This window comes from Cyanistes caeruleus, chromosome 20 (assembly GCF_971803275.1).
Source record: "Cyanistes caeruleus chromosome 20, bCyaCae1.hap1.1, whole genome shotgun sequence".
NCBI classification, from domain to species: domain Eukaryota; kingdom Metazoa; phylum Chordata; class Aves; order Passeriformes; family Paridae; genus Cyanistes; species Cyanistes caeruleus.
The window spans coordinates 9,996,284-10,139,978 of record NC_141720.1 but is presented as its reverse complement, the minus strand read 5'-3'; the positions used below and the strand labels follow the sequence as shown (position 1 = coordinate 10,139,978).

The 143,695-nt window shown below is 50.2% G+C and overlaps 1 protein-coding gene and 1 long non-coding RNA gene across 12 annotated transcripts; one reads left to right on the top strand and one right to left on the bottom strand.

The window, feature by feature from the left end:
* Window positions 1-31,765: 31,765 nt before the first annotated feature.
* On the bottom strand, window positions 31,766-90,229 carry MVB12B (multivesicular body subunit 12B). Of its 11 annotated transcripts, none has more exons than XR_015278263.1 (12): window positions 89,948-90,003; window positions 85,325-85,410; window positions 84,163-84,285; window positions 78,967-79,074; window positions 75,858-75,954; window positions 73,360-73,489; window positions 72,957-73,079; window positions 60,053-60,150; window positions 42,111-42,166; window positions 40,715-40,774; window positions 36,112-36,384; window positions 31,766-35,640 (listed from the first exon to the last, which is right to left on the bottom strand). XR_015278263.1 is itself a non-coding variant. In XM_086858525.1 (12 exons), exons 4-12 carry the CDS (start codon window positions 84,271-84,273, stop codon window positions 36,298-36,300), a joined length of 870 nt encoding a protein of 289 aa, XP_086714651.1. In that variant the 5' UTR covers window positions 84,274-84,285; window positions 85,325-85,410; window positions 89,603-89,723; window positions 89,772-89,845; the 3' UTR covers window positions 31,766-36,297. The 11 variants fall into 11 exon arrangements, 10 of the variants coding, with proteins under 10 accessions (XP_086714651.1, XP_086714657.1, XP_086714656.1 ...); XM_086858525.1 differs by lacking the exon at window positions 89,948-90,003 and adding exons at window positions 89,603-89,723; window positions 89,772-89,845 and having other exon boundaries at window positions 31,766-36,384; XM_086858531.1 differs by having other exon boundaries at window positions 31,766-36,384; window positions 89,948-90,117.
* On the top strand, window positions 36,890-43,305 carry LOC147649744 (uncharacterized). Its single transcript, XR_015278264.1, has 2 exons — window positions 36,890-37,290; window positions 39,108-43,305. It is a non-coding gene; the product is annotated as an uncharacterized LOC147649744 (long non-coding RNA).
* Window positions 90,230-143,695: the final 53,466 nt, after the last annotated feature.

Below are 143,695 nucleotides of genomic sequence, written 5' to 3'. Positions count from 1 at the left end.
TGATGGCACTTCTCGTTTGGCTGGACTGAACAAAGGATTGGAATCGTTTGATTGGCATTTTTTGGTCTGTGCTGGAGGACATCGTAAGATTGATTTTAGCAAAGGAAAAAAAAAAAAGGAGTGGCAGATTGGAAAAACCTGTCATCATATAAATTTCAACAAGCATTTTTGGGCAAAATTCTTATTCAGAAAAAAGCTTCAAACCAGGTTCTTAAAATCCACTCAGAGGGCTTAAAACCATTAATGTCAATAAATAAACCTTGAGTTCCTACTGCCTTTAGAGCAGCACAAGGGGCACTGTCAGCTCTAGCTGTGAGTGCAAGGACTGGAATCTCAGTGCAGGGAATCTCACTGAGGGTTCCTGGTGGCAATTCTAAAGGTTAGATTGAATACCATGATGTCTGTGATAAAACCCCAGGAGTGTATATAGGGGGGTCATAGTCACATTTAAGAAAAGGCTGAGTAAAAGTGCCATGAGACAAAAAGCTGTGTTTTGCCTTTTTTATTTTCACTTTAGAAAGAACTTTGAGGCTCATATTTTGGAGAATTCAGTTAAAAACCTTTGAAGTGAAGCAGCCAGTGCCAATCAGTTCCCTCCACTATGGTCCCCTCCTCCCAGCATGGGGCAGATACTCCAAGGTAAAACTTGCTCTACTTATGTTAAACTGATAGTGCAAGTAGAGAAGTCTTTTCCCTTTTGGTTTAAATGAATCCTTGCCACTTAAGTTCATGTTTATTTTTATAATGTGGACTCCCTGTCATTTATTGCTCCCAAAGCGACTCCAAATACCATGCTGGTTATGAGTGAACCTGGGAATATATTCCTGAATTGCTTGTGATTTATCCTGGTTCTGATGCACGTAATAGCACAGCTCTTCTGAAGCCTCTTCAAGGCTATTAATTATTAATTTCTGTACTTTGTGCTGCACCACGTGACAGTTATTGGGGCTGTGGGTAGGAATTACTGTCTGTGCTCCCCGGTAACGGCACTGTCATTGGGAATTTCATATTTCAGGCTAACTGCTGAATGGCTTTGGAAGAACTTTAACCTGTCCCCAGCAAGTGGATCCATGCCATTCAAAACAAGATCCTTTTGGAGGATCAGGATGCTGGGAAATGCAGAGCCCAAGAGGGAAGGTGAGACCCACAGCAGCTGTGAGGACATGCAGCAGAAGCAGATGCAACATGCTCTGCACACTTTCACCTTCCCAGGGGGCTTAGACCTCACTGTACCTCTTGCTAAGGACACTACAAGAAGAGGAAACCCTACATACAAGCCATTTTTTACTCCTTAGTGCCAGTTGCCAACAGCTTTAACCTCATGTACCTCCTTGGAGAAGCCAAGAGGTCCAAACAATCTGAGCGTGTTCGTGCACCCAGCTGTGCTGGTGAGATCTCCCCCAGCACCGGACAAGCAGTGCCACCAGACAGCCCTGGTCCTCCCCAGCAGCACAGAGCCCTTGCTGTGGCAGTCTGCATTTCCCCACGTGTTAAAATGGGTCTGTGGCTCTGTCCTGCTCTGCCTCATGCAGCCAGGTTCCCTTGGGAGAGCCAGAGATTTTCCCACCTTGGATGTGCATTCTGCCAAGGATGCTGCAGAAGTGTGTCCATGCACAGGACCCTCAGCAGTGACCAGAGGAGAGCCTTCCCTCCCCCCTTCCTCCTCAGTTACTAAATCTGTTTAAACTAGGGGAGAAGGGTGAGGAAGTGAGACCTTTTGGAGAAGTCACATAGAGTTTGTTTTCCTTGGGGGTTTATATCAACACCGGTCTTGACATTTTGCCTCTTATTATGTGTGGCTCTTTAAAAGGTGAAATAATATTTTCTTTTGCTTGAGAAAAGGACAAAGTTCAGACAAGGCTCTCAACCCCAAATAATTTTCTTCTTTCCCAACAGTTTACACATTGTCTATGCTATGGTTCTGCATAAAGCCCTGCACTGCCAGCAGGAGAGTGGCAGGGAGACCCAGCTGCTGAGGTCCACCCAGCCCACTTGTACCTGGCCCCTACACTGCTCCATGGGTAGGGGGCACAGCTCAAGCCTAGCTCAGAGAGCAGGTGACTGACTCCAGCAGGTCTCAGGGTGCCTGCCCATGGAACCTGGCCTCAGCGGGCAGAGGTGCCAGCCCAGAGCACCAGCTGTGCACCTCGCCCAGCCAGAGCCCCCTCTGCCTTTCTGGGCCCCCAGCAGGGCAGCAGCAGCAAAGACAGAGTCAGGCATGAAATTACCACTCCTGAAAAGGAGTCCTGGGATCAGGAAGAAGCCTATCTCACCCATACTGATGTTTAATCAGGGTCAATCTAATTCACATGGGTCTTTCTGGGTTTCTAGTGGATTGCATCTCCTAAACCCACTGGAAACTCATCAGTGCTGGTGCTTGGAAAAACAACGTGGTTTCTACTTGGAAAATTTGGGTTGATTCTTAGTAGTGCAAAGTTGTAGTTCGTTTTTGGATTAGACAAAGTTTGCCACTTCTACTGCCCTTTGCAGTATTTCTACGTATATTTAATGAAAGATGAGAGGATTTGGGATTGGTTACATTCAGTAGAAATTAAATATAATACTTAAGTTGTAACATAGTAATTGCTATAGACACAGTTTAAGCACAGTAAATCACTCATTTGCAGAATTATTTTACCCTAATATTTAACTGTAACCTAATAAATCTGCAACGTGTAAAATCAAATGAAAACAGACCTAAATAATAATCTGCAAACTTTTGGTAGTTAAATGGGATGCTTCTGTAACACATGCATTTCTATTTTAGAGAGGTTTTTTCAGTGTTCTCTTTAGAAATACATTTTACAGGCAATATTCAAGCAATATTAGCACATGAAACACGTATCAACAAAAAGTTTGCAAATGTCTTCTGGAGTCACACAAGTGTTGGTGATAAGGAATCAACACTGAGCCACACTGAGCTCTTGAGGTGGGCTGGAGAGGTCGCCCACAGAGCTGTAACCTGCCCAGGCAGCTCTGAGGCACTGACGCACTACCATTACCTCAAACCAGCTGTTCAAATGCTGTAGGACATGCCATGGACCTCTGACCCACAGGTGAAGAGGGAATGAATGCAAATCACAATTCCTCGATTATTTGGAGGTGAAATGTGACACTGGAGTTAGTGCTCACCAATCAGGTTAACAAGTTAGCTGAAACTTTATCTTTCTGAACTTAAATTACTGGGAAATGATCTTGCTGCCCTGATGGAGGAGACACGGATCATGCCCTGCTCTCCCAAGGGCTGCAGGGCTGGGCACTGGCCAGGACAGAGAGTGGCCAGGAACAGACAGTGGCCAGGACAGACAGACAGTGGCCAGGACAGACAGACAGTGGCCAGGAGCAGACAGTGGCCAGGACAGACAGACAGTGGCCAGGACAGACAGACAGTGACCAGGAACAGACAGTGGCCAGGACAGACAGACAGTGGCCAGGACAGACAGACAGTGGCCAGGACAGACAGAGAGTGGCCAGGAGCAGACAGTGGCCAGGACAGACAGACAGTGACCAGGAACAGACAGTGGCCAGGACAGACAGACAGTGGCCAGGACAGACAGACAGTGGCCAGGAGCAGACAGTGGCCAGGACAGACAGACAGTGACCAGGAACAGACAGTGGCCAGGACAGACAGACAGTGGCCAGGAGCAGACAGTGGCCAGGACAGACAGACAGTGGCCAGGACAGACAGACAGTGGCCAGGAGCAGACAGACAGTGGCCAGGACAGACAGACAGTGGCCAGGAACAGACAGTGGCCAGGAGCAGACAGTGGCCAGGAGCAGACAGTGGCCAGGACAGACAGACAGTGGCCAGGACAGACAGACAGTGGCCAGGAGCAGACAGTGACCAGGACAGACAGACAGTGACCAGGAACAGACAGTGGCCAGGACAGACAGACAGTGGCCAGGACAGACAGACAGTGGCCAGGAGCAGACAGACAGTGGCCAGGACAGACAGACAGTGGCCAGGACAGACAGAGAGTGGCCAGGACAGACAGAGAGTGGCCAGGAGCAGACAGTGGCCAGGACAGACAGACAGTGACCAGGAACAGACAGTGGCCAGGACAGACAGACAGTGGCCAGGACAGACAGAGAGTGGCCAGGAGCAGACAGTGGCCAGGACAGACAGACAGTGACCAGGAACAGACAGTGGCCAGGACAGACAGACAGTGGCCAGGAGCAGACAGTGGCCAGGACAGACAGACAGTGGCCAGGACAGACAGACAGTGGCCAGGAGCAGACAGACAGTGGCCAGGACAGACAGACAGTGGCCAGGAACAGACAGTGGCCAGGAACAGACAGACAGTGGCCAGGACAGACAGACAGTGGCCAGGACAGACAGACAGTGACCAGGACAGACACTGCAGCTGTGGCTGCACGGTCCTGGCTGCCCTCAGCCCCCAGCCCTGGCACACTCGAGCCTGGCAGCTCCTACCTCACTGGCCTGGGGCTGCAGCAAGCAGCACCCCTCTGCTCTCCAAGCCACCTAAGCCATTGTGTCTGCCACACGTCTGCTACACACAGCACGTAGCTTGCTGCCAAGGGAGAGGCTGATGAGAAATCTGGAGCTCTCCACCTTCCCAGCGCCCCCGGGCTGCTGGTGCAGCAGGGCCAGCAGCGCTCAGGAAGGGCCAGCAGTGCTCAGGAAGGGCCAGCAGCGCTCAGGAAGGGCCAGCAGCGCTCAGGAAGGGCCAGCAGTGCTCAGGAAGGGCCAGCAGCGCTCAGGAAGGGCAAGTGAGACCTGGGTGCTGCCCCGGAGTGTCCAGCAGTAGCTGCAGCTCTGCTGGGGCCCAGAGCTGACGCAGACCCCTGCCCACCCACCCACCTGGCGGGCACAGCACAGGCCTGGGCAGAGCTGCACTGGCACACCACGGTGCTCCCAGCACCTGCAGAGATTGCTCTGCCCCAGAAGCTGCTCAGGAACTCGGGGCCCTGCTACAGCACTGATGGTATTCCTGTGGAAGGCTGATATCTCTCTGAGTTTAACAGCTTATGCTGTCAGGGCGAGATTTATCCTTTCCTTTCATTCTACCAGCTGTCAAACATGTTTGATTTTTCTCAAGCTTTGAGTGTTGCAGGAATTTAGCCAATAAGTACAACTGATGATGATTTTCACTTTAGTTTCAAGCATCTGTCATTCATAATGAATGATTAAAAATGTAAGAAGAGTATTTTTAGTTTTAAAATGTGTCTGTCAGTCTTGCTGCAAAAGATGGTGTAAGGCACGAGTAATTAACTTTTTTAAAAATCAAGGTATATCAAACTCCATAAAGCAAATGTGGGAATCCTCCCCAGAGCTCTGCCTTGGCTGTGATGTATCCAGTGTGCAGAGCACAGTGTCACAGCTGTGCTGCCTGTGGGACAGCCAAGTCCTTGGCTCTCACTGAACTTCTGTGCCTTTATTGTGTGTTACTGGCAAGTGAGTTAAAAGTAAGTGACTCCCTGCCCTGTGAATGACTTCAGAATAGGGTCAGAGCCTACATATCCTTCAGAAAGCAATGGGCAAAATGCAGGAGTAGCTCTCCAGGTGGTGGCAGGAGTAGACAGGACTGTTGAAATTCAGTTTTCTCTCTCTCCATGAGGTTTGGTGGCTGTGTGTGTGGAGAGTGGCTGCCATCCCTGCTCAGATGGGGCTGTGGAGATGCAGCTTTTGCATGGCATAACACCTGTCAGCATCACACACACATACAGCCCGTGTGCTCCCAGGGGGAACCTTCCCTGAACCCTGCTGGCATCTCCCTGCAGCAATAGTGGGGCCCACAGATGTGTCCTCCCAGCTCCACATGCACAGGGTAGGTGTTAAAAAGGGCTTTTCCTAGAAGCTACAGCAGGTAGGAAGCTGTGTCATGGAGCAGGGACTGACTCTCTAATTTGCCATCTGTGCCAGAAGCCAGTGGGCAGCCCTGTGCAGTGGGCATCCCATGAGGGGACACAGGAGATGCTGGGACACGACAGAGGGAGGTGACAGAACTGCAGGCCTGAAGCTGGTGGTGACTGCTCTTGTGCCTGTCTTACTGTTAGCTCCTGAGCATTCAGTGTATGGAGATGCAGACAAGGAGGGTCAGTAGTTTTAGGAATTCACTTGCTTTTACGCACATTAACCACTTCTAATCTCTTGGAGGGAATTGACATAGACACGACTGAATTATCTGTTAATAAATTTATCAAGATATTAATGATCATCAGCTCCTCTGTGTACTACTTGGCAATATCACTGTAGGTCTTCCTATTAGTTGGAGCTGCTATCCATTTAGAGCTTGCTTTGAAATTTTATCTTTCCATCTTGTTTTCTGTTTCCTCCTTTTTTTCCCCCCCTTTTTTTCAGAGACCTCATCTGTTTGCCAGCATTCTCTGATCAACATCTCTCATGTGTTTCCCATTAGGGCTATGATGTGTCTAGCCATTTTACTTCTCCTGCCCTTTTAAGTGGTGTCAGTCTTTATGCTTTGCTACTAGTTGCCTTTTATCTCTGCAGTCTCCAATTCTCAGTGCACATCATTACCTAACTCTTGAGCTATCTTTTTCTTACTTGCATGACAAATCTTGGAGGCCAGTGGCAAGCCCTTGCAGGATGTAGACAACGATGTCTGACCGGCTGTCAGGAGAGGTGGCTTTCCATGAAAAAATGAAATACCTGGTTTTGTGGCCTCCTGGAAGGGGCTGCAGTTATGGCTCCCACACACCTGTGCTGTCACTGCCATTCCCAGCTTCAAGAGACCCAAGAAACCTCCTCTGCAAGCATCTGGAACACCCCACCCACTTGCCATCTCACCTCCCTGCCCACATCCCCCTCAGGGGCTCACCAGGCTCATGCTTTAGGATGCACAAACCCTAAAGTGGCAGCTGGAGTGAAGGCACAGAGCTGCTCTTTCTCTGGCTGGGAGAAAATTTACTCACCAATCCTCGACAAAAGCCAAAGCTTTCTGTTTTTGTAAGAACAAGAGTAAGTGAAGCAGAAGGCAGCAGACAGTCTCTTTGCATGGCTGTCCTTAGTGGGCAAGTGCTCCTGAGTGTCCATGCCTCTGGCATTCCTCACAAAATACCATGGGAAGGGCTGCACAGTGACACTAACAACACAAGAAATCACAAGACAGTCCTCATTTTTCAAGTGCAAAGTGAGTGATAACTGTTTAAGAATTCAGCCTCGTATGCTGAACCAGAAAGGTGTTCCAGCTTAGTTTTCCAGGGGGTATGAAAAGGATTTCCTGCAGTGTGGTTCATTCAACTCACTTTTCATAAGCTAGTTTTCAACAACATCATCCAAAAGCCATTAGTTTCATTGTATGTATCATGCAGGGTTATTTAGTAGGTCAGGAGGAAAATTTAAATGGACAGGTGCTTTAAATTACAAGATGGTGGAGGTGGTTAATAAAAAAATACTAGAAAACATTGGTAACCTTATTTCAGGCTTGAAGTGGGTTCTGTAACTGATGGGAAAATGGCTTGTAGAAACACTGAGACCTGTCAGAAGTGGTAGTTTCAAAATGCATTCAGGAAATCAATCTGCTCCCCAGAGATCAGCGCACGCTTCCCAGACATTATGCACCTTTAAAACTATCTATTTCCTCTTGGATATTTGCACTGCGGGTGCAATTAATTATATCGTGCAAATGTCCTATATGTGTGACACAGAGAAACCTCAGAACACTTGTATTTGTTGTCACAGCCTGAAAGGTGTGAGAACCACGATGGGCTGACTCCAGGTAGGCTGCAACAGGCCTGGGGAGGGGCTGAGCCCTCCTGCACCTCTGTGCCTTGGGCTGCACAGACAAAAAGAGGGAGGGGGAGAATGTCCGGGGCTTGGGGTACTTTGGCTGTAGCCCGAAGCCCACCTCTGCACTGCTTGGAGTGCCCACCTTGTACCGAGGCTGTGGAATGGGTCCCTCTGTGCAGGACCAAGCAAGAGGCTTCTGGCAGCTGGGCACCTGCGGTGTGTGCTGGCCACAGCGTCACCCAGACCCTGGGGACCCTCAGCAGCTGCTGAGCACCCTGCTGCCACCCTTGTGGCTTCATGGGCAGGTACAGCTGGGATACAGCACTCAGGGTACAGAGTGCCCAGGGAACAGACAGAGTGCCCAGGGAACAGATACAGTGCCCAGGGTACAGGCACAGTGCTCAGGGTACAGACAGAGTGCCCAGGGAGCAGATACAGTGCCCAGGGTACAGACACAGCATCCAGGGTACAGATACAGTGCCCAGGGTACAGACACAGCATCCAGGGTACAGATACAGTGCCCAGGGTACAGGCACAGCATCCAGGGTACAGATACAGTGCCCAGGGAACAGACAGGGTGCCCAGGGAACAGATACAGTGCCCAGGGTACAGGCACAGTGCTCAGGGTACAGACAGAGTGCCCAGGGAGCAGATACAGATCTTAGAGCACAGCCTGGGCTCTCCCAGGACTCCGGGGTCACAGCTGGTACTGCTGCCCACCAGCCCCTGGCCTAGAGACACCCAGCACTGTGCAAAGGCTGAGGAGAATGATGATACAGCCCAGGGGACATGGGCACACCCACTCCCACCACACATAGGAAGAATTACCATCACTCGGAAGTTCTGCCGGTGTCAGCAAGAGAGCTCAGAAGGAAAAGAACAGCACAATGGAGAAAAAACACAAGGATTTAACAGGGAGATGAGGAGGATTTAATTATTTTATACATTAGAGGCTATTTATCGAGATGTCTGCTGAAAGATGAGTGCTGTAATGGATTCATGGATGCAGCATGTGAGAATGGTGAGTCTGGTTTGTATAAACATTCCCCAACATCACCACATCTTATCTGATTTCTTTGACTTGGAGATCAGGCAGGAAATCTAATGGGAGTCAACTGCTTTCCAAAATGCTTGATACTTCTTAATTATTCCAGGTTGGAAACATGTCAGCAGCTAGAGCAGAGAAGCTTTGCTATCTATTAATTTCTGGCCAAGATCAGACTCTTCCTCTGTTCCTGAAGCTCAGGGCACAGGAGGAAGAAGGAAGGCAATGAAGCTGCAGGAAAAAGCTTCTCGGTGCAGTGGGCAGTAACAGGGAACAGGCAGACATCGAGGGCATGACTGGCAGCCAGAACAGCAAAGGCTTTGGCTGCCTCTCCTTCCCAGCCTGCCCAGGACAGCACAGGGCCATGGCAGCGCTTGTGCTGGGGGCAGGAGCTCCCAAGCTGTTCCCAGGCCTCAGAGGTGACTCCCTCCTGGAAGTTTATCTCTGCCTAAAATTTGCTTTACCATACCACAGGGAGGGGAGCATTTGTAACTGGTTTGATTAATGCTGCTCCAGCACAACTGAATTGGGCCCTTTGGCCACCTGAGACCTGTTAGGACCTGTTAGGATCCAAACACGAGACTGGGGAAAGACAAAATGCACAAGGTCACAGAGAAGGGAACAACAGGAAATAGAAGGAGCAAATCCCCCAAGTTTATCTGCTGTGGATGCCCTGCTGATGCAGCCTCAGGTGATGTTGTGCAGCCAATAATTGGACAAGAGGATGGGGTGACTGGGAGCCCCAGAAAAGGTTGCCTGCTCTGTGCTTCATTAGATCACTCATCCTCTGAGACTGCTTTGGGCGACATTACTTGCAGCCCGTGGAAATTCCAAGCTTTCTTCTTTTTCCTCAGCATCTTTCCCCATGTGAATAGTTTGCATGCCAGGGGATGAGCAGCTCTACCCAGATGCTTTCCTGATGGTTTGGCTCCCGGACACGAAGAGATTGAACAGTATGTACCAGCGCACAATGAGATCCCAAGGACAAACTACTGAAAGAACAGGTGATGCTTTGGACCTTGGCCAGCAAAATACACGTCTGTATGTTTTGCTCTGGAACAGCACATCTAGTGTGCTTTCCTTTCAGCAAGGAATGATGGAAGAATCTGTGGGGTACCTTTGTTCCCTGCAGTGCACACTCATGCCATGATGCAGCAGCATGTAAGTTGGAAACTGATATTATACACTATCAAAATAGTGTGTAAAATACACCTTTTGTATCCAGGAAAGAAACACTTAAGTCAATTATGGTGGGCCAGATCCCTCTATTGCCTGGTCATTTGAGGCCTGGAATCTGTTTGAAATCTGAACATGCAGTCAAGTTTGAGAAGTGCTGTGATAGGATGAGTGGGAGATAACTGCCATTGAGGGATGTATGATTTGTATAGTAAAACACACTTTAGAAACCAAATTTTGCTTATTTTATCCATAATAGAAACCCACTGAGAAAGCTGTGATATTAAATAGTTGAGATTGGCTGACTTTGGCCTGGAATCTGGATTTTATATCAGAGGTATTTAAGGCTGGAGGCACAGATGCAATTCCAGCCTTAGGCCACCCCCTGAGTGCCAGCTGCAGGGCACATGCTGGCCACCACCCCCAGAGCCTGGGTTGCGTGAGAACACGAGGGGTGTGGAACGCCAGCAGCCCCTTCCCTGGCCATGGAGTGTGGCTACCAGGACCTCAACATTTCCTTGAAGCTGAGTGTCCAGGAGTAAAACCCATGGGCACAGCAAGTGCCCTGAGCAGCATCCTGATGTACTTCAACTGAGACTAAACTAACACGGGGTCATACATGTGTTTTGAATGCTTTTGGCACTTCTTTAGCATGCTTACACTGTTTGTACTACTAAACCACAGCTTCCTTCTCTGAGGAAAATAAGAATATCAGATATTTCTCTGACTGAACATAAGCACAAAGAAATCCATGTTCTCCTTTTCCACTCTAGTAACGTAGCCTAAAATAGGAGAAAAGACATGAAACAGCAGCTGCTATTTACCTGATTGTTTAAAGCAAACAATCAACAGAAAATTACTTTTTTTACCACACATTTTTCATTATGAAAAGAGGAAAGACACAAGAAAGAGTCCTCCTTACATTTTCTCTTTGTCTCCAGAGCCCCTTGGCCTGGGAAAGTGTCTTTCTGCACAGGGTGCAGGGGCAGGTGCCTTTGAAGAGCAAGAAGGAAGGCCAGCAGCCAGACCAGGCAAACAGGCACCTGTTCAGCTGAGAGTACTTCGTTGCCCAAGAAAGCAGCTTTTGTACAAGACACCACCTTGTCCCTCTTATTCCAGAAGTTAAAAATCATGCCTATGAAATGTCACATTAAACGGATTAAGAGGAATTTACTTCAGTAAAACCTGATGAGAGCAAATCTTGCAGTGTTGTGGTGTTTAGGTATGAATTTCCTGTTTTCTTGATGACTTTTTCTTGTTTGCAACCAGAACTCAGGCCTGTGCTGAGCTGATACAGGACAGTGAAGAAATGTCACCTGCCTGGTGTGACTGGCTGCAGAAGCCAGCTTGAGGCTCGAACCAGCAGAAAACATCACAAATCCTCCAGGGAGAAACAGCCTAATCCTCAAATCTGGCTCTCAATCTACCATCTTCAAGACAGCCCCACACAGAAAAATTGAGGGCCCTTGGGTTTGGTTTTGTGTTTCAAATAAAAAACCTCCAAAATTACAAAGAAGGGTCAGGTGAGATCAGCAAATTTTGCCTGTTTCTCATCCAAAACCTCCCAGCCACTTGGGTCATACCAAACCTCACACAGGTTCACCAAGAGCTCACCTGGCTTCCAGTTTCATTGGCAATGTTCTGCATAGCTTTACAGGAATCCCAATTAAATCCAGAGGGAATGCCTTGTGAAGCCCAAGGTATAATACTTCTACATTCTGCCTTTTTTATGCTTATACCCAAACAACTGCCAAATGGAGGCATCTATGAGTATTGGAACCACTTCAATTATTTAAGGGTACACACACAGTGGAGAGTCAATTAAAATCACTGACATGTTTTTTTTTGGAGCTGTGTTTCCATTTGGAAATAATTCAGCCCAAATTCTAGCAAAGCCCTTCAGAACATATTGAACTAATTTAAGGAGTTTGCATCCAAAAAAATTTGAAATTTAAACAATAAAAAAAAGAGGTTAAAAGGTGCATTAAGGGTTGTTTATAAATCATGCCCTCAAATGTTAAGCAAACATGCTGCCTTCCTTGTTGGCAGGAGGGGAGGAAAGGGCCAGCAGGGATGGGCGTGGGCAGGGACCAGGTGAGCATTCCCTGGTGCTGTGGCAAAGTTCCCCAGCCAGAGCTGGTGGTCTGCTGGGACAGGGAGGGGCTGGCAACTCAGCATGGGCAGCAGCTCCCAGTGAGCCAGTGCTGGGCACTCACTGCCCACCAGAGGGGCCAGACCTTGCCATGGTCACCACTGCCCCCCCAGGACAGCCCAAAGCCCTGCTGTGCCCTCAGCCTGCAGGGACCCATTCACAGGGGATACTTCTTTAAAAACAAAACGTTTCTGCTATTCTTTAACATTTCATTTCCAGACTAGCTCCAAGCCAGCTCCACGGAGACCAAGCCTGGACCCAAGGGATAACATCAGCACACCTGAGCAGCACTTTGTTCCTTGTGTGCACTAACGAAAAATTAAAGGGATCTGCTTTCATCTGTCTGAAAGCAACAATTTCCTATGAAACATCTTTAGCCCTGAGGGTGCTGTGTGTCTATGTCCCTCCCCATCAATATTCTTTTGCCTACACAAATGGAAAAAATTGAGGCAGCCCCTAGGCAAGTAATACTTCTCCAAAGGTTTCTCTCAAAATAAAACAAAAAACAAAACTATAAAATAATCCCTAGTGACTGCTGCAGACTATATGCAAAATCCATGGACTTCCCAGAATTACTTCAAATTCAAAATTCCCTGGGGAAATGGGCCTTGTTTCGTAACAAGTGTAGGAGCTGGTGACTCCAAAGGGGTGGAGGCACAGAAGGGAGCTGGTGTTGGGGGAATTCACCCACAGGCTGAGGTGGGGGGAGGAAAGCTGTAACAGACCTGCTCTAGAACCTATGCCCATGGTCATACCACTCCTCCTCCCCACAGATACCATCCCTGCAGCTCCCAGGGCTGTGCCAACACGTGAGCAGAGGGGCTGAGCAGGTTTGGGGGCAGAGTCCACTCTGAGGGATTTTTGTGATGGATTTCCAGGGAAAAAGCCATACTGTTGGAACACGAGATGCCTGAGCCAAGCACCAAAGCCCTGTGACAGCTGTGACCACAGTGCTGGGGACACTTCTGCCCAGGGGCCAGGACCATCCCTGCCATGTGGGAGCAGCCTGTGCTGCCTGTCCCCACTCTAACCCATCTCAGCACTCAGCCCTTTAATCTGCTCCCTCACTCCTCACTGTTATTTACAGCTGCTTAAAGCACCTATTGAGCCTTGCCTGTAAAAGGCCTGGGTGCTTTTTGATCATGCCATGAATCTTTTCCTCACAGACTTCTGAACCTACACAGTTTTCCTGAAGAGCCTCTCACACTCCTGTTCCTTTCAGAGGAGGAATGAGGATTACGGAGCTATAAAAGCGGAAGGAGGCTGCTTGGCAGAGCATTCCCTGAGATTTGCCAGCCTAAGCACACAGATGTTTCTCAGATGGGTGAATTTGGAGATGAAGATCTACGTGGCATCTGTCAAAGGGCTGTTGTTTCTGATCTGTGACAAACACTGTGCAGGATCCTGCCTGTTCTGCCAGGCGAAGGCTGCACACAGCAGATCTACCCATCACTGATGCTAATCCCCAGTAATTTATGAACTTTCTTGTGCACACTCGTTTGTACCTCATAATTCTCTTGTCCATAATGAAAAATTGTCTCTGGTTGCAGTTGTCCTTTCAGAGCCAAGGAGAGCTGCAACTGCACCCAAATGCTTTTTGGATGGAGCACCACTCTTTAGCCACGTTTGCCCAGCAGCCCCCAGACATACTGACAAACCCTGTGGACAGAGGCCTTCCTATAGCTGCAAGAGCTTTCTTTCCAATTATTTTCTTCCAGGAGCTGATGGGAGCAGCAATGAGCAGCTGCTCCATCTGACACCAGCATGAGGCAGGATGCTGGCATCATGCCCTGGTGCAGCTGCTACGGAGGAGGGAGCTTTTTAGTCTCCAACCAATCCCAAAATGCATTCCTCATGAGGCCTTTTAGCGAGGCTCACACTTGAGACTCACACCTACCCCTGCTCAGGGCTGCCTAGGCACTCAGGCTCTTCATTCCATCACTGCCACGAGATCACAGAATTGTTTAGGTTGGAAAAGCCCTCTAAGACCATCGCGTCTAATTGTTCCCACAGCACTGCCAAGGCCACAGCACACCCATGTCCCCAGTGCCACATCTATATGGCCTTTAAATCCCTCCAGGGATGGGGATTCCACCACTGCCCTGGGCAGCTTGTGCCTGATGATCCACCCTTTCTGTGAAGACATTTTTCCTCTTATCTAACCCAAGTCTCGGCCGGAAGGTCCCGCAAGCCCAGCTGCCTGCTTGGTGCAGTGTGCAAGGGGCTCCCAGCCGTGCCTGGGTGTACCCAGAGCCTGGCCCCACACAGCCCAGCCCAGCTGCCAGCCCAGCACTCATCCCTGCAGATACAGGGGCTTCCTGCTCTGAGCAGGGCCAGGCTGGGCACACGCGAGATGAAAAGGCTTTTCCCATTGTGCATCCCAAACCATAACTCTTCACTTTGGAGTCTCCGATAAAAATCCAACTGCAAAGTGCTTACAGTCTGTGTAAAAATCTGTCAATCACAAAAGAAAGAGAAAAGAACTGGGCTAGGTTTCTAAGGAGCCATGAGTAATGGATTGTCAGCCTCAGTTCAGACCAGTGCTAAAAATCTTTTTATCTAATGCATTAACTCTTTCACTGCTTCCTGCAGATAAAAGCATTGGGGTCACAAGATGTTATAATTTCAACATCCTGCTCCAATTCATCCAGAAATACTGTAGGTGCTTGTAGGACCCTTTCTGCAGAGTGAGATTTTACATTCAAAGTTGCTGAGAATGTTAATTGTTAGAGTGTTGAAGAAGACACAGATAACTCACGTGCCTATGTAAAAAAGACATGAAATAAAGAAGGCAATGATCAAGGGAAAGGAATTACTTGTAATTTCTCATAACAAAACTCACAGCCTGGCAAAATGCAGCACTTGCACAGAGGCTAAAAAAAAAGTCATTTATGACAACAATTCAATGCTTTTTGCTTAAACGGTGATGTCACAGGACTCCTCGAGCTCCTGCAGTACTCTCCAAGGTGTCTTTAAATGTGTTACTGGGATAAATGACCACAAGTGAGAGAATCCTAAGTGCTGCCCCCGCTTCCACAGCCTGCAGAACCAAGCACTAATTGTGGCCCCCCACAATGGAGCTGAGCCACAGCCAGAACAGAGCTCACCTCGAGCTCTGAGTGTTCTTCAGGCTGCAGCAGGACAGAGAGCACCCCATGAATGCCCCAACAGCGCTCCTCTGCCCCGCTGCTCGCCCAGATTCATCTCATGGGCTTCTGGTGGGAATCAGAGTTGTCTATCTGTCCCTAGTGCTAATTCTTTTATAATTTGTACTTCTGAAGAGCACTGGTGCTGCTGTTGTACAGATAGGTGTGTGTACAGATAGCAGCTGCTCAGGGCCAGCCCATGAGGGCAGGGTAACTCCTCACCTGCCACCCGCACCCTGCAGTGCCACAGGCCTGGCACACAGCGTTCTGAAAGGGAACAGAACGACCCCATCCCTCCCGCTGCCAGCAACAGCTATCCCGGCACGGATCTGTTTCGGTACCGGGCGGGTGTAGCGGCTGTATCCCGGCACGGATCTGTTTCTGTTTCGGTACCGGGCGGGTGCAGCGGCTGTATCCCGGCACGGATCTGTTTGGGTACCGGGCGGCTGCAGCGGCTGTATCCCGGCACGGATCTGTTTCTGTTTCGGTACCGGGCGGCTGCAGCGGCTGTATCCCGGCACGGATCTGTTTGGGTACCGGGCGGGTGCAGCGGCTGTATCCCGGCACGGATCTGTTTCGGTACCGGGCGGGTGCAGCGGCTGTATCCCGGCACGGATCTGTTTCTGTTTCGGTACCGGGCGGGTGCAGCGGCTGTATCCCGGCACGGATCTGTTTCTGTTTCGGTACCGGGCGGCTGCAGCGGCTGTATCCCGGCACGGATCTGTTTCTGTTTCGGTACCGGGCGGCTGCAGCGGCTGTATCCCGGCACGGATCTGTTTCGGTACCGGGCGGGTGTCATCGCCCGAGCGCAGCCGCGCGCCCCCGCCCGCCCCCTTGCGACCGCGCTGGGACACGGCACGGAGGGAACGGAGCGGCACAGCTCGGCTCGGCTCGGCTCGGCTCGGCTCGGCTCGGCTCGGCTCGGCACAGACGGACACGGACGGACACGGAGGGACAGCTCGGAGCAGCACGGCTCGGGGCAGCACGGCTCGTGGCAGCACGGCTCGGAGCAGCACGGCTCGGAGCAGCACGGCTCGGGGCAGCACGGCTCGGGGCAGCACGGCTCGGAGCAGCACAGCTCGGAGCAGCACGGCTCGGGGCAGCACGGCTCGGAGCAGCACGGCTCGGAGCAGCACGGCTCGGGGCAGCACGGCTCGGGGCAGCACGGCTCGGAGCAGCACGGCTGGGAGCAGCACGGCTCGGGGCAGCACGGCTCGGAGCAGCACGGCTCGGAGCAGCACTCCGCTCCCCGCGGGGAAGGGCCGGCACAGGGTTTGGCCAGGCAGAACGTGCCCCTCAGCATCACTCGCAAGCGGGCAATGAAGAGAGCCATCAATGGGCAGCAGAGATGGTGAAGATGACGATGAGGATGATGATTAGGTGCACGTGTGCAGCCTTAAAGATAAGTAGAAGGCAACACCTTGACGTGGCAGTTTGCAAGTGTAGAGTTGTAGTGAGAATTCCCACAGCTCCTGCAGAAGTGAGCATGTTATCCCTGCAGCATCGCTGCCATCCTGCTGCAGCTGTGCTACTGATCGCTAGGTACAGAAGCGTTCCAAGCCCTTATTTCCCACAAATCTATCTGCTAGGAGGCACCCAGGAACACATCCCTGAGGTCACCGGAGTTCAGTGGCACTGTGATCCTGAGGTCTGGCCAGGATCACAGTGGGCTGCTCAGGACTGGCTGGTCCAATATCTCATGATGGTCAAGGCCTCCCCCGCTGTTTGTATAAGTTTATCAGAGGTGCTATTTCAGATTGGAAGCCAACAGCTAACACAGGACTCCCAGAACATCAGACATACATATCCAAAGTGATTAAATATTCCAAAATAAACTCTGCAAGTGTCAGGAGCTGCTGGTGTAGAGTCTGACCCACCCTGGTTTTTCCTCTCCCAGTGATGCATTGGTCATTCTGATTTGTTGTGATGTTCATTAGTATCTGGGGAATTCATTGCTAAACACACACAGCTCACCTCCACTGCAGCTACTGGAGGAAGCAGGCACTTCTGTACACAGTCACACGTTTTACAGCTGTAATGACATCAGTAAGAGGTATATTTGGATCAGACTTAAAACTGAAAAGTCCAGGCGAGCTCAGATGCTGCAGTTGTGAGGAACTTCCACAAATACCTTTGGCAGAGCTGGATATTAAAACCTGTGAGCTTGTTTGGTCAGTCAAGTCATAAACCACAATGTTCAATCACATTGGAATGCGAGGGCTGCAGCGAGCGGCAATGCCTCTGCACTGCCGTGCCCCTTCCAACAGCTGCTGCACACAAACCCGCGGCAAAACGGCTGAAGAAAAAGTAAATTCTGATGCAGAGAAAACAAAACAATATTGCAAAGGGCAGCAATGACCAAAAACTAATCATCATGACACTTCAGCCTGTATGACCAAAGAACAAGGGACCTGTTGCTGAGAGGCAAAGGGCAGCTGGGCTAAATTAGCCAAGCAAGTTTGAGTCTGGATAGTGTCATTAGGAGAAAAGCAGAACTATGCCATAAACTCTAATGAATGCATTAATGGATGGCTTGTGCCTCTCAAAAGGGGAAAAAACGGTTTAAATAAAGTTATTAACACAGCCCACCTGTGTTTGGCTCTTGGACTATGTTGCTTAAATAGGCCATTAACTCTTGGAGTAACTAATCTTGAAAGTGAATATGGCCTTTCTGAAGTAGACTTTTAACTACATTCATATAATTCAATTAGATGGAGCATTCTCAGTCCAAAGCAGTGCTCCTGCTTTCATCTCTAATAATGGTAAAGAGGAAACTTCATTAATATGGTGCTAAAAAAAAAAAAAATGGCAACCAAAAATAAATTCCTGGGACTGAATCCTAAAATATAACATGTAATTTCAGCAATATGAGTTAGCGTTATTATAACACAGAATTTTAATATTGCATTTAATACTAAAATCAGTATTGCAAGAAAGATCTGAGTTTTAGGGACCTGCCTTAAACCCACAAAGGAAAATAATTTTTTTTAAAAAATGTTATTCACCTGAAGTTTGTTTTTAGAACACCAGAGCTCACATCATTTCATAGACAATGCCTTCTGCTTGGGTTTTGGGAAGGGATGAGGAAGAAAAAAACCCAAATTGCAGCCTGTATAAGTTCATCCAGTTAATAAATAGTTAAAACAAATTCATTAGGAAACAGGAATTTTATAGATTTAGTTAAAGGTTTCTTCCTATTTATGTCACTGAGAAATGATAAAATTCCTTTTATCACTCTACAACTTGTTAATGTTTTACCCCAGGACCACTTCATCTGTAATAAACATCTTAACAAAATATGCATCCCTAGGGAGGAACCGTTAATTTCCTTAAGGCCTCACACATGTAATAGGGTTTTATTGCATGCAGGTGCTTTGTGAAATTGCATCAACTTGCAATAAACGTCCAGTAAAGAGCAGGTAGCACCTAAAAGGGGGAAGTGTTTGTGCACCTGTCTGAGGAGAGGCTGAGCACACCCTAATCCTCCACGGGCTTCTTCGACGGCGCCCAGACACTGCTCCGAGCCTCCCATCTAGGGCACCGCTGCCTCTAGGCACAGCAAGGTAAATGCTCCTGTTTCTAGTTGTGTTTAACCAGCTTAATCCAAAAATGTGAGATGAATTGAAGATATATATTCAAATCGATTTATTGCTGTTTTGGCTAAAACTGCGGCATGAATTGTAATGAATGAAAAGCCTGTGAAAGGACAGGGAACGGAGCATGGCATCTCCTGTTCCTCAGCAGGGAGTTAGCTGGGTAAGACATTCCATGAAATTAATGTATCTTATTAATCTGTTTAGAATTAAGTAAAAAAAAAAAAAAAAAAGTTTAACTTAATTCTTATCAGTAATAACATACCTTAATTTTTTCAATGAGGATAGCTTTGAAAATTATTTTTTTAAAGCCAGCTGAACAGAGCTGTATCTATGGTTTCCCAAGGATGCTGATTGCAGAGGACTGTTCTGCTCATCACAGCAATTAACACAATTGTGGAGTGAAACCTCCACATCCAGCAGCAGCATCGTGGGTGCTGCAGCTGTTTGTTGCTCCAGAATTGCTTCTGCCAGTTACCTGTGTTGTCTCAGGAGCTGGGAGTTCATGTTCTGTGCTGCTATTCATGGCAATACAACAGAGTTTGTGTCTTTGAGGAATTTCTGAGTTAATTTCAAAATCCAGAACTTACACAAGTTCTTCAGTAAAATCTCTTTGTATTTCCTTCCTTTCCCACACACACTTTTTTTTTTCTTTTTCCTTCCCCCTCCTTTCTAAATGTGATTTTCCAGCAAGAGAGTATCACGGCAAAATTGCAGCCAGAAGCCAAATAAACAGTTCTGGATACCTCAAGCAGCTCAGATTAGAAATCTCCAAAATGAGATTGTATCAAATTGATCTGAAACCTCTCAGTGTGTCTTCTGCAGGCACCAGGAGCAGCTGACACATCCCCTCAATGAGCCTCTGGTTCAAACACTGCATAAACTGTTTAAAAAACTCCATTGTTTTATTGATATATTGATATTTGTTTGATCCATAAAAAACATTTGGAAGTTCAAGTTTAGTTAAATTTTTTACCCAAGTGCATAGGAGACCTCTTGATCTTTATCAAGCCTATCACTAAAACACCCAAGATGCTTTTTCATTTCAAATTTGGACATTTAAAAAAATTTGTAACTTCATGCAAAACTAAGAACTTAAATCTTTTTCCCAGCTCAGATTGAAGGATATGCACACAATCCAGAGCATTAACTGAAATATTTATTAATGGCTGTTGGAATCTGAGATGTATTTTCGTGCATGTTCAGTTAAAAAAACCCCTGTCTTTCCCCCAACACTTTTCTGAGTTGGTTACATAATGTAAAAAAAATCAGCTGTGATGTTATTGAAGTCAAGAATTATAGCAAACTAAATACTGAAATGAATACTGACTTCTTGTGGGGCGAGTCATACACTGATTACGGAGAAAGAAAACTATTCCTATCAAAGTGTGTGAAAGAGAAATTTAGAATCCTATGAGGATAAATAATAAGTATTAGGTGGAAAAAATGAACAAAATGCCAATTTAAGAGCAAAGACTGAAATCGTGAATTCTAAAGAAAATCTCCCCGAATTTTAAAAGCAGAGTTAAAAACCACAATAAGTAACCTCACACCTGAGCTAAGATGGCAAAGAAATAAATAGCCCCGCAAAAGTCAGGAAAGCATTTAAGGACATCAGTCACGCATTAGGCTCAGAGGGCTGCGCTCTCCGCGCTCTGACCCTGCCGGAACAGCGGCCCGGGAGGCTGATGGATGGCACACGGCATCCAGGGGATCATTAGGGGCTTCCACAGGGCTGGGGGCACCGCGACCATCCCGGGCCCTCTGGCCCGCTTCACCGGAGCCAGGAGCTCGCCGAGCGGCCGGGGAAGGGCAGGAGGGACGGGCTGTGGGGCACACGGGGATAACGGGGATGGGCTGTGGGGCACACGGGGATAACGGGGATGGGCTGTGGGGCACACGGGGATAACGGGGATGGGCTGTGGGGCACACGGGGATAACGGGGATGGGGATGGGCTGTGGGGCACACGGGGATAACGGGGATGGGCTGTGGGGCACACGGGGATAACGGGGATGGGGATGGGCTGTGGGGCACACGGGGATAACGGGGATGGGCTGTGGGGCACACGGGGATAACGGGGATGGGGCCGGGCTGTGGGGCACACGGGGATAACGGGGATGGGGATGGGCTGTGGGGCACACGGGGATAACGGGGATGGGGATGGGCTGTGGGGCACACGGGGATAACGGGGATGGGGATGGGCTGTGGGGCACACGGGGATAACGGGGATGGGGATGGGCTGTGGGGCACACGGGGATACCGGGGATGGGCTGTGGGGCACACGGGGATACCGGGGATGGGCTGTGGGGCACACGGGGATAACGGGGATGGGGATGGGCTGTGGGGCACACGGGGATAACGGGGATGGGGACGGGCTGTGGGGCACACGGGGATACCGGGGACGGGCTGTGGGGCACACGGGGATACCGGGGATGGGCTGTGGGGCACACGGGGATACCGGGGATGGGCTGTGGGGCACACGGGGATACCGGGGATGGGGACGGGCTGTGGGGCACACGGGGATACCGGGGACGGGCTGTGGGGCACACGGGGATAACGGGGATGGGCTGTGGGGCACACGGGGATACCGGGGATGGGGACGGGCTGTGGGGCACACGGGGATACCGGGGATGGGGATGGGCTGTGGGGCACACGGGGATACCGGGGATGGGCTGTGGGGCACACGGGGATAACGGGGATGGGGCCGGGCTGTGGGGCACACGGGGATAACGGGGATGGGGCCGGGCTGTGGGGCACACGGGGATACCGGGGATGGGGATGGGCTGTGGGGCACACGGGGATAACGGGGATAACGGGGATGGGCTGTGGGGCACACGGGGATAACGGGGATGGGGATGGGCTGTGGGGCACACGGGGATAACGGGGATGGGCTGTGGGGCACACGGGGATACCGGGGATGGGCTGTGGGGCACACGGGGATACCGGGGATGGGGACGGGCTGTGGGGCACACGGGGATGGGGATGGGCTGTGGGGCACACGGGGATAACGGGGACGGGCTGTGGGGCACACGGGGATACCGGGGATGGGGATGGGCTGTGGGGCACACGGGGATACCGGGGACAGGCTGTGGGGCACACGGGGATACCGGGGATGGGGATGGGCTGTGGGGCACACGGGGATAACGGGGATGGGGAAGGAGGCAGGAGGGATGCCCAGCCCCACCAGGGACCGCAGGGGTGCTGGGGCTGTGCTGGGGACCCTGCCGGCCCCTGTGGGGAGAAGGGAGAGAAGCTGCTGGGGCTGCAATCACGGCCAGCAGGTGCTGGGCACAACGAGACACGGACAGGGACCCCGGGCAGGGGTGGAACACAAGGTGATGAGCGGCAGAGCCCACTGCCCTCCTCTTCCTCGCAGGCTGTGAGGGGCCCAGCTCAGGCCGAGCCGGGAGCTGACACGGGCAGCAGGATTTCATGGACGGGAAAAGCTGATGTTTGTCAGCAGGCAGCATGTGAGCAGCTTGTCCCCCAAAACAGCCACGGGGGTGTCTGTGGTGTGCTGGGGCCCAGGCAGAGACAGTGCAGGCAGGGACATCCTTCTCTTGCTGGTACAACACCCACTGCCTCCCCGAGAGCACTGAACCCAGAGCTGCCGCTGCAAACACACCCTCAGAAAATCTTGATGCAGTTGTGTTGATTTTTCAAAGGCAAGAAACAAACACAAACCAAGACAAACAGCTCCTCTGTGCTGAGGGAAATACAGACGGGAGTCAGAGAGGCAAATGTAATTAGGAAACATATGAGAAGATTCAAAAAAGTTCAAAAGAATATGAGAAATTAAATGTATAAAAAGTAAATAAAACACATTGTTTAAAAATGTTTCATATTAGACTTCCCCTATAAACATTTTACTTTTTATTTTATAGATTTCATGCTATTCTAATCAACTTTATTTTTGTAACTTCACAACTGAAACTGCAAAACTTACAGGCTGTTTTCACATTTCTGGGGTGTCCTGTCAGTCTTTTATATCTCTCTAGATGGGGGAAAAATAAAGTCAATGAAGTGAGCCAAGAAATTCTAATTTCAAAACTTTTATAGAAAATTCTGCTGAAGAAATTCAGGCACCACATCATGGAAAGACCATAAAGGTTTGGTGAAAACAGTTCCAACTCCCAGACAAATCAAAGCCTTAATAGTTTACTGTTGCTTACCAAGAGTTTGTAAACTTGTAAAGGATATTAATGAAGGTGTAAACTCTTACTGCAGAAAACGAAATCTTTGCTGTAGAGGACTGGGGTATTAAAATCAAGCAAACACAACACCTCATCTATCCTAAACCACACCAGAACCTCAGAACTGGAGCAGCCATGTAACCTGAAAAACAATTTTGAGCTGCAAGGCTTTGCTGGCTGCAGTCATCTGGAGGAAGGTCCCATCTCATCTTTACAATCAAAGAGTTAACTATGATGTCCCAGCACACAAATAAGTAAATGTGGGATAATTAGGAAACAAATTCTGCAAACATCTTGAAAGGGGCTGGAGACCTTTGATCTTTATAGAAAAGAAAACATTACAATACAGTCCAGCTTTTGGGGTCTGCACACATTTTATACCAAGGCAGAGGATGGTATCTTTCTTAAAAATCAAGTAACACCTAATTCCATCATACCCTAATTATCTTAACTGATTTCATATGTCTAAAGGTATTTCACCAAAAGATTAGAGTAGAAAGAGGGACTGACAAAATAATTAAATATGCAATTTGCCAAGCTTGGACAATATGGCTTTGAAATCACCTTTTCAGGAAGTTTTACAGCTTGTTCATTGACATATATATTGCAGCCTTCAGATTCTTATTTAAGCTCTTTTGATTACTTTAATGGATTAATACCCGAGTACCATCCATGTAAAGTCTAATACTCAAGCCTGTTTCTAATTTGTCCAAAGCTGCACTACTTTCCTTTTGGTGTTATGCTATGAAAAAATACTCTATCTTGATTTTTTTTTTTATAATAACATTTTTTTCTTCCAAAAGAGTTCTGTAAGCACAGAAATAAAGCCTGTATCTAGTATCCTTTTTGGTTGCTTCCATGTTTTCTAAAGTTTTGGTGACTCAACAAACAAACCTGCACCCCACCAGCACCATGTTAGTCTGGATTTTATCAGAAGAGTGCACAAGGGCTGCTTTAACCCTTTCAGATTTTTTTTTGTGAACATGACTGTGATGAATTAATGCCTGGACCCTTCCCCACTGCCCTGTTTTGGGGGGCATGGCAGCACTTCCCTGGTGCTCCCAGCAGAGGTGTCTGGCCCCAGCTGCCCAGAGCTGCAGGAGCACAGGGACAGCTCTGAGGACAGGCACGGCCTCCCCACGCTCCCAGGGCTGGTGTCCAGGCAGAGGAAGGCTCAGCAGAGAAACGGCAGCCAACTCCTCACGCTGGAGGCAGCAGAGCCAGCTCACCCAACTCACCCACAGATTCTTGCTCTGCCCTGTGCAGAGACTGCCAACTATTCAAAACTCCTCAGGAAACAAACTTCCTCTTCCTAACATTTTTGATAACCCCTCCTGGGCTGCTCAAGCCCTGCTGTGCACATGGTCAGTGCTTGTACAGCCACGGCCACTTCAAACCGGGCTGACCCAGCTTGTGCTTCCACAGCCTGTGGCACCCCTCCAGTTCAGTTCAAGTTTTATGAAAACAAAAGCAAAGACAATCTTTAAATATTTAAATATAAAAGAAACTCAAATTTAGAACTGAACAAGACTCAGAATACTAGAGAGGGGAAGGTCTCAGCCATTCCTCTGGAAACCAGCACACATTCTTTAATGAAGAACAGTTTTTCCTCAAAATTTAACAAAACAATCTAACCCAAACCAGCACAGCCTTTGCCTCTGCCTGGAGAATTCCAACCTAATTATAAACTTCCTCTGAAAGATGAAAAAATATAGCTGATGCTCAGTTTGGGAGAAGAGGCAGGCAGCAGCAGCTCAGAGGCAGACCTGGTGATGGACCCCAGATCTGAGGGTAATGATGAGAAAGGGCCACTGCACAGGTGCTTCCTTTGATCATCAGCTGGGATCTGACCATGCAGCATGACTGCTTCACCTGGTCACACTGGCTTCACTGTGACTCCTAGCACGTTGGGTGTCAGTGCCCTTCATCCTCCCCACAGCAGACCCAGTTCTAGACTGTTGTCTGATCCAGTGGGAGTTGTTTCCCACTGACTTTTTTCAGGTCTATTATTTCTCTGTTCCATGTTATCATTTAAAATTCCCCAGGATTGTGAAAGGGTGCTTGCAGACTACAAACGTGTGAGTGGTCCTGGTCAGAAAGGTTATGGGTTCTCTGGAGGCCTTGAGCAGGGTGTGCTTGAGCACCAGAAGTGCTGGTGGTGCTGGTGGACCTGGGCTCGGCTGCCCTTGGGATGCTGCTCTCCCTGTGGGGAAAGCAGTGGATGCTGACCCGATGTCTCCCCTTCCAGAGCACAGCCCTGCCCCTCACTGCCCGCAGCAGGGGAAGAATGTCCTTCTTTGTTGCTGAGATGTAGTTCAGGGCCTTTTTATGTATTAGTGTCCATAAAGTTTTGCCAAGTGACACACGTTAGGGTTAAAAATATCGGTACTGCTGCAAATGTTCCCTGGAAGCCACAGTCCAGCAGACACCTTTAAAAATAACTAATTGAACCACAACAGAGAGACACCAAACTGACCCCATCCTTCCAGTCTGTTAAACTATGTACATGCACAATATTTCAGGGTCAATTTGTCACAACATGCCCCCTCCTCACTGATGCATAGCAAAAGGGAGAGCATGAACATATTTATAGCAGACACTGCTTATCAGATGGTGTAAATATGTCCATGCTGGAATAAATCATGGCATGGGTGTGAGCTCAGCTATCCACAGTGAGGAGGAAGTGTTGCTGAGTACCCAGGAGTCCCCCTTGGGTATGGGGTAGGCTGCCCACAACCACACAAAGCTGACTCCTGTGGGAGGGACTGCAGGACAGGGGACATGGGGCCTCACCTTTGTGTTCTTCCCACTTGCACCAAGGAGCAGATGGAGAGAATTAAAAGGGCCTTCTCTGTATTCTCCTCTGATCACTCCTTGGCAGCTGTTTGCCTGTTGGCAATTTGGATATAATGAAGCTACTCAAGACAAGGGTTCTTCAGCTTGTTCTTGGACCTATCTCAGGGGAGTGATTAGTGGTGGCACCATTAAGGCATGTCATGCTCCTCTGCTCCTATAGGAATAATAGATGTTTTCTTTCAAACTTTTAGCTAATATCAATACCACTGGTGTCCCAATTCTAAATGTCCCTGCAGGTGGAAAACCCCAAGTAGACTTCCAGATTGTATGGGATTAAGAGAAAAGCCAACAAAGTGAGATCCCTATTAGCCACTGCTACTAGGAGAACAGTATCTAGAGGGTCTGCAGGTACAGGGACAGGCTCAGAGTGAGGGAGGACACAGTAAGGTGCAGGGAGATGTATAATTCAGGATATTTCTGGCTCACTTGTACAACTGGTGTTTCCTGCAGCCTTGGGAAACTTCTAGGATTTAACATTTGCAAAACTGCAAATACAAATATACTGTTAGGAAAATTAGTTTAACTTTCAAACAGTAAAACCTAAGAATTCACAAACGATCAGGAGTCCTGGGGCAGAGCAGTGGGTAATGCTGCACAGATTGTTCACAAAGGAATTGCAGAAGGTGCACGGAAAAGTTAAGGAGACCAAGGGAGCAAAATGCCAGAAAACCCCACCAAGACAGAGCTGCTGTGTTATTGGGGGATCATTTAAGATAATGTCCACTCATGTTCACAGGCAGTTAGGGGCTTCTAAGAATAAACTGATTAAAGAACATTTTGCAACCTATAAACTTGGCGCAGTTTAAATGAAGTCTTTTAACCTAGGAGGTCTTATTTTCCTTATTAAGAAGTAGGGAAAGCCCTTGCCTTCCCCAGTTTGATCAGCTCATTAACAGACTGACAATATCTCAGGAGCTGCTGATGCTCAATACTTTAATAATAACATCTGCTGACTTCCTCAGGGCCCATTTCAGAAGAAATTAGGTACAGGTTTGCATGCCAAAGCGAGCAGGGGTGTCATGAATCTGCATCCAGCTGAGAGAAGCAGACAGGCTGCGGGATGGCTGCTGCCAGCGCCACTGCCCAGCCAACCCCAGCTGAAGGAGGCAGGGTCTATTACCAGCCCCCTCCCCTTCCCAAAGAGCACAAACCCAGCTGCCTGTGCCCCAGCACCCCCCGACCATCGCCCTGCACGGGACTGAGGCAGGCGTGCCACCAGAGGGGCTGGTAACTGCTGTGGGATTTTTTTAATCTAGTTTCGTATGAAAACAAGGTTCCTGTGATCCCTGTGTGCTTGTCTGTCTGCCTGTCCTGCCCAATAACTTTGAACTCTTTTCTTTACTGATTTAAACCAGATTTCACAGAGAGGTAGAAGTCTCAAGGATAATTAAGTTCCTAAGAGGTTCTTATGAGTAGGAATTTGGACAGAAAAAGGAATTTAGAGTTAGAACAGGGAAAATGCTTGCATAAAGGGCTTTGAGTCCATTGACTGGCTTCTGCCACCCATGACAGGTCATTGCTGGGGACTGTGGGAATAGGGTTATGTATTGGTGGGAAAAGCAGAAAGTCTCTGTGTAATTCAGAGCACAGTCAGTCACAGGAAGCCACCTCTGTGGCCTCCAGAGCTCGTGAAACTGATCCTCACGTATCTCCAAGTTTGTACCCCTTGGGTTTTGCCAGCCCTTGGCCCAGTCCATGGACATGACAACTTTCCCCTGACCAGTGGAGAACTTGTTTGTCAGTGCACAATAGTCACCATCATCTCTGGCACAGGGCTATGCTGGTAACTCCTGCTCTCCCTCTCTCCTCACTCTGCTCGCCCCATGCCCTCTGCTCTTGGTCTGATGCATCCCAATCACCCCCTCCCACGCTCCTGGGGGACACCCATAGGGAATAACCACCATGGGCTTCTTGCCTTGTTTTTGAATAAGGACCATGTTCAAACACTCCTGGAGCATTCCCCTGCCAGGGAATTAAACAGAAGTGACCTTAGAGTGTGATGACTTCCTGGGCTCCCAAACAATCCAAATCCCAAGCCTTTGCCGTGACTGTGGGAACAGTCCCTGGTGTGCTCCGTGAGGAAGGGCAAAGCCACAGGACCCACCCCCTGACACTGCTGAGGTTCAGCCTCACCTCCCCCTCCCAACACATATTTGGCAAAGACTGATGGAGACTGTCCAACCTCCCAGGCCTCACCTGCTTCTCCTTTAGGAAGTTTTCTTAATATCCAGTGTGAATTTTCCTTATTACTCTTTAAAGCCTCATTTTGATGCTTCTGTCTTGGTGGGGGACCCGCAGAGGGCCATGGATCCATTGCTGGGGACTGAGTCCCTCCCCAGCGCCTGTCGTGGCCAGAGCCCCCAGACCAGCAATGTGGAACTTGTGCAAACCCACCCAAACCTGGCCCAAGCCCTCTGCTTGGAAACTATTTGCTCAAGATTTTTAAAGCTGAAATTCAGATTTTGTTTCTTTGTCCATTGACAGTGTTGTTCAATTTCGTGAGAAAAATATGTTTGGGACAAATTAGGATTTTTGTTGTTCCACACCAGATTAAATGATAAATTATAAATTACAAAAACTGTAAAATATAAGCAAACCAGTGAGCAGACTTACTTGCTTTTGACATAGGTGTGAAAACTCCCCCGAGAGAAGAGCACAGCCCTCTCCTTTCTCCACCAGTTTCTCCAGTTGAGAAATAACCAGTTTACTGATACTTTCAGTGACAACTGACATTGCCTTTCCCTCCCCAGGGGAGTACCTGCCCTGCTCTGCAGCACCTGGAGTTCTGGGCTTCAGGTGAGGACATCTGCTGTTTGATTTCAGGTTTCTTCACCCAGAGGAATCTCCAAGGATCTGCTTTGATCCTGTTGGACAATGGACATTAAATTTGGACCTTTAAATCTGTAACTGGAGGCAACCTTTTCAAGCAACACTCAGTGGAGCAGAGCGCATTTACAGCCCCAGTCCCAGCAAAGGCCCTCAGAGAGATGCCCTGGGTGCTTGGGCTGTGTTGGCTGGAGCAGCAGCACTCCTTCCCCCTACAGGTACAGCTCAGGAAGCTGCAGCACAGAACGGTCTCCAATGCACGAGCTGCTGAGAAGATTGTGAAATAAATCCTGGCAGATCAGCTGGATGAATACTCAGTTTAATTTAAGATCGAACACTCGCAAGTCCAACTACAAAGTGGCCTCACTTGGGGCATTCTTGTAGCTTTTGCTTTAATCGAGTAAAATTCTGGAGGTCGAATTTCACCCTCAGCAGAAGGATGTGACAAGATTTACAGCATTTCTGGAAGAAAAACCCCAGGTTGGAGCCCCATTTGCTCTGAGAATCGCATGATGGTTCATTCAGGCTTTTTCTCCTCAACATGTTGCCCATTTTATTAACTTCTGCTTTGCTTTTAAAAGAGGCATCTACCATTTTGCTTCCCTAAAGAAGCTCACGTTATAATTCAAGTGTCAGGACAGATTAAGTTAAATGTGCTGTGTGATTCCCAAAGGAAAACAAACTTCCAAACATCCTCTGTTTGCCTTGTTCCATGTCATGGATTGCATTAGAGCCGAACATGTAATTCTGTCGCCTAATGTGTTAAAGTTGGCAGGAATTTTACTCTCTGTGCAAGGTGAGAAATTACTGAGCTAACAAAACATTTCGTTTCCCCCTCCTTGCGTTCCTTCTTTATGAGATTCTGAATGTGACATTTTCACAAAAAATCCCTACACTTATTTGTGAAAAATGTATATTAAAACCAAAACACATCAAATGGAAAGAAATCACAGATGGTTTTATTCACAAGCAGCAGAATTAATGGCCTTCCCTACTCTTTATAAATATTGGAAGCAGATGAGTTCATTACTATTTCACTCTAATAAAGAAAACCTGCTTGATTTTGACAAGACATCTACTTATCTAGTGTTTCTACTGAATAATAAATCTATTTGCTTTGAAAAATAAAAGTTATCAATAAACAAAAACCTGCATGGAAAACCTGCTGATCAAAAAAACCCAAACATCTTCATTTTGGATAGTGCTGAAATGGAATTTGAGGGATTTTGAAAATGTCACTAATTTTCAGAATAGAAAGTTTTGAAATGTTTACTTTGTGGTTGTCTTAAATTTTTACATCTTTCAACAAAGCCAGCAGAAAAGTGAAAACATCTGAAAAGGCTTTTGAAAAGAAAAGAGTCAGCACAAGCTGGATGAAGCTGTGGGCTCCTTTATCTTCCAGAAATCCGCACACATGGAGCAGAGTTTATGAGGGTTTTTTTAATCTGGCATTCAAACACTTCCCAGTTCACAATCCTGGCTCCATCACATTTGCAAGAGCTTCAAAGTGCTGTTGGCAGCTTTTCGTGCACTGGGATAAAGCATCTTACCCAGGGGAAGCAAAAGCTGAGTCATTTTTAACCCCAAACAACATTCACTGATGTGGTCATCTTGTTAGTCATGGAAATCCCGTGTTAGCTCTGTTTGTGCTTCTTTCAACACTTATTAACCAAGGAGTGAGGAGGTTTTATTTTAAACTGCAGAAGATGTTTATCCTCCCTGGGGCCATGACAATCAGTTACATGGCTTATCCATCATTCCAGAGAAAGGAAAGGATTTTGAGAAACTCCCCAGGCAAGTTAATTTTTAAAGCTGTAGGAGGGAGAGGAGAAAAGAAAACAAAACACCACCAAAGCCACAGCACACAAAGCCCAAAAGAACCTCTGATGACACATGGACAGTGCCAGCCGCCTCCAGCCCCTGTGCCTGCTGCTCCCCTCAGGCACTGGGGGGGATCTCCTCAGGGCAGGAATGGTTACAAGACACCTCTCCAGAGAAAAACGCCTGCTCCCACATATCAAAGCACTAAGCAGAGCAGAAGAAATTAGAAATTTTCCTTAAAAACCAAATTCCATGAATGATGGATGTAAGCCAGCTCCAGTCCCAGCCCAGTGCTGGGGGGATGAGGGTTCTTCTGGCCAGGCCTGGAAGCTCAGCTGCACTCCCAGGCACTGGGTGTGCTGTGCCACAGCACGAGCCCACATCCAGTGGCAGCAGGTGACAGAGCTGCCGGCAGGCCCCACCAGCTCCACGCCTGCCTGGGAAGCCGTGGGATGGGCCCACTCTGGTTTATGTCCTCCCCACACCGCCTCCTCTCCAGCCAGGACATTCAATCAGGTGCTGGTGACAGCTCCCACGGCAGCCACAAGATGCTGCTTCTGAGTTTTTTGTGGAACAAGTGGTACTGCTTTCAAAAGGTTATAAAAACATATGCCTGAAGAGAATGTCGGGAACTTGGGTATTAATCTCTCTTAATTCAAAGAGCACTCAAAATAAGCGAGACAGAAATACTGTCTGGGGTGAGAAGATGCCAGAGGTCAGATTGTGCACCATTAGCTTGGGTCAAGTTCAGAAGAATAATAATTTAACACAAAGAAAAACAATTTTCAGTGTGATGCAGTATTAGCCTCCCCCTGGCAGAACAGCCCTGTCCCCTCAGGGCTCACTGCCCCCAGCCCCCAGGTAGTGCCCAAAGCGCTGCCAGGGTGGCCACTGCAGCCTCAGCCTGTGGCCACTGCTGAGCCCAGGTGGCGAGTGCTGCCCCCAGACAGTGCTGCCCCCACTGCTGCCAGCACCAGCGCTGTGCTGACCATCGCTCCTGCCGGCCTTTGCCCCATCCTGCCCGGAAAACACCTCATCTGACTTTGTTTTCACTTTGCAGCAATACCTGTAGAGCAAGACGTTTTGGAGATGTTTACCAAGGCTTTTTAAATCAAATTTCCAAGAAAAAAGCCCACAAACAAGAGCATGTTCCCTATAGGGGATCATGTTGCCACCTCTGTAGTTCACCATTCTGATCCAGGCAGTTGTTTCAGTCAGAAAATTAAAACACAAAAGCACACAGAATTACCTGATTAAAACAAGTTTCATTTAACAAATTATATTAAGAATACAGACTGAGTTATCACACAATGAAACTTCCCTTTGTAAAATACAGGAGGGTCATCTAAAATAAATATAAAACATAGTAACATTCATAAGATTAATGCACAATAAAATCACTTTCAGTAACCCAACCATCTTAGAAAATGACTTTGCAATTGCATAAAAGGTTTCTCTCTGCCATTTGTATGATGACATTGAAATTTGTTGCTGTTAGGAAACAATTTCACAACAAACTACCAGAACATCCAAAGTGTTTGGTTTCCCTGTGGCGAATGAACCAAGCAGCATCTCACTGAGCTTGTTTGTGAGCAGAGGAGCAGCCCGTCCCCCGTCAGTGCCACAGCCGGGGCGATAAGGGGCCCAGGGGGGACTGACACCAGCACACTCGGCTGCTCCGCTGCTGGGGGGATTTCTGCTGCTGGGAGAGATTCCCAGCTGTTGGTCAAGGCTCCAAGGCTGAGGTAATTATCTGGATGTGGCGAGGTGTGCCTGCCCTTTGGGAGGAGCAGGAACAGCTCTCTGGGCTCCTGGGGCTGCCGTGGGAGAGGGCCACGGGCACATCTGGGGAGACAGACCCAGTGTCACCTGGGGAGCAGCGGGCAGGTGAGGGTCAACACGGGACCAGCCAGCTCTGTCCCATTTCCCTTCCTCCCAGGAGACTTCAGGGCCCCACGGAAGAGGAGGTGCCAAGGCCCATGGAGGCATATCCTTGCCACTAGCACCTACCTGGCACGTGCAGTGCCCATGACAGGGGCATGATAGCATGTGGGTTCAGTCTGGAGAGCTCAGGACGCTGAGGAAGCAGTGGTGGGTGTGAAACCAAACAAGCCCAATGCTACAGACTACCAACAACCTCTCACTGCACAGGAGGCTCCCAAGAAACCTCCAAAAAACACGCAGGGACACGCAGGGACACGCAGGGACAGTCACAGGAAACGTCTGACACAGTTTACTCCTATGGAACTACAGATATGAGGTGCTCCCGTAAGGGAAGACACCTGCTATAACTATTCACACTTGAATTTTATCACAAAGTTCACACTCTACATCACTTTCTGGACTAACTTCTTGCCTTTCAAAATCAACACAGCAGACAGCACAGCCTGGCCTGGGTGGCCAGGAGTCACCTCGGCACACGACCAGCTTCTTGCTGTGAGGAATCCAGGAGGCAGCGTGTCACTATGAATTCACATCAGAAGGCGTATTTTACAGTAAGCAAACCCCTCACTGCTGCTTTTCTGTCTCTGTTGCAGATGTATAATAATTTGGCAAACTAACTTCTACATCAGCCACAAGATTAAACTACCTAGAGACCAATCTTGTTCTACAAATTCAGGCAAGGTAGCCAAGAACATCTGGTGAAGCTCTGAAAATTCACTTCTGTTGCTTTCCACTGACTCCTCCCCTCCCCTTATGCTCCAGAAGGCTTCTCCACAGCCAGACAACATCTGCATCAGACTCCCTGAACATTTATTGCCTGGTCCAGTTCTTCCACAGTCGCCTCTTGGGCAGAGTGGAAGATGCAAAGAGATGCTGGTACTGGCCATGGCACATGCCAGCACGGAGGACTCACTGTAAGGATGCAAGGACCAGCCCTGCAACGAGCTGCTGTGAGTGCAAAAGTTATGGAACAGCCAATAAAACCTTCCCCTGGAAATGCTGACCTGACACCCCCGGTCTTGGGAATTCAGCAGTGCAATAAAAAAAGCTTCCTCTGATCAGTGGACTGAGAAGTTGACACAGTCAACCACCCTGCACTGCGTCTTGCTGTGCTTCCAAGCACTGGCTCTGAGCCCTCTCTCTTTTGGAATGGCCTAGTTTTCCAGTCTGTGGTTAGCAGGGCTGAGAGCTCAGCTGGCTCTCAGCAGGTGCAGCTTTTTATTCGAAACACCTTCACTGTGTTTGCCCCACAGGAACTGCATCTGTCCTGCCTGTGCACTTGGAACAGGCTGTCCCCACAGTGCTATGGTGCAGGACCACACCGTGGAGAGCAAACTCATCTCTCAAGGTTCTTTGCAGGTGAGTCCTAAAGCAGCTTTGCTGGCCCAGTGTCAGAGAGGAAGAAGCATACAAATATATCCTGAAGATGTAGATGCATGTCCCAGCCACATTATCCTGCCAGTGTTTCAAGTATCCAGTGTTTCCTGTAGGTCACTGCAGAGCAAGCTTCTCCAAGAAGGGTGAGCAAACCTAGCAGTTGGTATAAATATTAAAGGACTGATTTTGTGTTACATAAGGGACTTGAAGCTCTGCACCCATTTTCCCAGACATAGCCAGGGAGTGTGGCACTGAGCGTGGGGCTTGGCAGCTCTCAGAACCTGCTCCCTGCTGAGCCCGGTCTGCCGTGCAGGCAACCCTGTCCTGCTGGGAAGAGGTGGCTCGAGGAGCGGCTCTCAGTCTCCAAGTGGCAGGCACTGCCCCTGGAGCTCTGCACACTGGGATGCCTGTGCTGTTCCCTGTGCTATACCGCAACCCTCGTTCCTCCAGCATCACCAGGGAGGGTCAGCTCTCATCCCAAAGCTATGAGGAACGCAGTGCTGCAGATGGCCCCTGCCTACCTGCCGTGACCACTGAGCCACAGGAGAAGCTATAAATGGATGTCACAGAAAACTACAGAACAAATTACAAGCAGAAAAATAGAAAGACAAAAGATGGATGAGATGGGCACAGCACTACGGCGTGGACTGGATTTGAACTTGAAGTGAACCTGAGCCGAATGACCAAGCTGCCATGGTATGTTCATTTGTCGATGTCGGCATCATCAATCTGGCCTTTGTGAAGCCTGGCAGTGAGGTCTGGCTTTTCTTTACTGCAGGATAAATAACAACTAAAAATGGTGGTGCAAGCTCCAAGTAAACGAGCACTTCCAGGAGGTCACCAAGGGCTCCAGAGCTGGCGCACAGCTTTAACTCTTTTTCCCAAACACAACATACATGCAACCAAATTGGCTTCTGCTCTCCAACCACATGGCCAGTCTACAGGGGCAGCTCCAGAAAATTATTTACCTGATTGGAAGAAGCTGAAGCAAAGATCTGGACTCAGTTTGTCCCAAATGTCACGATATTTTGTGCTCTTTATCCCAGCAGTACAGTGTGGTGCCTTAAAACCAGAAATGAATCTTTGGACAAGAATTATTTTACTTATGTACAAATAAAAAATATTACCAAACAGTACAAACACTGCTGTTAGTTACCACTCTGTGCAACTAGCAAATGCCAGATGAATCCAAGGGAGTGCAAAGTGCGTCGGGGCACATGTACGACCCAGGCTGGGAGCAACAACACTGTTTACTGTTACCATGGCAATTGCATTTCAGTGGGGTCAGGGAATCATATCTTACAATACAAAAAAATTGTACGTTTTAACTCTTACTCCAAAATTGCCATTTTGCTGCCATGACGTATCTTTGTTCTACAGCAGAGACTTGAAAGAGCAGCACAGAGTCAGATGGGCACTTGTAAATAACTTATTACAGCAATGGACTTCTCCAAGACATGCGTTTGGCTTGGGAGCAAGCCCAGCCAGCGATCACAGGGAGGCAGAGGTCAGGGTTTAACGCATCCCACTCACCCTGTGCCACGCCAGTGTTCAGTGCTCCCCAACAAATGCCCAGGAAACAGGCACATCTCTTGTTTTAGCAGCTAGTGGGGAACGTGTTAGAGAACTGTCTCAATGATGGGCAGGTGATGGCATCCCAGCTGTCAGCAGGTCCATAAGCAGCTTGGCCAGGGTCAGTGGTGCACTGCCAGGGTCTGCCAGGGTGTCACTGCCAGCATCCATCCAGAAAGAAGCACAGGATGCTTGCTGCCCTAGATCCATATGGACAGATGGACACCCTGTGCAAAGCAAAGGTGCTTCATCTCAGGAGCTGCAGTGCACCGTGGGCACCCTGCCTGCCCTACCAGTGCCCATGGAGAGAGAGCCAGTGGCCCTGGCTCCCCCAGTCTACAGCAAATCCAGTGACCACAGTGGATCTGACACTGATCCCAGCCACAGTGGAACTTCCGTGCCCAGGCCTTGGCAGAGGGATTGGCATTCACTCAGCTGAGTTCTGCGCTAGACTGAGTGCCGCAGGAGCCTCCTGCTGCAAGGTGTCGAGAGCCAAGCAGCTCCACAACAGCTCGTGTGGCAGCACCCAGCTGTGCCTTTTATTGTTCCTTTCAGGGCTAAGATCTCTCGATGCTCCGCAAGCTCCCGGCTGTGTTCGCAGAGGTTTGCTACAGCTCTGGATTCTGTGAGTGTCCTGCAGCGGGGTTACAAAGTGGGGATGCGCGAGGGGCTGCGTCAGGCTCCCATCCCGTACTCACGTGGAGAGGGGTCTGCAGCAGCAGGGGAGGGGGAACAGGTCCCGACAGTGGAGCGGTGTATGCAGGGGGTGGCGTGGCGCAGGGCGGTGGCTGGACACGGGGAGGCCTGCCAGGGTGGTTCCATGGCTGTGTCCCATGTCCCTGCTCAGTAGTGTGCACGCACACACGCCCTGGTGCTGTGGCCCCTCAGGACGGCGGGCCCGGTGGGCAGCGGGTGGGGCTGGGCGGCAGGCGAGCCGCTGCGCTCTGCTCCGTCCGGAAGCTGTAGTCATACTGTGGGGAAAAGCAGAGAGAGGGAATCGTGGAGCGCTGAGCCACACACAATGCAGGAGAATGAGAGAAAAATCAGCCCTAACAACAGCTGGCCCAGGCAGAGCCATGCCAGGTGAACCTGCTGGTACCGCCTGACCCCACATCAGTGACCTCCCCAGGTAGGGCTCACCCCCTCCCCAAAAACCCTGCATTAACACAAACATGACCACACTCATCCTGCCCATAAATCAGCTGGTCAGAAACATTCCCCCTAGCAGGTTTACACGAGCCACTACCATCAGAACTAACATTCTTGGTTGGCAAGAGGGTGAAAATCTCTATATACACATCCCTGTGCCCCCACGATGTCAGTGCAGACAAGGGACACCCCTGCAGCTCAGGGACATCCCTCGCAGCCTGGCGTGCACTGTAGCAGTGCCATCTCGTGGCACACTGAGAGCCGCACCGTGTCGGCCCGCGGGACCCTGCCCGCCGCCAGGGCAGCCCAGGACAGGCCGGGGTAGCGGTGGCTTTCCCGTGGCAAGTGGGTGTGAAAGCAACACCGCGTGTGGGGGCTGCCAGGCTGGGAGCCGCCCGCGACCCTGGCACACCCACTGCAACACCCCGTACACGGGCTCTCCTCCCAAGCATCTCCCGGTGTCGCATTTGTGGCTCTTGGAATGTCGCAAACAAATCCCCCGGTGCGCTCCTCGCACCGGACCGGGGCACGGGACGTGCTGCCAGCGAGGCCGCTGCTGGCCCGGGGTTGTGCCGGCTGTGCAGGGGCAGCGGGACCGTGGCCGGTGCTACCAGGGCTGCACCACTTCCACCCAACGCCGACCTCATTTGCTGCCGCTTCGGGAGGAACCGGCGCGACACCGGAGCTGCGAGAGTCCCGCTCCTGCCGAGCGCACAGGGCCGGCCCCGGTGAGTCCATCCCGGGAGATCTCGGCCCCGCTGAGCGCAGCCCCGGCAAGGCGGCGAGGGGCCGGCAGGGGGCGCCGCGGCTTCGTGCCGGGCGGGGCGGGGATTGGGATCCCCGGGCTGTACCGGGGCTGTACCGGGGCTGTACCGGGGCTGTACCGGGGCTGTACCGGGGCTGTACCGGGGCTGTACCGGGGCAGTTACCGGGGCTGTACCGGAGCAGTTACCGGGGCTGTACCGGAGCTGCACCGGGGCAGTTACCGGGGCTGTACCGGGGCAGTTACCGGGGCTGTACCGGGGCAGTTACCGGGGCAGTTACCGGGGCTGTACCGGGGCAGTTACCGGGGCTGTACCGGGGCTGTACCGGGGCAGTTACCGGGGCTGTACCGGGGCAGTTACCGGGGCAGTTACCGGGGCAGTTACCGGGGCTGTACCGGGGCTGCACCGGGGCTGCACCGGGGCTGCACCCGGGCTGTACCCGGGCTGTACCCGGGCTGTACCCGGGCTGCGCCGGGGCTGTACCGGGTTGTACCCGGGTTGTACCCGGGCTGTACCCGGGTTGTACCCGGGCTGCGCCGGGGCTGTACCCGGGCTGCGCCGGGGCTGTACCGGGTTGTACCCGGGCTGTACCCGGGTTGTACCCGGGCTGCGCCGGGGCTGTACCCGGGCTGTACCCGGGCTGTACCGGGGCTGTACCGGGCTGTACCCGGGCTGTACCCGGGCTGCGCCGGGGCTGTACCCGGGCTGTACCGGGGCTGTACCGGGTTGTACCCGGGCTGTACCCGGGCTGCGCCGGGGCTGCGCCGGGGCTGTACCCGGGCTGTACTCAGGCTATATTTGGGCTATACCAGGTTGTACCCAGGCTGTACCAGGCCTTTACTCCCCGCAGCCTCACCTCCCTGTCATGATGCCATAGCCGCCAGCACGCAATAGGTCTCATTTTTCAACACCCAAACGCATAAAGATGTCAGCTCAAACTGTTTACTAATTAACACTTAAAAAGACACAAATTAGATATGCGTGGCTAAGAGCAATTATAATCAAGACGAATCTCTCCAGTCATTGGGGAACTGAGGAAACTCCTAATTGCTGGAACCAATGTTTTAAAATCTGAAATCATGCCAGTTAGCAAATATGTTCATTTAAAGAACATTTCTTGTGACTGCACTCAGGAGAATTGACTACAAACATGCAAACAAGGAAAAATATTTCTGTGTAAAATTAAAATTTTAAGCTCTTCTAGATTTACAAGTTCTTCATTAAATATATTTGGAAAGAGCAGCCCATGAAAACTTGTAGCAATTCAGTGGTTAAATGAACTGCCTTCCTTATCAGTTTAAAAGGAATGATGAATACTGGATATTCCCTTTACTAATTAGACTCTCTCTTGACATTTTACACCACGCCAAGCACAAATGAAGAGAGGGTGCACCCTGCCAGAGGCCAGACCACTGCCCTCACTGCCAGAGAGCTGTGAACAGTGGTAGTGCCGCCACCTTTGCTACCACCTGCACCTGCCCAGGTGCACGCTCAGTGGCTCTACCCTACCCAGGACAGGCAGGGGTAGCAAGGACAAACCCCCAGAGCCCTGCTGGGACACCTGGCAGCAGCACTGTCCGTCCTACACTCTCCTCTCTGTCCTACATCCACCAAATTAGCCATGAAGTGACAGCATGTGCTGCTTACACCTGCACTTCACCACCTCTTCACAGCCCAGCTTCCTGTGCACTCCCCTGGGCACAGCTGTGCCATCCTGGGACACCGAGAGCAGTTCAGGTGCAGTCCAGGATTTGCACCTATTTCCATCATTTTCCTGACAGGGTAGAGTCCTGAAATTCAGCTGCCTGCAGCCTGGAGGATGGGTGCATACATCTGCAAATGTGGTGACAGAGAGCAGTAATTCTTGGAATTCTTTGGGAATATTTTTTGCAAGGCATCTTGCTCCAGGGAGAATGTTCTGGCTGCTTTGGATATCCAGAAGATTTGCTGTAATGGTGCTATTGCTTACAAGGGAAATAAAGCCATGCCGAAATTCACAATATTTATATGTGTAGCTCTCTATGTGCAGACAAGATGCTTCATCAAGGAATATGGGCTGCATAATCATACTTTTCATTACGCTAGAACGCACACAGCCTGCTACACAGCAGAGCTGTGGGAGAGCAGGCAGGTATTGGCCTCTCCTCCCTGGCCCACACAAATGCTTCCAGTGCTGGCGTCCCCACACTCCACAGGCCTGCAAGGGCACAAGGAGGGCTGTGCAGCCCACCCCCTCCAGGCACCCCCGAGATGTCAGACCTCTCCCACAACAGGCAACACACAGCAATGATGCAGAAGCAAATTCAGCACCACGTGGATTTCCCTTTGGCCAAAGGGACCATCTGCTCCCTGGCCAGCTCAGGGCAAGAGTGGGAAAGCAGACAGGCATGCAGAAGGGCTGCCAGCCCTGAGCACCCCTTGCTCCCAGGGTCCCTCCTGACAGACACAGGCAGTCCCAAACAGACATAGCATGTGTGGCATAAGGAAGACTGCGGTGCCTGAGGCTGTGGGTGCATCTGTCAGCCATTGCCCCTGTCAGGCAGCATCTTCACATCCACTACTGCTGCCACTGCAGTCCCACGGGGTGCCTGCAAAAGCCCTGGCAACTGGGCCTGACCATCTCCTTGTACTCAGACAAAACTTTCAGGCAGAAGAGGGTGGATTAGGCAACTGGACTCAACTGGAATAAAAAAGTGGAGAAGTCTTGAAGAACCTGGCAGCTTTGCAATGCCATCTTACTCTCTCCCTTGAACCCAGCTAGATGGCATAGGAGGAAGCCTTTGTGACCAATGGTGCCTGAAGAAGCAGGTGCTGCCAAGACAAGTTTCCTCCCTAATCTGAGGCTTTAGATGTGAAGCGACCCTAGCGGAGCAGCTCCTCAGCACCGTGCCATACACGTTACGCATGTGCCAGAACCACCCTGTTTTGGTGGCTGCCTCCTCCCTGCACTCCTCAAACATTCACTCCCACTGAAGTGCAGCCCAGTTCTCCCAGCAACAACTTCCTAGCATCAGCAAACTAAAAACTGATGAAGGTGTTTACCTGACAGTGCTGAGTCAGGTCCATTTGCCTCCCTAACATGCAAGAGGCACCTGAGAGTGTCCTGCCTGTACCATGTACTGTTAATACACAAGAAAGAAAGGCTAACCAAGGCAGACATCTGGAGATAAACAGAAGCCCCCACACTTTGCCGTTAAATTCACCACCATGAGTGTTGTCACTCATCATGGATCATAGAGGGCATCCCTGACCCTGGGCTTACTGCTTGACTTTATCCATTCTCTGTGACTTGAGAGATACAAGAAAAGTATTTTCCCCAAGGGTAAGGTTCTTAAAAAGAAGTGAACACAGCCCTTGTGATTTGCTCAGTGCCTGGCTGGCTACTTACCTCTTTTTCAATTTCTGCAAGTGTTTTGATTGTGATACCCAAGAGATCAACTGGCTGCATCTGGAAAGAAAGAAACAAAAATTTCAAATTCAGGGTCAGGTAATGGGGGTGTGTTTGTTTGTTATTTTGTTCTGTTTAAAGTCAGCAAACACTCCACCACCAGAGATTTAGAGGTAAACACAGGCATGATCCTGTTCCTCATTCCAGGAGGAGAGTGAAACAGCAGACGGTGGGCTGGGGCTACCAGCTTCACCACTTCTCCCTCAGCGCGACAGCTGACACTCAGCTCGGTGCTGCTCTGCTCAGGGGGATCTGTCACCTCCCCTGTGCAGGACGAGTCTGTAACACCGGATGGAACTCTGTGGCCGCAGCACGAGGTGTGAGCAGCACCAGCTGCGGGAAGCCCTGACCAAACTGACCATATGGTGGCAATGGTGTCTAAAGGATCCGCAGGGAGAATTAGCACAACCTAATCTCTCTGCATTTGTCCTCACAGCAGGGACTTCAGCTTTCTGGGAATAACGGCCCATAAACAACCCTCTCAGAAAGCAAGGGATGTGAAAAACCCCTGTCAGCACGAAAAAGAAAGCACGAAGCTGGACCACTACTGAAAAATCAGACACTGCTGATGGCCCAGTGTTTACCTTAACAGCTTCCTGTAAACTGATTTCTAAAAAGATGCTGCTTTAGGATCAGATGGATTCAGGAACTGTTAGTGGGATACTGAATCTTTGAGCTCTGGATCATCAACTTTAACAGGCATGGCCCAGTGACACACAGAGGTCACACTGAAGCAGTAGCAGTGTTTCTGTTTGGGAGAAGCAGCCGTGCCCTGCCTGTGCTGTCAGCAGCATGCTCCACCAGTGTGGCCCTGCAGTGCCCGGTGTGGAGCAGGCACCACCCAGAGCTCTCTGCAGCTCACCCGCAGCCAGGCAGGACCCTGGTGGCAGCTGGTGGCACTGGAGTGCACTGTGCCATCCCCACTGCCCTGAACTTCTGCAGTGACAACAGGAAGTAGTAAAGCTGCTGGCACTATGCCATCCTCACAGCAAGTAAATCCAGGAGAACTCCGCATCTGCAGCTTCCTTTACAATCTACGCTGAGAAATTAGAAAGGCTTTCAGCACCACGGAGTCCCATTGCCATTCCTATTTTTGACGGTAATAAACCTTGAAATCCCAGGGGAATTCAGTTTTAGAAGCAATCTGGCAAAAGCCTTTCCCACCTAATATGAAGCTATTGTGACATGCAACCTCAGCCTGTCTCAAGCACTGTGTACGTGTTTGGCCCCACAACAGAACAGCTCCCAGAAGCAGGTAATTGGTCTTTATCTTTTGTGATCACTCTCCATGAAACAATGAATTTCAGACACTGGGAGAATAACAAAGGCAACTCACCCCTTCAGGAGCACAGGCAAACTTCTCTGAAATCATAAAAGGCACTCCATCCATTGCTGAAAGGGACAAGACATCATGTGACATTTCCAGCTGGCTTCTGACATGCAACTTCACATATTCCCAGTGACAGATCAAGTATTCACAGCATTGACACATGACTGATTGCTCTTAAACCAGCCTTTTCCTCCCCCAAAACTGCAAGTGGTTTCCTTCCATTTAAGACATAGCTGTGTCAGTCCCTACCAAACCAGGAATCCAACAAATTCTCCTTGCTCTATCCATATACCATTTCATGGCCTCAATTCTGCATTTTCCAATTTCGTGCAGCTGGCAAAGCAGGACAGTATTTGAAACTGGAAGGAGGACACACTTCTGTTTATTACCTCCTCACCAAACCATTTCAGCACACTCGATGGTGTCTGAGCAAGAGAATAAGGAACAGCTGGTTCAGGGGACTTGTAGCCCCCAAAGCAGTCAACACCACCACCTGTGTACCAGGCAGTAAGTTGTCACCACCTGGGCAGGATGATGACAAACACCCGGGGCCAAGCACCCTCCCTGGCCCAGCTGTTGCCAGTGTAAACTCAACAGTGAGAAGTGGAGCTCGAACACTTGCAAACCACATCTGGAGGATGTAAACCAGTGGAATATGAAGACAGACATGAGGACATGACACACACGGCACAGCCTCATGTCACAAGGCTCAGCTTTTTCTGTAGTGTAACCTTAATGGTACTCAGAGCACTGTTTGCCTTTATACCATTTTGTATATTCATCCCAGTGCAATGATGCACTAGGATGTGTTTGTGCCTTGCTATCACCATGTCACAGGAAGCCTCCCACAAGATGTGGTAGTACAAGGGAGACACTTATTTTTAGAACATGTAACTCAGCAATTTGCACACAAGACTGGAAAGGGCATGTTTCTAAGGCAGCACACACCCCAGATACACCCCCTTTATTGCACTTACACCTTTAACATCTGAAGTCTTTAAATTTCAACTCTGAAAGAAACAAAAACTTCAAATTAGAGCAAATTTAAGCCCTGAGAGGCCCTCCAGTGATCCTCAAATAGGGTTTTCTTTCAGAAAGCATCTGCACCCTCAAACCCCGTGCTCCTCTGTATGCTGTTTCTAACTTCTACAGCACCACTGAGTTACCATGTTAGTAATTAAACAAGGGTCATTTAAGAACACTCAGCCTTTTACATTTGCTTTGTCTATTTTAGATTTAAAAACCCCCTCCACAGGAGTAATTTTGTTATCAAAGGTGCTGTGTAGCAGCCACAGTGCAAAAGGAAATAAAAGGAAACAGATGAAAAGCAGCATCACCAAATCCAGGAAGTTTTAAACCTGAAAGACCATCTGCACTTGTTATCCGACAGAAACCCTCTTTGATCAGCCACACGCCAGCTTTTGCAAAGTAATCTAAAGGCTGAGCAAGGCGGAGTGTGCACATTCCCACAGCCCCAGAGCCCCCCCGGCCCTCGGCCACGCGCTCCAGCCCACCCCAGCTCACAACTATGGAGCAAAGCAGCAGATAAAAGCAGGGTGAGCCAAAGGCTCCACAGCGCAATTAGCACTCTCCTAAACAAACGAGCTTCAACAGAGCTGTAATTAAGCAGGCCTGTAATTAAGTATATGCCCTTTATCATAACGATCATGCTTAAAAATGGCATGATGCATGGAAGTGTGTTATTAATGCTGCGCTCCCCAAGCGCGGGCGCATGTGTGGAGCTGCCGTGTCAGGCCCGTCACCAGCCTGCTGCTAAAATGCATTAAAGGCAGAAAGCAGAAAACAAGGTGCTCATTCAGCGTCTCCTTTCACAGCCAGGCACTGGTGTCACGGGGGTTTAAATACCACCAATTCTGGAAACTTTACAGAAACTGAGCTCTGGGCGGCCACTGCCACTGCCTGTCTCAGCACCAGGAGGGCAGCAGTCCCCAGCCTTCGTCCCAGGGCTCAGCTGGGCTCCAGGAGCCCTTTGGCCACCCAAGGGGCTGCAGAGAGGCAGGGGGGACCCCCAAGACAAGATGCATGGGGAGCAGCGCTCCTGGGCTGAGCAAATGGCCTGAATGAAGTGGATGCTCTGGGGGAAGGACCTTCCTGTGCCCCTGTCACCCTGGGGTGCTCTGCTCACAGGGTGAGACACCCACAGCTGCTGCTGCTGCCTAAGGTGGGCTTTTTCACATTCGGGAGAACTTCAAGGGTGAAGCCCCCTCCTCCCAGAGAAGCTCATGGAGACTTGCAATGATCTCCAGGGCCAAGCAAGCTCCAGGAAAGAGCTCCCATGGCTCTGCGGGAGCCTGACAGGTTGTCCAACACTGGGGTGTCCAGTACAAGGGGCTGGGCATGGGGACCATTGCTCCCACCTACACTGTGAGGCAGCACACAACTGCTGCTCACAGTAGCAGCTAATTTCATAAGAAAATTAAATGAAACCACAAGTCCAGGAGGACATTTTAATTCCATGTCCCTTGTTTTGATGTTGTTCTCAACAACATCATGTTGTAATGTAAATGTAAGCTTCAGCAGCAGCCTCTGATTTCTCCCTTTTTCCTTTTTTTTTTTTCCCCTCTTGGCTTTAAAGCATTCCTGGCAGGCTCTGAAGAGTGACTGCTGTGCTGAGATCCTGCCCTGTGTCACCACCTCCATGGGCAGTGTCACACTCACAGACCCTGAGCTGAAGCTCCCATTTTAGTGTGGCCAAAAGCTATACCAGGTTCCTCCTTGTCAATCTGTGCAACATTTGAGATCAGCAGACGGTAACACCAGGGGATAAAGGAACAGTTTTGACAAAGCACAGTTCTCTCCAAAGGTACACATGCTGATTCAAATAAAAATGGGCAAGGTCCCCATTTTATAGCATTACTCATGATATCATAGGAGCAGCTCACACATTGACCCACACAGGCTTCAACTTCTTTAAAGGTTGTGACTTAAAAATATTTCTAGACCTATAAAATGCTTGCACCTTGCAGATTAAAGCCTCCTTGCACAGGCAGGCAAGGCTGCTCTTGCCCCTCCAAGCCTCAGGGGCCCAGCACAGCAGGCTCTCTCCGTGCTACTACATCCACAGCACCTGCGACAGGTCAGGGAGGCACTCGTGCCCTTCTTCCTCAAAATGGAGCTAAATAAAATCAGATTTCAGACAGAAAACTGTTTCCAATGGCTGTTTGCTGCCTCCCAGGATCAGCCCCTTCCTGAGGGTCACAGCTAATTCACTCAGGCACTGCAATTAGTTAAAGGAGTTGAAAGGAGCTTGCAGCTAAAACCAACCTCACAAAGCACAACCCCAAAGGACAGTGTTCCCAAGAAACCCTGACAGCAGGCAGGAAGGGGATGGGTGCCTCAGTGCCCCTTCCTCGGTGCAGGACCACTGAACACACACTACCTGCTGGCTATTTCTCTGTAATTTACCAAGACTTGCTCTCAGGCTCTAGTGGGGGGACACCAAAGCATGCTCTATAATTCATCTTGCTAGCTCACTTAGAAATCCTCTCTTTAATCTGTAAAAGTATTGTCACCCTTCTCTAAGCACTCGAGAGATGCTGCCTTCTGCGCTGCAGACTCCAACTAAATCTCAGTTGTCAAATTAGTAATTCATCTTTCTTGAATAACTGTATTTTTAGCCAAGCTACCAGATTTAAATGATCAGACCTGCCAATGCTACCCTAATTTAAACATGCTGATGAACTTTCACAGGCAGCATCAGCTAACATAATGAGTTTCTGGATGACAACGGTAGTTCAGACGGTAGTTCTCTACACTACCCAGCATAATAAGCACTTGTTCTTTTCTACAATGTGCACATAAAAGAGAAATCTAAATAATAGTTGCTGTAATTATCTTGAAAAATATGTGGTGATTAATGGTGATTATGAAAATCTGTATAATTGTTCACTAAAGCTCCAAAGATCAGATGCTGTCTTGAAGCAACCATCAGTGAAGAACTTGGAAACACAAAAGCTTCCAAGCTGCTCTCTGCTAGAAGCGCGTGAGAGTGGGATCAGCTGTGCGCCAGCTCAGCCTTCACCCTCCCATGACCTCTGCCAGAGGTTCCAGCATGTCCACGATGTGACGCTTGTGTCATTGTGGCTGAAAGCACCAAGTTCAACCTGTTATTTATGCAAATAATTAATTACTCTTGTATCCAACTCACAGTTTGTCATGACACATTAATGACTTGATAGACTTCTATGAACTAGTGAGCACAGGACAGCAGAGCGCTTTTATCGTCATTTAATTTAAAAACGATCCTGTGTGAAATTATCTAGTTGTGAGTGATGGAAGCATAAAGAACAGACTCAGCAAAGCTTCTTTTGGATCATTGCTTTATTAATGGTAACGTCAGGGAAATGAAAAATGCTAACATTGTCATATTTAACTCCTGGGTACAGATGAATCGCTGCCTCAGAGCCTGGCAGGCTCCGTTTGCACACTGCAGTGAGCGCTAATTCCTCACACCACGATTGTGGGGATACACAGCCATGGAAGAGTTTATATGCCTTAACTCCCAAGGAAATAACAGCTGTTTCTGCATTGAATTCTCACCATAAGCTTTTATAGCTTTGCATTTCTTTATTGCTGTTTTTGCATAGCCTTTTACACTTGAATTTTGAATTTCTGATATTAAAAATATTTAAATAAATAAATCCCTTGAAAAACGTTTTCCTGCATGACCAAAAGTGAAGAACTGTTAATCCAAACCAACAAAAAACCCAGCACCGAGTGCACTACTGCCGACTTTAAAATTTAAATGACCTTAGATTTTAGAAAGGGCTTTCTCTAGAGCTGCAGAACTGTTCCCATTTTCCCCAGACCTGAATGCTGATAGAGTGTTCATCCTTTACCAAGAAGAGCATCTCATAAACCAGCCTACAGCAACAGTGTAAAACCAGCAGATCTCCCCTGCTTAGAGAAAACTTGCTTTCCAGCTAAATGGCACCAGAGGAATCTGAAAGCAGATTGAGAACCAGAGGCTGGCACAGAGCTCAGGCACAGTGGTGCTTGGAGGGGAGCCACGGTCAGGCTGGAGGGACGGTGGCTCTCAGAAGAGGCACTGAGCCAGTGGCAGGTGGGCCCCCATGCCACTGAAGCAGGAAAGCGCCACAAGCAGCCTGTGCCCCAGCAGCAGCAGAGCCCTGCATGGGGCAAAGCTGGGGCTCAGCTGCAGTGACCCACAGCAGACAGGACATGCTGTTACCTGGGTGGGCTGAGCAGCCATGGGGAGCTGGAGGCAGTGTGGTGCTGGCCAGGGCAGGCCGGAGCCAGGCCACCTGCCCCTGGTGCCCTCTGGCAGCCCCTGCCAAAGCACACAGCTCTGGTTCCCACCCATGGCCCTCTGCTTCCCACCAAGTGCCCCGGTGTGAGCTCTGCACTTCTGAGCTTCTCCTGCACCCATGCATGGAAGGTAGAGCAGGACACCTGTACAAAGCAGGCATGCTGTGCCCTTGTACAGGGGAAACCATTCAAAATTCAGCTCTCTGTGATGCTGAGCCTCCTCCTCCTGTATTTCTATACACAGAGATTTAAACAGCAGCTTGAACAGTAAATGTGTGTGTGCTTTGTGCTATGGTGCACCAAGGCCCAGATGGAGCCACACCAAATCATTGATGGCAAAACCCTGGGGCCAAAACCAAAAGCAGCCTTTCCTGAAAGCTCCTGCTAAGCTGTCTGCAATGGAGAACCTGCAGCTGCCCCAGCTGTGTTTCCCAGCTGCAGACACCAACCCCAACATGCATACAACTTCTTTGTGTCATACAAAGAAGTACAGAGGTGCAGGCAGGGGCACAGGCAGAGGCACAGGCAGGGGCTCAGGGCTCAGCTCTGCTTGCCCAGGGCACAAGCCCAAGCTCATGAGAGCCCCAGAGCACTTCATGCGGCTCCAGGGGCAGCTGTGTTGCAGGTCCTGTGGCTCCTGGGCAGCAAGAGCTCTCTGCAGGGCTGTTGTGGGGCAGTGAGGCAGCAGGGCCATGGCCAGCTGGGAATGGCCAGCCCTGTGCCCTGTGCATGGGTACGGCCAGGTAGCAGGACAGCAGCAGCACCAAACCACCCAGTGCTGGTGCAGGGAGTGGGAGAGCAGGGGCCTCCTGGGCTGGGGAAGGAACTTCTGCTTTAGGAAAGGTTTACAGATTTCCTGTTTGTCTTAAAATTACTTTGATTAAAAAAACAGTCCTGGACTAAATTGTCATTTTTGCTAATTTGATTGTCAGCCTTGATTTTCTCCGCTTCCTGCATAACTCATGACATGGCACAATTAGTTCTTTACTGCTAAGATCAAGCCACAAAAACACTTGAAAAAATACCCCTGGATTTGATTATTTTCTTTTTTAAATAAAGTGAAGGTTAAGTACTGCATGGTGACGCCTAAGGAGCACCTCAGCACTGTGACTCCATCAGCACCAGAGAACATGGAGAGACTTCAAACAAGCTTTTCAAATTTCAAGTGTTTAGGAGCTCTTGATTTTATTATTTTTTAATAAAATGTCCCCTTTGAAGTCTCTGCACCACACTAAACTTCAAAGATCACACCTTAGCATGTGCTGTTTCCAAACCACAACCCTTAATTAATTAGAGCAGAGCAGATACAAACCAGGGCACTCGCATGGGGCTGAGGCAGAGGCAGGACAGGGCCCGCTTAGCGATGGGGAGGGAAATGCAAAGGCGAAGGCGAAGGCGAAGGCGAAGGCGAAGGCAAAGGCAAAGGCAAAGGCAAAGGCAAAGGCAAAGGCAAAGGCAAAGGCAAAGTAATCCTCCAGCATCCGTTCATGGCTGCGTGCTGAAGAGAAACCCAGACCTTTTCCATTCCCTTCAGCTCTGGCTGTAATGACAGACTCCTTGGAAGTCATTAAACATGTAATGTCTGTCTGCCACGGCAGCCGGGCAGCGCAGGCTGCAGCAGCACTTGCAAAAAGCATCTCGGGCAGCCCCACAATGGCTGCAGTGTTCCCTGGCCGGCAGCTGTAAATTCCTGCTGCTTGATGAGAAAAACATCCACATGGCTTCCACTGCTGCAGGGTAGGAGCAGGGGGTATTAAATCCACACATATTGTTACAGTGTCTGGCCCCGGAAGCTTTTTCCTTAGCTGAGCCACCTATAGTGTGAGGTGGGACTTGCTGCCACTGTGACTGTCCTAGGCTCCCCAGACTCTCTGGACAGCAGCCAGGTTACTGGCCAGGAACAGATGCTCACACTTGCAATGGTGCTGTGATCTGGCCCAGCAGCACCCTCCAGCAGTGCACTGAGTGACCAACATCTGTCCCACAGGACTCCCAGGGGAGACTACGGTGCACGGTCCTCTCTTTACATGGTTTTGATTTAAGGTACTCAAGTTATTTTTAACACACAGCAGCTTTGTGTTTCAAATAAAAGCAAGAGAAAGGAGCTAAATCAGCTGCCCTGACAACACGGTGCTCTCCGTTCTGTAAGCATGCCTGCATGTTAGAGAGAAGAAACTCATCACGAGCATGACTAGGAAGGATGTGGGGATACCCATCTTCTGCCCTGAAGCTCACTGATGCACAGAACATGCTCCCACCATCCCACAAAGCATTCATCCAGCCAGAAGAGCCTCAACAGAGACCCTTCAGGTCTCTGAAGGCTAAGGCCTTCAGTGCTGGAGAGGATGGCACAGGGCACAGGCACGCAGCACTGCCCAGCTGCAGGGGAAGGTCCCTGACACCGTGGGCTGGGGAGCTGAAAGCCAGGGGAGGTGCCCTCCTCATCCTCTTCCTCCTGCCAGGCAAAGAGCCACAGCCCTGCCCAGCCAAAAGTGCTTCTGCAGGAAGAGATCCACTGCACCACGTATGATCCAGATCTTCTAATGGGATTTAATTTTTAAGTGCTCAGAATCATTACAGGAGCCACATAATTCTATCAGGTAAATTTCATTTGCATATGCAAATTATATCTAAACACACTGCACCATTAATATGACCAGTAATTACATAATAATAGTCACCAATCTCCGCACACATCAAACTTACAGTTTTGTAGCTATTGAGGAAACTGTGCTTTGTAATTAAGATAATCCTCATTTCTAGATGCTAATTAACTATATAATAATTAGCTTCTTTTGATAATGCAAATTAAGTATTTTCATCCTTATTGGTAAGAGTTGCTTATCACTTAAAAAAGAGACAACCTAGAAATAATCCCTCCTCCCCCCTAAAGGTGAAAAGGCAACTCCATTTTTATCAGTCTCATTTGTGAATGTAAATTAGCCCTGATTAATCAAATCTCAGATTAATGTGCCCATCTTGTAGCACGGCCAGTGCCTGGTGTGGTCCTGCAGCCCTCAGAGGACGAGGGCTGCTCGTGGCCCCTTGGCTCCTTTCCACTGGTGCTGGCACTGCAGAGCTCCCTGCCCCAGCACAGTGGGGACCAGCCACCAGCCTCCCTTGGGGACACCCTGTGCCACCCAGCCAGGTCGAGGAGCACCCAGAGCCACCCCAGCACGTGGCTGGTGCCACCGAGCCCTGGGCTGGCAGGCAGTGGTGGCAGGTGTGAGGGGCAGCACCGCCAGCCTGCCACGCCACCGCGGCAGGGCTCGGCCTTGGCGCAGCGCATTCATCATCTGCTAAACCAATCCACCCACTCTGCACCACCATTTGTCATTAATTATGCTAATCAGCACACCATTACTCTCCAATGACACCATGGCACTTATTAGCCAGTTATGGTTTTTCAAAAGCACAGCTCATCGTGTATGTGAGTGCTGTGCCTGCATTAGCCTACAGGGAAGAAATGTCCAATTATGAAAAGAAGAAATTTGCTATTATCTCCCTCTAACAAACCAATTTAGTAATTATAAAAGTCTCTGAACTCAGAAGGATTTGTTAAGAAGAGCTGAGTGATGAAACCACAGAATTTTCTTTGCAATAACTTTCTGAGTTGGAACTGAAGTGACAACAGAGAATGAGCAGTTTTTATTATCTTAATTACAACTCTTGCATCTTCATTTTAGATGATCAAAAAGCAGAATTTATCAAATACAGGCCTGTATTTAGCTCTTCCCTTAACCTATCCGATTTATTTTAACAGATGTGCAGCCAAATGTACATAACATGTCACAGACCCTGAGATGGGCCCGGCCAGTTCCCAATGCACAGCTCTGAAGCATGGATGTGATGACACAGCAGCCCCTGCATGGAGCCACCCACACAGAGCCACTGCACAGAGTCACTGCACACCCACTGCACAGAACCACTGCACAGAGTCACTGCACAGAGTCACTGCACAGAGCCACTGCACAGAGCCCCTGCACAGAGCCCTGGAAACATCCCAGGAGCAGGGACACCACCCCAGGAGCAGGGACACCATGCCATACAGACACAGCTAAAGGGATGGAGCCAGGCCCTGGAGAGTCCCTGGAACACTGGCTTTATTGGAGTATCCAACTCCTCCACAATTCCTATTTGATTTGCTCACTGCAAGGAGACACCACTAGTTTTAGAAGCTTAATACGTGTTAAGAGCTCATTAATATCATCAGAGTAAATGGGCCTATTAAAACATCTTTAAGCAATATCTGAACATACATCTCCCTAAACTATATTTAATGACTGTACTTAAGATACATTATATGAAAGTCTTAATGAGACATTAGATAGCATTTTGAAGATTAAAATTAGAGAATCCATATAGTCTGTCCATTTAATTTAGCCTTAAGCTACACTGATGAAATATATTACCACCAAATTATTACTTCATTAGAACAAATATTTTCTAATAATTTCTGATTCATGCCATTAGTTGTCTCCATATACATTGCACATTTGTACCTGTATGTACATATAAAAGTATACGCAAAACAATTTTCTAGTTCAAGAGGAGATGGGAGAAATTCCGAGCTTTCTAACGGCTGAGTTAATTACTTGTCTTTTTTTCTATTGAGTTAAAAATATGCACTCTTCATAAAAGTCCATTTATGGTGCCCCCACTTATCCATTAACCATAAGGTCATTTTTTAAACATTTGCTGTTCTGCTTTTCAAGGATCAGTAAGATGCCTTGGGCTTGGCCCTGAGTGGCCCTCTGGGCCGTCCCCAGAGGGTTGAGGCGTGGTGGCAGTGAAGCCCCCAGGGCAGATTGTGGCCCGGCGAGGGATGGGACCTATCAAAATTACCCAGGACTTCTGGACAAACTGCAAGCATGCCCACACATGGGCACCCACCCTGGGCCCTGCTGCAGCACAGCCCGGACAGTCAGGCCACGGGACACCTCCCCAAACAACTGAGTCACTGCCAAAACAAACTGCAATAAACTTATTAGCAAGAGGGCTTTATGTGTGGTTTATTTTGTATAAACAGCTTTTCATTAGATAAATGAAGCCCAACAACCTTTACAAATGTTTTCAATTATGAAATGATGCCATTAAGATATCCGGATGGTGATAATCAGGGAAAACACCAGTGACATCTCCTGCTCAGAGCTGGAGCGTGCTGCCTGGATGGCTGCTCCTCCCAGTCCCATCCCACCCAGCCACACCAGGCATTTACAAACTCCTGCTTTATTTGATGGAATCTGCAGCAACAAGACTATTTACATTTATTCTGCCCAAGCCTTCTCTACAAAGAGTGAACATCTCATTGTAAGAATTTTGCATTTTTAACTGTGCGAATTAAGCATTCTTCATAAATAACAGCCTGGTTTGCTGCACTGCAACTCCTTTTTATTAGCAGCACAGAAATGCACAATGAGCAACGTGTTCTATTATTCTTTGTCAAATCACAGAATGCTACATTAGAATAACTCTGCCGGTCAATGTAATATAGTAGATTAAATTCAACTTCTGTGCAAAACCCACTGTAAAACAGCATGATAAGAAGGCTATAAAAAATTTAATTTTACTCCAAACTCCATCAAAAAAAAAAAAATGGTGTGAAAAGTAATTTTGCATAATCAGTACACACCATCTGGAACAATTAACTGATTTCTATAGAACTATGAGGATCAGTCATATCTGCTTATTAAAGATCAGAAATTATACAAGTAATAAATCCTTGAAAAAACTAAGCGTACTCCCGCCTGTCAATGCTATTTTAACTTCAAATACTGAAGAACGCCTGATAAGGCTGAAAAGAAGAGATTAATATATGCAAATTACATCCAGCATTTAAAATCCCCAACAACTGTCTCTGGTTTTCTGTCCCTTATTGCTGCCTTTATGTTTTATTCATACACCAACTCACCTGTCACTTCATAAGCTATAATATTATGGGGGGTATTATTAAACAGCATAAAGCCAAGCTTTAATTGGAAAGCTTCATTGCATTTTCCAATTATTTGGAGTAAATTAAAAGCAGATGCACATAGTTTAATAAGGAGTCTAATATCAGTTCCGGGAAATCAAAATTCATTGTCATTACTATGCTGTGATAGTTTTGCAAACTGTACTCAATTTTGGAGGTTTTGAAAAGAAAATCTGTCTCTGCAATCTGTTAATTGTCATTTGGTTAATAACTGCTTAAGTATCCAAACCTCTGAGCAGCTCCCTATTTAAAAAAAATTAAACTCTGGCACTCGGCAAAGCAAAACAAACACAGTGCAGGCCACCCCAAGGTTGTGCTCCACGGGAACGGCGCCAGTCTCACAAGCTCATCGTCCTCCATCAGGCACCGGCCTTCACCCGCTGCTGCTGTCCTGGGGATCCACGTCAGCTCCAAGGGACCACTCTTCCCTCCATCAGGCACTGGCCTTCATCTGCTGCTGCAGTCCCAGAGGTCCACATGAGCTCCAAGGGATCGCCCTTCCCTCCATCAGCCCTGCTGCAGCCTGCGGATGTGGCACCAGGCTGTGCCCAGTACACCTGCTCGTACGTAACTCATGGCTCCAGGGTTACAGCCAGATAATCCTCTCAGCAGAGACTGAGCAGCCTCCTTGGAAGGTGCTGTGTGAGCTGGTGAGAGCTGGTGTGAGCTGAGAAACACGGGTGAAGCCCACATGCCAGAGCAGGAGGGGACACAGCTCCCACGCCCAAGGGAGCTGCGACCACTCGAGCAGGGCAGCACCCAGCCAGGGCCTCCACCTCCCCTACCAGCACATGACTGGAGGAGAGGAAAACAACAAATGGAACTCAGAGTGACGGCAGCTTCATCAAAAAACTGTCTTAAAAATGTAACCCGTGAGAGAACTCATGGCTTCATCATCCCCATTTTGGGCTGCTGCCCCAGCACAGCCTGGGTAACACGTGGGGCAGGCTGACACAGCACACCAAGGGTCTGTACACCATGGATGGGATCATTTAATAAGAAACTTTTGAATCTCATTTAGTATAGTATTAAGCAGCACACTTCCCTCTCTGAAATATGCAGCTGCAGCATTTTACATGAGACTCCAGCCTCCCTGAACTGCTGGATATTAATAGAGCCTTTCATAGCTGGAAGATTATCCAGGTCTCTTAGTCCAAAGACTGGAAATTGCAATAGGGTAAAAAACAGGCTGACTTTAATCTCAGCTTCAAGAAAGAGGTTTCGATGCAGAATAAAGCTTGTGTCACAACTTGTCTGGCTTTTGGACCATCCTGATTAAAATTCAGTGTCACAAAATATATATTTAGTTCCGCTTCTACTCTTAAGAAGCACCAAGAGCATAAGTGAAGGGATGGGGACTGACAGTAACATGCAGCACAGGACCTCCCCTTCCGAGTCTGAGGGTCTCAAAACCCTTGAACATTAGAGGAAATTGCAGGACCACCAGAACTGTGCTAGAAGGTGAAGATAAAAGCATCCTTGTGCATTGATCCAAAAAACAGAATCTCTTTTTTTTTCAAAACTACCTGTTTTAGTAAACACACTGTGACAAGCACATAATTTAATTATCTACAAAAATAATGAACAAAACAATAGTTTGTAAAAATAAATTATTAATCTCTGATTTAAACACCTGCCCTCCTATATAAAGAGCTACTGTGTCTTTTAAAAGGAAACGGACAACTAAGGAAATGGCACATGTGGCCAGATAACCTGGCATTTTGCAACAAGAAGGAAGTTGACATATGGGCACAGAAATATAACAAAATCTAAATCTAGAAAGACCTCTGAAAGAAACTTCTTTTGTTATTACCAAAGAAAAACAGAAAAAACATGGCGGGGGGGTGGGTAGATACCCCAAGGCATTTCCAAGTGGGCCCCTCCTGAACGGGAGGAATCCAGAAACGAACGCTTCCCATGCCACTGCCCCCACGGGTGACACCTGCCCCCACCTGCAGTATGGAAAAGCAACTCAGCTTCCTTTTCAGGAATCCACTGGCTTTGATGTTTTTCCAGACCATTAACATCAGTTTCCACGCTCTCTGCTGCCCCCAGAGAGCTGGATTAGAAATCTGCGCAGAGCGAACGCCAAATGTCGCTGCAGTGCCTGCAGAAACAGCTCATCCTTCTGCAGAGAAAGCCCAGCTCAGCAAGAGCTGGTGCCGTGGCCAGAGCCAGAGCCTGGCTCCCCTTGCCCTGGCCGGGCTGCACCAGGCTGAGACCCTCGGCCCCTCCCCAACCCTGCCCTGGGCTTCCTGCTGGGAACGCTCACCTGTGTGACCCAGCAGCTACAATCTGGACTGGAGCCTCTGCTCACAAATGTTTCCCTCTCCAAACTCTCAGACCACAGTTTCCTCTGACCTTTTACAGAAAGTGTCTTAAAGAGGACAATAAATATTTAAATATCATAAAATTATTTCTATAAAAATATAATAAGTGCCCATATAAGTAAATATTTACTTCCCTAAGGTAATAAATATTGGTGTGTGACTACAAAATAAACAAGCTGTGAAGAAACTGGCACCTGTAAGAGCTGCACACAGAAACCTCCTCCTTCATGGCACACTGGCAACACACTGCAGCCAATGCTGCGCTGGCAGCCGGCCGCACTTCCCTTCGCTGGTGCTCAGCCTAGCTTCTCACACAAAAATATTTCACACAAGTAACTTGATATGGATCAATTAAAGTGTTTAAAGACCACTAAACAGTACCTATAAGGTACAAAATACATGCAAAGGCATTTCAGCATCAAATGACTGCTGGAAAAGCCACCGCTCCTCAGCAAAACAAGCATCAAGTGCTGCGCTCTCAGTCACAGCACGGACATTGCTTTATCAGAAGACAAAGTGTGCTAATTTTTGGGATCTGACATCTAAGCTCCACTCCAGAGGACATGGCTTTTCTCCTCTTCAAGAGAATGAAAACCTTCACCTGCAGCTCACCGAGGTCTTGAACAGAACTGAAATGCCCCAAGTGGTGAGAGATGCTGTGCTGGATCCTGTTTTCTTTCTATGGATTAATATGACTTGAGGATGGATGCCCAAACTTATGGATGACATGTTAGTATGTCCAGCTAACATAATTTCTTAAGGTATTTGCACAAATATTTTGACTGTTTGAGGCTGACAGCTGGCAAGTGTTATTTGAAAATACTACCAACAAATACATATCAAAGTATGTTCTGCTTTTGTTCTACTGCTTTCTCAGCACAGTTTCCATATTTATGTGTTCAAAAGATGAACTTTGGTCCTACCCAAGGGTAACTGATCATCTTGTTATCTCCAAATTTCTGCCAGAATAAATATCCTTGGAAAGGTTCATATGACTGAAGTTGGTTTCTGGCAACACACTGCCAGCTGCAGCAGGATCTGGATGTTCATACAATTGCTTCCTGTACAAAACTGGTGTAAAGAGGCTTTAATTGCTTTATGCACACATTCTGATGGGGCTGTACAGACTGACAGACTCCATATAACACAATTTCTATCCTAATCTGAGAACAGGCCAAGAGAGTGGATGAGATTGTCCCAGAGTCAAATTACACAAACAAGTCTGCTGCTGCCCCAAAACACATCTGTCTGTAATGTAACGCTGAAAATGGCTACAGGGAAATTTCAGGGGGAAGAAAAAGACAGCTCTGTTCAGCAGAATGCACAGATCATCGGCAGCAACCTGGAACCCACTACGTAGTAACTTCACAGTGCTGTGGTGGTGTTACAGCCCATCCAATTAAGTGAGGCCTGCAGAATATTTACACTCCTGCCTTTCTTGGTTCCTGAAAGGGTTAAAGCTTATTATTAGCATATAATTTACAGGTCCCTTCTCCCAGGAAAGAAATAATGCACAGTAAATGCCACATTCATTTTAATAATACATGTTACAGTCTGTGCCCAACATCTGCACAAAGGTAAAGCAGACAGATTTTTTTGACATGTCCCACTCTGCCTTCGAAACACAGGCTTTTTGTTTTGTAAGTGACGGAAGGTTTAATCAAGAAAGCAGGCAATTCATCAATCGAAACAAGGCTGCTCACACTGCCCTGACAGCACACACATGGTTTTATACAGAAGAAACCTGGCCACCTGTCAGCAGCACCTTTTACATCAGGATATACAAATACACTGGGTGATCAATCCTCCAGCTCTTCCCATTCATTTCTTCATTTTCTTATTGTATTTTTCTTTATGCTAGATGTTGCCCTCATTCTCTGCAGGAATAGATGGGAGACAAGGCAGGCTATGGCTGTTTATACACTATCATAAAAATTTATGTACCCTTAGAGTGACTTATTTCCCTTCTATTTGAGTACCATTATTATAAATAATTTTTCACTTCATTGAGGAATTTTCCTTGTATGTTATTATCTATGCCTGCCCGCAAGGGCTGCTTCTCCCTCACTGTGCTTGTGCCTCTGATAAGCCAAAGCAATATGCTGGCAGAAGATGCTTAAGTCTGAAATGAAGGCAGTATGTAGTCACAACATCTTAATTAAACTGAAGGCCACGAGGAAAGACTGCACTGTGAAATACTGAGCCATGTCTGTCAACAGGTCTGTCTGGAGCGAGGCATTCTTCTTCCAGCAGCTGCCTGCCCCAGCATGCACATTAAACCTGTCAGCTCCTCAGCATCCTGCTCCCAGCAGCACCCACAGATGTTCTGCACATCAGCGTAGAACTAATTCTGTGTTTTGGTCTGGGTGCCTGGCATGGGGCAAGGGAGGCTGCTGGGCACGAGGATGATGCCAGCAGTGCCAGTGCTGTGCTGCCGTGGCTCGTGACAGGCTCTGGGCAGTGCTTCCCTATCTGCACCTTGCCAGGGACTCACTTGTTAGTGTGTGCCAAGAGAAGTCTCTTTGACTTTCTGGTCACCCAGGGTGTCACAGCCAAGGCTGGCAATGACAAAAGACTGGTTAAAGATTGCAATTGCTGTTTTCAGGACCAATTTTTCCTTGACTCCAGTTTTGTGCAAACAACAACTACATTACACAGCCCAAGGGGTAACGGGCAGTTCCAGTGAGGATACTGTCATTCCGCCAAAATATATTTGCGATACAAAGTAGGACTGACAGTCAAAATCCATTTAATCTTCCACAAACATGCTGAACCACAGCTGGAAGTGTTGTTTTCAACTGAATACTGAGAAAATCTGGGGTGTCTGCAGACAGCAAAGAGAGACCACACTGCAGCTCTTCATTCTACCCCCATTAGAGCCCTCCCTTCCCAAGCAGCTCCTCCTGTGCCAACGACAGACTGAGGCCATACCAAAACTGGAAGAAACTGCTCCTAATGGCTTTTGTTTCCCTCAGCAGCCCTAAGAACCCCTGTTCTGAGCTGGGAGCCAAGAGAGGGAGCCCACAGGGCTGCCCACACGCAGAGAGGGACGCTGTGTGTGCTGCAGGCCCAGCTCCCCTCGCCACCGCACATCCTCTGTGCACCCACAGCTCGGCACAGCAGCCCTGGCAGCAGCCCAACCGGGGCAGCCTGCTCCTAAATCTCCTGTTGCCATGGCACTGCAGCAGCACTGCAGACAGCCCAGACTGGCTGCGCACGACACCGACGGAACAGGAAACTTGGGAATGGCTTCCAGAGCGTGTCTGGGGGCTAATCTGCCTCGGCAAGGTTTAAGCACACAAAGAGAACTGTCGCAGCACCTCACTGCAGCTGCTGACAAGGCAGCCGTGGTCAGGAGCTGTGCACAAAGTCCTGTCAATGCACAGGATGTGTCATATGACAAGACCCTTTCTTTGGAAAGAGCTCACAGCTGTAATAGCCATTACAACACATGCACAACTCATAACAGTGTTTCTGGAGGAGAGTGTACAATCAGAGGAAAAATAAAGAGTTATATCCTTGAAAATGTGCTGAAGCAGACATGAAGAACTAATGCCCTGTCCGGTTCCACAAGGCCTTGTTTTGTGTTTTGCCTGTAAGGATCTGGTAAAGCGTTCAGGCTCTTTGTAAAGCAGGCACCTCCTCAGGCTGCACCACAAGCAGAGGCCAGCACATCCTGTAGCAAGGGCAGTCCCACTAACACCCACACAGAGCTGCTGCAGTTGGTGTATTTGGTGCTTTCCTAGGAGAGAAAGCACAGCTTTCTACCCCCAGGCAGAATTGTCTCATGCAAACACAGGAACACACCTTCCCTTACATTTCCAAATGTATTAGGGTAGGAGAGTAGCAAGAGAAACAAGGACTGACAAGGATTATGCAATTATTATGTTCTATCTCTTTCGGAACCTGAAACTGCAGTTTCAGGCAGAGATTACCTTTTTAAATAACCCTTTGATTATGGTACATGAATTAATGCCATGTTCCCATGTTACAAGTGTCACTCACTATTAATAGGTGGAACCTGTGAATGGGACATTTATGCCATCTTCTCTTCCCTGATCATGCATAAGCAGTTTCAACTGCACAGCCCACTGAACCCTATGCTGGATTTCCAAACTGTCCTAAAATCTCCTTCAACCAGATGAAGGGACTAGACTTTAACTAGGCTTTGACAGAGTCAGGTTTAAATGCAGTGTTTTTCCTCTTGCATAAACAATGTAATGGAGTGCAACTTGTGCTGTGACTCTACCATGCCTATGACAATATTTGTTCAGGTGCAATAGTACCACACAGAAAACTGTAAGAAAAGGCCCAGCAGTAGCGAGTGAAGCACAGAGCAGGGAAGCGTGGCAGCTCACCTGAGATGGCGTACAGGTTGGAGTGCTGGTGCTCCAAGTCCAGGCGGGTGCTGTGACTCTTCCCCCGAAAGCTGGCTGGCAGTGTCAGCGAGATATGCCTGAGGGAAAGGGAGGACATGGGGAAATGTTACCACAGAGCAGAAGATGCTGCTCTTGTCAGCTCACTCCAGTCAGGTTAAGCAGCAAACATCAATTTTAATATTGCTTCCAAAACTGTCTACCAACTGTCTACACTCGGTGTCAGCCCCCTCCACACCCTGGAGCCCTGGGCTCGGCCAACAACCGAGGACTGCAAGAGTGGCCACCCACCCCCAGCAGGGCACTCACCCCAGCCAGGCACAGAGCCAGCACCCACCAACAGCCAGCATGGCTCTGCCCCTTTAATTTAAATCCTTTCTAAAGCAGATCCCCACTCTGTGTGAATTTCAATAAAATGTCATCATTAATCTTCTGGACCACACTGCCACACGAAAAAAAGATGCTTCTTCTTCACAGAGGGGCTCAGTACAGCATGAGGCAGAGGTAGCAGCTCCCACCCCACCTGAGTGAGAGCTCCTGAGTCTGGGCAGACACTGAGCATCGCCCTCCTGCCAGGAGAACCCAGCAACTTTTGTGCCCTCTTGGGCACCCTATGTGTAAGACAGGGCCCTGAGTATTCTCCAGCAATGCATCAAATCCATGTCCTCAGCCAGCAGGTTTATCTACCACATGAATCATCTGCAAGTTATCAGCCTTCAAAAACAGGACACGTTTTGGGAAGAACAATGTATTTTTAGCCCTTGATGCAGATGATGGTGAACAGCACAAATAAAGTAAGAAAAAGCAAACATCAGTCTGAGTTTGTTTGTGCATTCCAAAGCTATTTTTAACCAAAAAAAGATGGTGTGAAAATATATTTGAATTTGGCTATCGGTTTGCTGTTTAAAACACAATCCACATGAGAGTCTCTGGAGCAGAGGCATGTTTGCTATGAACACACTTTAAAATAGAAGACCACTGCCTGTGGGCATGACACACTTCTTGTTTGATTTTTAAGAGATGTATTCAAAAATATTTTCCAAGGCACCAAAGGCAGCCAGTAGAAAGACTGAATTTCTCTGCCCTCTATGGGGAACTGCTTTCCTCTCAGGAGAAATTATTCCAGAGGTAAATAAACCAGGTGTACTTAAAAGGCCCATTTCTAAGGAGAGTATTTTTCAGAAGTTTGTACAAACTTGTGCTGTAGGAGAGACTGATCCCTGCCCTCCAGCACCACCCACCACCACTGCAGGGAGATGGCACACATGTTTTCAGCCAGGGCACTAAAGGGACCATCCCACAGCTGGCTCAAGGTGGGCACTGCCCGAGTGCCATGCAGCAGACCTCCAGCACAGCTTCACACCATGGCTTGCAGCACAACCCTGTAAGCCGGGCAAGCAGGCAGCTCGGGCGTGCTGGGTGTGCTGCAGGGTGTGCCTGTGCAGGGTGTACGGGGTGTGCCTGTGCCAGGTGTGCCCGTGCCAGGTGTGCCCGTGCCAGGTGTGCAGGGTGTGCCTGTGCCAGGTGTGCAGGGTGTGCCCATGCCAGGTGTGCAGGGTGTGCCTGTGTCAGGTGTGCCTGTGCCAGGTGTGCAGGGAGCGCCTGTGCCAGGTGTGCCCGTGCCAGGTATGCAGGGTGCGCCCGTGCCAGGTGTGCCAGGTGTGCCTGTGCCAGGTGTGCCTGTGCAGGGTGTGCCGGGTGTGCCCGTGCCAGGTGTGCCTGTGCAGGGTGTGCCTGTGCCAGGTGTGCAGGGTCTGCCCGTGCCAGGTGTGCCTGTGCCAGGTGTGCCCGTGCCAGGTGTGCCAGGTGTGCCTGTGCCAGGTGTGCCTGTGCAGGGTGTGCCAGGGGTGCCTGTGCCAGGTGTGCCTGTGCCAGGTGTGCAGGGTGTGCCCGTGCCAGGTGTGCCTGTGCAGGGTGTGCCAGGTGTGCCTGTGCCAGGTGTGCCTGTGCAGGGTGTGCCAGGTGTGCCCGTGCCAGGTGTGCCTGTGCAGGGTGTGCCTGTGCCAGGTGTGCAGGGTCTGCCCGTGCCAGGTGTGCCTGTGCCAGGTGTGCCCGTGCCAGGTGTGCCAGGTGTGCCCGTGCCAGGTGTGCCTGTGCAGGGTGTGCAGGGTGTGCCTGTGCCAGGTGTGCCTGTGCCAGGTGTGCAGGGTGTGCCCGTGCCAGGTGTGCCTGTGCAGGGTGTGCCAGGTGTGCCTGTGCCAGGTGTGCCTGTGCAGGGTGTGCCCATGCCAGGTGTGCCTGTGCAGGGTGTGCCCATGCCAGGTGTGCCTGTGCAGGGTATGCAGGGTGTGCCCATGCCAGGTGTGCCTGTGCCAGGTGTGCAGGGTGTGCCCGTGCCAGGTGTGCCTGTGCCAGGTGTGCAGGGTGTGCCTGTGCCAGGTGGGCCTGTGCCAGGTGTGCAGGGTGTGCCCGTGCCAGGTGGGCCTGTGCCAGGTGTGCAGGGTGTGCCCGTGCCAGGTGTGCAATGAGAACGGAGCACTGCCTGCCAGGCACTGAGCACACACCAAGACCAGGCCAGCCCTCACTGCCCCGCTCCACAGTGATCCCGTCTGCTCTCCCCTTCACACGCATCCAACTGGAGGCAGCACAAGGAATCCTGCCGTGGCAGGGGCTGACAAAAGCCACGTGGAGGTGTACAACACCGACAGAGCCACCCTCCATGGGCACCACTCCCAGCACTGCTTGTGGGGCTGGTGAGGAGCACCAGCCCTGCCCGACACCGGTCTTGGCTGTGGCTGTAACGAGGGCGATTGGAAGGATGGCCTGCCCGCCTGCTCCGGGCACTTGCTATCCCTGACGCAGGACAACTGGCCATTCCATCACTCCAGCTGCTCCAGACAGCCAGAGAGATGTCTCCAGGAAGAACATTAGCTGCACAAGACAGGGCAGTGACTGCTGGATGGAAATCAGCTCTCCCCTTCCCTACTTCTTTTTATAAAAGATGACATTGTAGGGAGGAATGGGAAACAATGCCTAATTTATTTTAAATTAATGTAAACTTTGGCCAGGATCAATATAGCTTATACCTACAAACTTGATTGCATAATGCATTTTCCTTATGTGTTGTGAGAGCCTAATTATTTTGCATTGTAGAAGACAAAAAAAAGAGGCTGCCATTGAAAAGCAAGAAAATCCCAATTACAAAGTCCCCAAGTTCCTAAACACATATCGTGAAAGTATGTGCAGTTCTGCGGCATATGGCAAATCAATTACTAGTTTAAATTTTAAAACAAAAACATGGTAAATGTGTTGCACAAATAATCAAGAACAACGGTTTGGTTTAGATTACAGCGGCCACTAGAGTTTTGAATACAATTAATCATCATTCCAGGCACCAGGAAGCCATATTGACACTTATTCCTAATTTGAATATTTAATTAGGGTGAAGTTCTTCATCAAATTATCACAGAACTGGGAGGAAAGCCTAAAAGATTTAAACAATTACTACTTTAACCCTTACCCAACTGTTCACCTGTGAGCACAACAATCTCTTCCTTCTGCAAAGCTGGAACATGATCAGGTAAACTGACAAGACAGTATGTAAAATGCACTACAAATATCCTGGGAAAGGTGAACAGACACCCTACCCAGCATCCCAAAGGACTTCTCTGGAGAGGCCAGGCTGGCACAGCCTTGTGCTTCTGACTGCTTGTGCTCCTTGACCTTTACCAGAGCAAAGCTTTTGGGCCACATCTCTATTTCAGCATCAAGTGTGATTCCTTCCAGGGCTTTTTTGGTTTGGGCTTGTTGTTGGTTTGGCTATTTTTAATTGAAGAGCCTGCCCAGAACCATCTACCACGCTCTTGCTGCCCACAGCTGACCTGGCACAGCCACTTGCTCCTGCCTGGGAGGTTTTCCAGCCCTGGCCCTGCACCTGGAGCTCCTGGGATGGGGCTGGGCCCCAGTGCTGCTCCAGACCTACTGTACCTCCAGCACACCATGGGCATCCTCCCTCTACGCAGCCCTGCCTCCAATCGCTCAAACACTACTTTATGTGCTGTACTAATCCATATAAGAAAATCTCTTTTAATGAGGAGTGATATACTTATGAACTCTCTAGAGTCATAATTAGAGCAAACTAATTGAAGTTGTGTTTTGACACACTTTCCAAATTCACGGGTACTGCATGACATATTCACAACACTACTGCTGCACACCGTGGTGACAGCAAAATCATTAGGCTAATAACACTTATTTGCATTCCGATCATGCCAGCAGCGGCCGTTAAATGCTGCCTCAACCAGCACTCGTTTACTCAGAAAGTTTCCACTGAAAGATATTAACAGTAATTATTAGTACTTTAGTGAATCTCTGATGTTAAGGAATGGCAACTCACAAAGACTATCCCCATGCCAATTATCTCCCTTTTGAACTGTCAGCAGAAGCAGCTTTCCTCCTCCCCAGCAAAAGCAATGAGGCAGTTTGGCACAGCAGGAGGATGGACGGTCCTGGCAAGGCCAGGCCCAGGGCTCCAGCCTTTCCTTCCACAGCTGGAGTCAAACCCATGCTGTTCCAGCACTGCTCCAATACCAAATGTATTTTTCCCCAGCATACGATAATTCCAAGACAATTTAGAGCAAGTTTAATAACCCTCTTCACTTCAGTTGCTCTTTTATTCAGCAAATCCATAGAACAAGTCAGCATGTGATGAGGAGAACCTTCACGTGCAGGCAAAGGGGATTTGAGGTCTGTGCACATTATGGTCACTTTTTGAACATTTTTGGAGAGAAACTCACATAAAACAGGCCCAGGAATGCCCGACAGTTCCAAACCTGTTATTAAGAACTGTCTGCAGGAAGGTGATGAACTGCTTTTGAAGTGAGGGGGCAAGTAGTCATGAAAAGGAACAGAGGATCACAAGGGAAAGTGCTAGATATCAAAGGATGCTTTATAATTCATATAAAAACATCAACAATGCACAGCAAAAGCCTAATGCTAAGTGGGGCTTTGGACCCAGCAGTGACTGGGTGGTACAAGTGTGACACCCAGAGCAGCATCTGAACCGTCAGGTAGTAAAGTTTGATTTTTTCACAGTGACCTTCAGAACAGAGCTGCAAAACCTGCAGTCTCAAGGGAATATCTTTCAAAAAACAAAAAAATTCAAAAAAACTCCAGATTACTTTCCATAAACAATGATCATGCAAAGATCATTCCTCATGAAAAACTAAGAACAGAACTATTACATTTCAACCTATAGAAAGCTGAAAACATACCTAAAGTGAGTTAATATCAGGCTGCAGCTCTCAAGAAATGTAACCCAACATTAAAGCTTTGGAGACTGGAAAAGGCACATTTTTAAGAAAGAAGCTGCTGGGGTTCTGAGGGAACCACCCCCTCTACCAGGAGGCATCTCCCAGGCTGCAGCTTGCAGCCGCTGCCACAGCAGGTATCTGTGGTTCCAGCAGTGGCTAGATCCCAGCTACAGCATTTATTCACAGCCCTTAACTCTGACTGTGTTGGGGCACTGAGATGCCAGAACACCTACCTCATACTCCAAGGAACTGCAATGAAAACCTAAACTGTGAGGCAAGAATCACCTCGGGTAATGGACTTCATTCCAGACAATCTATTCTAATCGTGTAAACCAAATGTTTAAATACTTTTTAAAACCTTCCTGACCCTTTCCCTAAAACAAGCAACATATGGGCTTTGCACACATTTCATCTCATTCCAAGCTACTAAAATATCCTGTTTCCTCGGGGTCAATGAGAACTGGGGGTGCCAGATTCAGATTTTATAAAAGCCCAATGGCAGGAGAGAATGAAAAAGAGTGAGCGATTCTTTCCACATTCAGATCTGCCCGTTTAGCTTTCCCAGCTGTAGGAGGGGAGGAGGGCAGCACACACTCCACTGGGCCCAGCAGGTACCCCTGCCAGCCCCCTCCCCAGGTGCCTGCAGCATGGGGGAAGCGATGCTGAGCCCCCCTCTCCAACAAGAGCAGCCGGTGATGCTCACGAGGGCATGTGACCTGCTGCAGACCAGCAACCAAAATGTAAGGCCTAATGCAGAATGAATCTCCTGCAGCTTCCTCTACATGGGGACTAATTCAGATCAGAGGACTTGAGTAACTAGGACAGAGCAGCTGCCAAACAACAGGAAAAAACCCAACAAGTTTAATTTACACCACTTGGAAGTATGAGCTGCAGCCCATTAAGTCCTTACAGGCAGAGGCTGCATGAAAGAGCTGAGACCTAAGCATGAAGTGCTTATGAAGTGGCTGTCTCAGCTGAGCAGCGCCGTGTCTCAGGAGGCTGCGGCGGCAAGCATGCGGCTTCCACATCCTTCACGAGCTGCTCTCCAGAGTCAGGAGTTTTCAGATAATGAAGCAGTAGGGGAAAATTGCCAAACAGCAGAAATACTCCAGAAAGATAAATTACACATGGTGTAAGTTTCCTGGGTTAGGATTTTAAATTCTGTCAAATTAATCAGCACAACGAAGCCCAGGCTCCCAGGCCAGATGCAAAGCCCCTCTTAGAGCCGAGCCCCTGTGGGGATGGTGGGGGCTGCTGCCCAGGCAGAGCCCACTGCCCTGGAGTGCTGCAGGCACAGCCCAGCCCACAGGGACATCGACACCGCCCCTGAAAAACCTGTTAAACAAATATTCCACATAAAGACTCATTTGGGAAGAGCACACTGTCAGCACTTTGCCAGTAATAAATAATGACAGTCCAAACACTTTACTAAAAGCAATAAACTCAAGAAGTGTTTTGGAAAATGGTGAAAGTGATTGATTTAAAGGAAATATCTGAACACAACCACATTCACTTCAGGGTGAAAGCACAGATTACAAATCAGCAGTGGCAGAGATCATATTAAATACCAGACAACACACAAGTTTTAGGGAAAAAAAGCTCAGTTTCCCTGCAGGGCTTATTTAACCACCCAGAGCACAGCTTCTCCAAATGGATACCTCCGGTTTGGGCTTAACAACCCCATGCTATGCCCCAAAGAAAACATGCCTCCAGAAATACTGTTATAGCAGGAAGAGGGCTCTCTATAAAGAAAAATTACTCTAAGAAGATTGAAGCCTCTTCACACAGAGCACTCCACAAATTTTTCAATGCATACTCAGAATCGGCCAAATCCATCAGGGTCCTTCTAATTACAGTTCACGGCTTTCCTTCTCGGCTGCTGCAAGACTTGTGCCTGGAAACCAACCATATTGTTTAAACATTTTTTCCTAATAATCATTTTCTACCACTAAAACATACTGGACTGTGACCAATTTTTGCACGTCTTCATCCAGCTGAGCTGGATGCAAGCCGTGTACACGGTCAGTGCCGTTTCATAACAAATCCTTTATGGGAACCAGACTCTGGAGAAACATGTGCCAGCCCCCCTTACCCACCCCAAGCCATCATGTACAGATCTGCACAGCCTATACACATCATGGGCTTTTAACCTTACATTTTGCTCCTTACCACCCTCACCAGAGAGGATCCATGGAAACACTCCCTCCAGGCTTCAACTTACTGTTTCAGCCTCACAGGGCTTTTAATCCATTGCTGCTGAGATGTGACCTCAGCCCTTATGACATCCTTGGCTTCTGGTCAATATGTGAAAACTAGGAATATTGTGCAGTGTTTCACGATGCAAGTGATTTGAACATTCAAGACACATAATATTTTCAAAATATAATAATTAATAACTATTTTTTTTACTTAATCTTATAGGTATTTTCCAATGCAAAAGCTTCTACAATTAGATGCAAGTCAGAGAAGGTGATTTTACCTTTGAGCTGTCCTGATGAAACAGATTAAAAAATGTAACTCCATCAAGAAAGCACCACTTTGCAGAAAGGATAATTTCTCAGAACAGTTTCCAGTCATACCAGCTAGATCTATCTCTAAATACTCCTTCTCTGGCAGCATTTGGTTCAGCTGGGGGATCTAAGACAGACTCCCAGTGCTCTGTGGAGGCATTCGGGCCCTCACACCTCCAGCACTGGCTGCCCCTGGGCGATGGCAACTTTCTCAGGATTTGGTTTCTCTCTACACCAGAGTAGAATAGCACTGAAGCCCTGGAACCTTTTCTCTTATAGATGCTTCATAAAAATCTATTTTAAATTACTTAAAGAAATAAAGTATTATAGCTATTTCTAAGTAATAGGGTAGCTACTTATAAAATAGTAAAGGCAGAAGGCCCTCCTGTCCATTGCCGCACTGCACAGTTAAGCTGCTGTATCCCAGCCACAGCTTGGGTCTCCACACTGGCTTGCTGGTGCTGCTTTATGACCTGCCTCGATTGCACATCATCAGCCTGCAGCAGAAAGGCACAGACTGATCCCTTCCCAAGCTTACACCACCAATTTCAAACACTGTTAATAAATCCATTTGAAAAATCAGACTTCTCTGCCTTGCAAAGGAATTCCTACATTCTTCAACATGAAGCTCCACCGGGAGCAGCGAACAGGAACAAATTGTTTCCTTTTCCTAAGGAGGGGCCAGCTTAACTAGTGAAAAGGTAACTGGGAGCTCAGAAGGAAAATTCACACATCTTGTTCTTATTCCAGGTGCTTAAGTAGGAGCAACCTGTGTATCAAAGCTAGAGCTGCACTTCCCTGGTGTAGTGCTCTGTAGGTGCTGTTTGGAGCCCTGAGCACTTGGTAGCACACACCAACCTGCTCCAAGCAGTACCAGGGCTGAGCTGCAGCAAACACGAGCTGTCCCTGTTGGTTTTCAGACGCACGGGTCAGGCCGGAGCCCCAGCGCAGCAGCCACAAGGCTGGCCCTGGCTCTGGAGTGGTGCAGCTGCTCTGCAGGGCCCAGGATGGGACAGCAGCAGGGACAGGAGCACACCCTGCTCTGTCCTGGCCACCATGCCCGGGCTGGGGCACAGAGGGACCAGCACATCCCCTGGGACCGGCCGGTGATGCCTCCACAGGGCCCTGTGGCCACGCAGGAGCTGCAGTGGGACCGGCCAGCGTGGAATGGAGCACCTACTGTACAGACATCCCGGGAGGGCAGCCAGAGTTCTGCCACTCTGAGCCTGCACATCGACGGCTACACTAACATCACAGCAATGCAAGTGGATTGCAGCCACATCTTTCCTCTCCTGGTAAATCATTAACCTTTTGGATGACAGCCTTACAAACCAAATGACTGAACAATTCCCAGGGTCAGTGAGAACCTATGATTCCAAAACCTCGCATCAACAAGTGAAAGTTGTGACTGAATCCCAGTCTCTCCAAGAGGAAGATTAAATACCTGTGACACATCATCTGCAATCAGAGTGCTCCTTTCCCCAAAGTATCCGTCACAGATTGATAACATCCATGCAAAAAGTTAAGTGCAATTATGCCTGTCACTGTAAAACACACTTCCACAGCACTGACTGACATCTTGTGTGCAGCTGACAAACTCTGAGCGGGCTGCTTGAATGACAGTGGCACAGGCTCCTGCTGCACCTTGGGAAGGGATGCAGAACGTGCTCCCAAGCCGCAGAAGCCACCCATAGAGCACCACAGCGGGGACAGAGCCACCACACAGGCATCTGCAAGGAAAAACGGCTCACAGCTGATTCTGCGCGTACTCACACCAGTCAAGGAGCTGCTCCCAAAAGGCTGGAACCAAACTCCAAGAGGAGAACGTCACCCACAAATCCTGTTGCAGCCTACTCCAACAGTGTGAGGCATGGCAGAGCTGGGCCCTGAGACAGTGCTCAAACATTCATGACATGTGCTGTTCTGCAAGTCCCCAGCCCATGAACTGGCAATGACATGACAGGCTGGGTGAAGCAAGAGTGTGCCAAAGGTCGGGTGAGTTACCTGTAACCACCACCTCCTCTGGGGGAGGATTACCTCCCTGCTCCCCAAAATGATGCTGCCACACAGCACAGGCCTCACGCTCAGAGCAGAGGTACAGAGGGAAGTTACATCAAGTTCCCCATGTAAGTCAGTCCTCCAGCAGCAGGATGGGAACCTGCAAGAGCATTTCTTCAGACTGCCAAGAAGCTGTTGCAAGAGTTGGAGAGAAAAGACAGTAAAGCAGCTTGATGAGCTGCACAAGGGAACGGCCATGCTCCATGGCACAGCATGCCACCCTCACTGGGACATGCCAGGGCTGCTGCTGGAGGCTATTAAGCCAGATGCCTGTAGAAGAAAACACAAAGGAGAAGAAATGGCTGAAAAATACCACTTGTAGTCCAGCACAACTATCAAACAAAGCCTCCTCTTGTGCAGCCCTGACTGTGAGCCGTAATTCTGTGACACGAGTGGCAGAAGCAGCACTGCTGATGTGCACCTACCTGTCGAAGTCACACCTCTGATACATGACAACTGTGTGATGGGCCACCATCCACACAACAGAGCAGAGGGGCTGGTGCAGAAATAAATATATCCCACAGTAAAAAGTCCTTCCATATTAGGTTTAGTTGTACAGAAGTGTTTAGTTTACATCTAGCATTAGCAACTGTTTTGAAGCCCCCTGTTGATTCAGAATTATTCTATAATGCAGACATCAAGTGAAGAGAGCAGCCAGTATCTGACCAGCCCAACACTAGACTCTCCACAGTGCTCATGCAGCAGTTGTCCAATTGTATCACCAATTCTCCCTCACTACAGAGAGAGCTTCAGAAAAACCCACTGCTATTTCTGTCAGGACATATCCACATGGAATAAAACAGCAAACTGGGTGCCAGTGCAATCTCCTCTCCCTATGGTGATGTGAAAATAAGAGATTACTGGTGGCTACAATCTTCCACAAACACTGTGTTGAGTAACTCACGACACTGCTGAGTGTGTTAGAAGAGGCCTTCAGGTTGTCTGTGTTCCCTGTAATAATTAAATATTTGCAGGATGCACCTTTATATACATTTCTATTTCTTAAAAAAATATATTGGATAATAAATAACCAGAGTAAAAAAACAGACATGAAAGATGCTTTGAATGATCAGGCTGGTGGTGTAAAAGTTACCTGTAAATCACACATGGGGTGGGAGAGTGGAGCTGGCTACAGACAGGTGGGTTTTACTACAAGGCATTAATGTAACATTCAATTATTCCACTGCATACTGGCTGGTTTAACTCAGCCAAATTAGAATACATTTTATATTGACTATTTTGACATTTGCTTTATTTGGCAAGTAAAACAAAACTGATCCAATTTCCTTGCAGCCATTGTAAACCATAAACTGCACAACAAGAGGTTATAAAATATATAAGCCTTGTAAACACTTCTTTTCAGACTGTCACTGATGCTTTGAGCTCTAATTCTGGCCCTGTTCCAAACAGCTCTGACATGGCTCTGCAGCCTTCTCTGGTCAGCTATAAAGTGATCCTTCCACATTCAGTGATTAAGCACTGCCACTGACATTCTCTTGCTATGATAATTTTCTTTTTCTTTATTGTGGAAATCTGCCCAGACAGAATTTCTTGCAGAAAGAAAATGAAGATCTGTGCTCTAAAATCAAGACATCTTTCTCTCTGATCTCACATGGCCTGAGCTGGCATCTAGCTTATGTCCAGCAGAGCTTCAGAATAACATCTCAGGTCCTACTAGGACAGGCTTGAATCTCCAGAAAACAGCTGGCTTTTCATCTCTTCTGCCTCCATCTCTGAGAAGACGACAGCACATCTGCCTGCAGCACACCTGACAGTACAGGACAGCATGCACTGTGCCAGGGCACGGCAGCTGACCAAGCAAAACTCAGAGAAAGAAACACCCAAATGCTTTGGAGAGCTCAAAGAGCCACACCAGGACAGTGGATTTCAGTTTGGATCATGGGTGAAGGCTCAAATGTACATACCTGCCTTAAGGAGGTGCCTGATAGCTTTTTGAGGAATATGTTGCAGCAATTTAAAAGCCTAACCCTGAAATGACGTGTAAATCAAGACTCTACAGATGTAAGCAATTTCCACCCATATGATATAATGACCTTTGTACACAACCTGGACCTTGTAATTCCTCTCTGCTGTCTCCTTCGAAATTCTAGCTCTCACTAGTTATTGCAATACTGTAAAGGTATCTGCAGTGTAGAAAATGCCTAGAGCAAAAATACACATACACTTATATAGGCAAAAGGACAAAGGGTCCTGAGGAGAGTGTGCTGTCCCTTGGCAATGGCCTGGCCCAGTCTATGAGCCTCAGCAGCAGGAGCACAATTCACACCGAATGGCAGGAGTGCAAAGTTCTCGCTTAATCACTGTCTGGGCTGGTTTGTTGCTTAACAACACCTGTTTTTGTCCAAAGAAATCCAGCAAGTAAGCTGTCAGTACAGCACTACTGGTATATGAAAGTGTACACACCAGAACATCTGTTGATACACACACAGAAATATTGCCTGCAACACAGGGAGAACAGCCTGGACCGACACCACTGCCCAGCAGTGCTGCTCCTATCAGTCACCACAAGATGAGCAGGTTGCTGTGCATGCTCATGTTAGCTGCATAACTGGAGCTCAGCAACTAGCTTCAAGAAAATAAAAACCAAGGACTAGCACTTCAAACCATGAATGGACTGGTCCTGGAGATGAGCAAAACCTGTTTTCTTTCTGAAGTATGTAGAGACACTTCTCCCTCCCTCTGGTCAAGGAGAACAGCTGGCTGGGCTGCAGCTCTGGCTCACCCTTCTGAGCCGACCCACACAAATGTGTTGGAAGCCACAATGTCCTGCATAGTTTGAAGCAAAGGAAAGGTACAGTTTACTGTTTCCCTTCCTCTGCAGGCTTTTCCTTTCTTCTGGCTTCTTCAACCATTTTTCTTTACACAGCAACAGGCAAAGGAACTTCCAGCAGGCAAATACTTCAACAAGCAGCACATTTCCCTTATCAGACTGTGACACAATCATTCCATACAGATTCAGCACCCTAGTCTTGGTTTCCCAGGCAAGGTTAGTAACCACAAGACATGCAGCATCAAGCAGAAGGAGCTGGAATGCAGAAAACCTACCTTGGCAGGTTGGGAGCGGGTGTTGAAGCTGGTGCTTGGGCGGGAGGAGCCGCAGGCTGCGCGGAGTCGTGATTGCGCGGCACTCTGCCCATCCGATACCAGATACCCATGCTGTTCAGCTCCCTGGGGAACCAACACACAGCATCAATGCTAGTACTGAACACAGGCACGAGCAGCAGGCACTGACGTGTTCCAGGAACACCTTGCTCAGTGAGAACAAGTGTAATTAAAAAAAAACAGGAGGGGTGAGTTAATTCCTGCATCAAACTCAGTAACACTTGTACTTACTTGGACTTTTCTAATCGCCTCTTACAAGCTACTGCTTGGTAATTATGGGAGCATAGGGCCCTTGCTTTGGTATAACTGCATCCATGACAACAACTTTGCAGTCAAGGGTACTTACCCTATGAATGTGTACTGAGGAGGGGCTTGCTTAGATCTCCCCAGGATTCGGATATCGCAGATCGCTGCCTCTGTAGAATCTCGAGGGATGAATTTAATGCACAGCCTCTTCTTTCTGAAAGCTACTTCTTCTGCAAAAACAACCCAGAATACAGGGTGGGTTTCATGCAAGATTAGAGTATGAATGTTATTTATAGTCTCTCCAGATGTAAGGCAGGTAATTATGGCAGAACTGGTGCCAAAGAACAGACATATGTCAACAAACTAGTCAGTGAAGTGCCATTCAGAGAGGAATGTTCTATCAGATGTGTTATTCGCACTGCAATAACCAATCTCCTCCTGCCTGCTGCAGAGATCAGCTCCCACATGTGCCCTGGTGCTGCCCCACAGCACAAAACAGCAGGTGACTCTGCCAGTTCCACATGCCACTCACACTCCCTTGCTCTTTCCCAGGTAGCAGTCGCCTCACTGGCCTGGACAGCCGTATCTAAACATTCCTCCCACAAGCACTGCCTCTAGGAATGTACCTGAAAGCTTCTGACACAACCAGTCAGTTCATTCTGCTACGTGCTTCCAACCAGACACTTCCAACCCACTGTGAGGAGGAGCAGGCAGAGCCTGCCATACAGAGGTTGAGTGTAAGAGCTGTCTGTCCAAATCTCACACATCCCAAGTGTTAGTGACATCTGATCAAGTCAGCAGGCACAGAAGTGACACTCCTACCATGTTTGCCCTGGTTCTTTCCAAGGACAAACCAGATTCACAAAGCAGTAATTGCCAGAACCTCCCATGACGCAGCTGCTCTGACCTGTACTCTGAGGGTGGATGATTGCACTGCACAGCCCTTCCTGCGACGTGTCACAGAGCAATTCCACTTGTTTCCATGTTATCCACCATGAAAAACTCAAGCCCATAGGAGTTGAGGCTTATCTGTATAATGAATTCACAGATCTTCAGGCTGTTTACCAGCATGCAGACAACAGTCCACAGCCAGCGCTGGTGCTGTCTGTGACCACGGCTGGCACTGGCACACAGACACAGATTTGTGGTGCTTGGGAAACAATGCTCCATCTCACCCTGAGGCGTCTCAGGGTGAGCAAGGTGAGGCTCCTGTTTGGATGCAGGCACTTGGAAAGCAGGACAGAAGTCTACTGAAAATCTAAAGGGCAGACGCTGAATGAAAATCTGGAAACAACCAGCAACTACAAAAAAGTGCCTGCAAAATAAAAACCCTTCTTCTTAATTTGAACAAATATCTTCCAACTTAAAATATGCTGTCACTTCAACAGATGGCAAGCAGCCCTGTCTCCATAAGCTCCTCCTGTTCCGTAATCCACACCTTGGGAAACAGCAATCCATTCCAACCTCTGGAATGCACTGCTGCACTAGCACCAATAACCATACAGTGTGAGGTGTGCACAGAACATCTGTGCATGCAGCTTGCAGATACAGTGGTGCTTTTAGAGATGGTAAATACATACATCCCTGAAGTCTAGTCTTCCCCTGCTTTGAAAAAGTAGGGCTTCTGTTTGAAGTGCCTAAAACTGATTTTAGGAGTCTAGGATTTAAGGCTTGTGAAAATCTTCTCAGGACCTACTAAGGAGTACTGTATTAAATGTATTAACTGCGAGTCAGCTGCCACTTTGAGAGGAGCACAGAGACACCTGTAACCACAAAGCTAACTGAAAAAAAAGCAGTGCCTCTTATTTGACTTTTTCTGCAAGCACAAAGCTGAAAATTTGCTTTTGTCTGTGTTCTCTTTCACACCACTTCCTTACAACAGGCAGTGCCCTTGCTTTAAAGACTGTCACAGTCATAACCCAACGCATTTCAAATTAATGACAAAGCCCCCTTCAATCTTTCCACCAGGACTTCCACACAACACAGGGCTGCCACCAGACATGGCTCCAGCTGCTGCTGGCACAAGTCCCAGGGGAGCTGAACACACTGTTTGGGAACTGCTCATTCACATGTTGCAGTGAAGCAGTTCTACCTTGCAGAAACGAGGATGGTACTCCCTCTGGACACTGCACTTGTGCCTTGTGTCAGCTAGCACAAACATACTTGACCCCCCTCAGCACTTCCTGGCAGGACAGGAGCCCTTGCTTCCTCAAGCAGGGAGATGTACAGTGGGCAGGCATAAACCCACAGGCCCTTCCTTTCAGTGCAGTTCTGAACGCCCCTTGGCACAGCAGCTCTCCTCCTGCTAGGCCCACTCCACTCTTCAAACTGAAAAAAGAAACTCTCCCTTCCTGCCTGAGACATAGAACTTTAGCAGGTGAATGGATACAGACAGGCATCCCACTAAACAGCCTGAGGAGGACAAGAAAACCAAAGGCTGTTTTACTGCAGCCCAGAGCTGCCTCTAAATGTGCACATGCCACACCAGAGAGCGGAAGTGCCAAGAGTGACGGTGACCCTCTGCCTGAGATACAGCCCTGCATGGCCTGACCACAGAAGCACTGGCAGAGTGGGACTGAGGAATAGATGTCAACTTACGTGTATCAATGGTCTCCTGGATGGGCATGAAGCCTACAGGTAAAGTGTCCTTGATATCAATGAGCTTCATATCAACCAAGACATTGCCTAAATGACTCTTTGGAGAGAGAAAAGAAACAGTTGATTATGAAAATGTCACCAAATTAAACCCCAGATCTTCCCACCTGCTGAAGCCTGAGAGGCCTTGTCATTGTATCTGACCACAACTTCAGAATGTACCAAGGCACCCTTGCAAGTGTCCTCTCAGCAGGAACCAAACAATGACTGACTAGGAGACACCAGACAACTTCCAGCATTCAAAATTCTAACACCTCATCCACTGCCATACTTCCAGATCCTTGCAAGCACAGCCAAATTTTTCCTTTTGTAGGCACTGCAGTTCAAATTACTACTTTCACCAACCCATGCACTGAGCAGGTTGCCTCAGTTCTTACACATTCTACATCTACAAGAGCAAGAACATGACATTTCCATGACAGTAACAGCAGAAAGCATTACAGGATGATGACTTATGCACACATAGCCAAAGTTATTACATGCAATAACTAATTAGTACTAAATAGACAAGGTTCTAGCTCCAAATGCAGCACACTCCAGAAGCACAGGCCGTTTGGAACAACAAACTTCATTTAGAGTCCATATGAATTCTGAACTCATGCCTTGTCCTATTAATCAAGGCTTGAAGAGCACTGTGCTCAATTCAGAGTGACAGCATCCACAATGGTTTAGAGACTAGATTTTCTTTGCAGTTTTCAATAAAACCAGCACTGCTGTCAATAATCTGGAGTCACATATGAAAGAAGAACACATTTTAGGTACTGCACAGCCTTTATAAACAGAAACACAACACAGAACAATTAAAATTTCATCCCAAGCCATAAAACAATGTCATTGAGTTTTACTGTTAATGTTTGCAAAATACCTCCTTTGGTTTTTATCTGGCAAGTTTTTCAGACAAACCTGTACTCTCTGATTATTTCACTGAACTACTTAAAAATATTTAAATTTGCAGGCTCTGAAATAAGGGGAGGTCAGGTCTGAGTTTATTTTTGGGAGGTCCTGCGTTTTATGGTCCTCAGCAGAAGGCTCAGAAGACCTGCTGCCCTGTCCCACCAGACACAAGTGTGGCACACATCCACTGCTCACATGAAGAGGTCAAAGCCAGGCAGCCCCCACATGCCACTGACCACCCATGTCCAGAGTACCTTGGAGCAAGCAACGCTGGATGCTGCCAAGCCTGAATGTGTCACTTAACATGGTCCTGGCACAGCAAACAGCAGACAAAGTAGTTGCTGCTGATTCATCTTTCATGTTTTATTTATTTAAGCTGTCTGTGTGTTACATCAGTGGCAACTTTCTGCTGAACCACTGACCATTCTTCCATCAGCAGCAGACAGATAGGAGAGGTGTCTCTAATGAGCTTGTTAGCTGCTGGAACCCTGGGAGTCAGCTGTGCCAGGTACACAGGAGAAAAGGGGACAAAGCCCCCAAGTCTGTGAGACCACCATCCAGGGCCTCCCTGCACTCAGATACAGCAATGTCCTTATAATTGTCAGATACTGTCAACTGCTGAGAATGATGATTCTGCTAAACAGGCACTGCAAACTGACTCTGCTCTAGCACAGATATCTGAAGCCATTAACTCTACTAACTACAACATGCCCTTCAGGAGAAAAGAGTTTCCAGTATTTTGTTAAACACAAAAGAAACCCCCAAATGGTAAAACTTCTAACCCAAAGTGCAGCAACACATCAGTGCCCAGGGGAGAGAGAAGAGTCTCTCACCTCCCTTCCTCCCAGATGAGGGAACTGAGGCCCCTTAGCCCCCAGATGCCCCAACAGGGAAGTACACCATATATCCCATACGGCCAAGAGGACTGAGGGAAGGGGAAACTTTTTATCAACATTTTTGCCTCATCAATATGAAGAAGGTACTTGCAAACCATGCCGAGCCCAGGGTTCCTGCCCAAAGTCCAACAGGCACCACCTGAGGGTATTTACACAGTCTCTGCAGCCAGCAGCTGCTCCTGTCCTGTAATTATTTCTGATAACTTTGCATTTCAGGCAGCCACAGATCAATCAGCACAAACCTATTTAATAGCCTCCCTGCCTTTTCCAGGGCTGCTATTCCTGAAACTGTACATACTTGGGGATGAAAAGCACAATTATTGTCCATCCACCCCAGGAAGTGATATTTCCCATAGCTCTGGAGCTTTGCTTTAATCTAGAGGCAGGCAGGGAAGTAGATGGAATAAAGGTCAAATGCTGGGAATTGGCAATGCCCAGCTTTACTGTCAGGACCTGTGAGCAGCCCCTGAAGCTGCCATCACTTTTCTGCTCCCATCGTGGTGAATGCACAAGTACAAAATGGTACTTCCAGACCCTGCCAATTGAGTCACCGTGAATATCCAAAGTGCAACCAAAAGCAGGATTACCCACTAGATGGAGTGCATTCATTGCAGAAGTCAACAATTCCTCCAGAAAAAATAAAGTTTTCACAGTAGCCTCAACCAAAACCACAGCAGAATGCATGAAGCTCTTGCTGCAGTCTCCTCTCCTCCACAGAAAGTGTGGGCAGACAACTGCCACTAATCACGAAGTAACTCATACTTAATAGTCAGACCAGATTACAAGAATGTGGTAGCATATGCACAGTGTGGGCACATTTTCAAGAATCAGTACCAAAACCAAGAAAGCAAGCAAGCTAATCCTGCAATAAAATATCTGTGATGCCCCTGGATTCAAAAACCAACATTTCCTTCACTGACCTGCATTGTTTGTTTCTTTAGGAATTTGGGTTAGACATCAATCAGGAGCATGAGTGTGCAGCACCCACTGCTGCAGCAGGAAACGAGTGTAAGACGCTGCTAAAATGCAAACGTTTCCTTTTGTGCTTCTTTTATTGCAGAAGATTTTGTCAGCAATTTCTTTCCATGAGAAACACAGACAAAATGCAAATATTCTGCCATTGCACTTTGCCTCCTTACTCACCCGAACTCAGTGAAACGCCTGCTTGAATTATAATTGGCTCCATAAAATGAATCATCTTATGGGTAAGAGCATACCAGGCACAGATGCAAATCATGCAGACACTCAGCAAACGGACTTACATTTTCTTTCGAAAATGATCTGGTGAAGCACAGGTACCGTGTGACCTTGGATTTAAATAAGCCATCTTTCCACAGGTCAGCATCCAAGCCATCTGCTGTTTGTGCAACCTGCAAAGAGACAGAGAGAGAGAGAGAGGAGACATGTGAGCCAAGATAAAGTTAATACATGTGCAGTACTTCTTCCTCAGACCTCTCCTAATTAACAGCAGCCCAAACTTTCACAGCATCTCATTAGTTTCTTCACAAGGTGCAGTGCAAAGAACTTTCAAGAGGAGGTATAAAAAGAAGTTCTAAAAATGTTGTCTCTCAGGAGACCCTTGATTAAAGATGCCCTGACAAAGGCTACTCTAATGAGGAAACTGCAACTTCAGTTATAGTCTCCAAACAGTAGTTTGGAAAAGTCAGCACATTGAGGGATTCATTACCACCCCACACACAAGGGCACACCAGGCATGCTGGGAGGGTCCGTGAAGACAGAGCACAGAAACTGACTCGTCTCAGGACTATTTTCATGGAAAGCTGAAAGGAATTCTGGCTCCCAGATCAAAAAGCTGCTTCCAGCAGGTGGGGGAATCCCTGGTCACTGGTGGGTTTTAGCAGCAGTGCTGCATGCAAGGACACACCCTGCAAATGTCCCTCTCCAATGCAGCCCCGCATCCCACCGAACCAATGGCACGTGATGGTCCTGGGTATGGAAACAGACTGGACCCGCCACAGGAGAGACAGCTTGAGCTGCAGAAAATCTCACTTCAAGCTGATTCAAGGAGGGGGCAGGAGGCAGCACCATGCACTGGGGAAGGCCTCTTCTCTCAGCAGCTAAGTACTCACCATGCCCAGAGCAAGCTGGTAAGAGCCCTGGCCCCAAAATGTTTGCTGCAAAGAGAGGAGGCAAGAAGGCAAACACAAGAAGGGCAGAAGAAACAAGATTACCTTATCAGACTACACCCAACTGGCATCTCCAACAGGAGACTCCAGCACGGTCTGAAGCTCCACAGAAGCTGAACTTCTGCCTTATGCTTCTCAGATGGGGCAGACTGCTCCACTGCAGCTCTTGTAATCATACCAAGTGAGCCCTTGGTCCCAGAGCAGCCTGATAACAAAGAGCTGACACTTGTCACTTTTGCACCCATGTTTAGTTGAGCACAGACTGTGCCAGACACAGGAAGCAAGAGCTGTGTGCTGACAAGGCTCCAATTACCCTGAGTGCAGAAGAGACAAGAGACAGTCTGATCAAAGCAGCAGAGTGCACTGACTGCTCCCCAAATTTTGGCAACTGCTGCTCACAAGCCCCAGCTCAGGTGAAGCCATTGTACAACACACACAGCTTTTGTGTTCAGGCCTCTGCATGCCTGATTTTTAAACAGACACATTTTAGAACAGGATTTTGGTGAAAAGTTTTGCTTATTTGAATTCCTTGAATTCAAACCTTTCCTGAACTGCTAGTTTAGGATTATGTAAAATCCATATGCGTATTCCTCTGTGATGGGTGTGGATGCTGAATGCAAGAGATCAGGCAGGTAGCACAGTGCCTGTGTGAAACTAAGTCATATAACCTTCTCACACTGGCCTGAGAAAGCATGGCCTGAGAAATTGCAGGGAGGAACTCAAACAGTCCTTGGAGAAGGAAAACAACCTCTGCAGGTGTTCTTTGTCTCCTTGCTGTTTACTTGCAAGAAACGGTCAAGGGGTGTCGTTCCTGACTGTCCAATAATGGTGATGTGTTGGTTTGACGGCCAATTAAAGTTTTACCTTTTCAGACCTTCTCAGAACTGTCTATAAAAGAAGATCTGGAAGAGTAAAACTAGGTCTCTTTGCAACTAAGCTTGAGAGTCTGTGTCGTCACTATTGCCATTCCTAATACAATGTGACAATGTCAGTCCTGGTGAAAAGACATTCAGGAAACAGTTTGCTTGGGAAAACTGCTGGCATATAGGGATGTTCAGTTTGAACTCCAAGCCTGGAAAATGTAAGCATGAATGAACTTGTCAGAAAACTCATGGGGAAAGAAAGCAGAGCAGTATAAAGAGGAAACCTCTTGCATCACCTGCTGGGCTCCAGCAAGCAGAAAGAAGCCCCAGCAGCTCTCAAAGCAGAGCTGTGCCTGATCAGCATGCCCTCAGGACAAGAGCCAAGCGGGAGAGGCTGCAGCAGACCTGGCCAGCAGGACAGGCACTCTAGTGCCCCAGCTTGCCCAGTCCTTCCTTGGCTGAGAGGCAAGGAATGTGCGAGACAGAGGATATGATGCCTGGCACGGAGCACACGGGGCCGTGGGCACAAGGAATGGTTCTCCTCATGAGCTGGGGTGAAACACTTCTCACCCGTGCTACAAACACACGGACTTGACAGAGCGACGCCCGCTAAGGAAGTGACACCCCGCTACGGACAGAGCCATCTACCTGCTGCACAGCAGTCAGAATGGGGTTACTGCTACCACAGTCAGGTCTTTGGCAAGCCCTTTAAACCTCCTGCCCCACAGGATGAGCTGCCCCTCTGGCAGTCAGGGCTGTTCCTGCTGGGTGAGCAGCTCACTCAGGCACTGCCCCAGAGCAAACCCCACTATGGAGCTGCTGTTCAGCCTGCAGCAAAGAACACGGCTGCATAGGAACCACACATCCCTCCAATCCCAGGCTCCTGCCTCCCACCTCTCCTCCCCACCCAGACACTCAGTCTTGCCAGTTTGGCTGGATTTTCAGGAATCTAAGTTCAGACACACGCTGCATATTTCGGCAAAATCAGGTCTTTGGTGCTTTGGCTGTGAAAAGGACTTGCCAGTTATTACAAGTGCCAGTAGCACATTTGTTTTCTAAGCAGACACAAAGGCAATAGAGATTATGGAGTAACTAAAGTACAACAGAGGAAAAAAGGCCTCTGGCCCATTTGCCAAGACACCCCCCCAGACACTTCCACCTGTCAGCTCCAGATGGGCAGCAGGCTGGGGCTCCATCTGAACCTGAGAAATGGACCTGGACATCTCTATACCTAGGATGAAGCATCCATGCTCCTGGAGATTTCTTTTAAAGAGAACAAAAGGAAAAATGAAGTTGTCAATTGGAGAAGGATAAAAATGAAAGGGAAACTGGTAAAGCCTGTAACATAGGTGTCTCAGAAAGAGCTGGTTACTTCATTGCAAAACATGAAACCATCAGTGAAACTACATGAGGAAATACTTTCCCATGTGACTCTGAATCCACCTGTAGAACTGTGTGCTGCAGGATGCAGTAGTGACACACAAAGCCACTGGATCCCTAATGGGACTACAACATCCCAAAAACCACTGCTTTTAATACTTCCCAAAAGATGACTGTGGTTCTCCTTCCCACGGTACAGTGTGCACCTCTTATTATGAGGGCTCTAGCATGCACACTTCTGCCACAGCTGCCTTCCTCAAGACTTTACTGCAGCAATCAGCTGTCAATGTCTCATTAAGGAAATTGCCTACCTGCAGAAACACAGATCCCAAAACCAGCCAGGCCTGCACACTGCCCATATCTCAGAACATGATTTCTCTGCTGAGCTGAGCACTGCACTTGTGCACATTTAGCTTCACGCTTTCAGCTGGGCCAGACCAGGTTCCAGAGGAGTCATGGAGAAGTGGCAACCTGGCATACCACACGCTGCTCCAGTGCACCGACTCACAGACGAGCCACCTTCACAAACACCCAGGCAAGAGCAGCACACTCCTGCATGCCACTGTCCCCTGTCACATCAGCATGGTACCCAATATGGCCCCTTGACAGCAGGTGCTGCACGGGGAACAGGACACCAAGTGTGGCTGGAAGCACCCATGCACACTGCGGGGCTGCCACGGTAAGCGTGTGGCAGCCGTGCTGGGGGAAGGAGAGCCGTGCTGGGGGAAGGACAGCCGTGCTGGGGGAAGGACAGCAGACAGCAGGCGCTGCCCCACAGCCCGCTCCAAGGGCAGACAGTGCTCCTTGTGAACAGTGAGGCAGCAGAGCCAGAGCAAAGGCAGCTTCTCACTGTGCCCTGAGGAGACAGCGACCCACATTCACCAGCATTACACCACCACCATAATTGGATTAAGCCACAGGAAGACTCTTTTATCTTGTTTAGCTTAAACTGCGTTAGTGCTGCAACTCCCCATTAAGCCACAGGCAGGCTATCTGGGGTGAATGCTCTCTCTGCCCAGCCATTTAGGCAAAATGCAATTCTGATATCAGAAGTCTCACACTGTCCCGTGCTTCTTTATCAGGGCAAGCAGCTAATTACACAGCCTGGCTCACACAGGTAATGAGCACTTGGAAAACCACAGTAAATGTAAAAACCTCCCAGGTCTTTAAGGAGCCTTTTCACAATTCCCCCCTTGTGTCCTTACTTCAGCCTGATCCATTTTGTTTCTTCACACTGAACAAGGTACACAATGATTCAGAGCTGAAGAGGTGTGAGCAAAGCCTCAAGTCAGCTGACTTCCACTCCCACCACACAGGCTGTGTGGCTCTGGAAACCCAAGGTGTGATGTAGCACAGTTGGAGCAGGACACATAGAAAGGCGAGCAGATGAACTGCAGACCAAATCATTCTCTACAGATCTCTGCAAGGTCAGTATTTTATATTTCACAGTTTGGGACACTGATCTATGAAAAGATACATCCTGCTGTTGGTTACACAGCAGCTAATCCAAAGAACAAGCAGCTGTTGAACAGTGACCTCCCTTTATCCATTCACACATTCATCTGTGCTGTATCCAGCAGCCTTTTCCTGCTGCCAGTCTCCTGCCAAACCTCAGTTTAGAGGTTTGCATTCTGCCCATCAAAATCATCCTTGCAATTTCAGCTGGATACAAAACTCTTTGATTCTCTTTCTGGAGCTTCTCATCATCATTGTGCAGTGCTGATATGTGGGATTAAACAGCTGATGTGGGATCCATTTATTTAGAGATATAATTTGTACAATACTTAGGACTTCTTCAGGATGAATGTTACTAGGATTATTAAATTTGCTTGCCATAGTGGCCAGCTATTTCTGTAAACCCCTCCCCCAGGAAATCAAGCTTCTCTGGAATGGCAAAGATGAAGTGGCACATTTGCACCCACAACCCTCTGCTGAAGGAAAGCCCTAACCAAATGACTCCTCACAGCACAGTTCCAAGGCAGGCTCTCTCTGGAAGAGATGCTGCTCCAAACAAAACAAAGTGCAGAACCAAAGAATTAACTGCAGCAGCTCTAACAGCTCTACTTACAACATCATATCCAGTGGGTGCTCGGCTCCGGGATGCCACCACACCAACGCCCGTGATGGGATCCATCGGCAGGTCGGGCAAGGCCTCGGTGAGGTCTCGCACCTCAGGCATTATGGACTGATCCTGGAAGAAAGAAGCAGAATTAAAGGGCTGCTGGGCACCACACCCCAGCAGAAGCCAGAGAACCAAGAGCACACATGCATGCCACAGTGCCTGTGCTGACACACTACAGACGGCCAAGGTAAACAGAGGATTAGGCCAGACACACCTTCTGCACTTTCATTTGTTTTTGATAAGAGAGTACACTTGTGCAATGCCAAATAGGTTTGAAATTTGGGCTGGCAGCCTCTGAGACTCATTTTGTTGCTTCCATGGACTGGTCTCCATCTAGCAGTGACAGGAAAACCAAAGCTCAATCCCTTCTCTCCCAAAAAGAGAACAAATTTCATCCCCAGGTCAGGCTGGTTGAAGCAGCTCTGTTATTTTAAACAGCAAGAAATCTGCTCCTAATGGCTTTAGAGGGAGGTTCCCCATCCACTACGGGTGTTAAGACATGCTGGGGGTTCCCCCGTGAGTCCTCAGTTCCATCACACCCCCCCCTCAGCCAGACTGATTTCAAGGAGCAGCACAGATGTCTCTGGCGCTGGATGCAGAACTGCACTGGCTGCAGGGAGCCTCATCACCAGGGAACACAGAGGAAGCACAGGGTAGGCTGGTGCAAAGCAGAGAGGCCTTGAAGAGGCCTGAGCATCTTCCAGAAGAGACACATCACCGAGAACATCAACGGAAGGAGATATGCAAAAAAGGACAGAAGCAGGTAAGACCAAATAATTTTGGAGGGATGCTGCTGCAGGAAGCAGGAGGAGAGGACAAGAAAGGGGCTGAAACAACCGAGGTGAAGGATGGGAAAAGGTGCCACTACCTCAGCATGTGATCTCCTGCAGAGGCAGCCAGTTAAAGCAAGTCTTCCCTGGCTTTCAGGCAGGAATGCCCCAGGAAACCGCCCCCAAACACCCCAAGACAAAAGGGCAGTGCTTTGTGTAAACAAGCATCACTGCTGCACAGACAGACAAGCCGTGAACCAGAGCTGCCTAATTCAATTCCCTCCTCAGAACAATCAAACCCCAGCATTTCTAAGCCATTTAGATGGCTGGTTACTTACTGCTTCTAGAAAAGGCAGAGGTGAGTACTGGTGCCAGTGGGACCTGGGTTTACACTTCACAATGCCCAGTCTGAACAAACATCGTGCTGCAGGCAATAAAAAAGAGCAAGTCTGGGCCCTATGTAAATAATAATAATGTCACATGAACAGCCAGACCACTTGAGGAGTCCAAAACAATAGGTGCTAGTGACCAGTAATGGTGCAAACACTATTGCTGATGAACCAAACAGAGAGGACAGCTCTGCTTTAGCACCAGGACACACATCCAGCACACAGAGCAAAGCAAACCCTCTTCACTCCCCAAAGCATGATGGCAAGTGCAGCCGGAGCCACAGGGGCTCACCCTCCTCCCCCAGCAGGCTCTCTGTTGTCAGGGTGGGTGAGGAGCATGGGGCCCTACTGCAGGAAAGCTGGAGGCACCGGCACAGCCAGGACAAACCCTGCACCACTGCCTGTGCCACCCACAGCTCACCTAGACGCCTTGCCGGTAATGCAGAACCTCAGATATACAGCATGGAACAAACATAATGTGAATTTAACAAAGAGCTTGGAATCTGCTCTTCATGAACGCTTTCTGAAACTTCTTCAAGTCACTCAATAGTGTAGCGACTTGTTACTACATATTGAGAGGAGCTGAGAGGTAATGAATGCTGACATAAGCTTCTCTTAGGCCATTCTGAACTGAAATCCAGGTAAGTGATGATACTCCACAGCGTGTTAATAACACCACACGGCAGGCTCCCACCCAGCTGCACTGCAGGGAAGCAGATCTGCTCACACAGTGCCTCCGGCCTCCACCAAACGCACCCTGATGCAGTGCCTGCTGCTGAACGCTGCCCAGGCCGTCTCGCCATGCTGGGGCCTGCTGCAGGGAGGCCCAGCTGCTCCGGCAGGAACCTGAGCAGCTGCCAGGTCAGCCTGGGCAAGGCTGAGGACGAGGGGATCCCCGGCACCGGCACAGCAGAGCTGGATGCTCCAACCCGCAGAGCCGTGCCTCCCCCGCAGCCTGAAGGAAGAAGGGCACCTTTGTGGGAGCCGTGTGCGGCCCTGCTCGGCACGGCAGGGGGAGGGGAGACGGCATCAATCCTCACTTTGTGCCGGCTCACACAAAGCCCCTCTATGGCGGCAGCGCCGGGCGTGGGCCTTCCGCCTGGCCACGGTGGATGCTGCGGGCTAACGCGGCACAGGGCCCGAGCAGCACCTGCTGCAGCACGGCCAGGCTCTGCCACGCCAGGCCAGCCACCCTGCACAACTGCCCGCTGTGCAGGGGCACTCAGGATGCATCTGGAACAGATATGGAGCAGTACAAGTCAGCTGCACACTGGGATAAATGTTTCTGTGAACTCTGCACAGGTCAGAGGGGAATCTGCGGCTGGGCAATCACACAGATGATTAGTTACACTGCACTTCGCGAGTGTGTCAACAAGGTTTAGTTTCTTTTCTATTGCGCCTTTTAACTCAAAAATGAAAAAAACAAACAGTGAAAGAGGAGATTAAATTAAGGAGCAGGATTCCCTAAATACCTCTATTAGGCAGCTTGTTGTTTTAATTCTCTTTAGCAATGTGAGTTTGACCTGCATGCCCACCTACCACCACAGTGGCTGAGTGCTCAGCCCAGGATATGGCCTGGTCAGCATCCTGCAGTAAACTGCCTGTGCCGAACTGCTCACTGCAGGGTTATTCCGGGAACAGGCCAAAACAATGAGAAGAACACTTTTCCCATTAGTTGTGAGTGTGCTCCCTGGAAGCTGTTCTCAGCTGTAGGGCCACATCCAGTCCCCAGCACACCCCAGCAGCCAAAGGAAGCCGGATGTGTGCTCTGGGGCAGGAAGATGCTTCAGAACACTGTGGGGCCACCCAGACAAAGCCAGTGGGGAAGGAATGTGTCTCTGACAGAAAAAGTCCCTGTGCATGCTGGCGGGGCCAGCACCAGCCCCAAGCAGCATGCAGCAGAGCAGGGTGGGACGGTTGCAGGACGAGATGGACAGGATGCAGTCTTGGACAAGCAGCCACCATGCTGCTGGCTCCATCCCAAATGCTTCTCAAGCCTCAAACCAGACATGCCTCAAGGCAGGAGGCATAGTGTCCCAGGGATCTCGATGCCCAGCTGTAGCAGAGGCCTTTTGGGACTCCACTGGTTTCTGGCACAGCCTTCGTCCCACAACCCATGCCCACAGTCACACACACTTCCCCTTTTGCCAGCACTCCCAAATTTGTCTGTTTATAGCCTTTTTGCTTGTTCTCTCCCATTTCCTTGTTAGCTCATCCGCCTCTATTAGTTTATCCTAGGCATACTTTTCTGCTGGCTCCACTGAGGTGACTGACCACACACGCTGCTGGGCTCTGGCTGGGACACACATAAAGCAGAAGAACCCACTTTCAGAAATGAAGGCATTAATGTGAGTTTCTAGACCATTTTCTGCACTCAGTGTTCCTTTTGAACAAGTTCAAGATCTGGTGGGTACATAACCAAGCCAGGCCCTTCAATGTATTTGCTACAGAAGCATCATGCTGCTAGCAAAGCAGGTCAAGCTCTGAAGTTAAATAGCCAGGGCCTTAAGAGGGAGAATGGTGTTATTGTTTCTTCCTCCAGCTACAAGCCCTGCACTTTGACACTGGCTTGCTCTTCCCACAGGCAGGAAAGTATGAGCTAAGCCAAAACTGGAAAAAAACCCCAACTACCTCACTGTGTTTGTGGGAAATGGTCCCACAAACCAAAGCAGACACGCTGCTCAAACCCTGGCTGCCTGTGCAGCCTGTCACTCCAGCCCTGCAGGATGGTGGGTGGCACTGCTGGCACCGCACTGCTCCGGGGGCACACCGCCTCAACTCTCCCGCGCTCAGGCACTGGACACGGCCCCAGACAACTTTCTATTCCTGTTTCTATTCCTGTTCATGGAACAGGACATATCTTCAATGAGAAAAACAGGAGCCCGCAGTGGCAATCAGCATCAGGGCCTTGGAGACCACCATCACAAACAGGAAGAACTGCAGTGTCACATTACACCACCATCGAAGGCATGCCCGGAATCACCCCTGCACACAGGCTAGGGACAGCTGCCCTGCACCAGCTGCAGAATCTATACTTTGTGACTGAATGGGATGGAAACAGGAACTTAAGTGAGAGAATGAGCAAAATTGAGACCCCGTATTGCTTCACAGCACTTCTAACTATGGACACACATAGTGTCCTGTTTCAAACCAAAATAGGTTTCCATACACAGATGGCCTTGCACCAGGGCAGCAAAACTGAAAGGATATTCAGTTCAGTTACTTCTATCTCGGCAGAGATATGAACAGGTCCCTGGGGGCTACTGGCACCCTTAAGCCTGGGATTTGTTTTATCAGAGATGCACAAAAGGGGTACAAGAGTGAGATGCTGTCTGTTTTATCTCACACCTCCAGAAACTCAAATTATGCCTTCATCTAGAAGGGAAGGCCATCTCGGCTAAAAATGATAGGAATGATGCTGCCAACCTGCTGCACAACACACAGGCTCCCTAAAGAATATAGTTAAACTAAAACACAAAATAGAGAAACCCAAGCTTTATCCCGAGAAGCTACACACCTGCTGACATCTGGCCTGTCTAGTTTCAGGGTTAACTCTGTGACCAAGCTGAGAATGCCCCAGCTCTGGGAATGTGCAGATAACACTGAAGACTGGTGGACCTTTGAAAATGTCTCCAGGAACTGCAGAGAAAGCTTGCAAACCTCCATGATGCAAGGCACAAGTACTTAAGACACAAACCACACTCTGTCGCTGCTCCAGCCAAGCCGTAAGAAGTCAGACAGTTGTCACTGGGCACTGAGCACAGGTAAGAAAGGGGCAGTCAGGTAGGCCCGTGTTACAAACGCAGCAAAATACCACATGAAACGGGGTATTTTGTCATTTCCTCTGTCACCAAGAACAATTTACAGTAAATTCCGGAGCAGGTCAAGGTCACCGGGGCTCTACCCCAAGGCTGGTACCCGAGGCCGTTCCTGCAGCTACCCCAGCCTCGGAGGAATCGCCGGGTCTCACGGAGGCCACGGGGGCGCTCCAGCCCGGGCCCAGGCGTGAGGTCCCCGCGACGGCCGCCCCCGGCGGACACGGCAGCCCCCGGCAGCCCCCGGCAGCCCCGGCCCGGGGGCTCAGCCCGCCCGTCTCGCCCGGCGCCGCGGCCGTGTGAGCGCCCCCGCCGCCTCCCGCCCGGCGGGCCCACTCGTAGGAGCCGCGGGAGCCCGGCGGGCCCGGCCCGGGCCGGCAGCAGAGCCGCGGCGGGTGCAGGGACACTTAACTGTTGCCCGTGCGGAGGGCGGCGGGTCGCGGCTCCCCCGGCGCAGGCAGAAGCAGCTCCTCATCGCCCGGCGGAGCCGGCGCGGCGCGGCCCGGCGGGAGGAGCGGCGGCGGGGGAGCGGCCTGCGGGCCCGGGCGGAGCGGCGCGGGGCGGGGAGCGAAGCGGAGGACAGGCAGGCCCAGGCCCGGGCCCGGGGCTCACGGCGGGGCTCGGGCTCCCGCCGCCGCCGCTCCGAGCCCACCGCGGCCGGACCGCGGCGCGCAGGGCCCAGATCCCGCCCCGCCCGGCCCGGCCCCCGCACCGCCCCGCGCCCCCCGCGCTGCGGCCCGGCCGGCGGGACACTCACCGCGCTCCGCTGCCACTCCGCCCGGCCCCGCCCGGCCCTGGACACCGCGCCTCGGCCCCGTCACGGCCCCGCGGCGCCCGGGGCCACACCTCGCCAAAGCCCCCCTTCTTCGGGAACAGGGCAGTGCCTGGCCGAGCTCCCCAGCGTGCTCCGAACAGCCTCCCCGAGCCGGAGCACGCAGGACGTGCCTGGTGGAAATGTCTGAATAATTGTGATTTGGTCAATGTAACCTTCTCCCTTCTGAAACGAGCCGTGTCCAGAAGATGGGCAGCGGCTGCTGTCGGCTGAGGAAGGGCAAATGGTGTCAAACAAGCTGGTTATCTTCTTGAGAAGTCCCTGGGGTTGGGAGGGATGAGCGGTTTCAGGAGCTACCTTCAGTTCATTAAGATATTTGATGCTCTGTCTCACTATGGCAAATAAATTAAAGATATGCTCCAAAAGCATATATTTATATATTTATTTATATATCTATATATCTATATATCTATATATCTATATCTATATCTATATATATATATCTATATAAAGATATGCTGGGTGACCAGCAGCCTTCGGGTCCACTCACAGCACAGAAAACATCCCAAACAGAGGGTCTGCAAAAGTCTGGTTCTGCCCAACCTTGACACATGCCAGTGTTGAACCTGGCAGCACACTCATTGAATTAGCAGATTATGTGAATCTATGCATATCGTGGGACAGCAGCATGGTCCACAGCCATCATTACATGAACCAATCCTGCAGCTGTCCTGCACTGGCTTTTGAGCACTTTACCTAAAGCAAGGTCAACAACAGTCGTCTGGAGAGCAGCGAGATGGGTGTAGGGGCTGACATCAGCAGCCTTTGGTGCAAGACAGAGTTGGAGCTGCTAATCCAAAGCAAATGGAAAAAAATCCTGGGGTGAAGCACGAAATAACGAAGGGAAGGAAGCACGTTAATGTGTATGTAAATTATAGAGAAGGGCAGAAACCTATTCCCCTTTGTGAGAAGCTGAGAAGTGATGTGTGTGAAGTGCAGCAAGAGATTCTGTGAGGATAACGGTGAAAACTACAATACAAAAGAGTTAAGAACACCTTGCATAATTTTTGCTAATGGTCAAGTCGAAAGCCCTCCTGAAAGCTCTTATCAGACATATTCAGCCATTCCCTCGGAGCAGATGGTCTCCCCCAACCTTTGTAGAGCTGGTTCACTCCGTTTTCCATGACGTTTTCCATTCCCGCTTTGTGTGGGGAACCTGGCCTTTGTGACTTAGAAGAGGAGAAGGATCTCACTAAAACACCCAGATTTCTTCCCATCGACTAAATCGGGTACCATGTGGCAGTGTGGTGCATTTATCAGAGGGTCCATCTCCATGGTCACAAGATGTTTCTTTGTCCGATATTCTGCCTTTAACTAAAATACTAATTTTCCCCCCTCTTTTCTTCCCCCCCCCCTCCCGCCCCCCCGTCTTTTTGCTTGATTTGACCATCTTTTGAGGAGTTCTGTCCAGCCTGTTCTTTTCTCACCTAGATAATGGTTTGTGTCTTCCATCCTATTTGGACCGTCTTTATATTGCTTTAGTCTATCTGAGCTGAGCAGGAGTGGCTGAGCCAAAAGCCCTTCTCTTTCCTTTCATGGGTGTCTCCAGGCTGGTTTTGCACCTCTGTCTCTCTCTGAGGTGGACAGGAGCTCGGCTGACCAGGCGTTTCCCACTGGCCCAGCCATGAGTGGGCTGTAGGTGCTGATGCACCCGCAGAGCTGAGGGCCAGGGGAGTTCTTGGGTTTGATCCTCAGGGCTGTTTCAGCTCCTTGCTCTTCATCTTGGTGTGGTCAGACTTAGTACCAAGCAAAACACTATGAGCTGTGATTAGTCAGTGTTTGAGAGGTTTGTCTGGAAGGCAACGTACACATTAGTGGTTTTGTGTTCCTGTCCATAAAGCAAACAGCAGAAACTGGCGTTCTGCTTCATCCTGGACACAACCCTGGGCTGAGACCAAACCTTCCTTCTGTCCTCACTGGTGCTTCTCTCCAGTGAAGCTTTTTAGACTGGTGTTTGCTGAACCATGGTAATAACTGAGTGTTTTGAATGGCAACTTAGTTCCCTCTGTTTGACCAAGGCTCTCTGGCTCCTACTGAGTACAGCCATGATGGCTGCTAGTGGCTTCTGCATCCAAAGATTAAAAATATCTTTATATATTTTGAGTGATAAGGAATACAATGCTTTTTTTTTTTTTTTTTTTTTTTTGATTTGGAGAGTAATTTAGAGAGAAGAAAAGATGATGCCTGGTGGAAATGAGAAATATATGTCCCATACATAATATATGCCCCAAATGTCCTATTACAAATACAAGAAGATTTCCTGAACTGGAGAAGTTGTTACACATTACAGTGTGCTAATGCTCCCCCACGGAGATGCTGATACTGAGAGAGTCTTTAGTGTAATAATATTAAAAATCCGAGAGTTTCAGTAAGATCCTCCCTGCTACCCTGATGGTAGGAAATGAATTGATTATGAAGGAAGACTCTAATTGCTGCTTAGTATCCACAAAATATTCAAAGATTCACTGCAAGCATATATCCCAGTGTGTCTGTGGCATGATCTGCAATAACATGTTTTCCAAAGAGAGTCACTTCCCAGCACGGTTTAGCTGCTGCCCTTGGAGTGACTGCAGCCAGATAGCAGCACAGCCCAGGGCAAGTGCTGGCACCTCTGCCTGCAGGCACCTTTAAACCTGGGCAGGACAGGAGGCTGGGAAAAGCCCTGTTGTTCTCTTCCACAGGGCACGGCACAGGCTCTGAATCAGCAAATGCTGGGTGTTGGGTACATGAATCATAGCTATGCTGGAGTTGGTTAATCTATCTGTGTAAAGTTACTCAAAAGTATAAATATTTGCAAGTATAATGCTTTCTTATGAATATTTTACATCCATCTTTTTCAAGATCCATTTATTTGCTCCTCTTTATTTCAGAACATATCTTGAACATACCTCATGAATTCTGCAGTCCTGTACATGCTAGCCAGTTCATACCAGTGTTGTCATTTCAGGACACCTAATGGGGGGAATTTGGATCAGTCTTGGCTCCGATACTGTTGCTGTGGCTGAACAAACATGGCTTGCTTATTCCTGGGTGGATGGCTGCCAGAACTCAGATCTTCCAGAGCACTGTTCCAAAGCTGGCTCTGTCAGCTGTGCAGGACATGGTCTGTCTGTGCCACCCTGCTCTGTGACTGCCACAGAACAACGTGGCTGGAAGGGTGGCAACTGCTGGTGCCACTCCTCAGGGCTTAGTACTGGTGACAGCACTGCTTTGCACCTCACAGTGGTTTGCTGGAAGCATTTGTGGGGGTGAAGAAGATGCCTGGGGAGCCAATCCCAGAGCCATTCCCGAGGAAGCTCAGTGCTGTGGCCAGAGACCTCACTGCTGCCAGTGCTGGCTGTGGTGAGGTCCTGCCCACCACACTGCACTCGTGCTCTCCATGGGGACAGCCAGCGAGGAAGGGGCTGTGGCTGGCCATGCAGAAAGGCAGGGCCCCTGTCCTGGCATCTCCAGCCCCAGAGCACTTCAGCTGAGCAGCCAGATCTGCTCCTCAGTCAGAGGTTGGACTGAGATAGCCAGCAGTGGCTGGTCCCCACCACTCTCTTTACATTTCAAGTATTTTGTAACGGCAAAATCTGTCCGTTCCCAGATACCACCTCTAAAGAATAACAGTGCACAGGTTTCTACCCTTTCAGCTGATATATATAATAGATAATATGCAGACTCCTGTGGCTAGCACAAGCACTCTGGCCCAGTGCTGCTGCATGTGCAAATGCCAAGGAGCACTGGAGCTCCCAGCAAGTCCTGGGATTACCATCAAAAAGGATCACAGTTTGCTGGGAGAAACAAGCTGTAAAGGATCCTACAACTTCATCCTGCCTGTAAGCTAAAGTCCTTTAAAATCCTTTGGGCAGGAATTCATCTCTCCATAGCCACATTTAGCATAGTAGTGATATAGTGCTGCACCTTCCATGTTTTCCATGCTTGTCTTTGGAGGAAAATCAGCCCAGAGTTTCATTTCATGCTGGAGTTGCTGCAGGTCACGGATCAGCTGCTGCCTGGTTTTAAGGGCTCTTGAAGGTAGGTTTAACCTGCTGCCTCTAATTTGTTGCACCAAAATATCTCTTTGCAGCCAGAACTTCCCTTCTATATTTCTACTTTGCACCTTGATTATTCTAAAAAAAGTGAGAAGGTCCTAATCCCTAAACCCAGGCACCCACTCTGAAACAGATGAAGCAATTTTGAAGAAGCAGTTTCTTGATCTCTTTCCCATTAACTTTTTTATCCCATACTTGTTCCTAAGCACTAGGTAAATTGTCACATTTGTATTTCAGTTATGATGTACAAGAGACCAATATATAGCAATCCTGCCAGAGATAACTGATTTATGTAGCACCCAGTGGTGGCTTTGGCCAGGACAGGGGTTCAGCCCCTAAAGAGGTTCAGGGCATCCCTCACCTGAAGGATGAGAGGAGAGGAGAGACTGTCACCAGCTGCCTCCACAAGGGAAGTAGGGCCCAAAGCATCCCGTGACCTGCCAGGGACCCTCTGGCCCAGGGTGCACAGCCACTGTTTAGTGGTACAGAGAGGAAAGCTGGCCTCATGAGTCCTGTTTCAAGGCCCCACAGCCAGGACCAGCCCTGTTTGTTCTGTGGAGACACCCTGGGACTAAAGCACAACTGCTGTTCCACTGAATGGAGGGCAGAGAGAATGCCATGCAGCTAATAATTATCAAGGAGAGCCATGCATCCAGATCCTCAGATTATGAGTAATGGCCACAGCACGATGGAAACCTTTGCTTGAACAATTTTGAATGATGAACACATTTGTGGAAATAATGTTTTCTTTGCAGACCTCCTCTGATGAAATGCTACTGCTTGCTTTGCTTTCTCACTCGGGGTGGATGCTGTCCCCACAGCGCCCAGCCAGACATCCGCTGCTTACTGTCTGTCCATGGCCTTCCCTGTGGGTTTGTGCAGGGAAAGGACATGGACATAGCTATCAGGGTTGCAAAGCTGCTGTCCCAGGAACACAGGCTGGCAGCAAACAGCATTCCAGTGCTGGGGGTTTGCATAAAGGAATTCCAGGCAGTCAGTTAATAGGTGACAATTTGGCAGTGGTACTGGGAAGTTTGTCTCAGTTCAGCTGCCTTTGCAACACTTTGGGTGCAGTCCCTTCCCCATTTAGCTGTGCAGGACCCCAACTCTTCCAGCTCCTGAAAGCAGCACCACAGGCAGCACCCCTTGGTCCTCTTCAACAAAAGAAGTAATTCACACACTGGTTGTAATGCAGCAGCCAGGGATTTTGCACACCTATCTAGCCCCAAGCTGTCTCCCTGTCCAGCAATGCCAGGGAATGCCAGGGGCCCCATCCCCTACTTCAAGAGCACATTGACTCCCTCCATGGCAATTCCCAGGCCAGCTGGCATCTTTAGACACTGCTTTTTGGCTCCTTGGCTACTGCAACTTGTACAGATTAGCACCCCAGCACCTGACAGGACCCTGTGTGGATAACGATGCCAAAGGCAGTCATAACTGGACAACTACTGTATCACTGGGAGACCAGAAAAATTGCATTCCAAATGTCCTTAATGAAAGGTGATGTTCCCCATTCTCACTTGGCTGTCCCCAAACAGAAGGTCGCTGACCCAATGGCATCACAATGAACATGCAAGGGCAGAAACCAGCCTGATCAATCCCAGAACTGATAAATTTCAATTTCTTATGGCCAGAGATGATGTCAGGAGCTCAGAAATAGGGTCATCATGGGAAAACCTAAATCCACCATGGCAAACAGTTCATGCAGAAGCCCCAGCTGCTGAGCAGCTCTGAGTGTAAGGTTGGTATAGGACAGTTATTGCCCTCAGTTCTGTCTGGAGCTTCCCAGAAACCCTGCAACTCCCACAGGTGTGATGACCTGTTCTCAGCAGGACAGAGGCCTGTGACAGTTCACTGAAGGCAAAATGCCTTTTCCCATCCAGCCCTACGTATTGCTCTCTTCATCTCACCACAGTAAACACCATCCATATTACAGTGACACTGGCAGAAAAGCTGCCGTGGGTTTGCCTCCTGCTTTATGCTTTTCAGGCAGAGGCCAGCAGCAAGAGATCAAAAACTGTTTTTCTGTTGCTCCAGAGCCATGTGGGCTCAATGAGCCAACAAACCCTGCGGCGCTGCAGGCCGTGCTGCTTAGCGCCCGAGCAGTAAATTACTGACAGGACGCTGCGGCTGAACCTGCAGCACTCCTGACCCACTACTGGCAGAACTAAACCTGCAAGGCACCAGTCTCCAAAATGCCAGATTGGCTGAAATATTCATGTTTCAAATACAGATGGTATAAAAACCTCCAGTGAGGTTACATCCTGTACATTGGCATGTGTCAGCTCCAGCACCACGAGCAGATGAGTCACAGCTGCTTTATTCAATACACAGGCCATGGCAAAGAGGGGAGCAGGGTGTTGAACAGGCTTTGGGTGACACCAGCTCCTTGCATACATTACTGATTCCAAGAGAAACCTCTCCCTGCTCTGGCACAGCATTAACTCTACTCTCACCATTGCCCTGCTGGAAGCCAGTCAAGGCTGTAGCATCATTTCCACAACAAAAGGTGCAACGAGCAAACGGGCATGGATCCTGAATGACAGATCCAGTGGTGTCAGAGACTTCTCCTGTTCCTGGAGAATGCAGAACCCCAGCTAAGGCAGGAGGGCCCTGGCCACAACAGCACTTGGACCAGTGCAGAAGAACTGTTAAAGAGTTAAATTATGCTCCATGGTGGGAGAAGAGCCCCTGTCCCACAAGAGGAGGATGGATGGGAGGAAAGGCTCCCACAGGACACTGCTCCCTGCCAGTTTCTGAATCTTCTCTTTGAGCACCTGCAGTTGCCACCCAGTTTTGCCACTGTGGCAGCAGTGCACAGAGCAGCAGAGCTTTCCCTGCCCCCCAAAATGTGCAGAGGCACAATTCCCTCAGTAAACAGACCCTCATGATTAGCCAGAAACCTTCCATTTATGTGAAAGCAAAATTTTCCCTAAACCCATAACCATCTGACAGATTGTGGGAGCAAATTTCAAACTGTCTTGCTTAGATCCAAGGCTGTGGATCCAACTCACTGTTGCAGTGAGTTGGGCCTAGGCCAGTCCCAGCTGGAATTGCAAGACCAAACTACCTCTTCCACCAGCTCCCAAGAGAGTTGGATGGAAACAAGTGACAAACTGAAGATACTTCCACCAAATGGGTTCCCAGGGTTAGCAAGGATGCTTGAGGGTGCATCCACCCACCAAGAGGGAACTCCTCGCACATGGGCTGCCCCGTTCACCTGTGTGGTATTTGTGGGGGTGAATGGGGCAGCCCATGTGCACAACTTGCATTCACAGAGGGCATGGCAGCTCCAGCTGCCTGTGCCTCACTGCCCTTGTGCAGTTGTCTGCCAGTTGTGTGTGCCGATTGCTGTGAATGCCACCATCTGGTGTGCCACGTGGACATCATAATCTTTTCTTAATTACATTAGCAGTGCAATCAGTTACTGCATTACAAGGCCGGCGATGAGCTTTTAAATCTTGGTGGAAATCATAAATAATTGCACTAAGTACCAGGCGCCAGATGTGAGTGCCAACTTCAGTTGCTCTAGATAAATAGTAACCTTACAACAGTGTTAGATAACAGTCCAGTCGCTGCTTTTCATGGCTTAACAGTGGCTGCACACCCATTTTTTTCAGGCAGGATCTATCCCCAGTGGTAGATTAAAAAAATAGACAAAACACAAACCATAAACAGGATTTTTCATAATGTTGAAAATAAGAGCATTGTGGAAGAAAAATATGTTTTGGTTTAACATATTGGAGTGGATGGATGTCAGGCACCCCCCCTCATGGTGAGCCCCTCATGACACTGCTGGAGTGTGATGAGGGTCGGCCAAAATCCAGCAGAACTGATGGTTACTTGGAGGTACAGACAAGGCAGCAGCTGCAGAGAGAATGGCCCCAATGGATCATCCTGGGGTGAGATGGGCTCTGTGGGCAGGGCTGCTCAGGCTCTCCCTGGCTCAGCTGTCCCCCAAAGCCTTTTCCTTTCAGGAAAATTTAGGGATTTTTCTGTAAAAAGAGGTGTCTTGAATCGCTGACAACCATTTTGCCAGTTTCTTTGGAGTAAGGTAACTTAGTGAAATTCACTGAAATGATCTTGCTCATAACCAGTTGACCCAAAGGAAGAGCCTTCATTTCACAAGGAGAAAAGCCTCTGTCCCAAAAGGGCCACCACACAAGCTTCTCTGTCCCAAAAAGGACCACCATCCCGCTGTCCTGCTTCCCAGGAAAGCACGTGGATGCCAGCTGGCAGCTCTGCCACGGCCACCCGTGCCCAGTGCCAGGAAGGAGCGTGAGGCAGCCGGGCAGGGCAGCAGGAGGAGTGTGGAGCACTACCCCAGGTGCCAGCTCCGTGTGCCCACGCACGGTGCCTGCTGCCTCCCCAGGAGCTGCAGTGCCAGCCCCGCTCACACCCAGCACAGTGCGGGCAGCTGGGCCTTCGTGCCAGTGCTGCCAGGGTGACACAGCCTGGCCCAGGAGCTGCCATCCCCCAGGAGCTGGCACAGGTGGGACGCTCATCCCTTTGCTAGATCCTGGGAGCCACGAGGGTGGAGTATCCGGCAGCTCAGGGTCCATTTGGAAGGAGAACAGGAGCTGGTACCCTTGCAGTGTTTAAATAAGCAAAGTTTTTCTGCAAAGCAGAGGTTAATGTACTTTATTGTTCAATGTCATGTTTATAGTGGATTGTTGGAGGAAAAAAATGTGATTAATTGCCCAGAAACCCACGGATCTACAATTATTTGGTTGTTGTGAACAAATAAAGGGCTACAGTATTCATCATATTCAAATGAGGCAGTAAAATAAATGATGGCATGCCGTTTATGAACAAAACCTCGCCATGTTCCCTCACAATCTGAAAATGTACTCGAAAAATTGTAAATGAGATACAGCCATTGTCGAGGGCTCACTGGTGATTTGTCTTTGTGTAATGTTTTGCAGTGCTGACCCATCACTTGCCTGTTTTAATTTATGTCACAATATGCACCTTCATTATGCACTTTATGAAAACGAAGTGCCAATTTGTAATAAAGACTTGTTTTCAATGAAATCTCCTGGTTTTGGTAGGTGTTCTGCTTTTCATTAGCACCCATTTCACCAGGCCTAGTTAAAGAGCACAGGTACAGACTAAATATGTCCGATCATTCATCATAATTTTGCTTTCCACTTTGTCACAGCTTGGGTATTTAAGGAAGATAGATGATACAAGATGTTGTCTCCTTTTCAGACTCTTTATGCTCTGGTAAGTGTGTCCGATGCAGAATTATTTTGCCACTTTATTATTTTCTAGTGAGTGTTTGTCACAGGCTGCTCTGCCTCTGGTGCGGTGCTGGTGTTTGCTGTCACTCAGCCACGCCGGCCGTGCGGGACTCAGGCAGCTGCTGCTCGCTGCTGGTGCTCCGGGTGCAGCTCTGCTGCTGCTGCTGCCTGGCCATGGCTGAAGCCAGCACCTTGGTGCTCGCTCCTTGGGGACCTGTTTCTCCTCACCTTGGGCAGGTGACAGTCCAGGCAGCTCCACTTGACAGGAGTGTTCCACGGCTCTGGGACTGCCTTTCGGTCCCATGGACATCCCACGCCCTTTGCTGCCCAACGCCTTTCCCAGTGCCTCTTTCCTTTGTGCTTCCCTCTGACCCTGCACTGCCCCTGCTCTCACAGATGAGGGGATTGCTGGTGGTCCAATGGAGCTCTCAAGTGCCAGGTGCTGGATTTGCGGTTTGGGATTGGTGGGGCCTGGAAGACAGCTCAGTTTCAGGCAGCAGTGCCGGCATCGCGGGGGTCAGAGCAGCCCCAGCCCCAGTCCCAGGCCCTCGCACCAGCCCCCACAACTGCCCAGCACCACAGTGCTAACAAGTGAACAAATGTCTCACTGCTTCTGGTAATGAGGAGCTCACCTGAGCCACAGCCCCGCTCCCCCTGCCCCCCTCGCTCCCTGGCTCTGGCCTCCCGGGTGCCACAGCGCAGGCAGGGGCACAGCCAGGCATGCTGCACTCCAAGAGCTCTGCCATCCTCTCCGACCAGCAAAAGCTCTTGGCCTCAGCTGCCAAGCAGAGTGCTGTGCCTCGCAGGAGCCTGGGAGGACGGCGGCTGCTGTGAGATGCAGGGCTGGCTGTCCCCAGGGCTGGCTGTCCCCAGGGCTGGCTGTCCCCAGGGCTGGCAGCAGCAGCGGGGTGGCACAGCTGTGGAGTGCAGATAGGGCTGTAGAGCAGAGGTGCCAGGAGGCGGGTGGCCGTGCCAGGGCTCGTTGTGCAGCAGTGGAGGCACACTGGGGCACGTCGGGTGATCAGCCACAGCCTGCTGGGGCAGCTGAGCTGCTCTGCACAGCTCAGCTCAGGCGGCTTTGTGCCTTTAATCTGCTTGTTGCCACATTCCTGTCTGGCCCTTCCCAGTCTCTGCTTCCCAGGCACGTGGGCACAAGCTTATTAGGACTCACGATGCAGTACCAGGCATTTTCATCCATCCCTACTATCACCATAGCCTTTTCTTTCAGGGACCCCAACTTTACATGTACAGGGACTCCCCAGTCAGCAGAGGCAGAAGGGGAAAGAGACAGATTCCCTAAAGAATTCTCCTCATATCTGGAGCCCTCCTTAATATTTAGACGCTCCCCAGCAGATACCCAGGCAGTGCCCCTGGGCAGGGAACAGCATTTACTTCATGGCAGAAAGGAGAAGGAATTAATTCAGCCGTTGTCTATGGTTTCTTGGCCAGCAAATCCAGAAGATTGGTGTTTAACCTCCTGAGTCTGTAGAGGATGATCTGATACAACCCTGACAGCTTGAGCAGAGCCCCTCAAGAGGGACACTTTGTGGGATTGTGGGCTGGTGTTTTGTTCCATTCCTGCACAGCCTTGATCAGATAGCATGGGCAGAAGGGACAGGGAGACAGCCAGGGGGACATTCTGCAAAGGGCACAACTAGGGATCCCCAGCCCCATCTGTGCAGCAGGAACAGGACTCTTTTTAAGGTGATGCTTTGATGGGTGTCACCCAAGGAGAGGGGCAGGTGCCAAGCTCCAGGACAGGTTGGCTCCTCCAGCTCTGGCAGCTCTGGCAGCCCCTCGGTAAGGGAATGCCAACTATGTGAACATATTAATTCCATTCCTAAAAGTCTGAGGAAGCAACCATTAGCACAGCTCCCAGTTCTGCTCTTTAAGTATCATATAATTTAGATTAACAGATATTTTGCAGATGCCACCAAACTTGACAAGATGTAATTATTTTCATCAAGAAAAGGTTGGTTTTTTTGGCTGGTTTATGAATGTGGGGCTATTCCCAAACAGTGATCCTGCAGCACACTGTGCTGAGCTGTGGTGGTTCCTTCGCTATTTGCATGCCTTTTTTGTGCTGACATTTGAGACTCTGAGGCTGTCCTTGAACAGACCCTGCTGTCACCGTGCAGCACCTGCCCAGGTCCCACCGTGGCGCTTGCCCGCCTGCTCTTGGGGCTGCTGGGGATGGAGCAGGCTGGCCGAGGAGTGCCAGGCAGAGCCTGGTGCCTGCCAGAGAGACCCTCGAGACCCTCCTGGTGCTCGTGGTGACCCTGGAGAGGGCAGGGGAGCTGTGGGAGGCGCGGTGGAAACGGGAACAGGAGCTGTAGAAAGGAGGGCAAAAGGGAAGTGCCCCCCTGCAGCACATCCCATCCACATGAGCCTGTCTCAGGCTTTGGCCTCTCTCTGTGCCCTGCAGCCCTCTGCACAAATTCCCCCTGAGGTCCCAGTGCCTCTCCTGTCCCCTGTGCCGCCCAGCCGAGTGTGTCCCTGTTCCCCTCTGTCCCCAGTGCCTCCCGTGTTTCCCCGTGTCCCTCGGGTGCCCCCATGTCCCACGTGTCCCCCCGTGTCCCCCGTGTCTCCCCGTGTCCCCCCGTATCCCCCCGTGTCCCCTGTATCCCCCCGTGTCCCCCCCGTGTCCCCCGTGTCTCCCCGTGTCCCCCCGTATCCCCCCGTGTCCCCTGTATCCCCCCGTGTCCCCCCCGTGTCTCCCCGTGTCCCCCCGTGTCCCCCCGTGTCCCCTGTATCCCCCCGTGTCCCCCCCGTGTCTCCCCGTGTCCCCCCGTGTCCCCCCGTATCCCCCCGTGTCCCCTGTATCCCCCCGTGTCCGCCCGTGTCCCCTGTATCCCCCCGTGTCCCCCCGTGTCCCCCGTGTCCCCCCGTGTCCCCTGTATCCCCCCGTGTCCCCTGTATCCCCCTGTATCCCCCCGTGTCCCCCCGTGTCCCCTGTATCCCCCCGTGTCCCCCCCGTGTCCCCCCGTGTCCCCTGTATCCCCCCGTGTCCCCCCGTGTCCCCCCCGTGTCCCCCCCGTGTCCCCCCGTGTCCCCCGTGTCCCCCCGTGTCCCCTGTATCCCCCCGTGTCCCCCCGTGTCCCCCGTGTCCCCCCGTGTCCCCCCGTGTCCCCCGTGTCCCCCCGTGTCCCCCCGTGTCCCCTGTATCCCCCCGTGTCCCCTGTATCCCCCTGTATCCCCCCGTGTCCCCCCGTGTCCCCCCGTGTCCCCCCCGTGTCCCCCCCGTGTCCCCCCGTGTCCCCTGTATCCCCCCGTGTCCCCCCGTGTCCCCCCCGTGTCCCCCCGTGTCCCCCCCGTGTCCCCCCGTGTCCCCCCGTGTCCCCGCACGGCTCGTGCCGCCTGTTGCCCACCAGGTGGCGCTGTCGGAGGCATCAGCCCCCAGGAGCCCCGGGACGGGTCCGGGAAGAGAGCGGGGACAGAGAGGGGACAGAGCGGGGACAGAGAGGGGACAGAGCGGGGACAGAGAGGGGACAGAGCGGGGACAGAGAGGGGACAGAGCGGGGACAGAGAGGGGACAGAGAGGGGACAGAGCGGGGAGAGAGAGGGGACAGAGAGGGGACAGAGCGGGGACAGAGCGGGGACAGAGCGGGGAGAGAGCGGGGACAGAGCGGGGACAGAGCGGGGACAGAGAGGGGACAGAGAGGGGACAGAGCGGGGACAGAGCGGGGACAGAGCGGGGACAGAGAGGGGACAGAGAGGGGACAGAGCGGGGACAGAGCGGGGACAGAGCGGGGAGAGAGCGGGGACAGAGAGGGGACAGAGAGGGGACAGAGCGGGGACAGAGCGGGGAGAGAGAGGGGACAGAGCGGGGACAGAGCGGGGACAGAGCGGGGACAGAGCGGGGACAGAGAGGGGACAGAGAGGGGACAGAGCGGGGACAGAGAGGGGACAGAGGGGACAGAGCGGGGAGAGAGAGGGGACAGAGCGGGGACAGAGAGGGGACAGAGAGGGGACAGAGCGGGGACAGAGCGGGGACAGAGAGGGGACAGAGCGGGGAGAGAGCGGGGACAGAGCGGGGACAGAGCGGGGACAGAGCGGGGACAGAGAGGGGACAGAGCGGGGACAGAGCGGGGACAGAGCGGGGACAGAGAGGGGACAGAGCGGGGACAGAGCGGGGACAGAGCGGGGACAGAGAGGGGACAGAGCGGGGACAGAGAGGGGACAGAGAGGGGATCAAACCCCGCGGGGAACGGAGCCCCCAGCCTGCAGCCCGCAGCCCCCGAACATCACCAGAGCTCTTCTTTTATTTTTTTCCCTCCGAGAAGCAGTTTTCCGTGGCAGAAAGCGTTTCCGTTGGAATGGGAGCACTGGCGGGTGTCAACTTCGATGACACTTTTGATGGGAGAAAGATTAAATCACCTTTTTCCTTTTAATATTTGGTTGATGAGGTGAAATATTCAATATAAAAACAGTCACTGTTCTTACTTTAATTACTTTTGCTTAAGTGTGTATAATATTAAATATTTCACATTATGATCTACATTATGTTGTATTTCACAAGATATTTTTATACCCAAAAAATTTGATCATATAAAGAAGGAAGGTCACATGCTTCTAAATTAAAGTTTGTTTTTTTCCTGTATGGTGAATATTGAAGATTTGTTCCAATGTGGAGGAAAATGGATATTGCGGTGCTGGTCCCACGGACCAGGAGCACGGGTATCTGCCCATTCCAAAGCACAGTTTCAGGGTGGTTGTTAGGCTGACATGGTTCCTGAGGCCAGCCCAGCCCCAGGCAGTGGCACATCCCCATGCCAGGGCATGCTCTGCCCCCAGCTTGCCTCTCCAGTTTAGCCCCCCCAGACTCAGGATGTTACGTGGAACAGTCTCAAACATCACTTATTAATAATCACATATTATGTGAGATGCCCAGTATTGATTTAAACCCAGGGGCAACTTTGGGAAGAGCAGGTTTAATTTATAGAAACTCTGATGTCTAATAGCAATAAATAATTAGGCGATCGCAAGAAAAGGGATCAGAGGGCTCTACCCTCTGACTCCAGCTGGCTGCTCATGTCCTGCTAATAAATTGGTTAATAAAAGGAGAAAGAAAGCCTGGATTCTGGGGTTATAAAAACAAATGACATTTTTGTGTTTAGTGGACAAGAAGAACTGGGAAGGCAGAGAAGTCAGGCGGGTGCACCAGGAATCATGGATCACTCTGTGTTCACCATCTGAATTTCTTAATGACATTCTCATTAAAAGTTCTTGCTGCCAAGTGCTGTTTGGTTTTGCCCTCAGAACTGCCTGCATTAATTAAAGTAACTTGCTTGGAAGTTATTTACCTATGCCAGGCTGGGGAGGGGGACACACGGGACTGGTGCTGCGGTGGGCGAGGCTCATCAGATTTGCTATCACCCTGAGGGTCACCCATTGCCAGTCACATCCCCATCAGCAGTGGCTCTGTGGGCTCAGACAAGTCAGAGCATCATCAGGGTTCAGGGAGAACATCGGCCATCCAGCATTGCTCCAGAGCAGAACCCCAAACCCAGGACATTTTGTAAATTGGCTTAGCAACAGGTTTGAGCCTGTCCTGCCCAGCCGTGAGCCCAGTGCCCCACGGCTCTGAGAACCCGTGCCCAGCGCTGTGCCTTGCAGTGGCACCTGCGTGGGCCCCGACTCAGCCACGGCCACGGGGGGCTCCTCTGCCACAGCCTCCCTGCGAGTCACCTGTCAAACCTGCTCCAGCAGATGTTTGGGATGCTCATTCCCAGGAAATGTTGATGCATTGTGTTTACTCCTGGTCTGACGGGCAGAGCCGTGCCCATCCCTGCGGGTGAGCTTCTGCATCACCTCCCGCTGTCAGTGCCTCCCCTGGCACCTTGCCCAGCCAAGATGAGCCGCTTCAGTTTCCCTGGTGATGCCATCGCGGTGCCGCTGTTGGTGCCAAATCCCAACGCTGCTCTCAGCCAGCATCCCCACCCTGAGCCCCGAGCGGCCCGGGCCCAGCTGCTGCCCCATGGCAGGGCCAGGCGGCAGTGCCCACCCCAGAGCACTTGGCCACCTGTGCGGGGCCCTGGCAGCCGGTGCTGGGCACATGCCGGGCTTGCCGCGGCTCTGGGCAGCTGTGGTGGGTGCAGGGCCCCGGGGGTGCCAGCGGGCAGCCAGGGTGTGCCACAGGGGCTGGGCACAGCTGGACACAGCTGGACACAGCCTGCAGCCGGCCTGGCCGCCCAGATGTGCTGGCAAGCTGACCCTGACCAACACCCTGGCTTGGCTCATGCTCTCAGCCTTCCCTCTGTGCCGGGAAAACTGCGCGTGAGGGGCCGTAAGGAATCGCCTGGCTGCAGTGACAGATCTTCAGGGCAAGAAATCAAATAAAATCTTTGCAGTGATGAAGTGAAAAATAAAACATAGTTTAAGAAAATGGTCCTTTTCTTTGCCACTGGGGGGGGTGGGTCCAGAAGGGAAACACAGACAGAGGTGCTGAAGGTCTCAATCATCCCACTGCTTAATTATTCTATCTCTCAGAAGGCATCTCCAGGCAATTAGAATAATCATTCATGCCTGTGCTTTACAGGGACTCTCGTATTCTTCCCATGAAGCATCAGAGCTGGATTGTAATATTTGTTTTTAAACTTTAACAGTGACCTGCAACTAAAAGAAAAATAAAAGTTTTTTGAAATATTAGTTTAATAAGACATGCGAATAATATTAAGGATATGAGCCTCCCTTATTTATTATTTATATGTATAGTGTGATTTAGAGATGCACTTGAACCAAGCAAGTCACTACCAAAGAGTGGATCTATCCCTCTCTATATATATTAAAAAACCCTACAATATTCGCCTGGAGATTCTGTCCACATATTTGGAGATTGTGATTTAACATACACAGTTTATCAAGGCTGGTGTGCTGCACACAGAGGCTGGGGTTTTATGTAAGGGTATAAATAATCAATGCACATAGCAACTTTAAATTACTGCTAATGTGTTTTACTTATGTTCCCACTAGAACAATATGTGAAATAACAGGGACTTGCTAGGCACACGCTTGACAAATAATATCCATGTGTTTCCATTTTTATTATTTTTATACATTTCTTATTAAGCCAAGTGGTGCAGTTCAGGCCCATGCAGCCACCCAGCCCTCGCTGCCACATCACAGAGGTGTGAGCTGGTGGGGAATGCTGCAGGGCTGGGCTGCGGCATCGGCACAGTGGGGCTGGAAATTCTCCATCAGGACCATCAGTGAGTGGCTCTGGCTGCAGCAGTGCGTGCTCACAGCAGCAAAGAGATCCTGCTCTCCTGCACCTCTGCAGGTTTCCCCATTTGCTGCTTCTGTCCATTGGGATATTGGCACAGCAGGGCAGCTTGCAGACCTGCTCCAAGAGCTGCTACAATCAAAGCACAATTCACCTTTACTCTTCCATCATTTACCTCATACAGTGTCTGACGTGAACACCTTTGCTGGACCAAAACGTGGACCCCCAGGAAGGGATTCTGAGACACCACAAAGCCCAGCAGTTCCCTGGGACCCTGTGCCATGGCACAGGAGGGCTGACACCGGGAGCAGGCAGCGCTGCCAGCACCATGCAGGGACAGGGGCAGGAAGGCTGATCCCTCCAGCAGCATCTGTTTTGGCAGCTGCTGGGCACACATACCCTTAGCAGAAGGGCAGCCTCACCTGGTGTGCTCGAAAGATGCCATCCACAGAAATCCCAGTATTAGACATGGTACTAGTAGGAAAGCACTTGAACATGGCACACAGTAGGAAAGCACTTGACTAGGAGGGAGGACAGATTTTCTCTAAAGCATGCAATCATCTCATCTGTGTGCACTAGAGCTCTTACAAAACCTTCTCTGCACTTAAGCAATGGGTATGTGAGGAACAGGGAGCACTGCTCAGGGCCTGCCCCCTGCACCTACAGCTCCCCACTAAACCCCAGCAGGGAGCTTTCCATTAAAACTACTTAGCAGACAATAACTATTTCTTTGTAAACAAGTCTTTGAGTGTTTATTACTGTGTCACCATCAAAGCCATACAGCTTTGTACTGTGTTTAATGGAAGAAAATTAACAGAGTGTTTTGAAACCCTCTCCACACAGAAATGCAAATGGATTTCCCAGGGCAGACAGGGGCTGCCCCTGGAACTATCAGGTGCCCCCTGGACATTGCCACAACCTCCACACTGGTGATACAAACCTCCTTCAGGGCATATAGAAGCAATAAAGAACCAGCAGCCTTTGTACAAACGTCCTCACAACCCAAACTCCATTTCTTGCAGAGAGAACAAATCCAACTACACACTTAATGTTAATTGAAAAACTTACCTCAGCCTCTGTGAGAGCTCAGGCAGCCCCAAAAATGATACCCAGATGAAATGAGTGTCATATGGGACAGACAGCTCACAGAACCTTTGTGCTGGGGATGAAATAACAGCTGCCAATGAAGAGTGTAGTTGTGTTATGGAGAATATTAATTTGGTCAATGTGATGATTAAGATTATCCTTAAAATGTATTTCCAAACAGTGGAGAGCTGTGACTGCCCAGTGCAGCAGCAAGAGGCCAATGAGGGCTGGTGCCACCAGTGATGCCATGCAGACATGCCCAGGGCCAGCACCAGCCACCTCGGGCAGGCAGAGGGAAGGGATTCATCCCTCTGCACAGGATCTGGGAAAACACCCCATTCCTGTGAAAAGCAGCTTTGGATCTTTAATTAAAAAACAGGGTTCACAGCACCAGGGCATTGACTTCTACCAGTTAATCTCCATCACTTCATTTCACCACCAACTTCCATACTCTACAAAACTGCTGGAGACAATTTTTATTGATTGCTCTTCAAGTCGTCAAAAGCGTCCCTGGCTGATCATATGTTACCCCCAGACACCTTGTGCATTTCAGATAATAACTTGGTGCTCTACAGAAGAAATGAATTGGATGTGCAGTCAGTAACTGTCCAAGTGAATCATGTTACTATATGTCAGCAGCCCAGGCTCTGACTATCATTTTAACAGAGAGAAATCCGCTATTTTCATGGCTGTTTGAAATTATTTTCCAGATGAATAAGATATAACAACAACTACTTACAGTAAAGAATAATATGGGGAATCTGTTTGCTACTTGGAAACAAATCTTTCCAGTGTAATGCTGTTTAATATTACTTAATCTGTAACTATGAGCATGAAATTTTGAGACTAGCTTTCATGTAGTACATAAAGCTTGTGATGTGGGGGAATGGGAAGCTGAAGTTGGTAGGGGTGATGGGTAGTATTTGTTCTCTCACAACTGCAAATACAGTAATTCATACAGAAAAGGGAACATTGCTAAAATGAGGTTGGCAAAGATGCATCCTGCTGCCAATAATTGGCTGTGAAGGTTCATTTTGCATAAACAATTACCATGTGCCAGGACTACTTCCTTTTTCCGGGGCGTTTGGAGTGTGCATTTTGCTCAGAATTGCTGCAAATAACTGCAAATGTATTTTGTGAGGTTAAAAAGAAGCAAATAATTTAGAAGCTCTTACCAACCTGGAAACTTGTTATTTACAGAAACCTTGGTTTATTTGTAGAACCAGCTTAACACGTTCCCCAGGCCTTGCCTGGCAGAGCCGGTCTCAGGGGCAGCCCAGGCTCTCCAGGCAGAGCTGTGTGTGGGTGAGCTCTGGGCACTGAGGGGGCTCAGGGGCAGCCCAGGCTCTCCAGGCAGACAGAGCTGTGTGTCCTGGAGCTGGGGTGAGCTCTGGGCACTGTGGGGGCTCGAGGGACAGCATCCCGCTGTGATGGAGCGTGGGCCCACGGGACCCCTCCCGTGGGAAAGTGCTGTGGCACTGACAGATCTGCTGCAGGAGACCCCCACCCACTGCTCAGCCAGGGAGCAGCTGTCCCTTTCACTGCCTTATCTCCTGCTTTACAGAAGACTAATGAGAGGGATTATTTGACTGATATCAGCCTGCTTTCCCAGTCCATCACACGCAGTTTCCCCTCCAAGAGTTTCAGACTCTGTAAGTGGCTTTATAGCCCCACCTCAGGCAGCTGCTCAGCCTGCTGCTCCTGACCACTCCATTCCACCCTTTTGGCTTTTGGTAAGAAAGGGCCCCAAAAGGACATTTCCTCAGGAGACGACTCCCCAGCCACTTCTGCAGAGCCTTCCAGAGGCTGAGCCCACAGGCAGGAATACAAGTCCCATGCCTGGTTCTGCCCTGGAAATGTCGCCAGTGTGTCCCAGAGCCTGGTGGCACCATCCTGGGAGAGGATATATACACAGGTGTTCTGTGAGCTGTGTTGCAACTGTGTGTTAAAGTGGGCAAAATGATGGAAATAAAGAAAAGGAGGTTTGGTGACATGGAGAAGGTCTGGGGATGCCTGCAGCTTCATTAGGAACAGGGGTCCCAGCCATGCTGTGCTGCATCTCATCATCTCTATACAGTGCAGTCCTTTTACAGAAAGGGTTAAATACGTCATGAGTCATAACTGCTGCAAAATAGCAATTCACTCCTTGAGTGGGTGAAAAAAAAGGTGGTTGAGGTGAGCCATATTTATTCTGATGAGTCCTGGTGTTTTTCTGAGTCCAGAGGCAGGATATATTTGCATACAGATTTGCATGCATTACATGAGCACAGCCATCCCAGCTGGGCACTAGGAGCAGCTTGCCACCCCTCACTGGACTGGTCTGAGACCAGCTCAAGAGCCAGTATATCACCCTGGAGAGGTGATCTCACCCAAATGTGGCTGCAGGGCACCCCAAGCAGAGGGACCTTTTCCATGAGTCTCCCTTTTCCTGCAGAGCCTGTCCCAGCCCAGGCTGGGGGCACACAGCAGCCCCCACAGGGTGGGATGGGGGTGGGATGGGCCAGGCATGTGCCAGAAGTGTTTTGGATTTGGCACGATGGAGCATCACCAACTTCCCTCCCTCCTTCACTCCCTCCCTCCCTCCACCCTCCCTCAATCTGTTCCTCAGCTTCTCAGCTTCCCGCACTGGTCCCTGATGTTCTGTCACAGGCTCCCGGTGGGAGCTGGAAGCAGAAAATGGTCCTGCCACTCGCGTCGGCTCAGCCTGCTCATGTTCCAGCTGGTAAGTCATAAAGAAATGGTAAAACACAACCCCCTCAGGGCTGCTGGGAGCTGGATCGAGTTTTTCCATCTCTCCCCAGAGACGGCTCTTTATTCTCACACTGACAAAACGAACGGCCTCGCCGGGTCTGACAGTGACAAAGCGGCCGGCGGCGCCAGCCCCACCAGGACGGTGTCACACGTGATGGGCCAGACCCCCGTCCTGGCCTGGGGACAGCTCTCAACCTCCCGTGCTGATGCAGGCCCAGGCTTCCCGCAGCCTGAGATCATGTTTGCAGATAAATATTTAATTTTTAACAATGAAATCTTAATTACTGCACTGGTTTGCACAGTGATACTGTAATGCAGCCTCCCCACACTTGCAGGTGTAGGCAGTCGGGGTCTTTGCACCCGCCTGGCCCCACTGCAGAGGGGGCTCCCCTCACAGGCAGCCCCCCAGGCTCGCTGTGTTTTTTGGGGTCTGAACTGTGGCGATCCAGGAAGAGCCAGCCACGCACCTGCTGCTGCTGCCAGGTGAGGCAGTGGCAAGAGGTGGCTGCATGTCACCTCTCGAGGCTTCTGCCCTGGCCTGGTGGGCCCCTGCTGGTGCCACTTGGTGAGGTTAGGCTGGGCAAGTGGATGCCTGCACACGTGCTCCTCCATCATTTAATCTGGAGTGATGCATATAGAAATTTAGATCAGGCAGCTTGACATTCCTGACTGCTGAGGCTGTGAATCGATGGCCTCTCTACTCCCTGCCGGGGAGATCGATTCCCCAAGCACAATGGATTGGTTTCATCACTTTGGTTTCACCTTGTCAAAGTCATGTCTGATTTACTTTAGTCTGGAGGGCAGCTTTTAAGTATTTCATTGCATTTTGTAATCTGGCTGTGTGCCTTTGCTAACCACACTGCCCTCTGTGAGGCTGGGGTATGCCTGGCACCAGGCTGGACAGCACTTCCCACAACAAACAACCAGCTTGGTCTGGGCAGGGCCAGCTCAGAGCACCCCTGTGTTAGCAGTGAAACACTGCCAGGACTCAGAAGCAGCTGGGAAATGTCCCTGGGATTGTTTTGTTCTGGAGGAGTCCTGGGGATGTCCTGACTGGGAGGAGGCTCAGTCCAGTGGCAGCATTCAGGCTTGTTGAGAAAAGAAGTTTTGCAGTTTTGCATCCTTCACCAAAAGACATGAAAACAGCTACATGGCTGTAGCTCTCTTGGGAATGATGCAGCCAGTCCTGCAAGCTTCCTGGGGTCTGGTTGTTAGCAAAATCATTTTCTTGGTGCTCGGTTTGGCACAAGTTCTGCTTTGTCCAATTACACTCCTGAGTGAGTTTCCTGAATGCAAGTATTGATCACTCTTCAGACAGGTTTTCTGTCTGGTCTCTACATTACCTCTGCTCTTCTTCAGGCAATCAATTATATTTTTATAGCCATGGGTATTATTAATCAATATACAGTAGCAATCTAATTGATTTGTCCAAGGCTTTCCATCTGCAGCCATTGGTGATCAGGAGGGCCAGGGCTGTGTGTGCAGGTGGGGAGCAGGCATGAGGTCCCCACGAGGCGAGGGGCAGCTCCAGGCCCCTTCCAAACACCTCCATCACACTCCTCCTGGGGTGCCTGCAGTGTCATACTCTGACCCCCTGCCCACTGCTCTTTACTCTTTATTATTTATCTCTCGTGGATGCATCTGGAGGCCACAGGAAGGGGCAGGGAACATTTGTACAGAGAAGTAGCAGTAATTTTTCAGGGGAGAAATGCGTATCTCCTGCTTTTTGCAGAGCTCGGTGGGGTAAGTGGGCTGGGAGCTGAGCTGCCCGCTCCTCTCTCCACCTGCTCCATCTGTCCCTGCTTCGATGGATGCCCTGAAGTTTTGGTATTCTCATGGGCAACAGTAAATGTTTGTGATTGGAAAGGCCCCTAGGGATGCTCCAGCATTCCCATGGCGTTCTGTGCGTGCAGAGCAGGGAGCCCAGCCCAGCCCCACTGCAGCCTGCACCAGCCAAGCAAGGCACGGGCGGCTGGCAGCACCCAGCTGGGCCAGCACCAGGTTGGAGCCAGGTGGGCACACAAGGGTTAATTTGGGAAGATCTGTGTTGATAATAAAGCTGCTTTTTTCCTGGCCATGATAAGATCGGAGCAGGGTTGCTATGGCAACAGTGGCTCCAGAAACACCCCCCGACCGCCGCTGGCTGCTCCCGAGCCGCGGTGTGCCCACCCAGCACCCACCGCCCGCCCACAGAGCCTCCCCTGCCCCCCAGCCCTGCGCGACCCCCGCCCATGCACAGCCCTGCCCCGGCCCCGCTGCCTCCCTGGGCTGCCAAGGGCTCCGGCCAGCCGCCATGGGACGGGACAGGTCCCTCACCGCAGCCCCTTCCCACCTGCCCCCGCCGGCCACAGCAGCCCTCTCCTCTCCCCACTCCTCCGAGTCCCGCTTCGCTGTGTCTGCAGCCACCGCTGCCCGCTGCCCAAGGGCTGCTGGCCCCTGACTGCCGGCGGCTGGCCAGAAGCACCAGTGCGGCACAAGGCTCAGCTCTCCAGCCGGGTGCTGCCGGGGGTCCCCCCAGACAGAACCTGGCCGTGCCGGGGGTCAGTGCCCCACTGTCACCCCGGCTCCGGCAGCTGTGGGTGCTGACACCACACTTGACACGATGCTCACTAAATCACACACCTTCCTTCCTCCTCTCTTTTCCTCCCTCACCCATTAATGAAATGAAATAAATTTTCCATTTTTGAACATGAAGTTTTAAAAAAGAGCTGCAATCCTGCGCACATGCAATTCCCAGCGGGAGGGGAGAGCGGAAGCGAGGCCCTTGTGCTAAATACAGAACAAAGCCTTCTGTCTGAAAATACCTACAGGAGCTAACAAATGCTAATGACAAAATAATGTATGGGGGGGTTTAACGCTGGATGCTTTTTATCAGCAAATTAGCACAGTTATTATGCTGCAAATGCATTTAACAATAATTTGTTTCAATAACTGTAGAACTGGTATTTTAAAAAATATACACCATATTTAGAACACTTCATCCATGAAGGGCCATTATTGTTTTTTCCTCCCCAGAGAGTTATAAAGGTCTCTCTTACAAGTGAAAGAAATACAATCATCACCCTTCACAGCTCAGTTACTCTCTTTTATTTTATTCAGAGCCATTTAAAGTTTGTGTTTTTAAAGGAAAAAGACCAAGTGTCTTTAAAGGGTCAGGGCTGGAGAGGGTTGGGGACTCACTGCGGGCTGGGATGTGGCTGGGATTGCAGGTGTGGTGGATGGGTGAGCCCACAGCACGGCATGGCAGGATGTTGCCACAGAGCAGAGGGCAGAGGATGTGTCAGTGCCTTGGGCACCCCACGGGCACTCTGCTCCCACCACTGCTCACCTGGCACTGCCCATCTGCCTGGGCAGCCCCAGCCTGGGCTCTGCAAGGTGCTGGCAGCCCTGCTGGAGCTGGGTCTGCAGGCCCAGGAGCAAGGTGGGCACAGGCAGCAGCTTCTGGCCAGGGCAGGTGGACACAGGGCAGCCCACAGGCCTGTTCTGCTCAGCAGCCACTTGTTTACAGCCCAGCTCCTCAGTCACAAACCATTAAGGAAGGGAAACAGCTACATCGACTGTCACCAGAAGTGGATTCATGTGTAAATCAGCTGCTTTTAAAATTTCACTGAGCATGAAAGTTCACCTTTAAAATCGACATAAACCACAGCTGTTCCCAGGGCATCCAAGGCACAATCCTGGGGAGAGGATGCAAATACATGTGTAACATAAACACAGGGCTGTCACAAAGTTGAGGATGCATCCGTGCCTTCAAACCCTTTCGTGCACCAGGTGGTCAAAAGTGGCAGCCAGCAGCAGGCAGTGGTGCCCTCAGAGCTGTGGCCAGCGGGAACAGGGGCACTGAGGGCCCTGGGATGGCAGCACCATGCTCTGGAAGCAGCCAGAAGATGCTGCACAAGTTGGCTTTCTGGGCTACATAGGAACAGGATCTCGTTTTGGACAGGCTGCATCCCAGCCAGGTGTGAGCTGCTCTGTTCAGCAAGGTCATGCCAGGAATTCCCAGGAAGTGCCTGTGCAGCACTTCTTCAGCCCTCTGGAGAGTTCTGGCTGCTTGCTGGGGAGCCTCAGCTCACCCAGCAAGCACTGCTGGCTGATAAAATCAAACAATAACTTCCAGGACAGTCTACTCACACCATAAACAGCTGAAAGAAAATCCATCTCTTCTCCATGCAAAACCACTGATGAGTTCATGAACTGTGCTGGGCAATAAATCACTTGCGCTTATGCAGGAGAGCCGAGGTTTTTGGGTTCCTAATAGGCACTCTGACAACGTGATTGCTCCATATTTCTTTGTAGCTGTCACCTTTGCAGGCCTGTCAATGCTCCTAATCTTTTTTCATTGCAATGTCAAGTTTTGGTAAGTGAAGAGGTGGAAGCTGGGATGGGATGTGAACAATACTGGGACCAGCTTCCTGAGCCACTCCCGGAGCCCTGTCCTTCCTGACAGGAGCCCACCCCCGGCTGCTGCCCTACTGAGGGGGCTTGGGGTTACTGCAGCACCTCATGCACAGGGGCTGGCACCAGCACCGGCTCCCAGCTCCCTCCCTGTCATCCTGTCATCCTTCCCCTCTCCTTGCCCTTTCTCTCAGCGTCATCCTCTGCCTTTTCCTCCCACCAGACCCGCTGATGCAGAGTTCTCTTCCCATGGGAACACAGCCAGTGCTGAGCCACCAACGCAGACCAGAAAACATATTTTTAATATTCAGCATCTGGGTAGACAATAAAAACTGGGACAAATAATCTAGTTGAGGCAATTACCTTAGCATAAATGTATATATTATTTATAAATGGCTTTGAATATATAAATAATATTGATACAATTTGCATGAGTAAAAAGAGACATAATTACCAAATGATGCCTTAGAGAAGTATATCCTGCTGGTTGCTTGCTGCCCTGATTCTCCTCCAGTGGAACCTGCCCCAATCCTCTTGTCCTGCTAAAAATATGACATACACATTTAACTGAGCTAAAAAAATAGAGCCTAGAACAAGGAAACCAGTTTAGAAAAGTCAGTCCTACCCAAGCAGCTTTATCTGGGCTTTGAGTGGGATTTTAGGATTCAGTGTTTCCTGGGGATGAAATTCAGGATAGGTTTCAGAGATCTGCAGAGACACAAGTGCATTATGCATCCCTCAGGAATGCCAGAATGTCCCTGCCCCACTGCCAGCACTCACCACTGTCCCTGGGTGCCACAGCCCCAACCTGTTCTTCTCCTCCTCGTGAAAGGGCCAGGAAACTCCATGGGCTTTTACTGAAACCACAAGTGGCTTTTGTAAAGCTCAATTCAGCAGCAAAGCGAACACATAAACACAGTAGAGCATAAGCAGGAGCAGCGAGCTGAGCACTTGCTGGTGCCTGAGCCATGGAGAATGAAGTTGTCTGAGCCTGGCGCGTCCCACACGCGCCTCTTTAATAAAACTGGCGGAGATTTGTTGATAAGCCTGAAGCAAAGTCAATGTAAAGTGTCAATCCCGCCTGTTCACAGGAGCCTTTGGGGGTCAAGCTGCTTCCTCGCTATGATCGTCGTATCACAGATGTGTCAGCCGTGGGTTAACTGTCTTCTCATGGATCCTGCTCAGATCAGACACGAGATGCAGATAAGCCCAGGCAGAAGGGCTGGGGCCAAGCTGTGCCGTGCCAGTTCTGGCTCACACGGCCCCTGGGGCCCTGGCAAGCTGTCCTGCGGCTGTGCTGGCCAGGGTGGCACTGACACACGGAGTGGGGCAGCCACAGGCTGTGGGTCCCACCGCACGTGCCAGGCTGTGGGATGAGCATCTAATGACTGCACAGTCTGCATGAAGTGAAGCTGAGAGAGAAGAAATCAAAAGAAGTGGGGTTTAATTAAGTATCAACCAAGATTTATGCAACTTTCTCCCTCCATCATAAATATTAATAAGGAGCAAGTGGTGACTCTGTGTGGCAGGCACTGTTGAGCCATGAAGGGATGTTAATTCCCGGCTCTTTGAGATGGACTAAGCGTGACACAGAGCCTCTTTGATTTGGAATATTCCTTGGGTTTAAAAGTTAAAGAACATGAAGGGGGATTTAGTGGGTAGTAAACCATTAGTGAGGCTGGGATTTAAACTCCAGTACGCATGTCGCGTATTTCACGATTGCCAAACTGATTAATGGCAGCTTTGCCAGAGGAGCTCCTTTGACAACACTGGGTGCCCCTGGCAGGATGGCAAAGGCTGGACTGGCAGTGCTGGAATTTAGGCCACTGGAGCATGAGTGTTGTGGGGGGCTGCAGAGCGGGCCCCAGGGATGGGGAGCAGGAGCAGGGACATCCAGGGCACCCCAGTCTCGCACAGCCCACAGGTAATTATTAAAGGTGACACAGTCAGCCTGAGGAAGGACTTGCAGAGCCCACTAAATCTCCAGCCATGCCTTAAATAAAACCTTATGCTGGCTAATAAATTTTAATGGCACTTGTCAGTCTTTGGTAACTGCAATCATTTAGCAGAGGAGGAGGAGTCCCAGTGTTGGAGCTTGGCTGTGCCATACGTGGTACCCACTGTGCTGCCCTCTGTGCTGCTGCTTGCCATGTCCACACAGAAACGAACAAATCCTGCAGCTCCCTCCCTCCCAGCGGCAAAGCATCCCTTCCTGGTGTGCACTGAGGAACAGTGGCATCTTCTAGGGCTGGAAAATAACTGCCTAAGGAGAGAAGCAAAGGGCTCTGCAAGTGTGTTGTACAGAAAATAAATGCTTTTGCCTTTGGAACAATGCAATGTCACGTTTGAGATTTGAGGGGAAATTATCAAAAAGTTTTCAATTTTCAAAAATTGTTTTTGGACACAACAGGTTTCTTGGTTTTCATGAAAAAAAAAAATCAGTAGTCTGCGAACTGTGTTTTTCATCACTAATTGAAAACACTTTTTCAAACTTTACTCTGGACCCTGAGCCAGGATTAACAGCAGAGTTTATCCAGCTGCAGCGTGTTTCAGCAGCCTCCCGCGGATGTCAGAGCCTGCCGAGCCCGGCTGCGGGGCTGAGGCAGTGCCGGCTGCAGGGCCAGCATCACTGCAGGGCCAGCATCACTGCAGGGCCAGCATCAGTGCAGGGCCAGCATCACTGCAGGGCCAGCATCACTGCAGGGCCAGCATCACTGCAGGGCCCCGTGCCCTGTGCCAGCCCTGCCTACACACGGCTCTGTGCACTGTACGGGCAGAACTGAGCGCACGTGGGGCCTGCCCGGCACAGACAGGACACAGCAGCTGCCTCCGAAGGTGAAATGTGGGAACACACTGGATTTAACTTGAGGACAGGGGAACATCGTGCAAGCAGCAGATCCTGTGGAAAGGATTTCCAGCGTTTCCTTCCTCCGCTCCCTTCGCCCGCTGCCGTGCAGCACGGCTGCACACTGAGATTCCATGTAATTTTGTTTTAGTGCAGAATTTAATGTTAAGTTTAAATATGTAATTATCTTTAATTGAAATTACATCCATGCTTTTCATTAACAAGATGCACAGAGTGAGCAGCGTAAGGCAGCGCCGTGCGGGAGCGGGGCTGGAGCGGGGCTGGCCCGGCCGATCCCGCTCCGAGCATCCGAGGCGGGGGAACCGGGCCCGAGGGTACCCCTGCCTGAGCCCCCTGCCCGGGCCCGGGGGTACCCCTGCCTGAGCCCCCTGCCCGGGCCCGGGGGTACCCCTGCCTGAGCCCCCTGCCCGGGCCCGAGGGTACCACTGCCTGAGCCCCCTGCCCGGGCTCTGCCCCCCGGGCCTTCCCTCTGTGCTGGCCACAGGCTCTCCCGGCCCCGGGGCTCCCATGCCCGGCCCGGAGCCGCGCGGAGCCGCCGCGCCGGTCACCAGGGGGAAGCATCGACCCGTGGGCCCCGCAGCCGCTGCACGGAACCGCGGCTCCTCCCGCTCCCCCGGCTCCTCCCGCTCCCCCGGCTCCTCCCGCTCCTCCGGCTCCTCCCGCTCCTCCGGCTCCTCCCGGCTCCTCCCGCTCCTCCGGCTCCTCCCGCTCCTCCGGCTCCTCCCGGCTCCTCCCGCTCCTCCCGCTCCCCCGGCTCCTCCCGCTCCTCCCGCTCCTCCCGCTCCTCCGGCTCCTCCCGCTCCTCCGCTCCTCCCGCTCCCCCGGCTCCTCCCGCTCCTCCCGCTCCTCCCGCTCCCCCCGCTCCTCCCGCTCCCCCGGCTCCTCCCGCTCCTCCCGCTCCCCCGGCTCCTCCCGCTCCTCCCGCTCCTCCCGCTCCCCCGGCTCCTCCCGCTCCCCCGGCTCCTCCGGCTCCCCCGGCTCCTCCCGCTCCTCCCGCTCCCCCGGCTCCTCCCGCTCCTCCCGCTCCCCCGGCTCCTCCCGCTCCTCCCGCTCCTCCCGCTCCCCCGGCTCCTCCCGCTCCCCCGGCTCCTCCGGCTCCCCCGGCTCCTCCGGCTCCTCCCGCTCCCCCGGCTCCTCCCGCTCCCCCGGCTCCTCCCGCTCCTCCCGCTCCTCCCGCTCCCCCCGCTCCTCCCGCTCCTCCCGCTCCCCCCGCTCCTCCCGCTCCTCCCGCTCCCCCGGCTCCTCCCGCTCCCCCGGCTCCTCCCGCTCCTCCCGCTCCTCCGGCTCCCCCGGCTCCTCCCGCTCCCCCGTTGCTCCGGCTCCTGCGGTTCCCCCGCTCCCCCGTCCTCCCCCCGCTCCCCCGGCACGCCGGGTGCTGCCGGCTGTCCCTCTCTATCCCCTCACCCCCTGCAGCTCCCGTCCCTTTGCTCCTGCCGCCTCCCTTGGAGACGCCCTGGTTTTGCCCGTCCCGGGGCTCAGCCACCGGTTTCTTTTCCATAGCATTTCGATAAGTGATCCTAAAATCGCACTTCCATAAGTGAACCTAAACCCGTATTTCACCGCGGGCCCGACCCCCGCTGTCACGTTGCATAGGGAAACCCATCCGTTCCCAGATTCCTCTTCAGACCGTAAGGTCAGTGATTCAAGTGCATGTTAAACTAATCCAGAGAAACAACGTGGTTATGTCTGTCTGGCGGCTCTCCTGGAGACCTCCATATCCTTTCAAACTCCTCACGGAGATCCCCCCCTCCAGAAGCTCCTCGCTCCTCAATGTGAGTATTTAAACCCCGGGCTGGTCCCGGATGCGTTCTGCATCTTTACAGCCCTGACTGCAGATCTGTCACCCTGACACAGCTGGAGGGGCACCCGGTGCTCTCCCCCTCCCAGCACCGCTCCAAGGCCTCGGGAGCCCCGCTCTGCGCGGAACAGCACGGGCAGAGCCGTGTCCCCACAGCCGGCACCTGCCACAGACCCTGGTTCTGTTTCTGTTGTAACATTTCCTATCATTTCACCCAACAACCCATACATTTCACCAGAACAAGACCATAAAGGGTTGGTTTGAGGAGAAAAGGACAGATTGCCCCAGGCTGTAACTCTACAGCGAGAGGCCTTAAAGAAGCTCTTGGCGCAAGCAGACTGGCACCGTGTGGACACAGGACCATCCTCAGGGATGGGGCTCACCCACCCATCAGGGGCTGAAGCCTGTGTTCCCCCCGGCTGCTGCCCCAGCCCTGCCTCCTCCACCCAGGGCACAGGGGTGGGCCCATCATCTGCTGTGCTTGGATCATTCATGTCCTGGGGACAACCAGAACAGGGCAAAAACGGCACCAGGGCTCCAGAGGAGCTTTCCAAGAGTGCAGAGTCCAGTGCCATACTGGGACAGGCAAACGAAGATACTCCCAGTTATCAGCTAAATTTCTCTCAACAATTATTTTAAAAGCAAGGAGAAGGACCTTGCTGAGCGTGTCACTGTGCTCCATGAATCTTGAACTCGGGTCTCTGTGGCCTCCAAAGCAGTTCCTGCATCTTTTGCAAGCATGAATCCTATGGATTTATCTTAAATGCTCTTCAGCCTTGTTATCAACAGCCACTGAGACAATCAGCACATGCTAAAGTCCTGCTCTGACAGGGCAATCAATTAAATATCAATTAATCAGTTAATCAGTACAGAGGATACACGCAACAAGGCTATGATGGCCAGTTTCTAACCCTGGATGTTTCATGCCAGTCCCACATATGCAGCTTGACAGAACGTTGCTTTCTTGGGAGGGCGTTTCACACTGGGATTTCCAAGCTGTGGGGCAGAGCTGGGCCAGCACTCCAGGGCATTCCCACAGGCACTCATGAACACAGCTAAAGAGCTCTCTTCCTCCACATCTCCTATGTTTGCAACTTCTACCATGCTCATTTTCAGACAGAAAATCACAGAGAATTTGGAGAAGAAAGTGTTCAAAAATTTTGGAATTTGCTTCCGAAAAGGACAAAACTAAATTTACCATGGAAGCTGTTCTCAAATTCCTCTCCCAGCTGTGGCAGTAGGACAGATGCCAAAACCCTGGTGTCCCAGACCTTGCTCCAATGGTTCTGTCTCTAGAGCACTCCTTATTCTTCCTGCCTTTCTCCTTTGCTCCGTGACCTTTCACACTAGGACATCTCCCCATCTGTGTCCTTTCACCCTATGAAGCCCTGAACACTTGTCCCAGTAAAGCCAGGACAGGTGGCCCCAGAGACCTTTTCACCTCAGTATGTCCTGCCTGTTCCTAAACCTGATTTGGATGTGTCTGATGTGAGTGATACACCTACCCAGAGCCTGAGACCTCCAGAAGCCACTGCTCGTTTCCATAGACCCCCATAAATGGATAACTGGCTCTTTTAATCTTGTTACTAAATTGTAATGGAATTATCCCTCTAATCCTTTGGAGCAAGAGCAGAACTCATCCACCAATATAAAATAAAATTTAAAAAAACCCAAAAAAACCTACAGTAATCATAGATTTTTAATGTATTTATTTTGTGCTGCTCTCAGATAGGCTGTATGTAAAATTTTATTTCAGAGGAATAGTGTCACATAGTGCACATTGTGGCTGCTCTGTTATTAAGTCCTCTTTAATCTGCCATGTGTGTGGAGCTGCAGTGCTTTCCCATCACAGCTCCCTCCTGCCAGACTCCCCGTTAATGGTGTTACCGGATTATCAGGAAGAGGCGGAATTACCCAGCTACAGGAGGTTTTTGCTCTGATCTGCTTAGCAGCCCGGGCCATTCCAGGGCAGGAGGGCTCAGGGATGTAAGCCTGTTTCCTTCTCAGGACCATGTGCTCCTCACTGCTCTATTTTCTCACAAGAAACTTTCTAGCTGGTAAATCTGTTTAGAGTGATTGGTTCCTGCAGCTGCTCTGCCTGTCTGTCTGTCTGTCTGCTTCCCCACAAGTGGGAGCTGCCGGGTTGGGCCATTGGCCCTGCTGGCAATGGAATGGGAGACAAAGATGGGACCAGCAGACGAGGCAGCAGTGCTGGGAGCTGGGGCTGCCTGGGCATTGTCACAGCAAGCACAACAAAAGCACTTTTGATCCAGAAACCACTGGCAATAGGATGGAGAACTGCAGCTGGCTCTGGAGCCTGAGGTACCTGGTGCCATCAGGAAAAGGCAGCTGGTGCTGCTACGGTCAGTGCACGGAGCCGCGCTGCCGTCACCCCACACCATGCTGCCTCCTCGCCAGTGCTCTGCAGAAACAGGTTCTGCTCATTCCTGTCCACCCACGGCTCCCAAACCTCAGCTCCAAGGGAAGATGCTGACGTGGAGATGGGGAGTGTGCATCAGTGCCAGGCCGGGCAGGATACGGCAAGAAGGGCTTTGCTTCCCACAGCACCACCCTGGTGGTGCGGGTGCACAAGGGAAATCATCTGGCTGATGCAGGAACATCCTCTGGAAACAGACGGGACGTGGCCCCAGCGCAGGGGCTCACAGTGGCATTTGTGTGACCTGGAGGGGACAACGTGGGCGTGAGGGAGCTCCAGCCCTGGCTTGCTCTGCGCCTGGCACGCGGATGAGGCCGGCAGTGGGAGACGAGGGGTTAGGGATGTGCCAGCGTCCTGTCACAAAGCATTTGCTGACCTTTCCATAAATATTTCTCAGAAAGGCTAAGTGCCCGGGTCAGTTCAGACGGTGCCGTGCTGCGCTCAGCGCTTTGCCCGGGGCCGTGGCCATGGCTGCTTTGACAAATAGCAGCTGACCCGAGCACGGCGAGTGCGGCCGAGCCGCGGCGCTGGGGCTGCTGATGGCCACGGCTGCCTGGCTGGGCAGGTGAGGCTTTAGGGAAAAGAATGCCTTTTTGCCCTCAAAAACATGAATGCTGTAGAAGGCAAGACATTTATGAAATGCTGCTTCTCACTTGATGGCTTTGCCATGATTTTCTAACACCAAATTAAAGAGGTCTTAACTGCTCCCATTGAAAACACCAGATATGAAGTAAAAGAGTTTAGTTGAAGGTCATATCACCTAGCTTAAAATAGCGTTACGTGAGGAGAAAAGAAGGGCTTCACCGGCATGATTTAAAATGTGAAGTGTATTCCCTCTTTTTTGTCATTTGATGGCAGAAATTACAACATGGAAATGAAAGCTTGGAGATTTGTACAGTGAATCGAATAGCCTAGGCCCTGAAAAACCTGTGTTGCCACATTCTACCACCTCATAAGCGCAGTCTGTCAGGAGGATGTACTGTGGCTGGCATGCACTTTACCAGTTCTACCAGTCTGCAAAAAATCTGGTAGTTTCTTACATCAGCTTAACTCTGGGTCACACTGGACTGGCTTTCATTGGTGAAAATGAAGCTGATTCGATAGCACCTGGTGACAAATCCACATGGGAGTGTGTGAGCAGAGGAGGCTGCAGGCTGCACTAGGTGGAGCGGAGCAGCTGCACACGCTGCTCCAGGTTCTCACACTCTGCTCTGGCCACATCTGTGAGCAAGCAGTCCATGGGGAGGGAGGCAAGGGAGAGCCCTGCTGCACCAGGAGCCTTCAGCACGTTTCCCTTTCCATGCCAAGTACCTGGCACACCAGTTCTGCCCTGAGCTCCGTTCTGCCCTCGCTCTGAAATGCTGTCTGCGGCTGTGCACGGCGCTCCCGCTTGGCTCACCTCCGCCTGTTAGCCCCTTCCTGCTTCCCAGAGACGCTGGCACAGGGGCTGCATTTGCCAAAGGTGGAGTCAGAAGTTCAACACCCCCACAGCCTCCAAGTTGCTCGAGTAGTGCAGGAGGCTGGAACCAGGGTCAGGGGCTCGGTGTGCCCCCCGTGCTGACCCACACCTGCCTGGCAGCGGCTGCTCCGTGCTGTTCCATTGCACAGGAGTGCAGGAATGCATGTGCCTGGGAATGCCTTGGGCCCCAGCCTGCAGAGATTTATGTATGTGCTTAACTCTTAGCAGATGAGAAATCCCATTGAGACTATGCATATGCTACAGGTTAAAGACAGGCATAAAGCTTTGAAGAGTCTGAATCTTGGATTATAAAGATTATAAATTTTCAGAGGACAAGGACAGCCTCTGTCTGGATGGAACAGGGTCCTGCAGGTGAAGGACAGCTCCTGCCTGCTCTTGCACTGCCTCACCCTCCTCCCCTGGCTGCACCTGTCCAGAGCACCGCCCCTGTGGGTGCCTGGCATGGCCGAGGAGGGGCCAGGCAGCCTGGTGCTCATGGTGTGCTGTGGGAATGCATTTCTCAGCACAGCAGTTCACAGGAAAGGGAGTGCAAGGAGAAGCAGGTAATATATCCATTCCTGGAGCTCCTAAACTCCTCCTCAGGACCGTGGAGCGAGTAGCAGGCAGCTGTGACAGGAGAACCCAAGGGTGCAGGGCTCCATGTGGGCATCAGCCCCTTGCCTGCTGCTGTAGCCAGACCGCAGGGAGCTGATGCAGCAAGAACTGAATACAAAAACTGGGCTGTGCCTGAGCTCTGCCAGAGCAGCCTTGCTCAGGTGGGGCTGGTGGCAGGCAGCAGAGCCCGCGGTGCAGGCCTGGTGTTCGGGGTGCCAGCTGCGCCCCACTGACCCAGCCCTGCCACAGGACAGCCACAGCTTGAGAGTGGCACCAAGCCACCCAGCTTTGCTGGGCACAGTTTTCAAAAGATGGGGCAAGGGGATACTGTTTCTTGCTACTCTGTACTTTTAATTCATATTTTCACAACTCTGCCTGTCCTAAATCCCAAGCAGATGGTGCAACTCAGCCCAGCTCCTCAGTTTGATGATCCCTGGGGCCTTCCTGCAAAGTGTACATTTCAAAGGATAATTCCAGGAGCACTTCTTACCCTGATCTGGAGCCTCCTGAGCATCCGTGTCCTTCATCCCTCCTCACACAGCCCTGCCCTGCCTCATGACTGCTTCCACGGGGATTCCCTTTTCCATTTAAAAGGTTGGTGGAGTCACAGGCTCTTACAGCCTTTGAAGCAGAGGGAGCTCTGAAATGCAAGAACGAAAAGAAAATGAGAAAAGGAGGAAAATCCCCTTATGACTTCCCTGATTTATCCTGAAGAAACTGGGGCCACCCCCAGCCTCTAAGCAGGGCCAGCTGTCCCCAGCCTGGGGTGACACAGTGGGCAGATTTTGCCCTCCACAGAGGAGTCCCAGCCCTGCACCCGCAGCCCCTTTTTGTGCTCGAGAAGCATATCTGCACTAACAAACCCCGTTTGATAATTATGTTGCAAAAGCCTCACTCTGAATATTTAATAGAATTATTGCTAGTTACCAGCACAGGGAGGTGATAAATCACTGCCGCCTTTGCCCACCACCAGCCAGAGCCATTAGTGGGTTTCAATCATGGTTCCCACCCTGCCCTCGGGCCGGGATGACCATGAATTAAAAAGAAAAACAAACAATCAACCTCCCCCCCTCCCCATAACCCCTGTCTGCCCCCCAGGCCTCATCCCGCTAAGAAATAAAAGAGAGCAGTGCTGCTGGGCTGTGGCTGGGTCCCGCTGCCCCCAGCACCACACGGCCCAGCTCCGGCTGCCCTGGCCCCCGCTCTGCCCCCTCCGCTCAGGAACGAGGTGATCTTTTAGCTGCCCTTTGTCTTGGAAAAAAAATTAATTCTCATTTGCATTACCTCGACTAAATGTCACCCACCGATATTTTGTTAGACATTAGCAATGCTGGCAGAGAGGGGCACGGGATAATTGCGTTCTGCCTAGCGCTGGGATTTACATAATTTCAGACAGCAATTAAAGAATCCCTGGGAATTTTTTTTTTCCCTTCCAACCTCTCCTACAAAGAAAGTGTTCGTTTACATTAAGCGCTCAGCTCCTCGCTGTTCATTTGCATAAAATTAAAGGTTTTTGTGTTCTGGAACAGCAGGGTAACATTTAAAATTCCGTTTCAAAAAGCTCACCTTAGAATAATAAAATGTTAATATCATTTCACGGGCTGGAGAAGGTTGCCAGCTGCCTTTCACCTCAAACTTTTACCCAATACTAACTGTTAGGGTGGATGATATTATTATTTTTTTTGTTGTTGTTGTTAAGAGATAAACTTTCTTGAAAAAGTGGAGGGCTGTGAATGTGCCTCTGGATGGGTCTCTGCAGGGCTACTCCAGAGCAGAATGTTTGTTTACTCCATAGTTTTTTAATTAAAAAATCATGCAAAGGAGCAGCAGCGGAATTTTATAGGCTTTAATGTGCCGTCATACTCCATACTAGGAGAGGAAATGCAATTTGGACCGAACCCCGTTCATTTGCCTTCACGGAACATCAGTGACTTCAGCCCCGGGGCTGTGCTGCTGTGGCCGGAGCGGGCCGTGGAGAGGCCGGGGGGAAAGAGCTGACCCCCAGCCCTTGCTCCCCAGCTGGGGGGTCCTCGCAGGCCCCCTCCCTCCCCCAGGCTCCCCTGCAGCCCGGGGAAGCGAGGGGCTGCCGAGGAGCAGCACCTGCACAGCTCCCGGCACTCGGGCACGCACCGAGATGCACCCCCCGCACCCCTGAACCGGGGCTGTCCCCCCGCACCCCTGAACCGGGGCTGTCCCCCGCACCCCTGAACCGGGGCTGTCCCCCCCGCACCCCTGAACCGGGGCTGTCCCCCGCACCCCTGAACTGGGGCTGTCCCCCCCGCACCCCTGAACCGGGGCTGTCCCCCGCACCCCTGAACCGGGGCTGTCCCCCCCGCACCCCTGAACCGGGGCTGCCTCCATCGCAGCCCTGGATTTGGGGCTCCCACCCCTCGCACGCTCCAGGGTCCCTCGCTGGGGTCCCCCAGCACCGGCAGCCCCCGGCCAGCGGCCGCAGCCCCGCAGCCATCGAGGGGAGGGGGAGGGGGCTCCGAGGGGCTCCGACCCCCGTGAGAGGGAGCTGGGGCCGGGCTATCCGAGCTGAAGCTGCCTCAGCCATCAGCTGCCTTTGTTCTGAGCCCTCTCCCAGCTCTGAACAATAAAAAATGACATTTCCGTTTGAGGATGACACTGTGGAGGTCCCCGGGTGACCTTGCCCGTGTCACCAGGTCTCTCACCTGGGCAGCCGGGTGTCAGCAGCATCGCCCACCCCCAGCGAGGCCCGACGTGCTGGGGAGGGGGCACTGCCTCCCCCGGTGCCCCCAGTGCGGCCAGCCAGGGGCAGTCCCACGGGCTGGCAGCCCCAGCTCAGCCCCGCACGCCGGGCAGGGATGGTTTGGTAAAGCACAGACAGCGACCCCAGCGCCCCCACCCCGCGGGCAGCGCTCCAGGGACCCGCCCCAGCTCAGCCCCTTGTCCCTTCCTGCGCCTCACGCCACCTGCCAGCGCTGCCACTGCTCCCTGCGGCCACCCCGCCACCAGCCTCGCCCCTGCCCGTGTCCCTGCCCAGCACCCTGTCCCCGCTGTGTCCCCCTGTCCCTGCTGTGTCCCCTGTCCCTGCTGTGTCCCCTGTCCCTGCTGTGTCCCCTGTCCCCGCTGTGTCCCCTGTCCCCCTGTCCCCGCTGTACCCGCTGTGTCCCCTGTCCCCGCTGTGTCCCCCTGTCCCACCTGTGTCCCCTGTCCCCGCTGTGTCCCCTGTCCCTGCTGTGTCCCCCTGTCCCCGCTGTGTCCCCTGTCCCCGCTGTGTCCCCTGTCCCTGCTGTGTCCCCCTGTCCCCGCTGTGTCCCCTGTCCCCCTGTCCCCGCTGTACCCGCTGTGTCCCCTGTCCCTGCTGTGTCCCCTGTCCCCGCTGTGTCCCCTGTCCCCGCTGTGTCCCCTGTCCCTGCTGTGTCCCCCTGTCCCCGCTGTGTCCCCTGTCCCTGCTGTGTCCCCCTGTCCCACCTGTGTCCCCCTGTCCCTCCTGTGTCCCCCTGTCCCACCTGTGTCCCCTGTCCCCGCTGTGTCCCCCTGTCCCCGCTGTGTCCCCTGTCCCACCTGTGTCCCCTGTCCCCACTGTGTCCCCTGTCCCCGCTGTGTCCCCCTGTCCCCGCTGTGTCCCCTGTCCCACCTGTGTCCCCTGTCCCCGCTGTGTCCCCTGTCCCACCTGTGTCCCCTGTCCCCGCAGTGTCCCCCTGTCCCCGCTGTGTCCCCTGTCCCCGCTGTGTCCCCTGTCCCCCTGTCCCCCTGTCCCCGCTGTCCCCGTGGCCGCGCAGGGCGTTTCCCCGACAGGGACTGGGGAATCAGGCGAGGAGGGAGCGCATCTTCCACCTGGCGTCCTCTTGTCTGCCACCATTTGGGGCTGCTGTAGGATTGTAGCAAAAAGCGTTTCATTCCAAATGACTCCGGATCGCAGCCGCTGTGGGAGAAGATCGCGCACAGCCTGCAGTCCCCAGTGCCCGTGTCGGATTCCTGCTTTAGTCCCCAGGCCACCCGAACTCCCACCTGCCTGCCACCATTGCCGCGTGGGGATTCACGATTTGCGTGGGGATTCTGCACCTTCGCAGTCGCATCAGCCACAGCCACAGGACAGGCTCGGGCTCACAAGCGCCCAGCTCACCACCAACCTGCCATAAACATTTTCCAAACTCTTCTGTATTTCCTGGGAGGTGGGAACTATCACTGCACCCCTGCAGACACGGATACGGACCAGGATCAGCACGCTGTGTGCTTCACATGGGAGTTGGCAAGTGCCAGTCTGGTGGCAGGCGGTGTCCTTGTCACCCGCGTCCTCTCGTGTGCCAGGACACATCCCCCAGCTCCAGGTTTCTGTGTCCTGACACTGCTCCTGGGAGGCTTTAAAAGCCAGCACTGAGCCCAGCTGCTGTGGGGAACAAAGCAACAAGCAGGCAGCAAAGCAGAGGACGAGGAATGAAAGGTTTTACCTGGGGAGAGAGTGGAGTAACACAATGAAGCAAACTTAAAACTGAAAAGGAAGAAGATTTGCTTTGGAATTTCTCGCAGGAAAAGTCATTAATTCCTTTAAAAATTTTTCATTGCAAAATTTGTTTTCATTACTTTTACATTATTTTATGACATCAGTAGTAATGCATAATGTGACCTGTCATATCATGTCAAGTCATGTCATAATATGCATAATAGTAGGGAAGTGCATAATATTACATGTCATATTGACATGATCAGAATATTCTATTATTATTGACTTCATCAAACTAATTATAAAATGGCATGAAATACTTCGCTGTAGAAAATAAGATTAAGAAGGTGCAACCTCTAAAAAAATAGTTATTTCCCTTTGCAGCTACATTTTTAGGTATTTTCAATGTATTTTTATGGAAATATTTACATTAGCATATTACATCATGTTATGCACAGTTGTATGCAACTCCATGGATAAATGGAATAAGATAAAATAAAACAGTCCAAGTCAAATTTTCTGCTTAAAACTATTTCCCTCTTATGAAACCCCTACCTGAGAGCAGGAGCTGTAAACAAGACTCTGCATGTCCAGAGTCAGGCAATGGAGCTGGGGAGGGGTCGGGAGCACCAGGAGGGGCTGAGGGAGCTGTGAGGGGCTCAGCCTGGAGAAAAGGAGGCTCAGGGGGCCCTTCTGGCTCTGCACAACTCCCTGGCAGGTGAGGGGTCGGGCTCTGCTCCCCAGGAACAAGGGACGGGACAAGAGGAAGCAGCCTCAAGTTGTGCCAGAGTGGTTCAGATTGGATATTTGGAACAATTTATTCAGGGAAAGAGGAGGGTCAGGCAGTGAGAGGCTGCCCAGGGAAGTGGTGCAGGGATTTAAAAGCTGTGCAGATGTGGCACTTGGGGACGTGGGTTTGTGGTCGCGTTGGCAGTGCTGGGTTGCACTGGGTGATCTCAGAGGGTTTTTCCAGCCCCAGTGATTCCACGGCTCCTTCTGGATCAATCTCTCAGACGTGCTGCCAGCTCTCAGTGCCCGTGGAGGGGCAGTGCTGGGGGCTCCCCACAGGGTGTGGCACATCTGTGTCTGTGCCCTGCGAGCCCTCGCGCGTGCCCAGCCCCGCTGCACTGCCCCGGGATTTCTAATTGACTCGACACGTTATAAATTGCCAAACTTGGTTGTGATTGCTGTGAAGAATGGTACTTTAAAGGACTCAATATCTCTATACCTCCCTTTGATAAACATTGGCTTTCTGAGCTTAGATCTTATTTATTTACCCTTGGAGCAGGTTCATTACTATGTATTAGGTAGATATGACATATTTATGGAAATATGGGGACTCTTTGTGGAATATATTAAGATTACATAAATCATTGACTATGTGGTCAAGAACTACTGCAATCCTGATGAATGACTCCATGGGGTTTTTTTTTTAGACCTTGTATAATTTTAAGAGCCATCCCCTTTGTCTTCCTGGGCTCCTACAGAAGTTTCTGCACCACCCCAAACATGCTGGGGAAGGCAGGATGTGCACCTTCCATGGGAGGAAGCTCCAGGTCCCAGGTGGCCTATAGGGAAGGCACCTGGGAGACTGTCAGATATGAAGCCCACCCCTGGGAACCTGCTTAGCAAGCTGAGAAATGGTTCCAGTTTGGTTATCCCACATCCCATCCACTGCGAGCTGCCGTGCGCATCCATTAACCAATAAATTTACATATCTAATGGTGCGTTTTCCCAGATTAGTGATAATTACATTTAAAACAGCTACTTTGATACAAACCTAGGAGAGCCACAGCTAATGACATAAATGTGATTTCCTGTGTCTCATGGCCTCAGTATAAACACTGGAGCTGGGAGGGCACAGTCCATGGAGCCAGAGCTCCCAAGTAGCTCGTTGTGTCGGGCTCTTCCTCCTGCATCAGGTACATTTTCTTCCCAGGACCTTTGCTGCCATGAAATACCTGCTCCCCACACTGCCCTCCTGGGCTGCCAGTGTCCTGCAGGGGCAGCGGGCACTGGGCACAGGCTGGGCATGTGCCATGCATCCTTTCGGCTCGGGACAGATAACAAACACCTGCAAGTATAGGGGGATTCTTAAGGATAGTTAAGTAGCAAACTATCTGTTGATAATAAAATTTGCTTGCTTCTCACAGATATCCAATTTGCCTACTATCCGAAGACAGGAATTGGGTGTCTGCTTCCTAAATTGTTTTAATCTCTGGCAAAGAGTGCTTCTGGCAGAGTCCCTCAGCTGGAAAATAGGAAACGAGTTAAAAACAACAGACAAACGTGAATAATGCAGAGCTTAAGATGTCTGATCATGATCTTGAGGGGAGAAGTTTAAACAGATTCCTCAGTCTACCTGCCTGTGATCCCCTGGGAAGGAGTGCACTCTTCTTGGGGAAAATGCCAGGTCAGGTCTGGCAGTGACCTGCACTCCCCCCAGCCAGTGTGGGAGCAAGTGGGGACAAGGCAGAGGGGCCTTGGTGCTGCTGGCCAGGCCAGGGGGCTGCCCACGGTGCTGGGGACTGACCCGATTCCGTGGGCTCCAGCAGCTTGCCCAGGCTTTAGCATGAGTGATCTTGTTTCTCAATCATCCCTCGATGCATTCGTGCACATCCCACTGCTCTGACCCCCCACACCCACAGCAGTGCTGCCAGCAAGGGCTGCTGGCTCTTGCTGTACCCAGGACACCCAGCCAGGTGCCAGCTGCCTGCTCCCCTCACCTGCCCTCCACAGCCTCGTCCCCACCTGTTCCCAGGCCACCTGCATATCCCTGCCATCAGGCTGCACCTTTGCTGTAGCTTTATAAATATTCTCTCAAAACATCCTCAGACATTTTCCCACAATAGCATGAAAGGATTTCAAGAAATCATGAGATCCTGGGGAAAAAAATAACTTCCTGCTTGCCTCCTGGTGAGAGGCTCTGTCTTCTGTAACTCTGCAGTCACGTTCACCTCTCTAACACCAACTGAACTCTTCCATGCAAAGAGGCCCCTGGGCATGAAGGTGCCCCCCACACCCCAGGATAGCCCCCACAGCAGCTTCCTCCCCAAGCCAGCCCTGTCCTGTGCCCCAGGCTCGGGTCCTGACCCAGCCAGCACCCCCATCTGTGCAGCTCGCCCCGAAATCCACCCCGTGCCCACTCCTGCTGCAGGAGCCTCCAGAGCCAGCGTGATGTTTTCAGAATGGATCCCAGTTTTCTTCTCCTGATAATCCTCACCCCTTCCATGAGGACAGAGATCTTGGTGTTGCGCGAACAGCAGTAGCTGCCCTGCACACCAAAGGAAATGCTCCTTCCCATCATGCTAAGTGAAACAATTCAAACCGGGAAAATCTTGATAAAAGTTTAATTAGGAAAACGGACTCCATCTGTAACGTATCCCTGTTCTCCCCATGTATTAACCCTTTTGCCATAAATCTGCCACCCTTGAAGAAACCTGCCTTCCTCACAAAACCTACTCAGGGTTCACATTATTTTAATCAGTTAGAGGGGTTTAATACATTATTGATTTTTAGGAGAATTGAAAAAGCTCCCGTATTAAGTCCAGGTTGCTTATTCTTTCTGTATATGACATTCAGGTACTTGTGAAAAATTATACCAATTATGAAATCAGCCATTTACTGCTTCAAAGTGCAATCAGTTGTCACACTGGAAAGCACTTGCTCCTGAATATTATTAGTTGGGCTATGTGCACAGGAAAGTGCTGAGAGGAAAGACTTTAACCAAAGGGCAATTGCATGAAATTTACTTAGAAATAGCTATTTATCACCCTTGGATTTCCTACTGTTCAAATCCACTGCAGACACTTTATGGAATGAAACAGCCATCTCACCAACGTAACTCAGCCAACTGAGGGGTTTTTTCCTCACTGACATTAAATGAAAAATTTAGAAGTCATTGTAACAGCTTAAAGATGCATTATCCTTTTTGATGTGCAATTTTAGCTTCATATCAAAAGCCATATAAAATAACCCCCGCACAAACACAAAAAAGGAACTTTTAAAAGTTTTATGACATGTAGTTCATCTTACCTTTTATGCATCTACCAGGCACAGCTTCTCCTGCTGTTCTCAGAGACCATTGCGTGATTACCACGATGGGGGAGAAAATATTGCCATAGCAGCAGCAGAGCCAGCCAAAGGAAGGATTAGTCTCTGGAGCCTGGGAAACAGAGGGGGAAGCTGAGCCTCACCACGCCAGCAAACGCCTCCAAAGCCAGCACGCGGTGGAATCGCGGAGAGCTGCCCCTTAGAGGAGCCTTCAGTTGTGTCACAAACTGCCACCATTAATGGGCTTTGCTGCAGGCAGCGAAGTGAGAGGGAACATAAATTAGAGGGAAGACATTCAAGAGAAATTTCAAGCTCAGTAAAGATGTCTTGTCTGCTTGCTTTCCAGAACAGACAAGAATTTTGGAAAGCAAGGGCACCTTCTTGAAGTAGGAATGAACCTGGTCAACCTGGGAGTGCTGGCACAGCACCGGTATCATGCAGGACTAGCACGTATTTGATTCCTGACAGGAGTGACCACTGCTCCTGTCCATCTCCCTGGCTGCAGGCGCCACCCAGGGCGAGCACTGCCACCTCACACACCTCACGGCAAGGCAACGCTTCTCCCTCTTCTAACTCCTCCAGGTAGAATGCGTGACAGGAACGGAACAACCGCACTGTTGGAAGCGGGGTCAGGTGGACAGTGGGCAGCCTGGATACAGCAACAGTCACTGTGGGACTGCAAACAGTGCTCCCACAGGAAAATGGGAAAGCAGCTCTTGACCCACTGGGTCTTGAAGATCTAAACCAGGAGCGAAGTGCAGCCCCCACACCTTGGGATACAGTTGGCTTGTCCACAAGAACAGTGTCTGAATGGGCCTAATGGCTTGGAGGCAGCACAGAATGCTCCCCACCTGCTCTGGAAAGGTCTAGATGTGGGGATGCAGGAAGCACAGAAACTGTCTTATCCTGCTCTACGCAGCAGCTGGATCTCCTGGTGGATCGGGGATCTGCTGGCACCACAGGTGAGGGCTGGGCACCCTCTTCTCGTGGCATGAGCCATGCTGGATGAGCCAAACATGCAACAAGGATGGTTTGTGTTATTTGCCACAGTCAAACCCCCACGCAAGGAAACAGGCAACTTCAAAATGATGCTGTTCTTGAATTTCAGGTCCAAATGAAGAAGGGGAGAGGAGATGCTCAGGGGAGCTGCTACTCTGACACCAGCACTGTGTGTGGGCAGCACAGTGTCAGGCATGGCATGTTACAAACTGCAGCAACAATAGTCTTAACAGGTGATGCCAACCAAACCCGAACAGCCAGCTTTATAGCACAGAAATAATGCAAAACCAGAACACTTAGGATATTTTAACTTAGCAAAAGGATTGTTATAAGACCATTTAATTTAATAAATAGTAAAGTATTTATAAACGAACCATTTCATAAAGCGTTACCAATTTCTCATACACAATAATATGATTTGCACAAACGTTTGTCCTTGAGGCAATAGAAATTTTCTTTGCAAATCAATCCTTACAGGGATTGTAATTAGTATCCGCTAAGGCAGCTCGTGGTACCTGTAGCTGTGTTTCTCCCATAAAAGCCCTGATTGCTGCAAGCTCTCACACAAAGCTAACGACACAGAAGGAAAATGCACACGTTGTCTAGACTATTCATTTTAATCAGGCAAGAGTGATTTTTTGTGGCCCATTTGATATGACTTTTACACAAGATACAACCTCGCTCCACAGGGGCTGGCAGAAAAGGTCAACACTGCTGTATAAAAATACATTTAAAGAAGGAGTTTAGAAAAGCAAAAACTACAGCCAAGGCCCAGCATTGCTCAGGCAGAGCCGTAGATGTTGTGTCTATATGTGTGATTTCTAAGAAATTTATAAATCTACCATTTTTTTATTAAATGCACAAAATTTTTTAAAAAATAAAAATCAGTGATTTATTTTCTGCCCAGGATCCAGAGGGACAAAAGCCACAATCCAGCAGTCCCTATTTGGGACATGCCACCCATGGGTGCCCACATGTCCTCCGGTGGCTGTCACAGGATGCTGGCACCTCTTGGCACAACCACGGCCACGCTGGAGTAGCTGTGCACCAAACCTGACATGGGAACAGGAGCCCTCTGATCCCTTGGACACAGCATGAGGCAGGGGTGTGTGTCTGTCAGGCCTGGAGCACCCCACTGCCTTCAGCTGCACTCTAAGTGCCCCAAATGGCACAGCAGGAGCTGGATTATTCTGTGAATAGGGTCTAAAATTCCAGCTGTAGGTCTGAGTTCCAGCTTTAATCATGCCATTCATCATCATTACCCACAGTCACTCTACTCACTGCCCCAAAGGCAGTGACAGGGGCAGGGGCTGATGCTCTCTGTCCCTTTCTTCCTCTGAAGGAGGAGAAGCCAGGCATCAGTAAGATCATTGATCTGGAGCATTCCTGTCCTCCTGAGCAAGGAGCAGGTTAATTTATCACAGGTTGGAGAAAACCCAGTCTTTAAATTCTCTGCTTGCTCTTAATTAAACAAAAACCAACTGTGTTTGCTAAGCCTTACTCCAAGGACCCAGCTGCCCCGGGTCTGCAGCTGAGTACAGGCAGCCTGTCCTCCAGGCAAAGACCTGTCTTGAGGCACTGGGCTGATCCCTCTTCTGTCCCTGCTGCAAAAACACCAGGATAGGCGTGGCTGCATCTGCCTGGGCACATGGCTCAGGACCCTTGTGCTCCCTTAAATGCATCAGTCCACGTTGGACAGTATGGGCACGGGGAGATCTCCTTCAGAAGCGACGTCTCATCTGTCCAGGGGAAACGCCAGACCCTGCTCCCACCTCCCACCCCAGCCACAGGTGCTTCTGCACCAGGTGCTCAGAGCAAGAACAGCCAAGTCCATTGCAAACCTGGCTGCAAGGCTGCCTGGAGATTTCCTCGGCATGCTCCACGGTGTGAGGGAGAGATTAATCTTAATAATTACTGTCCTTAGCTCTTCTAGCCCCATCCAAGCTGTCCCTGGAAACGTGCAGGTCTCTCTGTGCCCCAGCCTGCCCTGCCCAGGGCTGCTCTGGGGGCTGCACCCAGTCCATAAGAGCCCCTCCATCCCAGCTGCCAAGCCTGCAGTGCCTCGAGGCTTTTCCCCTCCTGTCCATGAAGTAAATGAAGTGGGGAGAGCAATACAGTGCGCGCTCGCCGAGACTGACAAGCTTGAGCCTCTTCTGGAGCTGCTGTGCTGGTATTAAACAGACAAGACAAGCTTGCAGTCAGTTATCGGCCAAAAAAATAATGAAGGAACAAGTCAGCAGAGCAAAGCCAAGTCACCCGGCCCAGCCAAGTGGAGAATTTAATTTCGCGCAGGTTCCCAGCAGCAGAGGCTCAGAGTCGCGGCGCCCGAGCTCAGCATCACCCTGCGCCAGGCAGCGGCTGCCCGTGCTGCAGCCAGGGCAAGGAAAGCCAGTGTCCTGCTCCTGAGGCCACCAGCATTTCTCCAGTTCGTAAGGATGGTGAGGGTTTGCAGGAAATCAGAGCAGTCCTAATGCCAACAGAGCTATCTGCACCGATTCTGGGCTCCTTTAATTCCTACGCTTTTCCATCCTTTTGCTCCAAAACCACTTCTGGTGTCAGTGTCTGAAAGAACAGTCAGTGGTCTAGGACTGCCCCAAAACAAAACATATCCAGAAGCAGAAGGAATAAATCAGCTGCCAGGGAGAGTGAGGGCGCTGTCTGCTGCTGTGGACCGGTGTGGTGTCACCTGGATAGGGTAGAAATATGGCACTGAGCTGGAAACCAGCTGGGAACCAGCTTTGGTGTCTCCCCCTGCTCCCTGTTCCAGCATGTGCAAGGGAATTATTTTTTTCTGGGTTTTGCTTTGTTTTGTTTTCATTTTGGTGTTTCATTTTGGTTTGTTTTCCTCCCATAATCACAGGTGCAGCCTTGCTGAGCAGGAGACCTACAAAACTCCTGGTCATTCAGGGACAATTACGGTACCACAGCTTGGCCAAACACACATCTCTGGGCTTATGGACAAATTCCTCACCTATTTCTGGAAGCATTTTAAAGTTCAGTTTTGAGGAAAAGGCAAGATGCTCGGAGCATAATAGGTCTTCCAGAACAGGTGGCTGAGGGCTGTGAAAACAGAGCTCACGGCAATTCAGCTAACAAGGACCAAGGCTCCTGTGGCCAGCACTCCACCTACACTTGGGCTGCCCAGTGTCACTGCCACTCCCCTGGTGTCCCACAGTCCTGTGCCCCAGAAGCCACTCACTTCTCCCTGCTCTGCTGAGATGAAGAGCCAGAGGGTGATTTTCTCCCTCCAGAGCACGGAGCAATCAGTGTCCAGCTCCCCGAGCCTGGCGGGCACCGGCTCCCAGGTGCCAGCAGCACTGCCAGCAGCACCTGGGCGAAATGACACAGGAACAAACGGCCCAAACCAGCCGGTTTCTGCCTGGGAGAAATCATGCAACAATTTTCAGCTCCACACAAACATTTGCAGCCAAGTTATAAACTCCTGGAAAATGCTGACAGACCCTTTGCTCCAGCAGTGTGAGCAGGTGCCCCGTAATGAATGTGCTGAGTGACCTCCGCGCAAAGTTGCCCAGGCAAAAAGCACCGCGGTCGTTGGACAAACAATTAGTGAGTGTCCTGGTGGGGAGAGCTTGCTAACAAGGGAAAGAGCCTGGAAGAGCTGAGCTAGCATCCTGCCTTCCCCCCAAATTCCTCCTCTTTCCAGCCCCAGCTCTGATCTATAGCATGACTCACTGGAGCGCCAGTAAAGCTTCAGAGATTGTTATGCTAAATGAGAGAAAAAGTAATTGCCTTTTCCCCATCTAGAACTCCAGATATATAACTTGGAGAAATGTAATTAGCTGCTAACTTCAAAGATGCATTGGAATTTTTGTAATGGGCATTGAGACCCTGTATTAAAAAAAGCTAAAAGAAAAATGATACACTCCTTCTTGTAAATGGAATAAGACTTAAAGGTTTTAATTAGGATTCGCTGTGCATCTGCAGCTGGGAAAACAGGAGAAATACAAGAAATACCCTGGTACTATCTTCCTGCTTGAAAAACACACATTGGGTAAAGAGCTTTCTGCAAAAATAATTGTGATACATTTTTAATTTATGAACCATAATCATCTATTATTAAAAATAAACTTCTTTTTACTCTATGTAAATCATTCCAAACAAAGGGAGATTTTTGCAACAAAGACCTGGAGTTCTTGCCTGTTTGGCATGGGAACAGGGGCACTATCACCCAGCATGGCCACGCCAGCTCCTAGGAAAACATGAAACATTTGGAAATTAATCTGCCTACAGTGTCCTTTGTGTCCCCTCTGACTGCAACATGGGTGCCCAGGGGATCCTCAGAGTCTCTTGCTGATCTCTGCAGCCCCCATATCAATATCCTTTTCCTAGAAAATCACCTGTGTGCCACAGAGCGAGGTGCACCCTGCAGAGCCCCAGGAAAGGGTTCAGAGAATCCTCATTCTCTTTGATGAGAAACCAGCAGAGTCCCCACAAAGGGCTCCCCGTGGCTCTCAGGGCATGGCTTGGCTGCTCAGAGGCCAGAGGGGCTGCAGGCTCAAGGGATCCCTTCCCCTGATAGGGGACACCACCACCCCCTCATTCAGCTTCCCCGCACCCTGCCAGGGTGGGGCTGCATGGGACGAAGCTCAGTGTTGGAGCTGCTCTCTGTGCTAGTTCATGTGGCATTTTTTTGCTGCTGCTCTCTGTGCTGTGTGGAAAAATCTCAATTAATCTCCTGAAGAAACAGCAAATTGGTTTTACCTGGAATTCAACTCTCGTGTAAGCCTGAACTAGGTTGTACAAGAATGTTACCCTAAAAGGTGACTGTAGTTTGCATGTTTGGAGCCACTTTCAAAACAAATAAAACACCTCAAATCTCCACATCCCATCAGGGCCACGGGGCCTTCTGTGTTAGTGGATGGCTTATTCTTTAATGCCATGGAATATAATTTATCTTATATACATTATATATTATATTATAAATTATATATATGATATTTATATATACAAGATACCTTTATATTTATATGTATAATATAATATATAATTATAATATATGTATATAAATTTATAAATTATAATTTATCTTGTGCATGACCACTGGTTGCATTGGGCCTTGAAGACCAGTTGATAAACGCTGATACAGACTGTTGCCATCAGTGAATTTTTGTGATGTAGGCAGGGATGAGGATGTGCAGGGGAAAAAGGGAGTGGCGAAGAGTGGGATTGCTGTTTTCAGCAACTCTGAGCTGCTTGTTCATGTTTTTAGGGAGAATTCCAGGTATACATTTTCTACTATGAAATAAAGAATTCCTGCCTGATGTGTTCCCTGTGTAACACTAACCACGAGTTCATCTCTGAGTGAGCTGTGCAGGAGCTCATCAGTGCCCAAGGAGCCCTTATCATGCACAGAGGACAAGCACATCAGTGGCACAGGGCTGCAGGGCACAGGCTGGGGGCAGCTCCCAGCCCCGGGGAGCAGTCCTGGGAGCTGGGCAGCTCATGAGGGCTCTGCACAGCCCAGCCTGCAGGGAACAGGCTGTTTTCTCACAGACCTGTTTCTGTTCAGCGTTTGGTGCATGTTGAGTAGCTCTGCACATGTGTTTCCCCCACTAAGCAAGGCCTGGCAGAATGAGCAGATGCTGGAGTGCAAGGGGGTGGTTGGGGGGGACAGGCTGGCACAGGGGCTGTGTTCCCCAGTGGCACTGGAGCCTCAGCTTATAACACTTACAATGGCTCTTTTTGGTATTTACTGCTTTTGCTTATATTGATCTTAACTGCACTCGATTAAGGCGGTGACCCCTTTTCTCGCGATTCCTGATCTCATTACCTGTGAGCAGCAGGCTGAGCAGAGTGCGGTGAGCAGGGCAGGAGGCTGCAGCTGCTGCTGCTCTGGTGCCAGCCAGGCTCTGACCAGCTGAGGATCAGAGGTAGCAGGAGAAGGACCCGGCTTGCTCCAGCAGGTCCCAGCACGTTGTTCATTTCCTTCTGAACAGCGGGTCTGTGCTGGAGCAGTGAGGAGCAGCCTGGGGGCCGATGGTGACCCTGCAGGGCAGTGATGGCTCGGGCTTGTCCCTGCTTGGGGACACGGGGTTATAGGGATATGAGGACATGGGGACAATGGGGACACAGGGACCTGGGGACACAGGGACATGGGGACACAGGGACATAGGGACATGGGGTTATGGGGACATGGGGACATGGGAACATGGGGACATGGGGACATGGGGACATGGAGACACAGGGACATGGGGACATGGGGTTATGGGGACATGGGGACACAGGGACATGGGGACATGGGGTTATGGGAACATGGGGACATGGGGTTATGGGGACATGGGTACATGGAGACACAGGGACATGGGGACATGGGGTTATGGGGACATGGGTACACAGGGACATGGGCACATGGGGTTATGGGGACATGGGGACATGGGGACACAGGGACATAGGGACATGGGGACATGGACAGCAGCCCCTGCTTGGTGCCCTGGCAGAGCAGCCTCCAAAGCCGCCCCAGCTGGGGATCAGTGCCCAGCCCCACCAGCCAGGGGCTCCCCAGAGAGGGGCTCTGGTCCCAGCAGCACAGGGAGGAGCTGCCACCCCCTTGAGCTGTGTGTGGAGGACATGATACTGAGCACTGGTAATACAATTTATTTCCACTAGTGAGTGAATTGCCCATAATTCATGACAAGTAGAGCCTCGAGTGATGATGAAGGTCAGCCCAACAGATCTGGAAATAAATTGTATCCTATTACAGCTCCTATTAGAGGTCTATTTATAGCAGGGGTTTGCAAACTCCTGGAAGTTGGGAGGGGTTTGGGTAGGATATTTGCTTTCTGCTTGGATAGGGAGGGTATGAGGACATGAAAACCGATCTGAACAACCTGTGCTGCTGACACAAACCAGTCCCTGTGATGGACCAGCCTGGTTGCTGCAGAGGGATACTGGTTCTGGAGCTGACCTGGGGATTTAGGGGTTTCTTGGGGCTGAAGGCACAGCCAAGGGGTAGGGGAAACCGGCATGGAAAATGTAGGAAAAAGCACAGAAAGGTGGTTGCTTTGAGGAGTCTGATCTAGAAAATACTATTATGCTTTATAGTGGCAGCACGGCCTGTGTCTGCCGAGAGCAGAACAGTGCCTCTCTCCTGTATTTACCCCTCTATTTACCATGCCACTGTAATCCCCAGGTGATAGATAATGTGCAGGATGTGGTTTGCCATGGAAACAGAGCCCTGGTTCTTTACATTTTAAAAAAGATTAATATTTCTCAGCTTGGTTTCATTATTCTGCTATTAAAAACCATCAGTTATGTAGCATTTCCCAGCCCTCTCAGGCCGTGACGTGCCCTTTAGGGCAGCAGCTCTCCTGAGGCAGGGGCCAGAGCCCCAGGGACAGCGGGTGTGGGAAAGCACCTGGTGGCACCTTGGCCACAGGGTCTGCTCTCTCCAGCATGTCTGGCTGCACCCAGGGGTGTGATACATCCGTGTGACTGACAATGCTCTAGGTGAAGAGAAAGGAGCTGCTGCTAAAGTCCCACAGATGACTGTGCCCACTCCTGCCTCTCCTCTGCATTCCAGGTCTGGAGCTGCAGAGAGCATATCAAAGCCCGTTAAATGCCAGAGCATCTCACCCCTGGCAAAGGAGAGATGCTAGGTTTCAATGTTGTCCTCTATCTCCTTGAAAGATATTTGAATTTTCTATGGACTGGGGACAGAGTTAAATTTCCTTATTCTGTTGAAGGACACAGGTTTGGGGAAAATAAGTGGGACTCCTTGCTAGGAAGTGCAGCAGCTTTTTTTTCACTGAGGGACTTCCCAAATGTCAGCATGGATGGAGGGGCAGGTGTTTGCACAGGAGCCCTGGGTGTGCACACAGACAGGGTAACCCCCTGTGTAAGAACCTGCTCAGGTTAAGGAGGATCTCGTGCTGGAAACGCCGGGAAGTTTAGTTCCTTAAATGTAAAGAAATATGAAAAACAGCTGTCTTTTAAACCTCATAAATCTGTACAGTAAAATGTTTGGGCAAAAGCATACTTTATTGTTTTTGCTGTCAGAAACAAAGAATTAAGGGCCATGTGACTCAGTAATTGCTGTGGACTTTTTTTCTGACAATAAACATTAAACTTAAAACTGTATTAAAATCATTTGACAATTTTTATGCTTTAACAGCTGAGAGTGAATAATGTTTTTTGCATATAAAACACTTTCTCTTGTCAGCCTATAAAACTGTCAGAAATAAATTCATCAAAAAAGATTATATAATTAAAAGTCACTACTTTTCTTTCCCTAGTTTAGTTGGAATTATTTGTTTGTCACTTTTTCAGAACTGAATTATGGCATTCAGAGACAACTTCCTTTGTTCAGACTATTGTGAAATGTATGATTCTTACAAAGGAGTCCAACTTTCTCCTCTAATGTATCAATTCAATATCACTTCTTAGAAAATACTTTCAGATAGTTCTGTTTCTGAAAAGCGATTTTCTTCTGCAGAGGAGGCAAGACCAGTAATGGAAAGCTTCCAGATGTAGAAATATTTTTTATTATTGAGCTGCATATAATTTATGGAAAATTGCTGAATTAATTTTTTAGCAAAGTAAATCATTAGCACTTCAAACCACAAATTCTCTCTTACAGGGAGATCCATACAGGTGTTTCAAAGCTAAGGGAGCAATATTGGTTATTCTGTTACAGAGATCAGGAAAGGCTGGGGTGTGTGATCTGGGGGACAGTGTCGTGCCCTGGTGAGGACCCAGCTGTGTGCCCATGGTGGGGCAGCCCTGGGGGAAGGAAGCTGTGGGCACAGGGCTTTGCAGAGGGGCACTCTCCCCCACAGAGGAACACCTCTACCTGCCATCAGTCCCTGCCACCTTGGGAGAAGTGGGGGAGAGAAGGAAGGAGTGTTTGTGCAGCCAGACTCTGTAAACAAGCTGTCTTGGCTCCTCACAATGAGAAACTGCGAGCTTGTCAGAGCTGGGTGGGTTTGGGGTGACTGGGTTTTCAAGGCTGGAGGCTAATAATGGTTTATTGATCTGATGTTAAGTTATTGGAGCCTTAATGGAGGCAATAAACTAATTGTGCCCATTGCTGTCATGTGGCTGCATCAGCTGGAAGCCTCCCTGGCACACAGAAGGAGGCTGGTGGTGGCCACCTCTGTGGTGACCCCAGGGCCAGGGAGCATTTGGTCTTGAGGCAGCAGAGGTGCTGCTGTGAGTGGGAGCAGAAGGTTAAAGGTGTGCTGAGCACTGCACAAGGATGGGGTTTGCTGGCTTGGTGCTGCTTTTCCGATCTGATACATCACAAAATCCAGAATTATTGTGAGTGATGATTTAATAAATGGAGTGAGGGGTTGGGGGGAGGGGGTTCACGCTAGGATGTGCCATGGCTGCTGCTTCCCACAGTCTGGATGGGTCCTACGTGCCCAGCAGCTGAGGCAAGGCTGAGCTGCTGAAGTATTATCTCTTGGTATGGTAATTATTATTTGTGATTAATCCTGCCCATGCTGAAGAGCTGTGCAAGCCTTTTTCAGAGGGTTCATCTTCATGTTTGCTCGTGCTCTTCGTGCGTAATGCGAATTGACGTGAGCTGCTGTGGAAGGGAGGCAGACGGAGGTGTCTGTGCCACAGAGCTTTCTCGTGACAGGCTGAAATGACTAGAAATGTCCTGGCAGCAGTCAAACCCCCACAAGGCTGGGGGTCAGGGTGTGTTCAGGCTGGGTGGTTCAAGGGCTCTCGGGGTGCTGGTGCTGCAGCTGACCTGTGACCAGGGTAACGAAGCCCAGCTTTCCTTCCCTTCACCCTCCTGCCCTCCCAGCACCTGCACTCCCAGAGCTGTACCGTGGGCACTGCCGTGCTGAGCTGCCCCAGCAGCCTGAGAAACTGCCAGCCACAGTTCCAGAGCTTGGCCCAAAACTGGCAGCTTCTACCTTGCCACCCTCCACGATCAGCCAGAAAATTCTTTTGCTGGCAAGATATACTTGTTTGTGAAAAGCTGGAAGTACCTGGGAAATTTGTTGGACCTTCAGTAGCTCTACAGTCATAATTTAAGCAAGTTCATGCTCCATTAAAACCAGTTATTTAATACAATAATCATTCAATTAAAAACCTCTTGAAGCGCCTGCCAAAGCCTATTTGTATCAATACAATATTTTAATTGTAAATAGCGAAGTATGGTCCTGCCAACTGTGATTGTCAGGGAAATGTTACCAAAATGAGAGCTCAGTCTCAGAGAGGCTCTGGCAACAGAGCAGGACTTGTGCAAGAGCCGGGAGCAGCTGCCCTAGACAAGGAGCTCCCTTCCAGACCTGCTCCTGCAGCCAAGAGCAGCCCTTGGGCAGGTCCTG

Coding starts and splice junctions, on each gene's coding strand:
- MVB12B (XM_086858522.1), bottom strand. CDS start 89,665: ATGAGGAGCTGCTTCTGCCTGCGCCGGGGGAGCCGCGACCCGCCGCCC. Junction 75,955..78,966: donor GATCATTTTCGAAAGAAAAT/GTAAGTCCGTTT, acceptor CTCTCTCCAAAG/AGTCATTTAGGCAATGTCTT. Junction 42,167..60,052: donor CAACCTGTACGCCATCTCAG/GTGAGCTGCCAC, acceptor TGTCCCTTTCAG/CAATGGATGGAGTGCCTTTT.